The sequence below is a fragment of the Gopherus flavomarginatus genome, chromosome 3 (assembly GCF_025201925.1).
Source record: "Gopherus flavomarginatus isolate rGopFla2 chromosome 3, rGopFla2.mat.asm, whole genome shotgun sequence".
In the NCBI taxonomy this organism is placed as follows: domain Eukaryota; kingdom Metazoa; phylum Chordata; order Testudines; family Testudinidae; genus Gopherus; species Gopherus flavomarginatus.
Genome location: NC_066619.1, coordinates 73,968,647 through 74,082,423, shown reverse-complemented (window position 1 = coordinate 74,082,423; position 113,777 = coordinate 73,968,647). Strand labels below are relative to the sequence as shown.

The following is a 113,777-nucleotide window of genomic DNA, read 5'->3' as shown; positions in this document are numbered from 1 at the left end:
TTAACAAAATGGGGACTTTTCAGCTTGGAAAAGAGATGACTAAGGGGGATATGATAGAGGTCTAGAAAATCATGACTGATGTGAGGTAAATAAGGAAGTTTTATTTACTCCTCATAACACAAGAACTAGGGGTCATCAAATGAAATAAATAGGCAGCAGGTTTAAAACAAACAAAAGAAAGTATTTCTTCACACAATGCACAGTCAACCTGTGGAATGCCTTGCCAGAGGATTTGAAGGCCAAGATTATAACAGGGCTCAAAAAGGAACTAGATAAGTTCATGGAGGATAGGTCCATCAATTGCTATTAGCCAGAATGGACAGTGATGGTGACCCTAGCCTCTATTTGCCAGAAGCTGGGAATAGGTGACAGAGGCTGGATCACTTGATGATTACCGGTTCTCTTCATTCCCTCTGAAGCACCTGGCATTGGCCACGATTGGAAGACAGGATACTGGGCTAGACGGATCTTTGGTCTGACCTACTACGGCCGTTCTTATGTTAACAAAGATATCACACTACACTGTGCTCAGATCCAAGAGCAGGGCTATGAAAAGCAACATGCACATTAATGCTTACAGGCCAAACATTTTTGGTGTACAGTGAGAGAGTTCATTTTATCACAGCAAGCCACGTCAGCCAGTGCAAGCATTTATAAAAAGATAGCTGCATTTTCAAAGGAGTTGCTCCGAAGATCGCTAGCCTTGAACAACTGGAATACAGAACAGAGAGTTACCAAATAGTTAAGAGACTAGGTGAACACAAGCGATCTGTCCGAAAGGGGACGTGGGGCCCGATCCAAATTTTGCTGAAGTCAGTGAAAAGCCTCCCATTGACTCCAATAGGGTTTGGATTGTGCCTTTAAGGCGGGGTAACCAACAGCGCCTGTTGCAGTATAAATCTGAAGTGAGAGAGAAGTGGCCAATACAGATAATATACTCTGCCTCTTCCTCTTTATCTCTGAGGCTCAGGTTCTTTAGGGTGATCATCTTGACCATGCATATTGCTGCTTTGGCTACATTCTTTGCATTTTTTTCTACTTTACATAATGTGCAACCAGAACACTCTCATAAGATTAGGTGAGAAATTGCTGGCACAGAGAGTTGTGTACCCAGTCTTACCTCTGGCATTTCTTGGCTTTTGACTACTTTGCTTTGCAAACTTCAGTCCCAATCATGCAGTTAAATAAGTATACGTGAATTCCTGCACCCCTACATGGAGCCCCCCTCAACTTCAGCAGGACTTTAGTGGGGCTCTGCCTGGGTACAGATATCCATCTGAACACATGTAGTTGCAGGATAGGTGCACTAATGTTCTCAATATATTCTTTAGCATAAAATTGTATAATTAATGTAAGGTCATTACCTATATTCGCTGACAATATGACACTCTATGATATACTGTGGAAACTAACTGATTTGATGTTGTTGATTATAAATTTAAGAAGTTTGTGATTAGAGTATATGAAAGCGAGATCAATTTAAATCCACAGATTTATATTAACTGATTCACTGTTAGTGTAATACTTTTACTTGGTCCTAATACCCCATTGCTTTGTTGCTGTGGTTGGTTTTCATTGCGAATAACTGCCTATTTGGTTGATATTCTGGCATAGTCACATGCGATCCCATTATTAATAAAAATGTTAGTTTAACAACTAGATTTGTCAACAACAGCCAGTATCATGTCATTAATACTTCTTGAGTTCTGCATGAGGTGATCACTTGAAATTAAAATCTATTTACTTTTGGAAAATATTTACTTGCTATTGCATCATACAGAAAATTTAGTTTCTGCTGTTGTGGCTAACACAAGATACATGAATGTGATGGATGTTATACATTTTAAGCTGACGGCAAGAACACACAAATTAAATTAAGGTCAATTTTCCTGTGGTAAAGCCCACAGAGAAAATAGAGAACATTTTTGTTTGTTTGAAATTTTTTTTGGGGGTAACAAACTGTTTTTATGACATTGTAGTCATATTACAGAAAAACAAGCACTGTTATGTATCACATTTCATTGTTACATGCTCATAAAAGAAACAGCATGTTGGCATCCAAACATAACTAATCTCATCCTGATGTAACCCTTCTGCCCCTCTGAGTTGGCAGCAACAAGGGCCGGGTTCAGTATCCAGGGGTTCCGTTTCAGTAACACAATGCATAACCGGCTCGAGCCCCCACCCAGTGACCTGGGACACTCACATACCACACCCCCCTGGGTGCCTCTAGGAGACAATACTTCCCCTCTCGCAAGCACGGAGTCTGAGTGTAGCAAAATCTTTTTAATAAAGGAAGGAATCAATGCGGCATCCCATTGGAGAAACACCACAAACAGGGTTATAACACAAACCATAAACAAAAACCCACCTCCAAGTACGTTTGGCACTGTCCTTTTTCCCCTTAGGGTTTTAAGTCCAATCACCCCAAAGTCCAACAACCCAAAAGTCTCTGGTCAATGCCACCCCAGAGTTCAAGAGTTATCTGTAGAGGTCCCTCCCCCCAGCCTGGGTAGAAAGGGGCACCTTACGTGGTCCGGGGCCAACTGCCCTGCCTCTCCGTGGTTTCTGCTTCTGCCTTCTCCACGAACTGCTCCGCTTTACCAGCTGCTCCACTCTGCTCCTCCAGCCGTCCTCAGGAACTGCTCCGCTCCACCAGCTGCTCTGCTCCATGAGCCGCTCTGCAAAACCGCTCAGCTCCGCTCGCTCTGTGGGCCGCTCCACTCGTCCCACAGCTACTCCGCTCTGCCAGCCGCTCTGCTGCCACCAGCTGTCCCGTGATCCGCACCAGCCGTCCCTGCAACTGCTCCACTCCGCCAGCTGCTCTGTTCCACAGTATATCTTCAGGCTCCCCCACTAGTTAGCACAGTACTTAGTGCTCTCAGCTCAGTCATTTCAGCTCTTTCGTGATTTCAATTCTTAGTGATCTCAGGTCTTAGTGGGGGAGCCCCAGTGCTAGTGCACCATTAGCCCAAAGTGAACTCAGCTCAGTAACCTGTATTTAGATTCTTGAGGGAATAAAAAAAATCAACTCTGACATTCCACAGTGGAGAGAGGAGGGGGTGCAACTGGTGCTTCTGGCTCCACAAGGCACCTGCACCACCAGGCACAGATACCTGTCCCCAGCCTCTCTCAGTTCACTGGGTTTTGGAACCCATGTCCCTTGTCTAGCAAGTACCACCCAACTGAGGGTGAGTCATTTGTCACCAAGCAGTCCCACCACTCAGCAGTCTGGGATAGGGTAGTGTGAAAGTAGAATGAATTATATTGTGAAAATAGAAAGGATTAAAGAAATGCTGTCTGTACCTTTAAGAAAAACTGTTGGAATGCTGCAATCCAGGTGTCAGGAATACAGACATTCACATAGAACAATTGCACCATTTAAGGGCAATTGGTGAAGTATTAGCCTCAGATCCATAAAGAGTTAGTAAGGAAGTAGGATATGCATGCTGTGCCCCAGGTGAATTTTACAGTTTTGCTTTCTTTGTTCCTTTGTCTGATTCCCGCTCTTTTATCTGTATAAATAAGACTGTTTTGGCCTTGCATGGCCGCTCACATATTCTGAATGTTATTGGCAGAGCGCTGTGCTAATAAAACAGAGTGGTCTGACAAATTGTGAGTCCTGATTCTAACTTTGACAGTAGGCATGCCTATGCAAATACACTCTCTGACATTCTTTCCACCAGATGTCAGGGTAGAGCTTATCCTGACTCTGCTTACACTGACAACTGAAAATGATATTTTAAAATGTTGAAAATGTCAGTTTTATTTTTTTAACTCCCAAGGGAGGAGAAATATCTATCAGAAAACCTGATTATAATGCTGATGTGAAAATTAATATCACAAATTCTAACAGTAAATCAGTTAGTTATAAATGAACTAACATGGGACATTTCCAATTGGTATTTTAAAAATGTCCATAATTGAAACATGTATTTCAATACATTGCCATGCTAAGACACTGATGGTTTAGTTAATGAGAACTCACTACAGAAAATAAAGATTTCATATTAGTCTGAATAAAATTATCTGTTCTTTAAAAATAAATAAATCAAGGTTAATATTTCAGAAGTTTTTTGAATAAAAACAGTAGAGATGGTATTAAAAGACAACAACAGTTCATAAGGTCAATGACTCATTTCTTGACTAAATAGATTGTTCTGTTTTGAATCATGAATAGCTGCATTTAGTGAATTAAATATGCAATAAGGAATACAGAAGTTTTTAAGAAAGAAGTATGTTGTGTAGAAAACTAACTCACTCTTTAAGATCTTTCCCCATTCATGCCATCTGTTGACCAGAAGGCATATTTCTTGAGAATGTCTATGAGGAAAAGCTAATACCACATAGATTGTGAGGTTTTAGGCTACAAATAAACAATGTATTTCTGATTATAGCACTAAGCCACAATGGGTGCAAATCAGTAGGTTATTGATGTGTTCCTCAAGTCTGTCAGATTCTGTCTTTCAACTATTTGAAAACAGCCTAGAAAAATCACATGAACAACACTATTATCCACAAAGCTGCATTAGGTGCCTAGGCACCTACACAATGAATGGAGAAAGACGCATTAGAATGTGATCCAAAAGCCAGCATACTAGATGGGGAGCTGCCTAAGATAGCCAATGGGAGATGCCGAGGACAGGAGACATGGCCCCCGCTTCCCGTCTTGAAGCTCAGTGCTTAAATCTGGGCTGCAGAGAGGAATCTGTCTCTGCTAGTGGTCCATGAACCAGGGAAAATAGGCTTTTGGTGTCTAAGTTGTGTGCAGGGCCTAATCCAGCAGTCATGCTCAGAAACCACCTAATTTCACACACAAAAACCTGGAGCTGGGGAGGGCAGGACCACCTCCCTTGTGGGTAGGGTACTCACTTTCAATGGGGGAGAGCCCTGCCTTTAAGTCCCCTCTATACCTGATGAGGAGAGGGGCTTTCAACAGGGATCTGGCACCTCTCAGGTGAGTGACCTAACCACTAGGCTGTAGAGTCAATCTAACACTTCCTCTGGCTCAATTAATATTTACTTAAAGTGGAACAACTTCAATAGGAGAGACTGAGGAAGACCCACATCAGGATATCCCATAGCCCAGTGGTTAGAACCATTACCTAAAAGGTGGCAGATCACTGTTCAAATTCCTTCACCTCATTAAGCAGAGGGGGAACTGGAGCCAGGAGTCTTCCACATCCAGGGTGAGTACCCTAACCACAAAGGTAAAGATTATAATGGAGGACCACTCACTTTGCTTTGCATGGAGTTAAGCAGCTTCTGAGCATAGCATAGCATGCATCTTAAGTGGCTAAACACCTATCTTTCCGTTGGTTTGTGAATCGCTCTGGCTAGAGACAGACACTTGGTTGCCTAGTATGAGACAGCACTGCATATGCTGAGAGAGAGAGAGAAATGTAGATGGCTAGAGAACTTTTACTGCAAAAAAAACAAAACAAAACAAAACAAAACCCTTAGCCCTGGTCTACACTACAAGGTTAGATCAAATTTAGCCACGTTAGGTTGATTTTCTAAGCAATGTGGCTACACAACAAACCCCGTTCTGCCGACCTAAAGGGCTCTTAAAATTGACTTCTGTTCTCCCCAGCGAGAGGAGTAGCACTAAAAATCGACCTTGCTGGGTCGAATTTGGGGTAGTGCAGATGCAATTCGATGGTATTGGCCTCCAGGAGCTATCCCAGAGTGCTCCAGTGTGACCGCTCTGGACAGCGCTTGGAACTCTGATGCACTAACCAGGTACACAGGAAAAGCCCCAGGAACTTTTGAATTTCATTTCCTGTTTGGTCAGTGGGGTGAGCTCAGCAGCACGAGTGACCATGCAGTCCTCCTAGAATCACAAACAAAAGGGAGACACTGGATCTGATTGCTGTATGGGGAGAAGAATCTGTACAGGCAAAACTCCAATCAAAAAGAAAAAATGCTGATATATATGCCAAAATCGCACAGCACATGGTGGACACAGACTACAACAGGGACACATAGCAGTGCCGCGTGAAAGTTAAGGATCGCAGGCAAGCCTACCAAAAGAAAAAAAGAGGCAAATGGTCACTCTGGGTCAGAGCCCCATACATGCCACTTCTATGATCATTCTAGGGGGGGGGACCCTACCATTACCCCACCACTGTCTGTGGACACCTGCAAGGGGGGAGTCTCACGCAACAGGAAGGAGGATTTTGTGGATGTAGAAGAGGAGGAAGAGGAGAATGTGCAGCAGGCAAGCAGTGAATCTGTTCACCCCAGCAGCCAGGACCTTTTCATCACCCTGGAGCCAATACCCTCCCAAGGCGGGATCCCCAACCCTGAAGCTTGAGAAGGCACCTCCGGTGAGTGCACATTTGTAACTACAGTACCAGGGTTAAAAGCAATAGGGTTTGATGTTTGATTTGTTCTGAAAAATTGGGATGCATTTGCAGTGAGTTCAGTTATTGGAAAAGTCTGTTAACGTTTCTGGGGATGGAGCAGGAATCCTCGAGGGACATCTCCTGAATCTCTCCTGGAGGTACCCTGAAATCCTTTGCAGAAGGTTTCTGGGGAGGGCTGCCTTATTTCATCCTCCATGGTAGAACACTTTACCACACCAGACCAGTAGCAAATAGTCTGGAATCACTGCAGCACAAAGCATGGCAGCGAATGGTTCTAGGTTTTGGTTGCATTCAAGCAACATTCAGTCTATATCTGTCTGTGTTAGCCTCAGGAGAGTGAAATCGTTCATGGTCACCTTGTTGAAATAGGGGAATTTTTGTGAGGGAACAGTAAAAGGACCCCATTCATGCTGAGCTGTTTGCGCTTGGATAAAAGGGATCATCCCAGAGAATAGCCATGTGGAGGGGTTGGGGGAGGTGTGTGCAGCACATCCACCCAAAAACTGCAGCCCCTCCTTTTAAATGTAAAACCCAACTGGCATTGCTTGCTAGGGGACAGGAGGGTACTGAGGTTTGAAACCATTCCCACATGTTATGAAGGCGGAAGAAGCCAACCCTGCATACCCACTGGCCTACCATGGCTGCTTGGAAACTGAATTCTGATGCCCAGCCATGTGTGATGTGTCACCATACCAGCAGGCGCTCAATATAAAAGGCAAAATGCAGCCTTGTACCTAAACCACATGTGCTGTCTGCTGTGAATTGCTTGATTCACTGTGAAAGAGTCTCCCTTTTGTTCTCAGAAATGTATCTTCTTAAATTTTACTCTCTCTTTTTATCTCCCCCGCAGGTGCAAATGTTTCTATGCTCCCCCTATCATCTCTGTCCCTGATTTAGCAGATTAGAAGGTGAAAAAAAAAAAGCACTTGTGATGACTTTTCCAAGCTCATGCAGTCCTTGTGCACTGATAGGGCACAGCTGAATGCATGGAGGCATTCGGTGGCAGAGGCCAGGAAAGCATTAAGTGAGTGTGATGAGCAGAGGCAGGAGGCGATGCTGAGGCTAATGGGGGAGCAAACGGACATAATGAGAAATCTGGTGGAGCTGCAGGAAAGCCAACAAGAGCACAGACCCCAACTGCACCCACTGTACAACCGCCTGCCCTCCTCCCCAAGTTCCATATTCTCCTCACCCAGACGCCTAGGAACGTGGGGGGGAGGGAGGCTCCAGGCACCCAGCCATTGCACTCCAGAGGATGGCCCAAGCAACAGAAGGCTGTAATTAACAGTTCTGATCTGTAGTGTGGCTGCAATAATCAATGTGGCCTTGTCCTTCCCTCCTCCCCCACCCCACCTGGGCTACCTTGTCAGTTACCTCACTATTTTTTTTTAATAATTAAAGAAAGAATGCATGGTTTCAAAACAATAGTGACTTTATTTCCTTTACCAGCCATTATCGAAGGGGGGAGGGTGGTTAGCTTACAAGGAATTAAAATCAACAAAGGGGACGGGTTGCATCAAGGAGAAGCGCACACAACTGTCACATCACAGCCTGGCCAGTCATGAAACTGGTTTTCAAAGCCTCTCTGATGTGCAGCGCACCTAGCTGTGCTCTTCTAATCGCCCTGGTGTCTGGCTGCTCAAAAAATCAGCCACCAGGCGATTTGCCTCAACTTCCCACCCACTATAAAAATCTCCCCATTACTCTCGCAGATATTATGGAGCACACAGCAAGCATCAATAACAATGGGAATGTTGGTTCTGGTGAGGTCTAACCTAGTCAGCAAACAGCACCAGCGAGCTTTTAAATGTCCAAAGACACATTCTACCACCATTCTCCACTTGCTCAGCCTGCTCCTTACTACCGTCCAGACTGCCTGTGTATGGCTTCAAGAGGCATGGGAGCAAGGGGTAGGCTGAGTCTCCAAGGATAACTATTGGCATTTCAATATACCCAACTGTAATTTTCTGGTCTGGAAAGTAACTTTCTTCTTGCAGCTGCTTGAACAGTCCGGAGTTCCTAAAGATGTGAGCATCATGCACCTTTCCGGACATCCCATGTTGATGTCGATGAAACGTCCCTTGTAATTCACCAGTGCTTGCAGCACCATTGAGAAGTACCCCTTGTGGTTTAAGTACTGATTGGCAAGGTGGTCCAGTGCCAAGATAGGGATATGCGTTCCGTCTATCACCCCACCACAGTTAGGCAACCCCACTACAACAAAGTCATCCAGTATAACCTGCACATTTCCCAGTCACTACTCTTGATAACAGAACGTCAGTGATTGCACTGGCTACTTGGATCACAGCAGCCCCAATAGTATATTTGCCCACTCCAAATTGATTCCCGACTGACCAGTAGCAATCAGGCATTGCGAGGTTCCACAGGGCTATCACTGCTCGCTTCTCAACTGACAGGGCAGTTCTCATTTTGGTATTTCTGAGCTCAGGGTGGGGGAAAGCAACTGAAAGTTTAAGGAAAGTGGCCTTATGCATGTGAAAGTTTCACAGCCACTGTGAATCATCCCATACTCACAACACTATGTGGTCCCACCAGTCTGTGCTTGTTTGCCGGGGCCAGAATTGGCATTCCACTGTATCAACCAGCCCCACTGCCGCCACGATGTCCCAATTGCCACAGCCCGTGCTTTCAGGCATGTCTTCCTCACAATTGTCCTTGGGTTGGCATCTCTTAGCCAGGTTCTGCACATACTGCAGGATAATGTGCAAGAGGTTTATAATGCTTACAACAGCAGTGGCGAGCTGACCGGGCTCCATGCTTGCCATGTTATCGCGTCTGCATGGGTAAGCCAGGAAAAAAGGCACAAATGATTGTCTGCCATTGCTTTCATGGACGGAGAGAAGGGAGATTGACAACATGTACCCAAAACCACCTACGACAATGTTTTGCCCAATCAGGCATTGGGAATTTAACCCAGAATTCCAATGGGCAGCGGAGACTGCAGGAACTGTGCGGTAGCTACCCACAGAGCACCGCTCTGTGAGTCGATGCTAGCCACAGTTTGCACTCTGCCGACTTAATGCATTTAGTGGGGAGGTTCACAATCGACTGTATGAAAACAATTTCTAAAGATCAACTTCTATAAAATCAACCTAATTTCTTAGTGTAGACACTCTCTTAGGTGCTGACCAACTTTGGAAGCCTACAGGACTCAGCAGCAGCCAAGCGGATGTTTTGTGGATTGCAGTGGTGGCTAAAAATGGGACTTAGATGCCTAAGTACCTTTGTAATACCTACCCTGGGAGTCTTTCCATTGACTTTGATGAACATTCGATCCAGCCCCATTTCCTCAAAGTGATCTTTTTGGAATATATTGCACTTAGCTGTCTTATTTTAAATAAAGAGGGAGTGTGTGTGTCACAGAGATCTTCAGGTCATTTCACGAGTATCTTATTTTTTCCTTTCAGCTTATTAGTTTAAATTTTCAAGGGTTAGAAAATTGAAAATTATTATTTAAACAAAAGCTGAGATTCTTTTGTCTACAAAAGAGAGCTTATTGTGACAATCTTCAGAGTGTCAGACCCACTTACATTTCTGATACAAAATAATATTTTACTGTTTTTTACTCCTAATAGTAGTATTGGCTCTGAAGGACTATGTAGAGTGATCTGGGTTCTATCTGGCTCATGTAACATCAGCAGAATCTTTATTAATGGTATTGATTGATGGGCCAATGCAAATTCAAGCTTCAGCTTGACTCTCAAATCCCAAATTGAGTTTGTAGGGCGAGCAGTTAGAAAAAAGTTATGTTTTTATTTGTCAGCTAAACAAGACTGATCTGAAACTTGTTGAGAAACAAATATGGGAACCCTTATTGTTATTTTTACTGTTATTTTTCAGTTTAGAATGGCACTTTAAAAACAATTTCATAGTGTTATTTTGTTCTGCATCTATTTTATTTATTTAAAGACTGTGTTTGTTAGAAAAGCACAGGAAAAAAAATAAATCCGGAGAAAACCCTTGGGGTGGTATTTTTGTGTGTGTTTGTGTTTTGTTTTTAAATTATAGATATTTCAGAACATGTCAGAGCATGACTGCAGACGAGACATGTTAAATGCGGTACGATTATAATAGCTGAGGTTATTCCATCAATTGTCATCTGACTTAAGGCCATTTCCAAAGTGCAATCCTCATGGGTACAATACTGTACAAGTTGTGCTGGGCTTTACTTTTCATGCCCATCACTAGAGTTGAGAGAAGCAGCTGGAAAATTGAAAACCTGGCTAGATTTTCACTCAACCACTAAACCACGTCTGTTTATGGTTTGGCTAAAGATTATTCCCTTCACCCCTCCCCAACTCCCAGTTTGGCCACAGCTTTCATCCTCCTCAAGGCGCTCTAATCTCTCATTTTCTTAGCTAAAAGAATACATTATCCACAAGATTACATTCATTAAGCATGGTATAGCAGCACCACTCAGAGTAGATTATGGTCAGGTGGGTAAATAACAGGAATGAAAAGAAAATTAAAGTATTTTCCCCTACAGTCTCAGCCAGATAATTATAGTCAAACTGAGTTGCTTCAGAATTGTGTGTACTAAATGCAGGAGGCCCTCAGTGTTCTGATAGTGACTACAGATATCAGAAGGCTAGTAATAGACTGTAGTGTTGTGCAATAGGAGTTATTAAAGCTCTGTTGAGATTAATACATTTCAGAATTACTCAGCCCAGCTGCAGAAACTCCATTAGGAGTTTCAAACTACAAAACAAAAGCTGAAATTCAAAGGTTTCTGGTGTGCCTGATCCATCCCACCACACTTCAAACACAAAATTATAATAAATGGTCTCTTTCTCAGGGCACGTAAATCTTGCCTGACCTGAACTCCAGTATTATGGCTTACTCTGGGAACACCCTTTCTTTAGCTAGAAGTTCAGTTTTTGAGCTGTTTGAAAACTAACAAGATGGCTCTTTTACAATAATTTGGACTCACCTTGCTTTCACATTTACCTCTTGGTCTTCTCCATGAATCCCTCCCATGTACAGACACGCTTGAGTCTAGTTTTATTTGGAGGTGGACTTGGCCTTTAATTTTTGGTAAGGGACAGAGCTATTCTGCACAGTGGTCCCTTTAGTGGACCCAAACTTGCTGTTTCAAGCCATTTCCCTAAAGAGTCTAGCCACACATGTGCTCCAGAAGAAGGGCAGTCAGATACCATGATACTCAGCCTAGTATGAAAGCCTGGATGGACAAGCAAATCAGCCTTGTGTTGTTCTGTATAAAAGATGTTTATGCTTCAGTTATTGGACTGGGATGAGCTCTCACTCAAGTACATAATTTTACAGGACTTCCCCTAATGGTTTCCACAAACTCTCTCAGACTTTTCTGGAATTAAATAATATTTTAGTTCACAGCTTTTCTCCCCCACACAGAATATTCCTAGCAGGCTTTTTTTCCTAGGTCGCAAACTACTTCATGGGTTTGGCTTTGTGGATTGCAACACTGTGTTAGGGCCACTAAAAACTCACATAAGCACCACCAGCTGGGAGTGTCTGCCCCTGCACTCTCTCTGTGTTGCGGTGCCCCCGTCAGCAGCTAACCTTGTCAGGGGGGTCTTCAGGGGCTCAGCCCTCTGGCTAAGCCATGCATAGTCTATATCCCTGAACACACACACACACACCCTTTCCGAGGTGAAAAGTCCAACAGGGCCTGTGACAGGGCCTCAGTAATGTCTTTAGGCACTGTCTCTGGGCTCAGTCTTCAGTCCCTTCTGGGCTAGTTTTCCATCTGTCCCTGCCCTTTTATAGAGCAGTGCCCCCAGGGCCTGCTCCATGGAGAAGGAGTCCTGCCACACACCTGGGCCTCTAAACACTACTTGTCCCCTTCTCAGGGCTTAGGCCACTCTGCCATGCGGAAGACCCAGGCCCACCCATTACTCAAAGTACTCTATAAATAGCAACCACTAGTGCTTTGTGTAATAGTTGCTGCTGCTATTCCTCAGGCCACTTCCCATGCAGCCCCTCTGCTTCACCCTTACCTCAGGGTGGAAGATCTCATTTGAGCTCCAGCAGCCAACAAAGAACCTTTCTTGCCCCTCTGGTCCCAGACAGCAACTGCTCTGTCCATGTACTGCAGCTTCTGCACCTAGCTAGGAACAGCATCCTTGCTTCTCTGACTCCAATCAACAACTGAGCTGCTCTGTCCAGCAGCTCCTTTTATGAGATCCTGATGGGCTGTGATTGGCTGTTCCCACCCACCCGCCAGCAGCCTCTCTAGGGAGCCTGGAAGACCCATCTCTACTGCTCCCTTTCCTGGGGCAGGGTGTGAAAGGGGCCACAAGACCTCTAATAGGGCCTCTGGGACTGGTACACCCCATCACAAAAACGTTTTTCAATCTGGGTCACTACAACCGCATAGTTCATCCATCTTCTTTTCTCTATCTTTTCTTCTCTCATTTCTCAGTGGGTGCATTCTTTGCTCTTAAGGAATCTCAATCTGTGCCATAGATTTCTCTCCTTGGTTTTACATACTGCTCTCCTTCCTGAACCAACACTGAAAAAGGAAAATATAATCAATGTGAGGTTGCTAATACTTGGTCATTAAGTAAATGCACTAAAAATATGAAACCTGATTTTCAGTGTGTTGAGCACCTGCAATCCCATGGATTTCAAATGACATTCTGGGTGTTTGTCACCTTTGAAAATCCAGTTCTTTGTGTTTGAGGACTTACAGCATGCTCCTGCTCCTACTGACTTTAATGGAGCAAGATCCAGCCCTTGGTGCTTAGTATCATGTTGAACAGTGTCTTACATTGTGAGAATTCCTATTGAAATCATGAGCCAAATGCGTCTCTGATTTAACTTCACTGACTTCATTGGAATGTCACCAGGATGAATTTGGGCTATTATTCCAAATACAAGGAATACATACATCTCCAGATATCACCCATCAAAGTATTACAAAATGCTTGACAATGGGTCAGTCATAAGTTAAAAAGAAAAATGTCTTGAGATAATATTTGAAGAAGGAAGATGACTCTACAGCTTAGTATCTGGAAGGAGAGTGTTCCAGGTAACTCACAGGTCTAACACTGGTCCTTTCAGAAGAAAGAGGCCAGTACACCTGTGACTGGTCAGCTGACCTCCAATTAGGCCTAAAATGGCATCTGGGCCCTAGAAGGAAGGAGACTGGGGGAATCTAAGAGATTAAAAGTCAGTCAGAAAAAGGAGCAGGAGAGAACTACCAGGGAGTGAGAGAGCAACACTTGAGAACACCCAGAGACAGGAGACTGCAGGAAGTCCCTGAAGGGAGCCATAGGTCATTCCCAGGAGGAGGATTAAGGCAGGAGAGCAGCAAGAGGGATTTTTCTGGCTGACTTCCCCTAGCCAGAAAGCCAAAGAAGAGGGCTGCAGGCAGGGGAGCAGTGGAGGAGCTCACCCACTGTTGTCTCTTCGCTGGAGCCAGAGCGCTGAAGAAGGCTGACGGCCAGTGAGTGTGAAAAATGCCCCCCCTGATTAGGATGAGCTCCCACCAGAGAAACTGTGAGAGTTCCCACTCGGAAGAGCAGGGTCACCCTCCAAGTGGAAGAGCTGGGATGGCTCTAAAACTGGAGTGAACCTAAGATCATCCCCATACTGGGTGTGAGACATGGTCTAGATCTGTGACTTGTGTTGTGTACTGTTTGGACTATGTTTTTGTCAGAAACTGGCACCAAGGAGGGTATTATTGAGTGAAGAGAAAATGTCCAAGTGTCCTTGGTGTGATTGAGAGGGGAAACTGAGGCAGATGTGTCTATTCTACCAGAGCCTGCCACTGTAGGGCACTCCAGGCAGGGTGCTCTATATTACAATAACATTATGCAAGTCTATGGGGAGTTCTGAAAATAAGACAGTTTTGAATTTGATAGAAGTGAACAGGAAACCAGTAAAGGTGACAAAGAATGAGGGTATTATGCGCTTATTCCAAGAAGAAGGAACATGGACTACCTGTAGGAGTCTAGACCTCCTGATGTTTAGACAGGGAATTTAGGAAGACAATAAAAGGAGGAACTGCAGTAGGCAAGGCAGGAAATAATTAAAGTTCTGAAACAGAAAAGTCAAGGATATGGATGAATTCTGGCAATATTGAGGTAGGCAAACTTGTATATAGGAGATGGGAGAAGAAAGGGTCATTGCTAAATCTGGATTTCCTTTAAGCCCTCTTCAACTGAGACCCAACTTAAGGAAAGTAATAGAGTGTCACATGGCACACAAAGGATGTTTTATCCAGGAGGAGGATCTCAGTCTTTGAAGCACTGAGGAGGAGGAAATTAAAAATAACCAGGATATATCCTTCATGTGGATAGTGTATGTGTTTACATAAGGATCATGCATCGTAGTTCATCTATATAAATATGTGAATATTTTCTCTTGAATGCATTTCTTCTCTGTCTCCTCCACAGCTGCTTCATAAGATCCATGCTGTTTATTCACTCACATGGAAAAGTTTTCCCGGCCCAGAATAACAGATTACAAATCAGTTGTTGTGTGTTCTATCTAAACAATTCAACTAAGTCTATATAAAGCAGGACGTTTAAAAGAATTAAAAGTTGAATTTTTGATATGGGCACTCTTTCATTTCTTAATTTCATTCCACCACTCTGTGAAATTGGGACATTTCCAAAACCTATGATAAAATATTAGGCATGACCAAGACTGACCTGTGCAGGGGAAAAGTATTTTCTTGTAATATTAGCCATAACTGAAATAATGAGGAGGTGGGATGCAGAAGGGTTTTGTCACTGTGATGTCCTGTCCTTTTGTGTGTTCAGGGATCTTTGTGCTCTCCTCTCCCACCTCCCTATTGCAAAACCTCACTTTTATATTAGTTTCAGTTCTGCAGCCAGAACAACCTTTCTTCACATATCAGGTCTTCTAAATCTTTTATCGTTTTAGTTGCTCTCCTCTGGACACTCCAATTTGTCTTAAAGCATGGTGCCCCAAACTGGACACAATACTCCAGCTGAAGCCTCACCAGGACCGAGTACAGCAGAACAATTACTGCTTCTCTCTTACGTAACATTCTTGTTAATTCATCCCAGAATATTAGCCTCTTTTTTTGCCACTTCATCACATTGACTCACATTCGATCCACTACTGTCCCCAGATGCTTTTCAGCAGTAGTACTACTTAGCCAGTTATTTCCTAGTCTGTATTTGTGCATTTGATTTCTCCTTCCCTAGTACTTTGCATTTATCTTCATTAATTTCATTTTGATTTCAGACCAGTTCTCCAGTTTATCAAGAGCATTTTAAATTCTAATTCTGTCCTCCAAAATGCTTGCCACTTCTCCCAGCTTGTTGTCATCCACTCCATCATCCAGGTCATTAATGAAAATATTGAATGGTACTGGCTCCAGGACAGACTCCTGGAAGACACCACTACATACATCCTCCCAGTCTGAAAGTGAACCAATGATAACTACTCTCTGAGTTGCAAAACTTGTTACAGAAAGAAACCATCTAAATACTGGAAATAGATTTAGTCCATTGTTCTTTTGACTGTTATGAGCAAACTTCATTTTCCAGTTTGCTCTCTTATTTTCAAGATTTGTTTACTTTGGTAGCAAATGAACTGTAATAAATGTTCTAGCATGGATACAATATTTGAAGGCATCAGCCTAGCCTAAGCATATCATGTAATATTTGATACGAAAACAGGAGTCTCTCCAAATCTATTAACATGATAAAAGATCTCAAAGGCAGGTAATTGTCATTACCTCCATTATATGAACAGGTTAATGGACTTTCCCACAGTCACATGGTAAATCAATAAAATATGCAAGGACAGAACCCAGATCTCAGGACTCCCACTTCGGTGCACTACATCAAAGTCCGGTATCTGCTTAAACTCATTAGGAAATATCTCCATTACAATTACAGCTGGGTGGAAACCAGTTAGGATATAGAAATGCCCTACTTATAACACAGATTGGTTTTGCTTGTGTAATAAGAATGGTAAAGCAATGGTATTATTTACCTTATGGATTGTACACAGATGGTCCTGAATTATGCCAAATGTTTTAAATCAGTTGAAACTAGGACACGGCCAACAAACATTTTCATTTGTACCCTGCTCAGGCTCAGAAGTAAGATATCTGTAAGAGACATCATCCTGTCAGGTGACACATAAAAACTAGACAGCTATAGTCATGCTGCATCACACAGAGGATTTTTTAAGGGGAAAATGGAACTAACTGGTTGTAGCTGTATTCAGTGCTACGTGTTCTGGATAAATTATTACCATAATTTTGTCTTCCACTAAGAAAGCCACACAGCACAACATCCTTAAGATTCTGTCTGCAGACTTAAATCTATTTGCCATATCATATATATTGATGCAAACCACTTGTAAATTAAGAAGTCTGTCCAATTTAAATTACACTAACTGGCTGGGTTTTACTGGCCATTTAAAGCATTTTCTAAAATGTGCTCACTTTATCCAACATTTTGAAAGTGGTATCCTGGAAAAGGCAAATAAAGGGAGCCTTGTATCTCTGCTCACCAGGAACAAGTCCAATATCAAAACATAACTTTCTTCAAACCACCACTGCCACAGAGCCCCATGGCAGTGCTGGGTGTCTAGCCACGTAACTATGGAACCATTTTTGTGTAGTAGTTGACACATATGGGCCATCCATGCATTCTGAAACCCAGCGTTCCAAGACAGTCTGCTGGAGCAGTCACAGAACAAATTCCCTCCCTTTTTCCACTGCAAGAGTAGTAGATGAAGTTCTGTAAATACTTCTTTACTGGATTGGATAATTGGTTGATAGTCTTAAAAACAATATAAAGTTTCCATACATTTTCCTCCTGTGATCGGATAACCGGGAGCCCTTCCCAAACTGCCACCTCTAGTGAAAAACCCACCTCGTAAAACAGTGGGTATGGGTTATCTTCTTGCCCTGCTAAATGCCCCACTTCTGACAGGAATTATAAAACTGCTGGTTCGGGGCAGGAAGAAGGCCATTGCAATCAAAGGCTGTGATGTCTATAAGTTCTTTTTAGAAAGAGCTCAGAAAGACAAGCTGATGCCGCTCAGCAAGTAATAGTCTGCTCAAAGTTCACTCTGGTCAAAAGATCCTTCTCACCAGAAACTTGTGAAAAGCACTGTCCATGTTGAAAACGGAAGCCACAGAAGTGAGGTGGAGCCTGTTTGAGAAAGCAGATTTAATTCCTAGCATTTTCCTACTCCTAAGAAAGGCTGTGGCCTGAGGACTTTTCCAGAATTCTACAAATTTAACAGATTCTAAAGGGAAAAATCAAATTCCACATGGTTCTTCTGGGGAGCATAAATCACTGCTCTCAACCTTCAGGGCTAGGTTGGTAAAGGCACAGACTTTCATGCTAGGAAATTACCAGTACCTGTACAAAGTACTACCCTTCAGGTTGGCAACAGCTCACAGGCTATCCCCCCAAGTGTGAGCCAAATGGACACTGCTACCTAAAATCTTTGATTAGCTGTGCAGATACACCTGCAGTGGAGCATGCATAGGGACACTACTCAAAGGAAAAAACACTAACAGATGGTTGGGAATCATTAATGGGCAACAAGGGATGGATCACTTGATGATTGCCTGTTCTGTTCATTCTCTCCGGGGCACCTGACATTGGCCACTGTCGGAGGACAGGATAGTGGGCTAGATGAACTATTGATCTGACCCAGTCTGGCTTTTTTAGGGTCTTAGGAAAGCATAGTTTTCAGAGGTTAATTCATTTTGCTTTCAAATAATTCATGCACTGATAGAAACAAATGAAGTGCATGTTCTATAAATGATTAAGCATATTAAGGGTTTGGTTTTGTTTGCAGAAATCAGCTATAAACTGAACTGGGATGGAAGCCTGCTCTTGGGTTAGATTTCTTTGATAAAGTTATCTGCTACAGAATATAGGATGGCAGGAAAAGCAAACTTTTCTTCATTGGAAAGCTTAGGAAGCTTGATCACAGAAAAAATTGAAGTTAATCAGTCGCAGAATCCTCTTTTTACATCACTGCAGCGCATGAACATGACTTCTTTGGGAGGCCTAATCATTACTTTCTTAGTGGCTTTGGTACTAGTGACAATTTTTTTCCTCACATTTACAGATGTATATATTAGTAATCTGAAGATATTGGCATTTTATTTATAAATGGTCATCCAAGTTAAAAAAAAAAACTGCTCACATACTAGCACTGACAGGAGAAAGCTATCATGTACTAACAGATTTAGACTAGTTTAGACTTTTAATTTTGTATCCAAGATCAAGCTACTTCTTACACTTTTAAACAGGAGGAGAATATTTAACTTTTAATGTAACAATGTGACAAATGTCATTAGCTAAAGTGTGTAACAGAAAGGTACAAACCCTGAAAGGCAATTGAATACACAAAGATATCCAAATATGGAAAGATTCAAAGGAAAACAGAGTGAAATTATAGCAATTATAATATGATGCTAAAACTATATACTGATTGCAAAATAAAGAACTCCAAATTTGGAAAATGCCCAAATTAAGGTAGCCCATCCAATCTTAATGCAGCTCCCTTACAAGAACAAAGGGCCAAGTTTAGGCTTGAAATTAGAAGATTTCTAACCCTCAGAGGAGTGAAGTTCTGGAACAGCCTTCCCAGGGGAGCAGTGGTGGCAAAAAGCCTAACTGGTTTCAAGATGGAGTTTGATACATTGATGAAGGGAATGTTATAATGAGATTGCCTTCAATGGCATGTGGTTCCTCTGCGACTGCTAGTAGCTAATATCGCCAATGGCCGGAGACAGGACACTAGACTGAGAAGGCTCCGAGTTACTATAGTGAATTCTTTCCTAGCTGTCTGGCCAGTGGGTCTCACCAACATCCTCAGGGTCTAACTGGAAGGAATTTTCCACCAGGTCAGATTGGCAGAAACCCTGGGGATTTTTTGCCTTCTTCTGCAGCATGGGTCGGGTCACTTGCTGGTTTGAACTAGTGTAAATAGTGAATTCTCTGTAACTTGAAGTCTTTAAACTATGATTTGAGGATTTCAGTAACTCAGCCAGAGATTATGGGCCTATTCCAGGAATGGAGGAGTGAGATTCTGTGGCCTGCAATGTAGATCAGTGGTTCTCCACCAGGGATACATGTACCACTGGGGGTACGCAGAGGCCTTCCAGGAGGTATATCAACTCATCTAGATATTTGCCTAATTTTACAACAGGCTACATATAAAACATTACCGAAGTTAGTACAAACTAAAATTTCATACAGTAACTTGTTTATACTGCTCTATATACTATATTATATTGTAACATAACATGCATATATGAACTATTAGACATTTGTTTTGTCATTTACTGATGTGTGCAAGCACGTTAATGAGGTATAGTTGTCATAGTGTGTATGCGGTTGTGATGTAAAAATGGATAGATTTTTTTAAAACGAGGAGCTGGAAGCAGTGATAATGGTGACACTGAAAACGGTAAGTAGTTGAAATGACTGGGGAAAAAAACACTGTCAGTTCTGTGAGGAATATATTACTTTTTGAGTCACATCCACAAATAGCAATCCACCTCAAGATTTTTGTTTCCGTTGCAGAGAAACTATCAAATAATAGTATGAAGCCGTAGCGTTTGCAACGACATTTGAAGCCAAAACATCTTGTGCATGTGGGTAAGCTAGTAGAATTTTTTCAAATAAATCCTTCCGAGTTCCAGAATGCCAGCTTAAAATGGAAAAAAGCTTTACTATTTCTACAAAAGCACCTGAAGCTTCGTAAGCTGTCTCCTTTCTTATAGCAAAATCAAAGAAGCCGTACACAACTGTAGAAGATCTGATTCTGTCTGCTGCTGTGGTGCTTGCAGAAAACACACTTGATAAAAAAACAACTGATATTCTCCAGAAAGTACCCTTATCTAATGACATTGTGTTTTAGAACTGAAAAAAATGGCTGAGGATATTCTCTTTCAACTTGCAGAGAATCCAAATGGCAAAAACATGTGTCCTTCAGCTTGAGGAGTCCACAGAGATTAGTGGAGAAGCTCAGCTGATTTCACGGTATCAAATGTAAGAAACCACTGATGTCAACAAGCACATATTGTTTTGCAAAAGTATAAAGGCAAACTCAACCAGAGGGGCCATTTTTAAACTAATTGACTTTTTTTTTTCTGAACACCATTTGAGTTGGATTTTATGCAAATTCATCTGCCTTGACAGGGCTGCTGCAATGACTGGGAGAGTGAATGGACTTGTAGCTAGGATCAGGAAAGAAAATCCTTCCTTGCAGTGAGTGCACTGGATCATACCCTCTAGGCACTTGCTTCAAAAAACGAGTTCTGAGCACCATGAAGTTTTAGATTAGTCCATTAAAATTGTTGTCTTTATCAAGTCCAGGTGACTCAGTGCTTGTCTGTTTCACATTCTTTGTGAAGAGATGGGATCAGAACATCAACAACTGTTGCTTCACATAAAGGTTTGCTGGCTTTCAAAAGGGAAAGTACTTGACAGACTGTTTGAATTACACACAGAAGTTCATGTTTCTTCCTGCTCATTCATTTCCCTCTTGCCTCTGTGTTTAACAATACTGTGTGGTTAGCTTAACTGGCCTCTCTCGTGGATATATTTAGATGAATGATCTAAATTTGTCCATACAAGGCTGTGGCACTAACATTCTAAATCGCTATGACAAAGTGAATGTTTTTATCATGAAAACTGAATTCTGGGAGTCTACAAATGTGAAGACAAAGACTTTACCTGTTTTCCACTACTTTATGCCTGTCACTGCTGTCTGCACAGGAGAAACTGAGCAAAGCAAAATTAAAGAAATAATAGATGACCATTTAGCCCACTTGCCATCTTATTTCAAGTCATATTTCCCCAACATTCAACATAACTCAGCTCAGCTGGGTCAGAAACTCATTTATTTTGTCAGATGTTAGCAGCAGTAATCTCTGTCAGTCAGCAAGAAAATCTTCTTGAGCTGTCCTCAGACTGGTGTGCAAATGAAGAGGCAGCGAGACCCTCAAAAGTTTGGGGACCACTGGCTTACGCAGTGGTCAGCAGGTAAGCAGGAGACATGAGTAGGGCCCTACCAGTTCATGGTATGTTTTTTTTTAATTAATCAATTTCATTTTTTCAGCTCTTTACATCTGATATTTCAAGGTGTTGTAACTATGGAGATCCCAACACAAGAGTCAGTCAGGGGGCGGGGAGGAAGAAGGTCACAAGGCTATCGCAGGGGGACATATGGGGGTCGTGGGATTGCTACTCTTACTTCTGCCCTGCTGCTGGCAGGGGCTCTGCCTTCAGAGCTGGGCAGCCAGAGAGGAAGGCTGCTGACTGGGCACCCAGATCTAAAGACAGAGCTACCGCCAGCAGCAGCAGTTTTACCATCTATTCTTCCCTAACCTCATCCTTAGAAATGGCTAAATCATTTTTGTTGAAATGTTCCAAAAAAATTCACACTGAACTAGAGATTTGAGGGAGGACACAGCACTGGGCAAGAGAAACTCAACTCTGCAAGAGTAAAGGCAAGGAGCATCCTCAGTAGTTACTACCATTGCAGGGACTGTCAAATGAAGATATCAAACTGCTTTCTACAGTTTGAATCTGGCCATTCTCTCCCTTGTGCTGACTGGTCTGCCCCCCTGATCAGTCTGTTCACCTCGGCCTCATGCCATGTGCTCCGCCTCCATTCTTCCCTCCCTTTCAACACTGCCCTTATCTCCTTATGCTCTCCCTTCTGTTCCTTGCTGTCAGCTTTGCTAACCCACTCCCCTAACAAGACCCCACTGCAGAGGTCTTTTTTTTTTTTAAATTAAATTGTGCCAACAACACACTATTTGCAAATCATCGCTCTGTTCAATCCATTTTCCCAACCCCATGTCTGTCTTATCTATTAAGACTTTAAGCTCTTTCGGCAGGGACTGTGTTACTCTATTTGTACACTGCCTAGCGCAGGAGTTCTCAAACTGGGGGTCTGGACCTCTCAGGGGATTGCGAGGTTATTGAGGGGCGGGTGTCACAAGCTGTCAGCCTCCATCCCAAACCCTGCTTTGCCTCCAGCATTTATAATGCTGTTAAATATATTAAAAAGTGTTTTAAATTTACAAGGGGGAGGGTCACACTCAGAGCCTTGCTATGTGAAAGGGGTCACCAGTACAAAAGTTTGAGAACCACTGGCCTAGTACAACATGGCCCTGTTCTCAGCTGGTCCTTAGGCACTTCCATAATACAATAAATAAAAATAAAAACATGGAATGTTGTCACCTCAATTGCTTAAATTCTGGCAATGTTAGAAACAACTTAAAATAGAAACTTATAATGAAGAGCGTTAGGCAGCGTTAATTATGGGCATTGCTACTAACTTTGCCTATAATGGGGAGCAGAAACCTGTGTAGATGCAAGCACAGACAGTAATAATTTAGCAACGGAATATGATATGTACCATTACTGAAACACTCCCTGAATTATTTCTTATGTTCACAAAGGAGAATAGAAGACATAAGCCAGAAGTGCCTGTGGTTCAATAGGAAAGGGTCAGTGAATATATATGCAAAACAAATAATTCAGTGACTCAGATGTACTATTGCTAGGATCCTTGATCCAGCATCCACCCCAGGTGGCCAGGCCAGACTGTCTCCAGCTGAATTAGGCTCAGCAACCCCCACATGCACCGAGGACGTGAAGATACAAGTGTCTCCAAGATGGTGGAACCCTAGCCCTGAACTCATCCCTATCATAGGAAACCTAAAGCATTGGGTTGTACGCCACGTCCTCCACAAGCCCCCCAACGCCATTGCACACAAGAATGGCCCCCTTCCCGGTATCTGTCTGAATCCCTGGAAACAAAGGCTGGATTTTGGCCCTGAAACATAGCTCCTTTAAAAAAGCAGATTTGGTCAAGTTAACGTAAAGGAAATATAAAGATATTATTATGATGTTAGGGACAGAACAAACAATCAGTAAATATTCTCACTGGCCCTATGCTAAAAAATACACTGAACAAAACAAATGCAACACTTTAGTTATTGTCAGCAGAACCCTAAACCTTTGGCCCAATGCTTACCAGTAATAAGACAAAATATGTGGAATGCCTGTGACAGTGCACCTTCTCACAGTGGATATTTCCCCCATTCTTTGCAGTTTTCCCTTATATGCTTTATTCTAGATGCAGTCTTTCCAGTGCAACACAGAGCAGTACTTTTATTTCTGTGATCCATTAAGGAATGCATCAGTGGACCCAGCCCAAAATCAAAGAGGCAGATTATTAGCTGATGTAAATTGACATAGTTCTAATGGCAACTCCCTTCTTCCATTGGAATACAACAATTTACACCCTCTGATAATCTGCCCCATAATTTGTTTTGGCTTTTTTTTTTGTCTGGCTACCCTATCACTTTGCAAATTCAACAGCATACCAATTTCCTGCCCATTACCACCCACAGGCCTTTAAAACATTACTGCTTTCCAAGGATCTCAAGCCAATTGAATATCTGTTTCAGATTATTATATCCCAGTTATATAAACTTGCATTTTTGTAGCTGAATCTCATTGTGTTATCTCCTAGTCATGTTTCTAACTTACTTTGTTTTATATCTGTCTACATATCTAATTCAACCCTTCTCTCCCCACATTTAACCTGCAAATTTAATTAACATGCTATTTTTCTGCTTCCAAACTATTAAAGTTGTTATATTTACAGCTCTTTGGAATTTCTTGGCAGAAGCATGCACACTACACTAGAAACATTGCATCTGGTCTTGGCAGACAATGATTCAGAATTAAATATGAAATTTCAGAGATATGTACTTTTGATAGCAAATATGGACATCACACCATGCTCTTCAAGAGGTGAATGAATAAAAGCTATTTGCAGGTAGACCTGAATTCAACTCAGACTGTGAACATATCACTATAACAGTTTAAGTACTATAATTTGTTACAATTTCCACAACTACTCTGTTTTCAAACAAGGGAGCTGTTGAATTGCTGATACACTTTATATTTTAACTCATGGAAATCAAACTAATATTTGAAACCTAGGTCCTTTCAAAAATTTAACATGAGGCTAGCTCATCAGTTCTTGAATCTAATAAACCAGTCTTTGGGTTAGGTATTTTCCCTCCTCCCACTTTCCTTAAACATTTTATCCCAGCTGCCAGGTCTTTTTAACCAGCTTCCTTCTCACCACACCATACCCTTCCATGCCAGTATGATATTCCCTTTTGGCTGCCCAGTTTACCTCTAGTTCTCCATGTTTCTCCCTTAAAGAGCAACCCCGTCCTAGACCCTTTGTTTCCAGCTGCCCACTAATCCTATAACCTTCTTCTCTTCCCCCTCTCACACGACTAAGACCCTCCCAGAAGCACAACCCACTATGCCACCATCCTTTATTATTCAGCGCACGCAGGTCAACAGGAAAAGATTTTCAGAATTTAGAACACACACATACCACTTTTGAAAACATATCTACCCATTTTTAATAGAGGCAAATTTCTTCTTCAAAACAATCTTGAATAATCTGTGTGAAGTTAGTTCATAGTTCCAGAACACTCACACAATATTTTAGTATAATTCTTGCAACATCTGGACATCAAAATAATACATTAATGCTAACGCAGTTTTTATACACACACTTTGCTCAACAGATAGGAAGCAAGTGATTTGAGTAGATTCAGACAAAAACGTGTTTAGAAGTCCAGTTAATTATGACTTTATTTAAACAAAAACAAAAGACAGTTTAACGTTTTCATGCAACATACACACTTGGATCTTAATAATCATGACAAACAGCAGAAGTAGTTAAGGAATGCTGCACTAATCATAGGCCTTAGTGGATATACAAAAAGTCTCAACAATATAGGTTATATAAAGTAAAGAATATCTTAAATACTTTTCCAAAATACTGCAGCAGCCAAGACAGTGTTATGCCTTACAAGGCATAGGAATGTAATTTAGAAGTCACACAGGAACTACCCATTTCCTTTAAAATCATTGCGCAAGACAAAAGCAACATTCAACTTCACATACTGATTTTACACAGAATTACTATGCAGTACCTTTTTATCCAAATAGCAAAAGTTAGAAATATCTTTGTTTGATAAACTTCAATTACATTTTTCCTTGATTTTACCTGTAGTAGCCATTTTATTTAAAAGAGGGCAGGTTTGGCACTTTTATACTGATGTCACCAATATTAATATTTCTTGGGATCTCTGGAAGATTCATATTCTTTACAGCTGACACAGCCCGGGCTGGGGCTCCTGCTAAACCAGCCTGTATACAGAAGTAAAGAAAAAAATACAACAGAGGTGAAGCCTATAAGTGGTATAGACAGACAGCACTAACATTTAAATTGTTCCCATAGTTACAAGATTAGGAAGACCAGATGGTAGTTTGTGTTGGAATGAAATGGGTTATTTGGAAATACTAAACCAGAAAGAGAAAACAGTTCACATGAAGTCTAAAATATTACAGAAACATGCTGTGTCAATTTGATGAAAAGTATATGGGAGTAGGGAAGGACCAGAAGAAACCAAGCTAAGTAATATGTAGGTTGTAAAACCACCACACTGAGATATAGCTGAAGCTAACATACAGTCTTTAACTTGTACTGATCCTAAAGCCACTTACATGATACATAATCTCAAATCACTCATTCGAGACACCTGCAATTCCTAAGAATACTGGGACATTAACAGTCATAGCTTAATTTTATTGGCTTGCATCAAGTCAAACATTAAACAATTTTATTTTTTGTTAATTTCCTCTGCTCTAATCTTTAAACAGTTAAAACCACTCATTAATATATCTGTAAAATAAAAACAGGTTACAACTGATTTTATCCTAGTACTGCCATTTAGACAACGTTGCTGCCATGCCTATGTACCAGGGGCTAGATCCCTAGCTAGTGTAAACTGACATAGTTCTGCAAACTTCTATGCAGCTACGCCAATTTACAGTGAACTAATGATCTGATCCCAAGTCTGTATGAGGTGCAAAACAGCCATACAACTCTATTTTAAACGTGTTTGTACCATAGCTGTTTTTTTAATGATTTATTCTAGTATCTCTTTTTAAAAGTAATGACTTGAAAAATATATAATTTAGCATCAAAGGCACATATTTTTAGAACTGCATCACCACCAACAAAAATGTGTACATTCCTGTTCTACAACTGCACACAATCACAGTAATTACATGAATGCAATTCTGAAAAGCTGGGCTTAACATTTTCAATGGAATGCAAAACAAAGCATGAATCATTTGATTTTCTTCTGCCTACTTATTAAAGAAGCTGATTTTTTCCCCTTTAATATTTAAGGGGAGAGGGGAGGAAATGCTCATGAGTTAAGTCTGTCTATGCCAAGCATTATTACCATGTAGATATTTTGTATGGCCAAATGACAAATTGTATCCCCTGAAAACAAGGATTTGTAGTAGAAATACTGACTAAATAATTTCCAACTCAGAGCTCTATGGGATACAGAGAACCTCTCCCCATTATTAGTTTCTAAACACAGATGTTCCTAATTAAAAGCATAAATAATCACTTAAAAATAGAAACTAGAATCAAATCACCATTTTATTAATAGTGTACAGAAAAGCTAAAACTTATTTTAAACACTGAAACTTTTCCCCTTAATAAAACAACTCATTGCACATGTATGGTCAGATGTAGAATGTGAAAACAAGACTTACTGTCTTGCTGAAACATATGTAGAATTACTTGTGTCAGTATTTCAGGTTTACAACACAAGAAAGAGACCCAAAAGCAGATAGACAAACTGCTGTCTGCGCTCACTGATATTACTTTTTTTAAAAAGTCTGCAAAATGATTTTAAAAAGCAAAAGGTATTTGTAAAGATAGAAATTTAAATTTAATATTCTCTAAATTAAGAACATTAAAAATCTGTCTGCTGAAGCTTAACATACTGCTTAATACTTTAGCAATTTTTTAAAATTAAAGTTTACATAAGCAATTCTCAAAACTAATGATCTTAGACACCAATATTCCTGTATAATATTTATATTTGGGGGACTTAAGTAATGCAACTAATATAAACAAATGGCAAGAAAAAATGTAAATGCTATTCCAATAAACAAAAGATTAAGCCTTCAGAAATGGAAAGTATCTAAGGTTTTATTATAAACTGGGTAAGGACCCTGAATTCTGAGTAAGCAACATGGCAAAAAAGAATGGTGGTCTTCTGGAGACATCTGACTCATACTTGCTCATAATAGCATTTTCTGTAATTAATTACTGCTCAAAATACAGTATCTACATGTAATGTATAATGTTTTTAAAAGAAAGTTTGTAGTATTTACAGTAATTGGGCTAAGGTGCATGTGACTTCTGTAGCATCAGCTTGCAGTGAACAAAACCCCCACAGACATGCAACAATTCATTAGATATCGCTAAGCAATATCCAGATTTAAAGATGGACTACAAAGTGGAACAGTATTTTTTCTTTCTACTGCTCTTTTACAAGGACTAAAGCTGATCTTATATTTTCCCCAGCCCTATACAATTTTGTTTTTATACAAAAGAGCCAGAAAAACATAAGATTAAATCCTCACTACTTCTCTGGACTTTTTATGCCCCGCGGAAGAGTTAGTGCAGTGCAAATGGGCTCTTGAAGTTTCAGATCCAGCCACAGGAGAAACAGGGCTGAGGCAGACAGCTGTGAGTCTTTCTTCTCAGAACCCCTCACAAACACTGGCATAAAAGGCATTCCAGGGTTGAGAAGGGCATATCAGGGGTGGCACTGCAACACTAGAGATTCTAGGCAGTGCTGCAGCACACAAGCAGCCAGGCCATGCTGCTGTAACTTAAACAGTGCCCCACCCCCACCATGGCTGTCTGGAGAGCATGAAGTACCCCAGAACTGGGAAAGCTTGAAGCCTCTTCATGGGCTGAGATACAGTACAGAACTTCACCCAAAAAGAATATCAGAAGTACTGGATCCTGACTTCCCTCTTGTAGCTGGAAAAACTGTCACCATCATCTCAACTCCATGAGAAAGGAAGTCAGTACCTGGTATTACTAATATAAAAACTCACAAGTAGAATTTAAAAAAAAACTTGAGGCTCACTTTATACATCATAAAAGAGCACTGCCAAGCACAGCACTACTTTTTTTGTGGTTCACCTTTAAAAAAACATAATGCAATAATATAATGCAACAAGAAATTGATTTTAAAACCTCCTTTTGGATTTGAGTCTTGAAACATCTGTATTAATACACAAATAACTGTTCATAAAGTTTTACAAGATCCAAATAAATAAATAAATAAATGTAAATTTCCTCCTCTAACTTGATTTCTCTCTCTTTAAATACAATGTTTAATCACAGGATAAAAATCCTTTGAGCAATTCCAAGAATAGGACAATGTAAACTGTTTTCCATACAGAAGATGTAAACGCTGTTAAAGCAGCAACAAAAGCAATGAATTATACAATTTAAAACTTAAACAATGAGAGACCAGCAAAGTACTATAAATAATGCACGTGGTCCACACAGACAGACATGGGTGGCAATTTAAAACACAGATGTCTTTCTAGGGGACTAGGATGGAGATCCCGTACCCTAATTTAATGCAGATTAGGGTTCGGGCAAAAATTTACCCTAATTTAATGAAAGATAATTTTTCTTTGTTGAATGGACAAATAAAAACTTGAACATAACTGGTCATTATTTTTACCTACCTGTAGCTATCCTCTTTATACAGACTTACAGTCCCTGACTCCCACCCCAAGAAAAAGGAGACACAATTGAGAATTATTTAAAATACCATGACTGACACCCAAAAAATAAAATAATAAAAATAAAAACAAATAAAAACACAGTTTTAACTAAACTTCATCTCTGATAATTTTTGTTGAAAATCAAAGAATATCCTTGATAGAAGGACTATGGCATTTCAGATTCACTTGCAGGCAGAAAAGGGGCAAACAGTTTCCAGAGTGAAAGATAAGGATTCATCTTCATATACTGAAGCGTAGACATTCTCAAGCCACCATATCCTTTTCTCCTAAAGTCCTCCCCTTTATTAAATGGTTTTGTGATTTGACATATGTAGCATTTACATACTGCAATGCCCTTTTAGCACAACCATTCTCACAATTTTATAAGCACAAGACAAACTCATACAGTACTTCTACGATGCACTGAACAGATTTTTAGATAAAGAGGTCTAAAAAATATCTGACTAAAGGTATTACAGTAACAAAAAAAGTAATACACAGTAAAAGTAGTTTGTTTGTATTAAGTTATATACTGAATGCATCAGCAGACTTATCAATGTTTAGTACGTCGAATAGTAAACTGGTGATCAATTCTGCTATTTTTCTGTAATTCCTGCTGCCAAGAGTAAATTTAATTTATAAAAGAAAAGAGGAAACACAAGAAATACTTCAAATTCAATTTGTACATAAAAGGTTTGCTGCACGTACCTGATGAGAAAGTAGTTACTGTAATATTGCACAATATAGCTTTCAACTACTTTTATTATTCAATACTTTAGCAGAAAAGTTAGGGTGGCGAAGGAAAAATTATAACACTTAAAAAAACTAAGTGGCAAGCCTTGATCATGCAGTGAATTATGAAAGTTCACAGCAAGCAAAATGATCTAAGCAAGTGAAAATGAAATTTCTCAAGCATGTTCATGAAGTTTTAGAAGTACGGTATGAACTTGCATATAGAGCTGTTATTACAATGAACCAAACACCATATTTTCCCCCTAGCTGCTTCGTATTCTCCATTTCACTGTTAAAAAATGTTATACACTAATCCTGAAATACCTGATATGTTAATGCTTTATTCACAGCCACTGCAAAATGTTTGTAAACCTGATCACATACTTAAAGGCTTGTGGCTTCAACATGAATTATCAATGCCACATAAGAAACTTTAAATAATATGACTGTTTTGCTTAAGATCAAAGCTAGCACATTCCGTTCAGTAGCACAAATAGAAAATGTTCTTCTGTTTATCAAATGAGAAATTTCAATTCACTTAAATACTAAATATGTTAGGTATAATTTGAGGTCATTATTTTGTTAATATGGTAATTATGTCACAATATTCTTTCCTGATAATCCTGGGATAATGTGTTACATGAAGATAACCCTAGAAATGTTGATTTTATTCACATTTTTAAAAAAAGATCTCAAGTATATTGGAACAGATTACTGGTGCTTTTGCAAGTTTAGGTAATATTCATGTATGCTTCTTACAAGACAAATGGATAAATATTTAGGCTGCCCTCTCAACAGCTCCACAAGAAGCTAGCTGTTAGTAAAAAGGAGGTATACAACTATGCAGCTTACTTGAAAATGAATTACTGAAAGCTGAAACCCTGCTAGAGAAACTGGTCTTTTCCACATGTATTGGAATGTACTTGGATATCTCTGCTGCTGGTGTTTTATACCAACTCCTCCTCCCAGAAGAAGTATGATTTCAAAGCAGCAGGGTTATGAATAGGATGAAAGGATGCAGTACAGAATATAAAGGAATGATCATGTTCTCTGCTCATGAGGTTAGATAAATGAACAGAATTAGAGAAAAAACAAAATGAAGTCTGAAGGTATATCAAAATGAGGCCAAACAGATAGAAGACTTAGACATACTCTTAGAAATTTCAAGCACTTGAATCACAAAGATAGTAATGGATGGGAATGATTTTTGGTTTGATTGTTTTTTTCTTTAAATTGCCAGACCCAAAAATAAAAAACAGAATGTTTGAATGCAACAGAAAAAAAAAAAGTAGCAATATGCCAAAAACTATTGAAAAATTATCTCCTCTTTCTTACGTAGTGAAATACGTCTTATTTTCAGTGACTTGAGGAGGCAGAAGTGAGGGTGGTTATTTGTTTGGATTACTTCCTTCATATAATACAAGAAGTTTCAAATCAAGTAAAACATGTTCTTACCATATAAAATATTTTTACACTAAACCTTTAAAATGAAGAATAGTAAAACCTGACTTCAGATAAGCTATACTTGTTAAATCTGCTTTTTAAAATGGGAAGATATACTACTTGTATAGTCTATCCTTTATCCAATAAAAAGAGTCTCTTAAAAGAGAATAGCAAAATTATTTACAAACCAGTGGATTTCAAATTTCAGTTACAAAAGAAAAAAAAATAAGTGGAGCTGATTTTTTTTGAAGAATATTTCATTTCAAAGGTAGTCTACAACTAATGCACACTGACATTCAAATTACCGTGTTGTACTTAATGTTTCAAATAACCAGGATCAAAGGGGCAGTCAGCACATTCTGAACTGAAAATGTACACTTCCTTGTACATTTCAAAGTTCTTTTGTTCATATCTGTCTTGGATCACTGGCTGTTGCTCCAATAAGACTCACCGTGAAAATTCCAGGGTGTCTCCTGAAGAAGGAGCAAATGATCCACAACTACAATGGACATCAGCACTTGCAAAAGGAAAAAATATATACATTTGAAGTTCATTATGTGCCGACTGTCCTTTGACCCTGTTTGCTAGTGACATTCAGCACAATAACGTTGACCTTAAAAAGCCAATAACATCGGTAGGTCATCTTTACATTTCACCTCTACAATTTTAAAATCTATGGATTATTCAGTATTTATTTGGGATCAAACTGTTAAAACAAATATGCTTTGTTGTTTATCTACAACTTGTTCTAAAATTTCACTCCAATACAAGACCATAAGGGTTCTGATTTTTAGTTTGGAAGCTGTACCATTAGAGCTAACACTAACCATGTTAAGGCTCTCATGGGCAGGATGTTCCTGACCACACACTTAGAGTTTATGTTTTTCAACCATGTGACACTGCACTAGTAATGTCAGCTATTTGTGTGCTCAACTGTTATTCAGATTAATATTTTTTAATTTCAAAAATATCCATAATTTTTCTTATTTAAATGCTGACATAAAAAAACTGCAAAGTTAAATTCTACAATGTAGGAAGAAAAACCATTAAAATAAAGAACATATGAAGTAAATGACAAGCTAGTAAAATACACTATGGCCAATAAAAGATGAGGGAACTACAAGAAGAAACTAGCACAAAAAATAGGCTACAAGGACTGGCATGGGTATATTAACACAGAATTTTTGAGTCTGGCCTAAATAATTTATTGCCTTTGACATCATTTTGCTTTCCCTTTTTGTTAAAAATACATTTTTTCTCGAAGTCAGCAATACCTGTGTCTACCTGTCCTGTCTGGGAGACTGAAAGATAAAGGTCTGTAAGAGAGAAGAATGGAAAGAGCTAGAAAAGATCAGGAGGTTTGGAAAAATGAGGTCTGACTTAAAAGTAAGACTAAATCCACCCCAAGCGGAACACACCAAATAGAACACAAGTAGCCCAGTTTTAACTGTGGACCTCATAGCATCCCAATGATCTTCTCCCAAGCTTCCCTCCCTTAATCCCAAATCACAGTAATGTTTTTGATTCAGACAGATTGACCAAGAATCCATTCAGGGACCAACAATGCTGCTCCTTAGTCACATGTGTCAGTGATGAGGCACATGGGACACACTTCCCCTCCCTCCAGAAAGGGGCATATTGCCTCAGTATCATACTCATATTCTCATAGTCCAGGTGACAAAAGAGTAGAGCCAGAAATCAAACCTGGAACTCCATCACAACAATGCCATGAGCTACTATTCTGCCAAGGGCCCTGGCTAAGTAGCCTTTGGTTTGACAAAGGAATTTGTTATTCACATTTGTGAATGCAATAAACACACGTTTAATTCTTCATGATAAATTTCAACTGAAGTCCAATTAAAAAAATTGGAGCAGCTTAACTGTTCAAATGTTTATGACATACAACAGTAAGGCAAATAAAGTCTACATATAATCATCTTGCATTTTGGTCTATTGAAACTGAATCCAAAATATATCACACCTATCCACTCCACTTTATATTAAAATTTTAAGTGAAATGTAGGTAATATCCAAAGATGTAGGCTAAATATATTTAGTGAAATTTGTCATTTTAGCTGCAAAAGGAAAAGCAGCTTATTCTTCACACAATTACTTTCTGTATCCAAGCATTTCTAATAGATGGGAACCATACTAAAGTCAAGAGCTGTAAAGTGTTTGGAAGCCTTGGTAATCTTATGCGTATGAAGTACAGATCCTATTGAAAACAGCCTCTGGAGAGCTCTTGTTCATTTATTTCTAATATTGTTTCAATCATAGTTTTCAAAATGACAAGATCCACTGATTTCTAAAAATCTGCTACAAAAGAACTTCAATATATCATGTGGATACATATTTCAATTCAAGGTTTGTATCTTGTCAGTTCACCTTTGGGAAAAATGAGCTGAGACACAATAACTTTAGTCAAAAAGGACAAAGGAGAAGAAATAGTGATCTGGGAATTAATGAAGATTAGGTATACATGTAACAAATGACTAATGAATTAACTGAGTAAACATTCACCATGGACTCTAGAGTATCATAATATTACATTAACCGTCAGAGCTGAAAAAGGAACAGTAACTATACTCAAAATCTGCATTAACGAGGAGCAGATTGTGAAGCTATCCACTCCATCCCAGTCACCAAGTATTTCAATTTAGTACTATTATAAATTTACTTTCTATAATTCAGTGCTCTATACAACAGGCAAAATTGCTATGTGGCAGATATATGGACCCAAACTTCCTATAAGCCAAATTAATTACTTGTTTGTATTTTTCTATCAATTAGTTTTGTATTTCAGGCATCAGATTAAGAAAAAGGTAGTTAACTTGCAGATGAGGTAGTGGGAAACAATAATAAATAGGGCTCACTATACTCAATTGACAGATTTGAGGTGAGTAATCAAAAGACTGTTCTCTAGCTGATTTAGCAACAGAATTGACAAATTAGTAAATCTATACCTTAACTAGTGTTTTTAGGCAGAGCTTAAAGAAGTTCTTCATACACTATTGCATAGTAATCTTAAGAAATTATGCCTCTTAAACCTTAGGTTACTGTCTTGCTGTACCCACCATAGAAAAATATGTAAACAAGTTACTCAGATAGATCTTACCTTATTTTATAAGGGGAAAAAAAAAACAAACGTACCTCCAAGATCAATACTTTGTCAGAAAGTTAAACAGGCATTTTGGGCATCTTATTAAATATTATAAATGTGTTCAGTCTGGGCATATACTGGCATAAACAGTACCACAGCGTCAAGTTATGTGTTTATCAGTCAGTGCTGTGCTGCTTCCTGAAGTGACTAAGAAGTGGTGCAAAATGGAAAATCACAGTCAGACGGCTGCTATGCCAGATTATGAATTAAGAGTAACAGTATAAATGGCTGGACATAACAGTTTCAGAGCTCATGTCTCACTTAATTTGGTAGATGTAATAAAAATATTTGTTTAAATGGAAACTATTAAATTTGCAGTGTTTTCCCAATTTGAACAGCAGCAATGAGCTTCCAGAAAATGATAATTGGTCAGATGCAGGATTATCGCCTCACAAACACGGATCAGCCAAGGAGGTTTAGCTAACAAATTGCTGGTTTACTGGTTTACACTGCAAGTGACACAATATAAAAAGATCATAACATTTGATGTCACAGTTATATTACTTCTAGCATTCTCCGCACTGCAAATTAAATTCAGCAGTACTAAACTAAGCCAATTAGATCTCAGGTTCTGCAGAATCCAACACTTGGCACTGAATTTATTTAAACTAGTTATATCCTGTCAGTGAACTGGTGATATCCATAAAGTATAAATTTGAGCACATCTGTCTACTCAAATTTATCTGGCCATTAGACTACATTCTGTATGTACTTCTATTTGAAGGTACACTGAAGACCAAATCTTAAGGTTTTTCTGCATGAACAGTTACGACTGTGGCAAACTGAACAGTAGAATCTACCTTGCACTTGCCTACTGCAGTTTCACTGTCCAAGTGCAGCCTGCTGACATGCCTGAACAGTTCATTACTGCCCTTTAATCTATATCAGGGGTTGGCAACCTTTCAGCAGTGGTGTGCCGAGTCTTCGTGTATACACTCTAATTTAAGGCTTCGCATATCGGTAATACATTTTAACATTTTTTAGAAGGTCTCTCTCTAAGTCTATAATGTATAACCAAATTACTGTTACATGTAAAGTAAACAAGCTTTTCAAAATGTTTCAGAAGCTTTATTTAAAATTAAATTAAAATGCAGATCTTCTCAGTTTAGTGTGATCCTTGCCCTTGCTTTTCCTTGCTGAGTTTTCCAGTGTCTGGCACATATTTGGATACTTTAAGCTGCACACAGGCTTCTGAGTGATCAGTTATTAACCGGCTGGAATCCCAGATCAGCAGCTGAGGTGAGTGGAGCTGGCGGCTGGTAGGGCTGAGCAGGGCTGGAGGCTTGGACCATGTCTGGCAGGGGGCCTGCGCTGGAACTCCAACCAGAAGCAAGGTGAGTGGGGCTGCGGCAGGGACCCCAGCTGGCAAGAGGCCAGCAGCCAGAACCCCAAAGCGACGGTGGGCTGAGCGGCTCAGCCCATCCTAGCTCTGGGGTTTCAGCCACCAGCTCCTGCCAGTCGGGGTGTCACCCTGCTGCCAACCTGGGGTTCCTTCACCCAGGCCAGCAGCAGTCGCTGCGTGGGACCGGCGGTGGGACCCCAGCTGGCAGAAGCCAGCGGCAGAAACCCCAGAGTGGTGGCGGGCTGAGCGGTTCAGCACGCAGCACGTGCCATCAAAAAAAAATCTGTTCACGTGCCACCTTTGGCACGCATGCCATAGGTTGCCAAACCCGATCTATATTCCTCTTTGAAATGGGACTAGCTCAAAGTGCTCTAACAAACTCTGCGCATCAGCAGGATGCACACAAATAGTGAAACTATGGCGGGGTTGTGTGGAGTAGCTTCAGATCCCAGGTTCTGCAGTCTAATTGTTCATGTAGACAAGCTCTTGTCACTGCAATTAATGGCAGAACTCCCATCTGTTAAATGGGACCAGGATTGGGCTTTAAATGCATAATTACCCTCCCACTCAACCCCAGTTTATCATTTTGTGTTGCAGTATTACTATGATACCAAATACTACCATTTATTTAACACTTTACAGACTTGTTAGGAGACAAGTATATATTTTTTTTCCCTTAAATTCTACAGCCAGTATTGGCTTCCATCATGAAGGAAAAAAAAAGCCCAAGAGGCCAAGGGCTTGAGAGAAAGAAATTTAAAGGACTATCAATGCACACTGATACCAATTGCAGATGTGGCTTTGTTTGATAAAAGTAACAAAAGAATAACTAGCTACTAGTCTATGCAATTATCACAAAAGATGAAATGTATCACATACTAAATGTGCATTGTAAATTCTTAGCACTATAAGCAAGCAGCTGTATATAGGATGGTATTGAAGGACAAACATCAAAGGTTGCATATCATGCTGATATTATGATCATGCTTTAAGTTAAAGTTCATTATAGAGTCTCTCAGCCTTACCTCAGATTTCTCCAGTTTATTTTGTGCATCAATTTGAGTGACAATTTCATTCATGTTGGTCTCCAAAACCATTCCACCCATGACCATTTCAGACAGAATATTATGGACCTAAGAAAGATCACAAAAGATGATGTATTTTAAATCAGCAAAACACTGTCTGAGTGTCAAGGTTCAAACTACACTACTTACAGAAAATGTATATTTCTGGGTAATTTCTAACCAGCCTTTTAAGAATTTTAGGGTCCAGAAAAAGTTGACATGAGTCCAAAGTCCACACAGCAAGCTTGTCAGCACTGCCTGTTTGATGATTACCACTGGAATAAGTGGGAACACTAGTCTCCATTCCCTTTTCAGTCTTTTCTGCAGAGACTGCCAACAAGGGTGCCAATTAACACCAGGTACACTAATATTTTTTAAGATGAGAGCATTTATGGGATTAAAAACATTGCTCAGAAACATACATAAGAGCAATTAGCACCTTGGACAGAAAGTTCTTTGGTATGAAATAAAAAATAAATCAGTTTAAGCCAAAAAAACCAGATAAATTTCATTCCATAACAAACCAGGCAGGATTAAGGGAAGTAGACTTGAGCTAGACAAGGAGGTTAATATCTGTTATTGGATCAACTTCTGTTTGTGAGAAAGACAAGATATAGAGCCACACAGAGCTCTTCTTCAAGTCTGGGAAACAAAAGAGAAAAATGCAAGGGTGGAACAGATTGTTTATCATAAGTAGTTAGCACATACTGTAAAGGACCATTCAAGATGAAGTGGCCCTTTAACATCTCTGCAGTCATAAAACAAAAAGAGGGGGGGGTTAGTGGGTTACAGATTATTGCAGTAAATCATAATGCCAGTGTCTCTGTTCAATACATGATTTTTAGAGTCTAGCAAAATAATGAATTTAAACTCCCAGGCTTGTCTTTTGATAGTGTTGTGCACACTTCCTTTGAAGATGAGGACTGATAGGTCAGACAGAGTGAGCGCTTTGTGAAAAGTGTCTGCACACAGGTGATAAGTCCTTTTTTATCTGTTATTTTCCTGTGTGAGTTTGCTCAAGCACGCAGTGATTGTCTGGTTTCACCCACATAATTGTTATTGGGGCATTCAATGGACTGGATGAGGCATATCATATGCTGTCATAAACACATGTAGGATCCGTAGAAGGTGTGTTGTGTGTCTGTGGGTGGGGGGTGCCGATCATCGTAGCAGTGGAGATATGTCTGCAGGTTTTGTATCTGTTGTTCTGACAGGACCTGAAGCCACTTTGAATTGATGTGTCCCAGTCTGTGGGGAGCTTGCTTTTGATGACTGTGGAGAGGCCAGGGGGCTGTCTCAAGGTCAAAAGTGGGAGTTCAGGAAAGGCCTCCCACAGGATGGGGTACCCATTGAGTAAGGGTTATAACTGTTAGATGATACCCAGCATGGGCTTCAGCGTGGGGTGGTAGGCGACAAGCAGGGGCATGTGGTCAGAGGGGGTCTTATCTCTGTATTGAAGCAGGTTCCCTCAGGGCATTTGGGTGGTCCGTTCCATGACATGATCCATGTTTTTGGTGGAGTGTCCCCATCAGGCAAAGGAAGCCCTAAATATGCCAAAATATACATCCTGGGGCACATCTCCTCGGAGCACACTCTGTGGCATCACAGATTTCTTGGTGTGGCCACTGCATCCATGAATGTAGGCATTGTGTTCTGTGGGATTTTTTGTATATGGTTGTCTACAGGGCTCTACTGCTGAAGTCAACTGTGGTGTCCAGGAAGTTGATGCTAGTGTGGGAGAGTTCCAGAGAGAGTTTAATGGATGAATGGTGGTTGTTGAAATTGTGGTAGAAATCTATGAGGGAGTTTACATATCAATGACGTATTTCACGTATATCACTGGTTTCATGGTGCATCGGTGCAGAATCTCTTCTTCAAGGAGGTCCATGAAGAGGTTGGCATATTGGGGAACCATCCTAGTACCTATGGCTGTTCCCATGGTTTGAAAAAAAAGTTGTTATATGTTGTATATAAAATTGTAATGAGTGAGGATGAAATGGATGAGTTTGGCAATATATTTGGGGGTAGGTATGAGGATTGTCTTGTAAATATTTGAGGCAGAAAGCTATGCCATCATTGTGTATAGGTAAATGACATCCATGGTGGCAAGGATGGTGTTCTTACCAAGGTTAATATTGCTGAGTTTGTGGAGGAAGTCAGTTGTATCCTGGAGAAATCTGGCCCTTTGTGGGGTAAGTGGTTTGAGGTCACTTTCTATGAGCCCTGATATTCCATTAGTAACAGTGCCTTAGCCAGATATGATGGATTTATCCCGGTTCCCTTGTTTGGGTGTCTTGGGAAGCATGTAGATCTCTTGAATGGGTTTGTGGGGAATGAGTTTGTACACTCTCTTCTGGTATTGTCTGGGGAAGGTTATGATGATATCCTTAATCTCCTGGGTAAACTGTGGTGTGGGTTTCTTTGAGTTCTTTATCATAGGTTGTGCTGAGGAGAAGTCAGCTGGTCTTGTTAATACAGTCATCACAGTTGAGGTCTACAATGGCATCCCCTTTGTCTGATAGTCTGATCATTATCTGGTGGTTAGATTTCAGGGACTGTATGGCTGTCCTCTTGGCAGCGGAGAGATTATGGTGGACCTGATGTTTGTTAAGGATTTTACAGTCAATTTTCTTCCTGAAGCATCCTTTTCTCTCTAATATCCTGGGACCGAAACAGCTACAACTACACCTGCAGACTTTAGATGTTCAGACTAATCCTAGAACATATCTGACTAAGATTGTTCTTGCCCTCTTAACCCCCCAAAATAGATTACTGGATTTAAGGTAACTTTTCTTCTCGAGAGATTGCCAAACCATTACTTTGCCACAAGAGTTGGTCTGCGTGATAATTAAATGGAAAACTGTTCAAAGTTCTTTAGAAATGAAAACTTATGGAAATAAATCTATCAAAATGAAGTTCAGTGCCATTGCTGTATTCTGTTCACCTTTAAATCCATCTTATGGCATTTGTTTCCTGAAGTAATTCATTTATGTGAAACACGTACTTAGGAGAACACTGTCTACTGCAGATGCTTTAACAACTTCTAGATCAAAAGTTACATTTCCCAACGTGACATCCTCCAAAAGGACTCATACAGAAAATTAATCTTTTGTGGTCTGCAATTGCTACAATGCTACATTTAACAATAATTTAAATTTTTAAAAAAATTATACGTATTTACCGTTAACATTGCTAATTCCCAAGAGTCTGAATTTTCAGATTGTCCCAGGTATTATAAATCAAATAATTTTGTGCCTCTCCAGTAAGCATTTTCAATTAAACAAATTGCTTTTTAAGGTACTGTTTGAAACACAGTTTAACTGGGTAACACACACCATCTAAGTAGTGTGGCCTACTCTCTTCATCAACTTATGGCAAAGATATTCTAACTACCTCTAAGTTCTTGTAAAAATTTGATTACATTCTCAGAAGTGGATAAGTAATATAACAGATGTAGGTTCAGTGAACTTGAACCATAAAAACTGTAACTACATGGGATGTTTAAAAAACAAGGGAAGACTCTGTGGGGGGAAAAAACCTGACCTATTCATTGCTTTTCTTTGCTGCAATTTAGACAATTCACATGGTGAACACATTCCAGAATATGTATTTAAAACATTTACCATACATGTAGCTGCAAAGATGTAGGAGGCAGTTTCAAAAAGAGTAAAATTGCCAACAAAATCATCTTGATAGTTCAAAAATAAAAGCAATTTTGAAGATGAAACTGTTGACAAAAAACATTTAAATCTCTAAGCCCTAAATTGTGGAATCTGCCCACTATTACTACATCAACAATTCTTTGAGTTATCCACATTGCTTCAGATGTATTCTGTGCTTATGTCTTTGTTTCAGGAAAAATACTTTCCATATGCGAACTAATCTTGGCCATATATTTAGTAATGTGCAGTATTTCAACCCCATAATAATTGTAGGACAATCAACATTGGATAACATTTGCAGAGAGTTAAAGAGTGTGATCTGAAAGCAATCTGGCACATCAAAGTATGCTTCTTTCATCATTTTGGCTATTTGTAACATTTCCCAGTTATGGTGACAGATCAAAGAAAGAAACAAATAGAGACGAAGTATCATGAGATAGCAAAGTGTGAGGAGCTTATGTACTGATCTAAGAAGAACCACCACAATTCCAGTTTTTTTGCTACAACTTCGAAGGGATATTCTAAAGAACAGTATTGAAAAAGTTGCTACTCTGACAGTTTGTTAGTCTATTTCAATTGAAACATGGTAAATACATTCAGAGAAGAATGAACAGCTCTCTTCCCTCACATGTGCTTCTGTTGCAGGGTTTTAAGAGTCAGACTTTCAAATATTAAGGGGAATGATTAAAAAAATCTTCATTCCCCTGGAAAGGATGTGTGCATTGTACATATGCCTTATAACACAGGCAGCAGAATCAGCCTGGAAAGAGTAAACTAAGGATGGAGCAAAAGAGTTGTTACTCCTCCAATATTGGCTTGTACCTAGGTTAATTCAACACCTTCCAAATTTAGAATTAAAAAGGGGGGGGTGTATTATTTTGGCTTTAATATATTATTTAGATCATTCAAACTAATTAAAGCAGAAGGAAGAAATAGAACAGCTCCCCCTAAAGTAGTTTTATTCATTTAGACAAGGAAATAGCGTATTGCACTATATAAAGGCACAATTTCAGTAAGAGAAGCACATGACTAAAAAGGCTTATACCAGAAAATTAGATGTTTAACATTCTGCTGAAAATTTGCAAAATCTGATTTCTCTCTCTCTCTCACACACACGAAAATGGGACTCCTTTTTCCCCTTCCTTCTCCCCCAACATAATATGTCACTTTACTAAATAGGATCAATTGGGAATGAAAATTAATCTTTTTCAAGAACTCAATTTCATTCAGATGGAAAGGGTTTTTTGAATCAAGACACTGTTGGCCATTGCTCAAAAAGTGAAAATTTCTCAGTCACAAAAGTAGCTCTGAACAATGTTTTTGCACCAAAAAATAAGTGGTAGTCATTTTCATAAAGGCAAATAACATTATGGGGAAATCGTAGCATATTCATGACTAACGAAGGCCTCACTCAAAAAAATGCTACAGTTCCTAGAGCTATGGCTAAGACGACTGAGGAGGTACAGTGTGAGAATCAAGAAGAGCAATGTTGGATTTGGTTAGCCTTGGAGAAGGAGACAGCACATGATGAATGTGTTTTTATCTCAACAGTAGGCAGACCCCCTGCAGTATGTAAACTTCAATCATGCCTCATTAAACCAAGAAGCGATCATAAAATATCTTGCAGACAAGCTTACATTCCTTTCTCACCCTATCTCAAATCAGATATGCCAATTGTGGGAGGAAAGAGCTGTCCAAACAGGGATGTAGAAGGTCCTTAATTTTAAAAATATGTACAATAATTGGACGATAAAAGTTTAAAAACTGTAAGGTCTTCAAATTATAGCCTGAATAAACTAAAACATAGTTTATGCAAAAAAGCTATATTTTTACATTGTTTAACCAACATTTAACAAGCAAAAATAGTTTATATGTCAGATTTTTATGAAAGTCCATGAGACTTGATCACTACTTTTCTGGTTTCCATATGTATATACACACAATGTGGTGGGTGTAAATGGTAATCTGGTTCCTTTCTCTCAAAGTGTAAGGAGTAAAACTATCAGACCAATCTTATACAATGAAGAAATAAATGATGGAGTATTTCTTTCATTCTTCATCCAGGAGTTTATGTTACCACTTTCCATTGCCACTTGTAGATTTGCATTATTGTATTTTCTCTTTACAAATATTACTGTCCCCATCTTGCCTGCCATATATCAGAGTTTGTTATTTTAAAAATCAAACTAAAAAAAAAAGAACTCAGTCAGCACTAGTGTAAATGCCACATACAAATCCAGCTTTGGGAAAATATTTCCACTTTGCTCTGGCAGAATTATTCTTTCAACCTAGCTACTATCTCTCGGAAAGGTGGATTAATTACATCATCAATGGAAAAACCCCTTCGTTGATGTAGGAAGGATCTATACTACAGTGGTAAAGCTGCAGCACTTGTAGTGTAGACATAGCCTAAGATTCATAAATTATGAATGGCTGAATAGACTTTATGTACATCTAGACAGCTCTGGATCCCATGTTACAGTTTAAAATGAGTCTCAAACTCATACACTGTAAGGTCAGAAAGGAGCACCTAATCATCTAGTCTAACCACCTGCACATTGTAGGCCTCAGAACCTCATCCACCCAACTCCTATAATAGACCCTCACTTCTGGCTAAGTTACTGAAGTCTTCAAATCATGGGTTAAAGGCTTCAAGTTACAGAGAATTCACCATCTACACTAGTTTAAACCTGCAAGTGACCCATGCCTCATGCTGCAGAAGGTGGCGAAAAGACCCCAGGGTCTCTGCCAAAAATTCTTTCCCGAGCCCAAATATGGCAATCAGTTAGATCCTGAGAACATGGGTAAGATCCACTAGCCAGACCTGGGAAAGAATTCTCTGTAGTGACTCAGAGCCCTCCCCATCTAGTGTTCCATCTCCAGCCATTGGGGATTTTGCTACTGGCAGTCTCCGATGGGCCACATGCCATTGTAGGCAGTCCCATCGTACCATCCCCTCCCTATGTTCATCAAGCTCAGTCTTGAAGTCAGCTAGGTTTTTTGCTCCCACTGCTCCTCTTAGAAGGCTGTTCCAGAACTTCACTCCTCTGATGGTTAGAAACCTTCACCTAAATTTATTGATGGCCATTTATATCCATTTGTTCGTGTCTCCATATTGGTGCTTACCTTAAATAACTCCTCTCCCTCCCTGGTATTTATTACTCTGATCTATTTATAGAAAACAATCGTATCTCCCCATAGCCTTCTTTTTGTTAGGCTAAACAAGCCAAGCTCCTCGAGCCTGCTCTTATAAGGGAGGTTTTCCATTCCTCGAATAATTCTAGTAGCCCTTCTCTGTACCCTGTATCAGTCTGAATTCATCTTTCTTAAATACGGGAGACTAGAATTGCACCCACTATTCCAGATGAGATCACAGCATTGTATTGTATAATAGTAGTAATACTTCCATGTCTCCACTGGAAATACCTCGCCTGATGCATCCTAGGACTGCATTAGCCTTTTTCACAGACACATCACACTGGTGGCTCATAGTCATCCTGTGATCAACCAGTACACACAGGACTTCCTTCTCCTCTGTCGCTTCCAACTGATAAGTCTCCAGCTGATAGCAAAAATTCTTGTTGCTAGTCCCTGAATGCATGACCTTGCACTTTGCACTGTGTGACAGACCCAGGCCAGTGCGGTACAGGAGTCTGCTAGAGGGCAAATATACTGGTCACTGGGTGAGTAGTTTTCTGTTCCCTGAGTGACCAGAGCAGGATCTGCACTAGAGTAGTCAGGAACTTGCTAGAACCAATTAAGGCAGACAGGCTGATTAGAACACCTGCAGCCAATCAAGGCAGGCTAATCAGGGCACCTGGGTTTTAAAAGGAGCTCTCTCCAGTCAGATGGAGAGGAGCCAGATGAGAGGAAGTGTGTGTGAGGAGCTGGGAGCAAGACACACAAGGAGCTGAGACTGAGAGGGTGTGCTGCTGGAGGACTAAGGAGTACAAGCGTTATCAGACACCAGGAGGAAGGTCCTGTAGTGAGGATAAAGAAGGTGTTTGGAGGAGGCCTTGGGGAAGTAGCCCAGGGAGGTGTAGCTGTCACACAGCTGTTACAAGAGGCACTATAGACAGCTGCAAATCCATAGGGCCCTGGGCTGGAACCTGAAGTAGAGGACGGGCCCGGGTTCCCCCCAAACCTCCCAACTCCTGATCAGACACAGGAGGAGTTGATCCAGACTGTGGGGGAGATCACTGAGGTGAGCAAATCTGCCAATAAGCGCAGGATCCACCAAGGTAGAGGAGGAACTTTGTCACAACTGTTAAATTTCATCCCATCTCTATTCCTCCAGTTTACAAGGTCATCCAGATCTTATTCTATGATATTCTGGTCCTCCTCCGTATTGGCAATACTGCCTAACTCTGTATCATCTTCAAAAGTTATTAGCACACTCCCACTTTTTGTGCCAATGTCAGTAATAAAAATGTTAAATAAGATTGGTTCCAAGACCGATCCCTTAGGAACTCCACTATTAACCCCCCTCCAGCCTGACAGTTCACCTTTCAGTATTACCACTGTAGTCTGCCCTTTAACACATTCTTCATTCACCTTTCAATTCTTATATTAATCCCTATCTTCTCCAATTTAACTAATAATTTCCCATGTGGAACTGTATGAAATGCCATGCAGAAATCAAGGTAGGTTATATCTACTGCATTTCCTTCGTCTAAAAAAATCAGTTATCGTCTCAAAAGGAAGATATCAGGTTGGTCTAGTATGATCTGCCTTTCTGTAAAAGCATGTTGTCATTTTATTCCAATTACCATTAACCTCTATGTCTTTAAATACTTTCTCTTTCAAAATTTGTTCCAAGGCCTTGCATACAAACTAACAGGCCTGTAGTTTCCTGGATCACTTTTTTTCCCCCCTTTCTTAAAAATAGGAACTATACTAGCAATTCTCTAGTGATAGTCAATCTGTTTACAGATTTGTTAAAAATACTTGCTATTGGACTTGTAATTTCATGTGCCAGTTCCTTTAATACGTCTTTATGGATCAGCTACAAACACACTAAAAAAAACAAAAACTAAGAGTAGCTCAAATGAGACTATCATATTCCTGGTAACCTTGTTCATTGCAAATGATCACAATACAATCAAAGAAATTCAAAGATTAATGCCAGTATTTTCAAACCTGCAGACCTTAAATTAGGCTACTTAGTAGAAGTGATCTGATTTTTCACCTTTGGGGAGGGCAAGCGAAATCAGTCAACTTTTGCTTAACTATGGAATTAAGGGCCTAATTTTAGGCTGCACTTTTGAAAATACTGGCCTAAGCCACTAGTGGATTCTGTCTAGATTGAGTTACTTTATTTGATGAAAAAACTGTTTTGTTATAAAGAGAAACCCACAAGGTTATAATAAAATATTTGTCTATCACTTTTTGCAATTTCAATATTATCAGCATAAGCAAAAAATTTAATTTTAGGAGCCAAACCAACTTCTCTTTTGGGGATGGGGAAAGCACCATTAATTTATTACTGTGAAACTGTAATGAACTTTTCAGGAGTATGGTATCAGTTCAAACACCAATACAGATCTACTGAAATTTTCAGTGATCAGTGTCAACGGGTAAGCATTCTTCCTTTAAGAAGGATGCAGTCAGCTTGCAATCGTCTATTAAGCTTCAAAACATGAGTACACTTGCCCTTCTTCCACTTTCCGGTTTTTGATGCATCACTATCACCTTTCCCTTTAATGTTTTTCTTGCTCTGTTGAGATGTGAAAAACTCTCACAAAGAGGGGGAAATGACTGCACACAAAGAGCAGATACATGCACAAAGTAAATACAATGAAAAAACTGAAAGGAATAACTATTTTCCTCCAATCTCTCTCAACTACAGTCATTTTAGATGTTACTTGTAGTCAGAAGCAGTGTCCTTGTAAATGAGAAATTGCATTAGTAACCACATGTCCCTATACCAGACCAATAAATCAATTATACCATCTAGGTGGGAGTTCTCACAAAACCTCCTATTTATACACGAAAAAAAGATGTTAATGTCTATTTGGGGTTCAGTAAAGAATCCATCCCACCCCCAGGTATGCTAACTCCATTTCTGAGTGATCTGTTCATAATAAAATACGTGAAAGGCAATTGCTGGATTTGGAATGCTAAAATCCAAAGCTAATGTCAATTCTGAGTAACATAACCTGGACAAAAATATTTCTTGGAACCATCAGCTTCCCTCATCAGAAGAGCAGTATTCTGGTGTCTCTGATTTTGCATTTATATATACAGTTACATTGCAGGCACCTCCTAAGTAAATGTACTAATGAATTTCATTTTTCATTCTTAAAGACATGTTCCAGCACACTTTTTGCACTTTAAAAATAACTTGGTAGAAACTGACAAGATTTCACCACCACCAAGGATAGGATTGTTATCCACTGTGTCAGATTCAGGACCAAATGTTTCTTGTCAAGAAGAATGTTTGGTTCAACTGGTATTATAGTAGCTCACCACAGTACCTTGTCTACATGGAAAATTAAATCCAGTTCACAGACATTTTCAAAACATTTGTCTAGTGTTTCCACGAATACCTGTGGAAGAAAAAACAAAGCAAAAGGTCAAGGTTTATGAACTTCAAATGTGGCATATATAAGAAAATAGAGATCATGTAGATTTTACAAGGCCTAGTGTATCTGAAAAACATGTGTGGTCAACACTACTATTGGGATCCTGTAATGCTGGTAGGCCCCAGGAAAAAGAGTATGTGAAGTAAAACAGCTTTTAATACAGCTCTGCAATGTGGCCAAGGAATTACACACATACAAAAGTTAAAGAATATTCACACATTGAAAGAACACTCCAAGAACATCTATTCTGCAATTTTATGCAGTTGTGATCTGAACCATTTCTTCTAATTTTACTGGGATGCCAACTATCTAGTAAAAATGAATTTTAGCTGTTTATTTTTACCAATTATTTGTACTCCAGTAGCCCCTGAGGGCCACAGCCTGCTTCCACTTCTCTCCTCACAGAATCGTGCCATTTTCTTCCAAGAGAAAATTGCTAAAATGTGACATGACCCTCCCACTTCTCTTGCCTTCTCTTCCCCTCCTACAACTCTCTCCTCCTTCTTCCGTCACAGAGGCAGAAGTTTCTCATTTAATTTCCTGCTCCATCCCCTCCATTTGCCCCAGGAAGCCCATCTCATCATTTCAACTCCTCCCTTATTCTGCTCCTTAACCTCTTATGCTCCTCTGGTTCTTCCTCCCACCTCCATAATACAAGCATGACTTAGACTCTCCCCTCCTAAATAAAACCCACCCTTGACCCCCACCTGCTTCTTCAACTACTGCTCATTTCCCTTCTCCCTTTCACCTCTAAGGGTACGTCCACACTACCCGCCGGATCGGCGAGCAGCGATCGATCTATCAGGCATCGATTTATTGCATCTCATCTAGACGTGATAAATCAATTCCTGAAGGCACTCCCTGTCGACTCTGGAACTCCACTAGAGTGAGAGGCGGAAGCAGAGTCGACGGGGGAGCCGCAGCCATCGATCCCGCGCCGTGAGGACGGGAGGTAAGTCGATCTAAGATATATTGACTTCAGCTATGCTATTCTCGTAGCTGAAGTTGCGCATCTTAGATCGATTCCCTCCCCCAGTGTAGACCAGGCCTAAGAGCACGAAACAAGCTGTCTACAACTATTGTCTGAAGTGCCTCTTCTCCAAGTCCATCACAGACTGGTTTCAGCCTCAGCACTCCACTGTAATCACTCTTGCCAAATTCTCTAATGACTATGTCCTAATCTAAGCTAAGAACTTGTTCTCCATCCTCATTTGTGAGGGTTCCACAAGGCTCTGTCCTAGCTCCCCTTCTCTTCTCTCTTTGCGTCTCTGGGTAATTTCTTCTGCAAACACAAATTCAATTACCACATCTCTGCTGAGGACTCGTAGACCCACCTCTCTGCTCAAGACCTGTCTCCTTCTGTCCAAACTAAAAGCTCAGCTGGTCTGTCTGACATCTCTTTGTGGATGTCTAGCTGCCAGATCAAGCTCAACACAGCTAAAGTGAATCTTAATCTTCCACCATACCTTTCCAGTTACCTTCTTCCTTAATCACTAAACACCACCATCATCCTGACAGTCACTTAGGCCCATAACCTGGGTGTCATCTTCAAAGTGAACCTCTCTTTATGTCTAAGTCTTGCAGATTCTTTCTGCATAACATCTTAAGATACAGACTTTCCTCTCCATCCACACAAATAAAATTCTCATCCAGGCTCTCATCATAACATGTTGCAATTACTGCAAGATCCTTTTGTCTGGCCTTGACAAATGTAATCTTGCCCCACTCATATCCATTCAATATGCTGCTGAATGGATCATTTTCCTAGCTTATTGATTTGACCAAGTTGCACCTCTCTTTACATCCATTCACTGGCTCCCTCTTCTTTATCGCATCAAACATATGTTGCTTGTATTAACTTTCAAAGCCCTTCACAGTCTATCGTCTCTCATTCACTACTGAGCTGATGACACTTGTATCCAACTGGCCCATGCAAGCCTCAACTGAAATTTCTGAGGCTATGTCTTCAATACCCGCCGTATTGGCAGGTAGCAATTGATTGCTTGGGGATGGTTATATCGCGTCTCATCTAGACGCGATATATCGATCCCCGAACACGCTTATATCGATTCTGGAACTCCACCAATCCCAATGGAGTTGCAGAGTTGACATGGGGAGCCGCGGACATCGATCCCGTGCTGTGAGGATGGTGAGTAATTCGATCTTAGATACTTCGACTTCAGCTACGTTATTCACGTAGATGAAGTTGCATATCTGAGATCGATTTTCCCCCGTAGTGTAGACCAGCCGTGAAGTTTTCAAACAAACATTGTGCTTTCTCCTATGCTGTTCCTCATGCTTGGGAAGTGCTTCCCATAAACATCTACAAGTCTGCCTGATTACCCATCTTTGCTTTGATGCCTATAAAAACAGTTAAGCCGCAAAACTGCTGAGACCACTCTCTATCATGCTGACCAACACTGTCTCATTGTTTCCATCTGTATATCCTGTTGCCTCTGTCTTAAACAGATATATACCCTGTATACCTGTTGCCTCCGTATACCATCTGCTGCCTCTGTCTTAAACTTAGAACGCATGCTCCATGGGCCAGGGATGCCTTTTTGTTGTGTATGTGTTTTGCACCTAGCAAAGTGAGGTTGTGGCTCATGACTAGGACTACAATAAATAAAACAATCTGCACATGCAAAAAAAAATTAAAATTCAGGCATGTGACTTTAATGCTATCTATCTATCTATATATATAAAGCCAAATTAGTTATTAACTGTTTGCTTTACATACAATACACAAGGTTTCATTTTTTATCATTGCAAGTCCTCCTCATTATTTGCAAAGGCCTGTTAATTACTGTGCAAGGTTATTAACCATTTGCTTTACATACAATGCACAAGGTTTCATTTTTTATCACTGCAAGTCCTCCTTGTTATTTGCTAAGGCCTGTTAATTACTGTGCAAGCCAGACATGCCTTTCTGATTTGGGATAGGAGATCACACCACATAAAATTTCAATTTTGAGCTTATTTGAGCCCAGCCCAATAAGGCAGTCTTCCGTGTCCATAACCAATTTTCCTACTCAACCAGAAAGCGGGTGGGGATGTGTGTGTGTGTGGGGGGGGGATTTTCTTAAGTTCCAACCCTACCCCAATTGAAATTGATGGGAAATTTACCACTTCAACACAAATACTAAAGGCATGCATGAGATTTTCAAAAAGGTCTTTTACTCATAATATGTTACTATTAATTTCCATTTTAAAATCAAAACCAATTCTCTCTCTAGTGGACTTACAGAAGTATCATTATTTAATACCAGCACTGAATTTAAGCAAAAAATACTGGAACTAACTCCACAAAGAGGAGTTGAAGACCACGCTCTCCATGCACTGAGTGGGGAGTTAGGCACCTAAGAAAGGGATTCATAAAAGCCAAAAACTGAGCAGGGAGCTGCCTAAGCTAGCCAGTAGAAAATGGGGAACCAGGGCAGGGCTTAGGCCCCTCTCCTCAAAGGCAGTTAGGCTCCTAACTCCAGCTCAGAGAACCTCTCAACCATGAAACCTCCTGGTACAGTCAGGGGGTGAGGGATTGACTGACTCTGTAGCCAAGTGGTTAGGGCACGCCCCTAGGGCATGCAGAGTCAGGTTCAAGTACCTGCTCAGATAAATTATTATTTATGTAAGTGGAACAGCTTCAACAGGAGAGACAGAGATATACCATACTATATCCAATAGCCTGGTGAATAGGGCACTCACTTGGGATGTAAAAGTCCAGGGTTCAAGTCCCTTGCTCTAAATCAGGCAGAGTAGAGATTCAAACCACATCCCAAGTGAGTAGGGTGACCAACAGCAAATGTGAAAAATCAGGACGGGGGAGGGGGTAACAGGAGCCTATATAAGAAAAAGACCCAACAATCGAGACATCTGGTCACCTAAAAGTGAACGGTTTCAGAGTAGCAGGCATGTTAGTCTGTATCCACAAAAAGCACAGGAGTACTTGTGGCACTTTAGAGACTAACAGATTTATTTGAGCATAAGCTTTCGTGGGCTACACCCCACTTCTTCGGATGCAATGGAAATGAATGCTCTAACCACTATGATACTGGGTATAATGGATGCACACGCAACTTCCAATTACCTAGTTCCCAGCTGTCTTTTATGCAGGGCCTGATCCAGTAAGCATGCTCAGAATAGGTCCCCCGGTAAGACAGGTAGGGGAAGACCTTGTCTGAGAATTCTATTAGGGCTTAGGCATGAGCTAGGATGCTAAGTAGCTCACGGCATTAGGACTGTGTATGCCCACCAGGGATACACAGAGATGCCTAATGATTTTAGGCAACTACAGGGTTAGATGGTAGTGAGCAGGGGTTGAAGATCTCAGTGGTGCCTAAATGTTGGATTTAGGTGCCTATGCCTCTTGGTGGATCTAGACCTGTGTTCTTTCTTAAATGGATTCAATACAAGAGTTACTATGACAATTAACCCTTACAAAAAAAATCTTACATTTAATTGAATAGTAACCCCAACAAGGTGCCTCTTTTCTTCATGCTTAGAAAGTACTAATTTTCTTCATATAGTTAACTGTTAAGACACAAAATGTCTTCTAGAACAGGGCAAGTTTACAAATGATTAGCTCATATGTTCAACTATTTAACAATGTTTATAAATGTGGCTCAGAGAAGCCAACTGACTGCCCAGGGGAAATTCTCTTAACTTCTGTGTGCCTCAAGGGGGTTGTATATATAAAGGGAAGTGTTGTCTAGCATTTAGCCACAAGGAGAAAATAAAAAAGAAGTGTATCCTCTATCTAGAAGAACAGTTAGCCTGGTGTTATTTATGTTTAAAAGTTGGGAGTGAGGAAAAGCAGTTTTCCATAGCACAGACAACAAGATATTTCTAAAATTCTGACATTAAGACACTCATGTAGTGCCTTGAAAAATGTTCCTTTATACAAAATGACATTTGAAAATAAGGCACAAGAAGACAAGTGTCTTCAGTAGCAATTTTTATATTCACAGATAGAGGAATAGGAAAGGAGCAACAGAACAATATTTCACTCTTAAATCATCCCAACAACTAGGATCTCTCCTCACAACAGCCTTAGATCCATAACTTCAGTGGCTACTCTTAAAAAAAAAGATTTAATTAATGCAAATATCAAGGTAGCTTAATTAGTTATGTAAGACAATACAGAAAAGTTTTGGAAGATAACCACTGAAGCACAAAAACCTCTGTCTACACAGCATGATCATTAAGCATTAAATACACTGGTAAATTAAGAGAAAACTATAACTTTTGCAGAGCCCCACAGCTGGAATTGTCACAAGATAAAGATTTCTATTAATAAATATTTGAAATGTTTCAGTCTTCTACTGGTGACAGCTGGGATTATGTGTGACACTGGTAGGGCAGAAACCCAGAATCAGACTGTAAACAGGTTTATAATCTTTTATGTCATACTGATTTTAAAAAGTATTACTCTAGTATACAAGTTATAATAAGAGAGGTTAATTAAAATTAAATTTCATTTTAAAGTCTCAGAATAACTGCATCAGTGGATAAAGTAAGAGCCAACATGCTTACAGCACAAAATTTATTTTAAGAGTCCAACATGTGCACCAAGAGAGAGAAGCGCACAGATCTCAAACAAGGCAGTAATTGCTTCAGATGTAGTAGCACTTATGGGTCATAAGAACCTGGGGCTTCTTTCTCCTTAAGAGAAAAACTAGTTCAAATGCACTATAGGGATACCACTGCAGCTGAAACTAACTACAGGATATTAAATTAATCATGAAACTGACAGGAATTGCTGGCTATCAGGGCCGGCTTTAGGCCGATTCCCCCAATTCGGGCCCCGCGCCCTAAAGAAGAGTGCCTACCTTAGGCGCCTTTTTAATTTTTACTCAGCTGGCAGCGCTCCGGGTCTTTGGCGGCACTTCAGCGGCGGGACCTTTGCTCACCCCAGGTCTTCGGCGGCAGGTCCTTCAGTGCCGCGGAAGCCCCGGAGCACCACCAGGTGAGTCATCCCTGCCAGGGCCCTGGCGAAACTATCTGAATCAGGCCCTGCACTTTCTAAAGCCAGCCCTGTTGGCTGCCCACTGACTTTCACAAAGCAACTTCATAAAAAAAAGGTTGAGCAACAATGCAGAAACAATGTGAGTCACAGAACTGAGAATTAAAAATGAACTCTGGAGTCAAATAAATCTCAGGCCAAGACCTGGTGACTAGAAATGTAGAAATAGTGTGTTTTCCATAACTACTTATGATTCAAAGTGAATATCTAGCGCCCCCTTGTGCTTTACTTTTAGAATTACATGAACTATTACAAAGCAACAAAGAGTCCTGTGGCACCTTATAGACTAACGGAAATATTGGAGTATAAGCTTATGTGGGTGAATACCCACTTCGTCAGATGCGTGTGGTGGAAATTTCCAGAGACAGGTATAAATAGGCAGGCAAGGATCAGTCTAGAGTTAACAAGGTTAGTTCAATGAGGGAGGATGAGGCCCTCTTCTAGCAGTTGAGGTATGAACACCAAGGAAGGAGAAACTGCTTTTGTAGTTGGCTAGCCATTCACAGTCTTTGTTTAATCCTGAGCTGATGGTGTCAAATTTGCAAATGAACAGAAGTTCAGCAGTTCCCTGGACACACAATAGCAGATTTAAAGGTAGCCATCCTGCAGCAAAAATATTTCAGGACCAGACTCCAAAGAGAAACTATAAGGTGCCATAGGACTCTGCCACTTTTTACAGATACAGACTAACACGGCTACCCCTCTGATACATGAACTATTACAATAAAGCTGTATTTTATTTTTTGTTTTAAATTTTACTCAAATATTAATAAACCTAAATACATACAATACTAAATATAGCATAAGCAATCAAAACATCAGCTTGTTCTTAGTGTTCTGGTAAGACAAATTAAGAGTCCATTGTCGCATCACGGCCCACTGTGCTCAGCAATATACCAACACAGTCCTTGCCCTGAAGAGCTTCCATTCTACACAGACAAAAAGTCGGAGAAAAAGGACACAATACACAAGCAGAAGACTGGGAACTGAGGGACAGAACGACTAAATGACTTGCCCAAGATCACAGGAAGTCCATGGCAGAGAAGGGAATTGAACCCAGATCTCTGAAGTCCAGTGTTTTAGCCACAAGACCATCCTTTCTCCTCTTGCATTAAATACTCACATTCTATTACAGTATTAACAGCTGAAAAAAACAGATAACTAATCAAATGAACCTAAAACACAGATACTATAAAACGATAAATTTATAAAAGAAATATTATGGAATGTCTACTTCAGAGCTAGAAAATCCTGTTTGTATTTGGTGTCAATAGACCTACTTTAGGTTTTCTTAACTCAGGTTTTGGTGTGTCACCAGATCTAGAGAGCACTAGCAAACCTCAAGAGAGATGAAGCCAGTCTGCCTGTGAAAGTGTTTTCATTGCAGTCCAAGCTGTAATGTCATCATTCAAACAGTTGGCTCAAGGTGATCTCTGATAGATGCATGGGACAATCATCCACACATTTAATACCTAGATGGTTTGACATTAGTAGTTTCAGCAATAAATACATGCAGCACCACCACACATGGGGCTGACTTTGAATGAAACTTGGAAGCTCTAATAGTGCTTAGTATAACAATCTATCTTCCGAGTGGAGCTGGTCAGCATGAGCACATTACACTTAGGGTAACCAGATGTCCCGATTTTATAGGGACAGTCCCGAATTGGGGGGGCCTTTTTTATATAGGCACCTACTACCCCCCCACCCCCTGTCCCGATTATTCACACTTGCCCTCTGGTCACCCTAATTACACTTGTTCTACATAAACTACATTGACTTCCCCTCTGCTTCTGGGTGCAATCTGAAGTATCTGTTTTACTCTGTAAAACATTATATGGTTTAGGAGCTTGATGCTTTAGGGACCATATCATTCCCTGTGCACTATTAAAAACTACTCAAGTCAGTGAGATGCTTTTGCTGACAGTCTTTTTGATCACAAGCTGCTTGGAACAGGGTCCATCTCTTCTTATGTTTGTGCCAGATGCTGCACAACAGGACTTGGGTACTGACATCTGTGCACCACTGCACTTGAAGTGCTACAAAAGTTAATAAATTCTTTTGAGAATTTCCAGTCACCAATACATAAGGGGGGAGGGGGAGGGGGAGGTGTCAGATTGTGGAAATCACTCCCTCTGGTGGCCAGCCAAAGCACAAATTTGTTAGTTTTCAGGCAAATCTGTCAAATGGACCTTAAGTACAGTTTTTTTTACGTTTTCAATTTCATCAACCAGAAGAAAGTTTTTTTGATTTCTGCCCAACTCTAACCTAAACTAAAAGGGCTGACCTCGTACTAGAGCCAGTCAGGAATTTTTCAACTAAGGCATTTTCTAATGAAAATGTTATTTGCTGAAATCAGATCTGCTGCAGGATAGAGCTGGTTCTGATGAACATCCTGTGACAAAAAAAAGGTTTGAAAATTCTGAAATTGCTGACATTTCCCCTGAATTTCAGTTCAAAATTTAAGTTAATTTACAGTAAAGGAAAAAAAATGTAAAGGAAAAAGGTAAGTGAAATGTTTTGAAGTTATCAAATGTTTCAACTGACCCAATCTGAATTTTTCCCCGGATTTCTGGTTTGTGAAAATTTGAGACAGAATTTTTGTCCTAAATTGGGACAGGAAAATTTTCTGAAATTTCAAAAGTTCTTCCAGAACAGGAAAATCATTTCCCACCCAGCTCTACCTTGTATTTCACATGCCGGTTTGAATTAACATTAGGCTTTTTGGACCCCAGACTTGTTAAAGATTACAGTAATCTGTTGTCCCAAGACCTCTAAGTTTAGTGCCTCTAAAGATTGCAATACTTGCATGTTATTTACCTCGCTTTGCGTGGGTGCATCTATGGTCATAACAATTTGAGGTTAAGAAATTAAGAAATCCATCTTTCAGACCAAACTGCATTATGCCTCCCATAAAACTGCTGATTGCACAAATGCATCTTGCAAAGCTCTGTACAGCTTTTAACCACTGAGATCTCAACATTCTTTTTGGGTACTTCATGGGGAAGTGAGTCTTAGAAGTCATGAGTATACATAAGGGGTAAAATTTTCAGAAGTGCTAAGCTCACTGAAAGTCAAAAGGACTTGGCACCCAAGTTAGTTAGATTCTTTTGAAAGCCTGATGTGACTCTCCCTCACACTACCATGGCTTGCTGTTTGCCATGGTAAGTTTATATTACTTACTGTGGCTATAATATCGTAAACTCTACTGAGAGAAAAAAACTGAATCAAGGCCTTCATTTCCTCTTGTAACACTTGAAGGGAGATTTAAGAATAACTCACATTTAACCCTGTAGACTTTACATGCCCAGTTATAATGATGCTAACAAACAGAACTCTCCCTTTTCTAGTTAATCACAAACACTGAAACAAAGCCTTTAAATCATTTGTATAGAGCCTTAAAAATGACTGTATACAAGAAGTGTAAAACTCATAACATTAAAATGTCTACAGTATTAAGGTGAAAGGTTTCACTAGTATGTCCTGACATGAGAATCCTTTGAGGCAGAGACTAGAACCTGGAGAAACATGTACAGTATATCCTCTGAGTGAAAGTCAAAGATTAATATCCATGAAACACTCTGATCTGCTAAAGGTGACCTACAAAGCATTTATAAATATATTGTTTCCTTCACACAGTCCTAATTTATTTATGTTTCTAAGCAATAGAGCTTCCACAGGGAAGATGTCAGATTGTATTAGGAGATGAAATGGTGTTCACAAAAAACCCTCCATCACAAGAAGTAATTAAACCTATGAAGAAGTTTGAGAACAAAGATTTAATATTGATGTTTTTATGATGGTTGCAGACCTACCTAAAGGTTTTAATATGCATAAAGCCATTGTCCTAAAGATACAAAAAGGAAACACAGGCTAGACAATGCCATTGGATAGTGGAATTATTGGGAGGTTGCTGAACATCATCGCTGTACATATTAGAGCTCAGCAAGAAAGAAATCAGTTGGAATTGCATAAGTGGCCCTGCAAAATGTAAGGGATCAGACCACATAACTCAAGTGGTCTTTTCTGATCCTACTGTTTCTAATTAAGAATGAAGATGTATGTTTTGTAGATAAAGTGAATATGCAGAAATACATGAGAAGTTACATTAAATATTAATGTGCTGTTCTTCTCACTTTGTAAATATTTTAACACATTTGAGTAAGAAGATATGCTACAAAACAAAGCAATTCTACTTTGTAGAGCAAACAGCTATGAAAAGATGATTCATTGTATGTGGTATCCAATAGCTTGCACAGTTCAGACACTACAAAATGCCTAAGTGAGCAAAGAGGAAACAAAAATCCAGGAAAACAGCCATTTGAACTGAATGAATCTGTTACCAAAACTAGACCTCAATTCTCTGCAAAACTGCAACAAAATATGGCAGTTTATAATTTAGGCTCATTACCTGTCAAATGAACTGTTTTCTTACCTAAACATTAATTTGGGAAAAAAAGAAAAGAACTTTCTCTAGTAATGGTAGGAAACTGTACAACGTTTAACACAAGTATGCTGTACTTTATTTTCAAGCAATTCAGAAAAAGGTAAGCCTGAAAGTAGAAACACCAAGTATCTTTAAAAATATGGAATTTCCTTTATAAACAACACTTACTTGTATTAGGTCTAAAATGCCAAGTTCACTTTCTGAAGAATCCACACAGAAGACAAAGTACAATGTGGCATAGTGTCGGTAGATTAGTTTGTTATCAGATCCACCTATTAGTCTAAATGAAGAGATAAGCCAGGTCAGTGTCAAGACAAGATGAGCAAAAACTCATTAACAGCAAATTATAAACTTTTCAGGATACCGTTTAAATTTAAATTATATCATGAAATAAGTATATGCTGAAAATACTTCAGCCACTAGCAGTATAATAGAGAACCTCATAATTTAATGTAAAAGTGCTTTTGAAAAAAAACAAGCCAAACCAATATGACGCCTTAAGTCTGAATTGTAATTACTGTTAGTAAATTTCCTCACAGACAGTAGTAAGCACATCCATATATGCACATACGCATCAGAACTATGGCAAACAGTGGAAGTGTGTCCTTATTGATCTAAGATGTGTGCAAGTTTCATTCCATGACATTCTAGCAAGCACTGTGCAGAGAGTAAGGAATATTACTTAGAAGGGGTCACATGCTTCAAGCATCTTTCCCAGTCCCACTCAGGGGAGCAATTGAGAGGAGTTGAAAAAATTGAAGTATGCATGCATTGAAGTTAGTGATTAGTACACATGGATTGCATTGCTATTCACTTAAATCAAATGTATGGTCTTAGTGATAAACTGAATTAATACAACAGTTGTGCTACAGAATATTTGACATTACAGAAAATATGAGTGCACTGCACCCAAATGGTTGTATTACAATATTATAAGAGATGCAGAAATTTAAATTCCTTATACTTCTCCTTAATCATCAAGTTAGTGAACTACAAAAGGAAGAGTTATCTTAAGTGAATCAACAGTGATATGCTTCAGCCCATCCTCTGTAGCCTCTCCCTGAGAGAAACTTTTAACTGCAGATATCACAAGGTATGTATCTCTCTTCTTTAGGTGGCTAAAAATTCTATCTTAAGCAACAACATGGCTCAAGTATAAAATGAAAACATTTTGTGGTACACAGATATACAGGTATTAAGCTGATGATTCTACACATTGGGGAAAAAGCCATTAAAAACCACTCCTAAACTAGATTTACAGAAGAAATCACCAGAGTCTAATGGATCACAAATCTGCACAAAGCAATGATCCCTCTAATTTTCTATTCTTTATTTGTAAATTAAAACTATTATAGAACCTTTAGAACACCTGCACTTTCCACACAGCTTCACATTAATGCTTGAAAATACAAGTCCCCTGCTCTCAAATATCTAAACAAAAAATGTACAGAGTTTTCGTGATTTGCAAGCAAACTAAAACAAAAACAAATGCAAAGTAAAGGCTGATACTGTGTCCTTAAATTTATGACAATTAACTAGATATTGCAGTGAATGTGAAGTTGTTTCACTCTTATTGCTAGAACCCCCAAAATGTGCAAATTGCTCTATAGAGATACAGGAAGACAATCCCTGCTGTGAAGAGCTATATCAAAAGGGGACTTGAAGAAGGGAAACAAAAGTTGAGCTTGTGCCACCCACCTCCAGGCTTTTGCCTTTTTTGGGGGGGGGGGGGGGGGGAAGAGGGTGCTTCTTTATGATATATAAAAAAACTGCCTGAAAGGGTGGGCTTTTACTCTGTGGGGGGTTTTTAAACATTAGAAATTCAGGTCCTGTCCAGCCTGGAAGACTATGCTAACTGAAGAACTACTGCAATGATACTTCCAAGAGTGAAGAGAGCAAAAGTGGAATAATTAAGAGGAGAAAGGATTGTTAGTCAAAATGTTACGCCTTATCTTGACGAGGAAAACAGGTCATGGTTGGTATCACGGTAGCTACCACAACTTTGACCATGATCGTGCTCCAAGTATAAACACAGCTTTTAAAACGTTAACTGGCTTTAGTCAACCCTAGGCTCTCCCCATAGAGGAATTCAGCTAGTTAACTCGTGTTAAGTGTCAAAAGTGGTTTACAAAGAGATCAAAATCATGACAGCTAAAACAATGTCAATCATGACCTCTTTTCCCAAAAATTGTGTTTTTGTTAATACCTATGTAATTTCAATTACTAAAATTTTGAATGAACAGGTCTTTTATTTCAGCACATCTGTTAACGTGTGAAAACTCACAACAAACATGCTTTAAGATCACAAGGGGTAAAAAAACCTGACATTTTTACCTTGAAAAAATTTTACCTTAAAAATCCAAACACCATTTCAGCGCTGACACCACTTGTCATCAAAAATATCTGCCTCCCTATCAGCCACCTCAATACACCAGAGGAAAACACTCCACAGTTTTAACCAAAGGTCAAAAATATGCTTTATTTAAACACCAGGCTCAGAGGGCACAATTAAACTAGGAAAAACAGCCATATTTTGAAACACATTAGCTAAACACACACTGTAAACAAGAATTTGTACCTAGTGTAGACAGGGCAAGTCATGTTTAAAAACCTGCTAGATGGGGGAAGCCTAGGGTTGACTATGGCCAGCAAATGCAACTTGCTGTCTACACTGTGCAAAAGACTCACTTTTAAAAATGTGTTTGCTAACAGAGTTTTTAAAACAATCATTTTTCTTAGCCCAGACTTGCTCTACAGCACTGTTTTTCAAATCGTGGGTCATGACCCAATACTGGGTCACAGCATGTCAGGTACTGGATCAACTTGCTCTGGTCAGCACGGCAGACCGGGACATTAAAAGCCCCGTTGGCGGTGCTGCCCAGCTAAGGTAGGCTAGTGCCTACCTTTTCCGACACCACGCTGTGTCCCAGAAGTGACTAGCAGCAGGTCCGGCTTCTAGGCAGGTGGGCCACGAGGCTCCGCACGCTGCCCCTACCCTGAGCACTGTTCCCAATGGGAACTGGGGGGAAAGCGGTTCCTGTGGGCAAGAGCTGCACAAAACCACTTGAGCGCATCCGCCTAGGAGCCGGACCTACTGCTGGCCCCTTCCGGGGTGCAGCGCGGTCCACGGTGCCAGGACTGGCAGGAAGCCTGCCTTAGCACCCCAGCTGCACCGCTGATCGGGAGCAGCCAGAGGCAAGTCTGTGCCCCAATTCCCTGCCCCAGCCCCGAGCCCCCCCAGACCTGAAGCCCTTCCTGCACCCCAAACCCCTCATCCCCAGCCTCAACTCAGAGCCTGCAACCCCAGCCCAGAGCCCTGACCCACTCCTGCATCCCAACCCTCTGCCCCAGCCCTCAGGGGTCCCCAACCTAGAACCCCTTCTTGCACTCCAAACCCCTCATCCCCAACCCCCCCCAGAGCCTGCACCCCTAGCCCAGAGCCCTGACCCCCTCTCACACCCCAAACCCCTCATCCCCGGCCGCAGCCAAACCCCATACCCCAGCCCAGAGCCCCCTCCCACACCCTGAACCCTTCATTCCTGGATTCAACCCACAGCCCTCAACCCCGCACCCCAACCCTCTGCTCCAGCCCTGAGCCCCTCCTACACCCCTCATCCCCAGCTCCATTGTGTCACGGGCATCAACAGTTTTCATCAGTTGGGTCCCCAGGAAAAAAAGTTTGAAAACCACTGCTCTAGAGAACAGCAAACTTGGACTCTGGCAGAAAGCCACTGGAATCTTTAGGCCAGGAACCCTCTACCAAGGGCACACAGCATTCAAATATTAGGCGCTCAGGCCTAAGCACCCAGCAGAAGAGCTGCCACTGATTTCAAGTTTCGCAATGGTGTAGTGCAAGGGTGGCAAATCTGTGGCTCCGGAGCCACATGCGGCTCCTTGTACAGGCATCGACTCCGGGGCTGGAGCTACAGGCACTAACTTTCCAATGTGCTTACTGCTCAATCCCTGGCTCTGCCACTGGTCCTGCCCCCACTCCACCCCTTCCTGCTCCCTTCCCTGAGCCTGCCGTGCCCTCACTCCCTCCTCCCATCCCCCCGGCAGAGCCTCCTGCATGCCACAAAACAGCTGATCAGGAGGTGTGGGGAGAGAGGGAGAGGCGCTGATTGGCGGGGCTGCCGGTGCATGGGAGGCACTGGGGGTGGAGGGGGCTGCTGACATATTACTGTGGCTCTTTGGCAATGCACATTGGTAAATTCTGACTCCTTCTCAGGCTCAGGTTAGCCACCTCGGTGTAGTGAAACAGTCTCTTAGGTTGACCTCAAGGCTTTAGCCGGGCTTTGGGAATATAGTTAGTGCCATCTAGGCTTCTATATATTTTTTTCTGTATTGTCTCTGGATCAGGGACAGGTGTGTTGCAACCATATCCCCTAATTCAGTTACAGCTGTACAATAGACAGGGCCCTAGAAGAAATATTTTGTTAAAGCTGGAGAACATTTTAAACAGAAGATAGTTATAGCTACTTAACTGTAACAGAGTATTTAGTAACAATATACAATGGAGACGGGTGTATGGCTTTTCTTATGGCTGCATTAGAAATATTTAGACAGAAATTTAACTAAATTACTGCTTTAAAACATGGTACTCTTGAAGCTTTTTGTGGCATCCTTTGCCGTTCACTAATACTAGAAATTTCTGTTAAATTTTAATACTTACAAGCCCCCTTCTAGGAAATTACAAACATTTTCATCACGTTTGGATACCAAATGGAAAGTTTCTCTGATAATTTGTTGCTGCGTATCTTCACTCTGTGAAAAAATATATATATATTTTACTATCAGACTAAAGTAGATTACTTAACAGTAATTTATATTTATAGCTTTTATAGTTTGCCTCTGTTTACTAACAGCACTACCAAGACAATCAGCTTTGTTGCCTTCTAATCAGGCACCACAAGTCCATACCATTCAGGATATGATCCAACACTCTCACAGATCTTGGGAGACAGGCCCGTCCTTGCTTACAAGACAGCCCCCAAATCTGAAGCAAATACTCACCAGCAACCACACACCACACAACAAAAACACTAACTCAGGAACCTATCCTTGCAACAAAGCCCATTGCCAACTCCGTCCACGTATCTATTCAGGACCTAATCACATCAGCCACGCTATCAGAGGCTCGGTCACCTGCACATCTACGAATGTGATATATGCCATCATGTGCCAGCAATGTCCCTCTGCCATGTATATTGGCCAAACCAGACAATCTCTATGTAAAAGACTAAATGGACACAAATCAAACATCAAGAATTATAACATTCAAACACCAGTCAGAGAACACTTCAGTCTCCCTGGTCACTTGATTACAAATCTAAAGCTGCAATATTACAACAAAAAAATTTCAAAAACAGACTCCAACGAGAGACTGCTGCATTGGAATTAATTTGCAAAATGGACACCATTAAATTAGGCTTGAATAAAGACTGGGAGTGGATGGGTCATTACACAAAGTAAAAGTATTTCCCCATGATAAAGAACCCGTTGTTCGACTGAACTGTGGGGTTTTGGCCTAATTCCAGTGACAGATGTTGCTGTACTGATGCAAAACACTAGTGTAGACAAGGAAAGCTGGTTTTGCACAGTGCAGCTCACCTCAATTTCAAGCACAGGGTGAACTGCATTGGTGCACAGTGTGGCTACATTCTGAGCCAAAATTAAATAATATATTGTGAACATACTGCTAGGTAAACTAAAATAAACAAAAAAAGACTTATCACAGTGCCTAGGCTAGGGCATACTAAACAAGTTGTAGATGTGTAGAAGGAAACTGTAAACAAAGCAGTGATCATACACACACATTTATTCAAAGTAACAGTAACTACAGTACAACCTGAGTTATGAACACCAGAGATATGAACTGACCAGTCAACCACACACCTCATTTGGAACTGGAAATACACAATCAGGCAGCAGCAGAGACCAAAAAAAAGCAAATACAGTACATTAGTGTTAAATGTAAACTACATAAAAAATAGTGAAAGTAGCATTTTTCTTCTGCATACTAAAGTTTCAAAACTGTATTAAGTTGATGTTCAGTTGTAAACTTTTGAAAGAACAATCACAACATTTTGTTCAGAGTTATGAACAACCTCCATTCCCAACATGTTCGTAACTCTGAGATTCTACCGTACATTCTACTGTCACTAAACTATGGATCAAACTAATCAGTGTTTTATAGTTGCTGCAAGATTAATGGAATTGTGAAGCTTTTAAATGCTCCCACAATTTTACTGCTCCTCAGGCAAAATAATCCTACGTAACAGGACGGGACAGCAACAAGTCCATGTCAGGTGAAGGCAACCCCACTGTCCTTCAGTTCTTTGGACAAATGCAGCTCACAAAAAGGCGGGCAACCACAAAGCCATCCCACTTTTCCCAGCGCTGCTGCAGTTGCAGCAGGTCTGGAAAATAGCAAGGAGACATATACACACACACACACACACAAATCAGCGATGAAATAAATCTTAGGATAGGGAAGAGAAAATAGAAGTGAACTGCTTCATTTTAGGAAGCATTTCCTATATTCAAGTCACTTTCTGCTACCAAACCAAGTAACAATCACCATAAGATTGACAGATAAAAGAAAATAACAAAATCTCTTCCCTAAAATTTCTGAAATCCCCCATTTGAAATTGGGAAGAGGAAAAGGAAGATTCACACGCACACAAAATGAAGTTAAAGTCTTACAGACATAGCCAGCCTGAAACTCTTCACAAACATGTTAATTTTGAAATGGTAAATCCAGATAATCAGTTTGCTGAATGATAGATGCTAAGAAGAGGGAGTGGGTTTCTTGACCCATGTTACAGTTTCTCCAGCTTCTCTTTCCCTGGGTAGGGGATGAATTTCTCTCACTCAGAGAGAGTGGTTTTCTGCCAGCAATGTACTCATTTATTAAACACCGGCAGTGCAACCCAATGAGCGATAGTCATCATTTCTGCAAAGATATGTCCTTGATAAAAACATAGTTTTAACTTATGAAGTTATATAATTCTGAACAATGCAACCTTTGTGTATTTGACTGACTAGCTACAGATGTCAAAAGTGAATTTTTTTCAATTGGTACTACTTTTAATATCTGTATTTATGTAATTTTGCTAAAGACAAGAATGTTCTTGTGTATTTCTCTACATCCAGTGGTAACTCCACAGTTGGGAAGTACAGCACACAGCTTAAAAGATTATCCTTTAGTTTTATCCTGGGATAACTTTTTTGTTTTGTTAATTCCCCGATCAAGCCTGTGGTAGTAATTCCTAACTCCAAGCACATATTTACACAGAATTTTGCACAAATGTCACTTTCAGCTAGTAAGAAATTCACTTTCTCACAGATTAAAAAAATATATGTGCATCTGCTGCTGTTCATTTATTTTTTTCCCTTTGTATGAGAAACATCACTTTTCTAATACTATAGGAGTTTACAGAAAAAAAATTTGCTGACTGACCTCTACCAAAGGCCTTAAGCCTTTTCTCACCTTCTCAATACTAGCATCTCTGTCACTAAGGAGACACATAATGCTGCACAAGAGATAAAGAAAAGAGCGTAAAAGAACTCTCCAAAGCATATTGTCTATGATTTTAATTCTTTTTTCAATATTTTAGACAATTACCATGAATCTGCAGTAAAGTCTCCACAGTTAAAGCTGTAAATCACTTTTATTGGAAGTCAGAATTCTACATTTCTTCAGCTTTAAAATAAGTTTAAAATCAATTTTGTTTTGAAATTGAACTGTTTATGACAGAAGTAGTGCATGAATGATTTTTGGTCAAACAAAATTGTCGGGGTGGGGAAGAGAGGAGAGCTTGAAAGCTTCTGTTTTTTCTTGTAAAGTCATCTCTCCAAAAAACCCACTTAGTTTAGAATAATTATTTAACAGTACTGGACATAAGCTGGTCAGTATTATTTCATATACAGGCTGGTGCAATATTTTGGAATGGTGTGCAAAAAAGGAACAGCAGATGGCTGAGCTCTGTGTCTTTATAAATTTGGCCAGCTGTGAATCAACTAGGTTATAAGAGGTTAAAAAAGTACTTTGGGAAACGTAATTGATTTGAATATATTTTCTTGTATTTCAAAGAACATAACGTCTCCACATCGTATCTCTAATTTTAAGACAGTATGGCATATCAGAAGAAAACAGTATAAACCACATTAACACCCATCATGATATTTAAATTAATTTTAATTTTTAAAAAGAATTATGATTCAAACACCTTAAACAGACATAACTATTTTAAATGAGTATTTAAGACCATTGCTTTAATTTCTGAAATACTAGAAACCCATAGTTTCAATAAAAACCTTAACATGAAGCCTATTATCAGTGTCCATCCTCTGTCTGTCCAAGATCCTCTTACCTAAGTTCCTGCTAAGTCCTCTTTCTCCGCCGCAGCCCCAGGGCAGTCTGCACCCCAAACCCCTCATCCCTAGGCCTCACCCCAGAGCCCACACCCCCAGCCAGAGCCCTCACCACTCCCCACCCCTGAGCTCCCTCCTACACTCCAAACCCCTCAGTCCTACCCCCACCACACATCATCTCCATATTAGTGCACACTACAAAATGCATTCAGCACATGGATGGAGGGTGACCAGATGTCCCGATTTTATAGGGACAGTCCCGATTTTTGGGTCTTTTTCTTATATAGGTTCCTATTACCCCCACCACATCCCGATTTTTCACATTTGCTGTCTGGTCACCCTACATGGATGTAAAAAATTAGAAGGAACATTGCCTTTTACCCCAAATTATAAGAGATCCTAAATTACCAAATTTGGATATGAATTAGACCCCACCCCCTGAAAAAAATTAAAAGGTGGTCGGAACTGAGTATTCAGCTCAGGTCCAGGTCTGCATCTAATCAATGTCCTGGAAAATCATCCCAGTTTATCACATATTCAGTATCAATCAGTGTTACTGGGAGCCTCAGTATTGGTCACACATGACTTTGGCTAATTTACACTGCCATAATCAACTACTGTATTGTAGATACAGTTCTAAGCTCTGGACTACACTATGGGTATATTAGATAGGGCTGTGATTTGTATCATTATACTGATACTATTTTAAGCCCACTATGGATGCAGGTATAACAGCACAAAGGTGCCTAAAACTGGTATAATTTATTTCTCTTCCTAATATAGAATAAATCATACCTGTATCAGCACTTTTATACCGATTTAACTGCATCTACACTGGGGGTTACTGCTTTAATTATACCCGTACAGTCTAAGCAATAAGACTTCCTAGTGCAGACAAGCCCAGATCAGGGATGGGCTACCAACCCCAAAGAGACTCAGAGCACATCAATGCCTGCTGACACGAAGACTCTCCAACATCCAACCACCTACCAGTGAGAAGTCGCCACCCAGCCTGCACCAGCCACCCTGCACAAGAGCCGCCTGGACCCATAGCTCAGGCCGACAGGTGCTGGGAAGGGGGCAGAGTGACAAGGGATCATCTCTGAGCTGCGCTCCCACAGGCCTGCGGGCTAATAACTGCACTGTCCCCCAGAGCAGGGGCTACACCCTGACGGGGAAGGCAGCCCAAGGCACCGACCCACTGCCCTTCCCCACTCCTTGCTACTGCCCCCATCCCCACCCCGCCTCTCAACAGCCTCCTGAGGCCCAAGCCTGGCCGCACTCCTAGGGCGGGACCAGCTCAGAGACCCGCTTGTCCCTAGCCCCTGGGCCCCGCCCGCGCGCCCCGTACATAGCGCTGGTAGAACTTGGAGAGCCGGGGTTTGCCGTGGTTGTTGAAGATGAGGATCGCTTTGATCATGGTGAAGCGGCGGGAGGAGGCCGCTCCAGCCGGCCGGGTCACTGCGAGCTCTGCCCCTCCCCCTTCACACTAGCAGCAGCTCCCCCACTATTCGTCCCCAGAGCGGAAACAGAACGGCTCCCACTATCCACGTGACACCGAGTCACCTGACAAGGTGGTGCGGCTCATCGCGTTTGTCAACATCCGCCAGGACGAGTGCCCTGCGGTCACGTGCTCTCAGTGGCCGCTGCCAGGAGTTAATATGGTTCACGTCACGTCCGCCCTTACTTGCCTGTAAGCAGTATGGCGGAAGTGGAGGAGCAGCTACCTCTCTCTCCTCAGGATGGTGGCCGAGGCGAGTGTGGAGAAGAGCCCTCGGATGGAGGAGCTGCGGTGGGAGTTGCCGAGGCGGTTCCCCCTTCAGCCGGCTCCCCGGTGACCGAGGAACCTGCCGAGGACACCAAGAAGAAAAGTAATAGAAAAAGGAATTATTGCCCTGGGGGCGGGGCGAGAACGGTCTATCGCTCTGATTGCCAGGCGCATTGGCCAATCGGAGGAAACAGTGAGCTGCCTTCCTCTGCTAGCTTAACCAATTAGGAAAAGGCAGAGGATATAGGGTTGGGGGGAATGCTCCACGCCTGTTGTACGGGCGCGTTGGTATCTCCCGGCCGCGGGTGGGACGGCAGGACAGCGGCCAATAGCTTGTCCCGACACGAAGGAGTGGGCGGGGCTGGGTCTGTAGCTGCTGAGCTGTGTGTGAGGCGGGCGGCTTATGCCTGGGGGCGGGGCTCCTGCCTCTGCCGCAGGTGCGCGCGCCTGTTTTCCTTCACTCCCCTGCACCGCGCCCTGCCTCTGCTCTCGCCCTAGTTGACGTCCTGCTGAAGGCTGTGGGGGACACGCCGATCATGAAGACCAAGAAGTGGAGCGTGGAGCGGACCCGCACCATCCAGGGGCTCGTTGACTTCATCAAAAAGTTCCTCAAGCTGGTGGCCTCGGAGCAGCTGGTACGTGACCTGACTTGTTTATTCCCAAGCCGGGGAAGGATGCGGTGGGTCCTGGGGCTGCTTGGTGTCACGTAGACGTGCCAGGGTGAAAAAGGGGATAGCAGTGAGGTGATGAAGTGCGGGACGTGTGGAGCTGGCAAGGCTGCAATCAGCGATGGCATCATGTTGCCTGCTTCTTAATTGTGTAAGTTGCTTTGTATGATGATGAGGTAACTTCACAGGGAACAAAAAGAGCTTGTTGTACTTGCTGACTATGGAGCCTGTACTGGCATAGCTATGATAGCATCACCCCAAAGGATAGACAGCCTGCACTAGAGAAGGGTTTTTTCCATCAGTGTAGGAACGCCAGCTCCAAAAACAAAGTTAGCTACCTTACCAGAAGCATTTTTCCATTGACATAGCTGTGTCTACATTGGGGTGAGGTTAGCCTATCTATGCTAAGCACAAACTCTGCTGTCTAACAGGAAGTGAAATACACATATAATAAAACATAAGGAAAACACACTTCATTGTAGTGCATAAAGGAAAAATATCTAAAAAGCCTTATATTAAATAAAAGCTATTGCATTTCCTTATGCATTTATATAGTGCCTAGCACACTGAGGTCCCAGGGCTCCTAGGCACTATTGCAGGGGTCGGCAACCTTTCAGAAGTGGTATGCTGAGTCTTCATTTATTCACTCTAATATAAGGTTTTGCGTTCCAGTAATACATTTTAATGTTTTTAGAAGGTCTCTTTCTCTAAGTCTATAATATATAACTAAATTATTGCTATATGTGAAATAAATAAGATTTTTAAAATGTTTAAGGAGCTTCATTTAAAATGAAATTAAAACGCAGAGCCCTCCGGACCAGTGGCCAGGACCCAGGCAGTGTAAGTGCCTCGTGAAAATCAGTTCGCATGTGTGCCATAGGTTACCACCTTCTACACTATGGTAATATAAATGATAAATAATAATATAGATAGATACATCTATGGTCTTACCATCAGGCTCAGACACTCTTGTTCCCCTGGAGGCCAGTTCCTGGTTTTCTTTTAATATACTTAGGTCTGGTCTACACAGGGGGAATTGACATAAGATACGCAACTTCAGCTATGAGAATAGGGTGACTTACTGCAGTGTCATAAAAATCATAGAATATCAGAGTTGGAAGGGACCTCAGGAAGTCATCAAGTCCAACCCCCTGCTCAAAGGACCAATCCCCAGACACATTTTTACCCCAGTTCCCTAAATGGCCCCCTCAAGGATTGAGCTCACAACCCTGGGTTTAGCAGGCCAATGCTCAAACCACTGAGCTATCCCTCCCCTGCTTCACCGCTATGGCGCACAGTACTCGTCTCAGAGAGGTGGAGTACTGAAGTCGACTGGAGAACACTTTGCTGTCGATTTAACAGGCTTTCAGTAGAGAAGGAAGCAGGGGTCAAAGAGGCAGCTGCCCCAGGGCCTGGCAATTTAAAAGGGCCCAGGGCTCCTGGCCGCTTTCAGCCTGGCAGTGGCCAAAAGCCCTGGATCCTTTAGATCACTGCAAGAGCCCCGACGTGCGCAGGCTGGGCAGCACAGAAGGGCTGGCTGGAGGAGGCTTACCCCTCTCCACCTCCTGCTACCCGAGGCCCTGAAAGTACCAGTAAGACTTGTATGTTACTTTCACCTCTAGATAAAAGTTTCCATGGGTATGTTTGATGCAAGAAATTTTGCAGTAGACAGGAGGTCTTGGTGTTGAATATTCAAAGTAAAAGAGCGAGGACCAGACCATTGGCCTGATGGCAGTGTGCGAGACAAGTGCTTGATTGCAGGTCCTAATTCGAATGGTGTAACATGCTCAGACCTGGGGAAGTGAGGATGACTCACATTGTTCCAGCAAAGACCCCATTGGCCAGTTAAAGAACAGAATTGCTAGGTTCCATGCAGTACCTCTCTCCCTAAATGATGGTGGCTCTGTGCATAACTCTGAAGGTGTAAAGAGAGGTAAATACTGTGAACAGAAGGTAACCTTCACTCCATCCCTGACAGGGGCATAGAGTTGAAGAAGTGCTCCTTGTAGATAGGAAGATAACACACCAGGCAGATTTTTTCATCTTCTGTTTTCTTCCCTCACAGTTTATATATGTGAATCAGTCCTTCGCTCCTTCTCCAGACCAGGAAGTCGGGACACTCTATGAGGTGACTTTAGTTTTGAGTGTTGTTCTTTCTTAATATTTATTTAGTAGAAACTGTCTGTACCCTTGGCTGACTTTTTAAATCTGCTGTATGTCTGCCATACCCAAAGTGGTGACATCATGAATTTGGATAACATTGCATGAATATATTAATAACGGGTGATAGTTTCATTATGCGTTTGTCCAATAGTAATAGTTTAATTCATAAATGGACTGCTTCATTAGGTAATCTTGTTGCTTTTCTCCTTCTCCACTCCCTTTTCTTTCCCCTGTAGTGTTTTGGAAGTGATGGCAAACTTGTACTGCATTATTGCAAATCTCAAGCTTGGGGATGAATGGTAAGCAGCCACTGATGCCTAGGACTGGCCTTCAGAAAGGAAGAGGCCTCTGAAATCTTCAGAAACAATGCCCATGGACATGCTGAAGAGAACTGTACATTACTGCCTATGAATTTATTTTATTCTGTGCATTTATCTACAAAATGATGCAGATGACTTGCATAAAAGAGCTACATAGGCTACTCAGCCACGTAATTCTTTCTTCCTTGTGTCAGTTGTAGTATGGGGAAAAAAATTGCATGTGCCATCTGTAGAATAGAGCCATCTTTCCTGCTGCAGAACTCCCTGGTTGCCACATATGAAAGGACATTATTTCATGGCTTGTGAACTGCATAACTCTCCATTGCTCTGAATACTGTATTGAGGATATAGCTTCCCATTATTAGGAGGGATATTTATTGCACATGTGAAGGTGGATTCAATTTACTTCTGACATAATGTTCATCTCTATTATGTGCAGTTTAATCTCTTACCTGTTATGAAGTCTTTACTTTGAATGTGTAGTGTCTCGCTTACACCTCACTTCAGGCAAGTATTTTATAGCATTTGTCTCATAAATAACATATATAAACATACTGTATACTCTCACACCTTAAGCTATGTGAGTATCTGATACAACTGCATTTCTTGAACTTTTTTTTAATAATTTTTTTTTAATTTTTTCCTTTAGCAGTAGCAGGACACATGCTTCTTACCTTTTTCCTAATTGTTTAATATTTTCACCAAAGCTGTAATATACTTGGGGAAAATGTCTCTGGCAACTCTCACCTACCAGCAACAGCAGAAAGAGAGTGATCCAGCTATTGACTCTTTCAGTTCCATGGAAATAAATGTTGGATGTTATGCTCCAGGTCCCCTGCTTCACCTGCTGTATCGTCACTGTTCCATCAAAAGAAATGGAACACCATTTTGGGACATTTTGACAACTATCACAAAGTAATCACAGGAAATCTTCTCCTGAAGAGGACTTGCTATCACAGTAACGGGAAGAAGGATAATGAGTCTCCGTCCCACCCATGCACTGACATCTACCCTGTGTGGGAAAGGAGACTTGCCAAACAGCTCTGTTTAGGGGATGGGCAAAGGCTTAATCGGGTTCCTCTACCAAATCACTTCCCCTGTTAGTAACATGAAGGAATACTAAAGAATTATCTGCAGCCTGCTTATCTATTAATATGTAATTGTAAATTTGGCTGCTTGTTACCCAAAAGTGTGGCTACATCCTCTGCATGCATAATTTTTGTTCTATTTAAGATGTTTTAATAAACTCGATATTTCTTTTTGCATGTTGAAAGCTAAATCAAAATTTTTTGATTTCAGCTAACCAAGTTGCAACCAACTCTAATTTATGCAAATGTGTTGAGTATTTAAGTGCCTGTCTGTATTTAGACAATCAAAATTCTGAAGGATTATGAATAGGTGTGTTCTAAATCTGTTTCCAAATGAATTATTTTAGTAATAATTACTATATTTTCAGAAAACTGATACATACAAGTTTATAATTCCTTGTTTATGAAATGGTGTCTTCCAATAAATCTAAAAACATTCTAAAATAGTTAAACGAGTGTCCCTTTGATTAAAATTCAAAACCAGAAAAATAGATACCTGTTATCTTTTCAGAGCCAATATTGGGTTGCTCTGAAGCAATTGTAACCTTGAACAGCCACTAGAGGGTGCTTGACGATAAAAAGATTTTCACATTTTTCCATAGCTTTTGGAAGTGATTTTGTATTCCCGTTTTGCCTGCTAAACACATGTGATTAGGTTGCACTCAAGCTTGTGGCTTCTACGTGGCAATGTGTTTGTCTAAGAGAGAAACCACAACCCTGGGTCTGTCTAATTAGTTTTAGACTGAGACTGTTCATCTCAGTTGTCTTAATTAATTAAACTACTGGTGTGGTGCATATGGACATTTGGAATGATGCGAGAAGCAGAAAAGGAAAGAATAGAAATGAGAAGTGGAAGAGACTTAAGTCATCTTATCCATCCACCTACTACTGTGGGATTGTTCATCTTGCTGCATTATCAGTTTTATCCTTTTGAGTTTGAAATGAAGCCAGGGATGGGGCTTCTTTTGCTTCCTCGGGGGCTATTTTACAGTGGTAATAGACCTCATCGTTAGGTGTCTGTTTCCTTGCATTCAATGTATGTATTAATTTGCTTAGTTTTGTTCTATTTCAAACTTAGAATCATAGGATTAAAAGTACCCCCTGCCAAGATTCAATAGGGGGTAGACCTCTTATTTATTTAGATAAAATGTGCTTTTCCTCAGGATTTGACAGGTCCATTTGACCACACTAAATCATTCCTGTTTGTCTTTGCATTTGCACTATTTATAGATTTAAAGACAGTTGTTCTTTTCCTCCCCTACTTGTTAGCTGAAAAGTATGTTTAGTTCTTTCAGTCTCTAAACTGGCAGGGTCTAGGGTACAGGCCAGGAGGCTTCTTGTGATCCTGTTTTCAGCTGCTTCTAGCAGTGATCAAGTGGCCAGCTCTCCATTGACCACAATACAGCACTCTGAAGACCACCAGTGATCCATATGCCACCATTTAGGATAGCAACTCCTCCTTAAAAGGATGCCACCATTCAGGATAGCAACTCCTCCCTAAAAGGGGAAATTCTTTATCTGAGTCTGTCTGAAATTATGGATTATTGTATAAACTTTCTAAAGGTGAGTCACATAGCTTATTAAGGTGAGTGAATAAATGGCTAGCAGGTAGAAGAATTCGAGACAAAAGTGTGTGGTCTGTGGAATCTGGCAAGGAATGAAGCCCTACAGTAAATATAGCTTTGACTAAATCAATGTAAATATAATGTGTAATATCTCAATTTGCAGATGAGCCTAAAATGAAGGGTGTGGTTAAGAAACACAGGAGGTAACTGTTTGGCAGGATAATTTTGATAGATCAGGCATCTAGTCGAGGAGAAATAAGAAGTGTAAAATAATATCTCAGCTATGTATAGTTTAAATGACAGTTAATTAATGCAGTACACCTGAAGAAATACATAGCTAAATTGGAGGGAGTACAGTTTAGTGCAACAGATGGTAAAGGAAATAAGAATAGTTATAAAGTTTCTTTATCATAAAACATGATGAGTGAGAGGTGACAAACTGGAATATTTTTAAACTAGATAGGGTTTATTATAAAATTAAATCATGAAGGTTGATGACTGGGACCATTAACACTAGGATGGGGTGGCAGACTTAATCTGTGGGGGAATTAAGGGAAGTCTTACACATCATGGCCCATTCCTAAAGTTCTTAATCACATGGAGCTTGATTATGCACTTTTTCGTGCTATGGGTAATTTCCACCACTCAGAGTGTTCACCAGTGTCGGTAAATAAAACTTTAAATCCATTTGGATTGTAGGATGAGTGGGGGGAAAAAAAGAAACTGTAATAGAAGTAGGGGAAAATATGCATATTTTCATTTTTTATTTAAATACATTTCATAAACTATATTAGCTAGAACTGTATCTGTGGTGACAGCCTCTCAAAATCCAAGTTCATTTAATGCATGGAAGGAAAATACAATAGTCATGTGACTGCCCGAGCAATTTATGGGCGTCATGGCATTACTGTGCAGTTTTGTATATCTGGACCAAGAAGTATTAGGTTGTATGCTGAAATTACTTCTAGTCTCAAATTTTGGCTAAAAATATCAGAAAAACTGGCAAAATAATTTGGAAACTGATATGAATATTTAATGTGTTAACCTACATGTTTTTAAATCTACAGAACTAGATAAACTTCATTCAAGAGTTAAAAAAAAAATTGGCTGAAGAACTGTCTGAGTAATTAATGTTAATTCTTGAGGAAATCTTGTAACATTGGGGAAGTTCTAGAGACTGGAAAAAAGCTAATGTGCCAATGTCGTGCCAAAGTTTAAAAAGAAAAGGCTACATAGTAACTATGGGCCAATTATCTTGATATCAATCCAATGTAAAAACATGGAAAGTCTGATACGGGATGCAATCAGTAAATAAATAAATAAAGAATGGTAGCATAATTGATGCAATCAAGATGGTTTTATGTCAAGTACGTCTTTAGATTAGAAGCTTAATTGATAGAGGTTACTATTGATATAGTAACTATACTGACATGTTACACACAGATTTGTGTAAATCAAATGACTATCTCATATATTCTGATATTAATAAATACCACTATACTAAATCTATATATCTATTAATGGATTAAAAACTTAAATATTAAAAGGTATCAGATATTAATTGTAAATAAGGAGGCATCTAAGGGGGTGTTTCTAGCGGGATGCATCCAGGAATGCTTTCTTGGTCTAATGCTATTTAATATTTCTATTAGTAATCAGCAAGAACATATAAAATCATTGCTGGTAAAAATTTCAAGTGACACAAATTGGTAAAGTGGTAAATAATGACAGCTCAATTCTACAGAACAATCTGGATTGTTTGGTAAACTGGGTTCACTTGAACAACATGGTGTTTTTGTTTGCTGTTTTTTACACGGCTAAAGGGGAGCCAGAGGTATGTAAGGTCATACGTACCATTATGAACAAAGAATGTGGATCTCATTTTTAGGATGGGGAATTGTATTTTGGAAAGCAATAATTCCAAAAAAAAAAAACTTGGGGCCACTGTAAATAATCAACTGAACATAATTTGTCAATGTGATGTGGTGGCTAATAGTGCGATTCTTGGATGTGTAAGTAGAGGCATATAGAGTAGAAGTAAGGAAGAGGAGATATTACCACTGTGTATAGCATTAGTGAAACAGTTACTGGAATAATGTTTTCAGTTCTGGTGTAAACACTTTTTAAAAATACAAATTGGACAGAGTTCAGGAAAGAGCTCTATGTGAATGGTCTGGAAAACCTGCCTCACAATGAGAAGAAAGCCTTCTCTTGAATAAAATAGACTAAGTGGTGACTTCATTGTGGTCTATGAGGGAAAGGTTCTGACAGAAGGCTCTTCAATCCAGGCTACTATCAGGCAAAAGTATAACCAGATCCAATGGCTGCAAGTTGAAAGTAGACAAACTCAGACTAAAAATAAGGTGTAAAGTTTTAGCCATGAGCGTAATTAGTCATTGGAACAACTTATCTAGGAATGTGGTGGATTCTCCGTCACTTGAAGTTTTTGAGTCAAAATTGGATGTCTTTCTAAATGACACTCCAGCTCAATTAGGAGTTGTAGGCTTGATCTAGAATTATAGAGTGAATTACAGAATGAAATGTATGATGCAGGAAGTCAGACAAGATGATCATATTAGTTCCTTCTGATCTTAGAATCTATGAAAAGTTGGAAAAATCAAATTTGACTTCCACTGTTTCCTAGTCAACTTGTTTGTTGCTTTAAACTGTAGTTCTGACTATGGAAGTTTACTTGGTTTACAGCAGCAGAATAATATAATAATGATCTTGCCTTGCTGTGACAGTCTCTGTACCATTTTTCCCCCTTGTCACTGTCAAAGTATGAACCCTCACTCTGAACCTTAACGTCCAAAAGATGGGGTACCTGCATGAACCCCCCTAAGCTTAATTACTAGCTTAGAAATGATAGAGCTGCAACCACCTAAAAATATAGTGTTTTGGGCACTTTCTGGCCCCCAAACCCTTCCCTGGGGACCCCAAGACCTAAGCCCCTTGGATCTCAAAACAAAGGGAAATAAACCATTCCCCTCCTTTCTTCCTCCCAGATTCTCCCCTCCCTGGGTAACATTGGGAGATCCCTGTGATTCAACTCCTTGAATCTTAAAACAGAGAGGAAATTCACCTTACCCCCCCCATTCTTTCCCCCTCCCAGACTCTCCCTGAGAGAGAGACAGTAATCCTAACACAGAGAGAAATTAGGCTTTTCCTCCCCCCTTCTCTCCTTTCTCCCACCAATTCCCTGGTGAGTGCAGACTCCCGCCCCTTGGGTCTCACACAAGAATAAAAAAAAACAATCAGGTTCTTAAAAAGAAAAACTTTTAATAAAAGAAAGAAAAAAGTAAAAATTGTCTCTGTAAAATCAAGATGGAAAATGTTACAGGGTCTTTCAGCTTATAGACTCTAGAGAGAATCCTTCCCCCAGCACGAGTACATGTTGCAGCAAACAGAGATACAATTCTTCCAGCAAAAATACACATTTGCAAATAAAGAAAACAATCAAAAGACTAAACTGCCTTTCTAATTGGTACTTACTAAATTGAACAGGAGAGGCTGTTTCAGAAAATTGGAGAAATCTGCTTACATGTCTGGCCTCTCTCAGAACCCAGAGAGAATGAAGAAAAACCCAAGCACAAATAAAGGCTTCCCTCCACCGAGATTTGAAAGTATCTTGTCTCCTGACTGGTCCTCTGGTCAGGTGGTCCAGGTTTACTGCTAGTTAACCGTTTACAGGTAAAAGAGACATTAACCCTTAACCATCTGTTTATGACAGTCACTTCTTACAGAAATAGTATTTGATATAACTGAAATACTGCACTATCTGCACAGATGGTAATGTTGATGTAAATGTCTAAACTACTTCATTTGGTTTAGTATATTCTGAATGTTTTATTAAAGGTGTAAAGTATTTTTATATTTCCTCTCATTATTTCCAAATTAACAGAAATGCTACATTTCACTCTGTGCCTAGCAACTGCTTCCTCCCTATGCAAACTCCAGGGACCTAACCTGTTCCTTACAGTTTCTAAATAATTTCAGTTTCCCGCTAATGAAGTCTAGATCCTCTTTGTCAGCTTCTTGATGCTACTGGAACTCCAATCGTCTGATTGCCCCTTACATCTTAAAAAGAAGCAGTGACAAAAGCAGTACCTACCCACGCTCTCAGACTAGGTGAAGGAGTAATTTCCTGTCAACCCTTTAAAGCTCTGTGAACAGCCCTATACATCCTCTACCAGCTCCTGTATCCTAAGAAAATCAGTATGGCCACCTGCCTTTTATCAAAGTATATGAATGAATATTCCATAAGTATTTTCTTATATAAGAAAAAACTAAACAGTACAAGTTTAAATTTAAATTAAATAAACTAATAATTTAAATGAATAGCAAATGAGGTAATCAGAGGTACTGAATGAAACTGGAGTTGCCTCAGTTACAACGTTCTTAATAGGGAGGTGTAGAATCAACTGGTGTATAAGTATTAATGTCAGCTCAGTGCCAACTTGAGCAAAGATCTTCTCAACCCTGTTTAAAGTGTGGTTCTAGAAAAACGACCCCAGAAAATGGGGAATGCTCCTTGTCCATGGATCATTGATGAGGATGGCTAGCAAAGTTATCAGCCTTGCATAACACAGCATGAGCTGCAAGTTAGTGATAATCTTTGTATGTTTTTCCATATGCAAAGAACAAAGATATACTTTAAGCATAAGTGACTTTTATATTAATCAAAGACCACGAAGCAGGAACAGAAGTAAAGTACCCATGAGAGAGCACAATATGCTTATATGTCTCCTCTGCCAGAACAGGAGATGGCTGCCTGTCCATAAATAGTCTTTAGGTAGTTAAAGGTACAGAACATATAATATAAAGTAATATTATTTCCATAGCTAAATTTACCATGATCCTGGGGCAATCTCCATATAAATCAATGAAGCAGATGAGTTTGACCTACTCGATTCAGATAGAAGTGAGTTAACATTAGCTTACCTGTTTGATATGCTCTTATGGAATACCCATTCACAACTGTCAACTTAATCTAATTAAACTTTATAATGTTATTGCTAAATATCTGTATCAAAAGATGGTGTTCTGCAGCATAAAAATATCAAAACAATAGACCAAAGTTGCAACTCCTACATCAAAATGAAAAATCAATATGGGAAGTTAAAATGGGGAGAAAAGTCTGACACTCTCTCTAGGCTTGGTATCAGAGCTAATAATCCCTGCCTTCTCTGGGAAGTGGAATGCACAAGAGGAAGCTGATTTCTAAAACAGCAAAATTGCAAAGCAGAGAAAAGGGGCTCCAAGTAGAAGACCACACAATAACTATTCTAGAGAAGGCTTAAGGAGATTTGATTTTCTCATTGTTTAACTGTTGAAAATTGATAGAGCGGAACATCTTATTTAAAAATGTGTTTTCTCACAATGTTCATTAAACAAAAAAATAAGTGAAAACCTCAGGTTTACCACACACTTCCAGCAGATTAATATATCCCCAGACTGAGCACAAACGGATGGCTATGGATAGTCCTGAGGAGGGGTTGGAGCTGAAAATCACAACTCTCCAATTAATAGTACTTGCTTCACTCAGCAGTGCATATATCAATGTGAATGTATGTTTCAGTGAGCAATACATGACTTAGTGAAGCGTGTACATCACGCACTATGTGATGTATATGTTTCATAGTGTGATTGTTTCCTTATTTGACTGATGTATGCTTGTGATGTTTGTTATATATTTCTGAATAGTAGAGTTTTAATTATGCTTGCAACAGTTCCTGACGTGCTTCATTAGCTTCTGGTTCTCACCGAATAGATCAGGCGTAGGCAACCTATGGCACATGTGCCGAAGGCTGCACACGAGCTGATTTTCAGTGGCACTCACACTGCCCAGGTCCTGGCCACCAGTCTGGGGGACTCTGCATTTTAATTTAATTTTAAATGAAGCTTCTTAAACATTTTAAAAACCTTATTTTACATACAACAATAGTTTAGTTATATATTATAGACTTATAGAAAGAGACCTTCTAAAAACATTAAAGTGTATTACTGGCACACGAAATCTTAAATTAGAGTGAATAAATGAAGACTTGGCACACCACTTCTGAAAGGTTGCAAACCCCTGGAATAGATCATACATTATGTAAATAGTGACATCCACAGGCATTTAGAGCAGACCTTTATGTGAGATAAAAGGCACAGACTTTTGTGTGGTATAAATCAAAACACTTTCAATTTTATTAGTACAGCCCTTATTTGGACCCATTAAAGGTCCAAAACATTACAGCAACATTGTAAGATGTAGTGCTTTGGAGCGTGACTGGAGAATGCCATCTACTTATAAGGGAATATTCTTTGTACCATATAATTTACATACGTTCATTTTTATTATCTGCTTGATAAAATGTTTTATGCTATATATACCTGTTTGCTTATTTACAGTGAACTCTGTGGTATTCTCAAAATCTTTGAGGCACATTACTTTAAACGGATAAGAATGCACATATTGCGCTTGACTGGGCAGAAGGATCTATGCCTCTTTTGTAAATATATAGAATCCTGAGTGAATTTATAGAGACTTGATATTATTGGTAAATAATGATCAGTAGAGGTGTTGCCTTAAAGGGGTGGGGGAAGTAAATCTTAGAATAAATCAGGTGTGGTAAAGGGAAGAGTGTGGTGTATAATGAAGAGGAGACAGGTAAGTAAGGTGAAAGCAAACAGATGTGTTTTAGGGATAAGAATACAATTAATAGGGAAAGAGGAAAACCACAAACACAAATCAGTATTACGACCAATTAAAATAGTGACACTGACTTCCAATGGAGCATAAAGCCCAAACTTAGATAAATTCCTCCCTTGGCCAAGTACCCTATAACAAAAATTGTTTTCTTCCTGCTTAATCTAGGTGCTGAATTGTGTGCAGTAGTTTAGGTCCTGAGCACCACCATCGGGCTAGTGGAAAGCTGTTGAGGAACTCTGAGGAGTCCAACGGATGGATGGTGATCTCCATGGAAGAGAAGCCCTCCAGAGATGGAACAGCAGGATAAGGTAAGTGTTGAAGGTCTTCTCCGGAGACTTCCTCTTCTTCGGGAGAGGTGTCACTCTCATCAGTATGGTCAGAACCACAATGAGACCTGTACCGCAGTGCGCACAGGCTGCCATTTAGATGCACAGCCCTGCATCCACACGGGTCAGTCTTTTATAGATGTTAAAGTGGGAAAATTTGGACTTTTCCAAATAGAAATGCCAAGCAAGTCTGAGGAGATAGAACCTTCAGGGATTTGGGTGGAAAAACAGCTGGGATGACCGGAGCCCAAAGGCAGGAAAATCCAATCCTGACCAGTTGGGGCTAGTTTAGAGTCAGTGCCCCGAGGGTATGTCTACAATACGAAATTAGGTCGATTTTATGGAATCAATTTTAATACGGTCGATTGTGTGGAGTGCATCCTCACTACCATGGCTAGCATCGACTCACAGAGCGGTGCACTGTGGAAAGCTATCCCACAGTTCCCGCAGTCTCTGCTGCCCATTGGAATTAAGGGTTAAGAACCCAATGCCTGATGGGGCAAAAACATTGTCACGGGTGGTTTGGGGTACATGTCATCACTCACTCTCCCTCCCTCCTTCCGTGAAAGCAACTACAGACAATCATTTCACATCATTTTTCCTGGGTTACCCATGCAGACGCCATAGCATGGCAAGCATGAAGCCCACTCAACTCACCGCTGCATTGTAAACACTTGGCGCATTTTCCTGCAGTATGTACTGCAGAACCCGGCTAAGAGACAGCAGTGCAAGGATGATTGTGATGAGGACATGGACATAGACATTCTTGAAAGCACGGGCTGTGGCAATTGGGACATCATGACAGAATTGGGGCTGGTTAATACAGTAGAACACTGATTCTTGGCCCAGCAAACAAGCACAGATTGGTGGGACCACAGAGTGTTGCAGGTATGGGATGATTCACGGGGGCTGTGAAACTTTCTCATGCATAAGGCCACTTTCCTGGAACTCTGAGTTGCTTTCCCTGTCCCTGAAGCGCAGGAATACCAAGATGAGAGCTGCCCTGACAGTTGAGAAGCGAGTGGCGATAGCACTGTGGAAACTCGGAACGCCTCAGTGCTACCGGTCAGTCGGGAATCAATTTGGAGTGGGCAAATCTACTGTTGGGACTGCTGTGATTCAAGTAGCCAAAGCAATCATGGACGTTCTGCTATCAAGGGTAGTGACTCTGAGCAATGTGCAGGTCATACTGGATGGATTTGCTGCAGTGGGGTTCCCTAACTGTGGTGGGGCGATAGATGGAACGCATATCCCTATCTTGGCACCAGAACACTTTGCCAACCAGTACATAAACCGCAAGGGAGACTTCTCAATAGTGCTGCAAGCACTGTTGAATCACAAGGGACATTTCACCGACATCAACATGGGATGGCCAGGAAAGGTGCATGACGTTCGCATCTTTAGGAACTCTGGGCTCCTTGAGCAGCTGCAAGAAGGGATTTATTTCCCAGATGAGAAAATTACCATTGGCGATACTGAAATGCCAATAGTTATCCTTAGAGACCCAGCCTACACCTTGCTCGCATAGCTCATGAAGCCATACCAGGCAGTCTGGACAGTAGTAAGGAGCCATTAAACTATAGGCTGAGCAAGTGCAGAATGGTGGTAGAATGTGCCCTTGGACATTTAAAAGCTCTCTGGCACTGTTTGCTGACTAGGTTAGACCTCAGCGCAACCAATATTCCCATTGTTATTTCTGCTTGCTGTGTGCTCCATAATATCTGTGAGAGTAAGGAGGAGACATTTATGGCGGAGTGGGAGGTTGAAGCAAATCACCTGGCTGCCAATTTTGAACAGCCAGACACCAGGGCGATTAGAAGAGCACAGCTAGGCACGCTCCGCATCAGAGAGGCTTTGAAAACCAGTTTCATGACTGGCTAGGCTATGGTGTGACACTTGTGTGTGTTTCTCCTTGATGCAAACCTGTCCCCTTTATTGATTTTAACTCTCTGTAAGCCAACCACCATCCCCCTTTCGATCACAGCTGGCAAAGGAAATAAAGTCACTATCATTTTGAAACCATGCATTCTTTCTTTATTAATTTAAAAAAGAGGGAGATAATTGATAAGGTATCCCAGGTGGGGTGCAGGAGGAGAGGAAGAAGGAAGGACATGGCCACATTGCTTATTGCAGCCACACTACAAATCAGAACTGTTTGAATGACAGCCTTCTGTTGCTTGGGCCATCCTCTGGAGTGCAGTGGCTGGGTGACCGGAGCCTCCCCTTCCTCCCCGCAGTGTTCTTGGGTGTCTGAGTGAGGAAGATATGGAACTTGGGGAGGAGGACAGGTGGTTGTACAGTGGATGCAGCGTGCGTCTGTGCTCTTGTTGGCTTTCCTGCAGCTCCACCAGATGACTCATCATGTCCATTTGCTCCCTCTTTAGCCTGAGCATTGCATCCTGCCTCTTCTCATCATGCTCACTTAATGCTTTCCTGGCCTCTGCCACTGAATGCCTCCATGCATTCAGCTGTGCCCTATTGGTGCGGGAGGACTGCATGAGCTCAGAAAACATGTTATCGCAAATGCGTTTCAGCATCCCCAATGGTTATTTTCTGGTCTGGGAAGTAAATCTCTTGCTGCAGCTATTTAAACAGATTGGTGTTCCTGAAGACGTGAGCGTCATGAACTCTTCCCGGCCAACCCATGTTGATGTTGGTGAAATGTCCCTTGTGATTCACCAGTGCTTGCAGCACCATTGAAAAGTACCCCTTGTGGTTTATGTACTGGCTGTCCTGGTGCTCCGGTGCCAAGATAGGGATATGGGTTCAATCTATTGCCCCACCACAGTTAGGGAAGCCTATTGCAGCAAAGCCATCCAATATGACCTGCACATGTCATTACCTTTGGTAGCAGCAGCTCAGTGATTGCTTTGGCTACTTGAATCACATCAGCCTCTACAGTAGATTTGCCCACTCTAAATTGATTCCCGATTGACCGGTAGCTGTCTGGCATTTCAAGCTTCCACAGGGCTATCACCACTCGCTTCTCAACTGTGAAGGCTGCTCTCATTTTGGTGTCTTTGTGCTTCAGGGCAGAGGACAGCAAGTCACAAAGTTCTATGAAAGTGGCCGTATGCATATGAAAGTTTCGCAACCACTGGGAATTGTCCCACACCTGCAACACTCTGTGGTCCCACCAGTTTCCTGGGCCCAGAATCAGCGTTCCACGACATGAACCTGCACCATTAACACCATGATCTACAAAGCACCAGGGCCTGCGGTTTGAAAGAATTCTGTGTCCATGTCCTCATCACTCTTGTCGTCGCACTGCTGCCTCCTCCTCACCTTGTTTTGCAGGTTCTGGTTCAACATCAACTGCACTATAATGCGCGAGGTGTTTACAATGTTCATGGCTGCTGCGTTGAGCTGAGCGGGCTCCATGCTTGCCGTGGTATGGTGTCTGCACAGATAACCCAGGAAAAAAGGCGTGAAACTGTTGTCTGCCGTTGCTTTCACAGAGGGAGGGAGAGGGGGCCTGACGACATGTACGCAGAACCACCCACAATGTTTTTTGCCTCATCAGACATTGGGATCACCTAGAATTCCAGTGGGTGGGGGAGACTGCGGGAACTATGGGATAGCTATGGGATAGCTACCCACAGTGCAACGCTCCAGAAGTCGACACTAGCCTTAGTACTATGGACGCACACCGCCGAATTAATGTGCTTAATGTGGCCGCATGCACTCGACTTTATACAATCTGTTCCAAAATCTATTTCTGTAAAATTGAAGTAATCCCATAGTGTAGACATACCCCTAGTAATATCTCCAGATAAACCACTTTCCTATTGACTTCAGTGAGGTTTTTTCACAGGAAAACTGGGAATACAGCTGGAGCCATCTTTTAAGCTTTGCTCTTGTGGTTCTTATGATGCCAACAAAAGAGACAAGATGCATGAGTTAATAGCTTTTGGTGGGCCAACTTCTGTCAGAGATAGAAGCTTTTAGACTACACCGAACTCTTCAGGTATGAAACCTTCTCTCTCCCTCTCACCAACAGCAGTTCTCCCAATAAAAGGTATTACCTCACCCATCTTGTCTCTTTAATAGTCTGTGACCAACAGGGCTACGACAACACTGCACAAGACCTTTTATAACTCTATCTGTGTTCAGTGGCCATCACCATTACTAAAATCATCACCGTTCTGCCTGTGAAATAGCATGGGACTATCATACTAATGTTAATTCTTTGCAAAGGCAAATCTGTAAAAAATTTGTGTCCACTCTTTATAAAGCTTCCTGTGCAAATACATAAATGAAGCATTATTTATATTTATAGAGCTTTCAATGTTTCTATTTGAAATGGGAAGGGTGGGTGTATTTCTATTTCTGCTAGATTAATTTTAGGTATTTCTCCAGAATAAATTGAGGGGAGGAGGGATGAGGGGGAGATTGAGGGAATTGTGTGTGGCTGGAGCTAAACTCTCTCTCTCCCTCTGGTGAAATTACTAGCCATACATACACAATGGAACAGTTTCAACAGAGGAGACAGAGACATCCACTCTGGAATACCAAACAGCCCAGTGGTTAGGGCACTCACGTGGGAGACCTGGGTTCAAGTCCTTGCTCCCTATCAGGCAGAGTGGGGATTCCAACCTCCATATCCCACATTGGGCATAAGGGGGCCATCCCACCTCCTCCAGCAAATGTAGGCTTATTCAGAGCATGTCTACTGGATTGAGTCGCAAGGCAAGAGAGGCAGGGGAACCTAGTTTGTGAATCTCACCAAGGTTTAGCCATGAGCTCGGTAGTGAGCTGCTGGATATCATCAGGACTTAGGTGACTATGTATGTGCCCAGCCACTGAAATTTAAGTACTTCTGGGATATTAAAGTGAAAACATAGTAGGCACCTAACCCTCTAGGCTCCTAAAGTCCCTTAGGATCCGAGGGTTGGTTGTGTAAATGCCAATGTTGGACTTAATAGGCACCTAGGTGCAGGGGTGCTGGAACAATTTTTATAGTGGAAGTGCTGTTAGCCATTGAACCGAACTGTAAACCCTGCATATGATGGAAATCACTTCACGCCAGGGGTTACAGCAGCAGCCCCAGCACCGCTAGTTCCAGCACCTATGCTTAGGTGCCTAAGTCCCCCTTCTGAATCTAGACTCCAAAGCACAGTTTTCACAAACTAAAATAAAGAGTGGCATACCTGGGTCCTGGTTATAGAATGCCAGTCACCTTGGCTAGGTGCTAGTGAGAGCAGTCCCATTTAACTAACTGGTACTGCTCAGAAGCAAAATGTTGTGCAGGAGCATGGCCTTAATGTGCTCTGGTACTGTAAACTCTTTAAATTAAATATCCTTATCATGTCTTTTTATCTATGTTTTATAAAAAAAATATACATTTTAGGGCTTTTTTTAAAAAATTGATTTCATGTCAGCCTTTAAATTTCTTCATTACAGCTTTCCTGCTTGGAGACTTTTTGAAGTGTCTACCTCCTTGCTGTGGCCATAGCATAAACAGAAAGGTGAAAGGTGCATTGCATCTCAATCTTGTTCATAAATGATGACCCTGTCCCCAGGGTGACTGCATGTACTGCTCTTTGTCAAAAGAGAAGAGAAGCCACACGGAGAAGCCTCGCACAAGTGGAAGAGAGGCACTCGAGATGATGTTACTCTTAGTTTCTCCCCTTTTTTCAGCAGCAGCCACCTGTTCTCTCCTACCTCAGCCCTCTCTTGCACACCTGTCAATATTTAAAATATAGGAATAGGTTTGTTTGGGGGAGATGGGGAAGAAATATTTTTGCTCCACTAAACTACATGCAAGTAGGCAAGATTATTTCTGGAGGGACAGAATGAGGAAAATTATAAATTATAGGGTCTGCCCTTCCTAAATGGGTGCAATTGGTTCAAATTAGGGCTGTCAATTAATTGCAGTTAACTCGCATGCTTAACTAAAAAAAAATAATCACGTTTAAAAAAATTGTTGATGCTTTTTCACCTCCAGCTGGCTAGGAAACTTTATCCCTTCCTCTTGAACAAGGATGGGGGCACAGTGTGATCCCTCCTCTGCAGAGGTGATGCAGCCAGGGCAAGGCTAAGTAACTGCTATCATCTTGGGAAGAGAAGGCCCCTTTTAAGAGACAGATGGAGAGGCTGAACTGGGTTGAAGATATGCTGTGGGGAGAAAGAGGTCATTCTGAAACTGTGTTGTGTGAGGAGGGGGGATACTTCAGTACTGCATGAGGTGAAGCAGTGCAAACCTCTGAAATAGATAGTATGGTGAGGGATACTTTACTCCTACACTAAGCAGACAGATTAGATGGATTAGAGTGGCCGCAATTCATGACTTATTTTTTAATGTCCCTGCTTTTTCTCTTGAGCATGCAAAGCTGGAACTTTCTAGCTGCTGCAGAGTCTGGCACTTAAAGAAGAGTTTCAAATGCACTTTAAAATGTCTGGGAGTGGGGCAAAACGTTAGAGTGAAGAAATGCCACCTTCCCACACTAAAGGAGGGGGGACTCTAAGAAGCCCTACCTGAACTCTTTGTCAGGCGTGGGGGAGGAGGTTCTTTCTGGCAGCACAACCCAGGATCCCATAGCCCACTAACCAGTTTTGTGAACTTCCTTCCAACCCTCCTTGGGTAGTTGGTACATTCCCACTGTAACTTCAAGAGCATAAATAGAGGCAGCAGCAAGCTGCGGGAAAATTTGTTTGTTAGGCAGGGGAAGGTGAATCTGTTTGTTTGTCCAAGCACAAGCAGTTTTGCTGCTTGCAGCCGGTCGTGGGAAAGGTGTATCATGGAGCAGCTGGTGCAAACAGAAGTGTGGAAAGCGCAGACTTTACAGGAACTGATCCAGATCCTGCATCGCTTATTTTCTGGTGATAAAGTCAGTGTAGAAGAAGTGCAAGCCTTAATGGAATCCTATGAGAGCAACGCTGTGGAGTGGATGAAATATGCCCAATTTGACCAATACAGGTAAAGTCAGCGCTTCTTATCTCAGTGCAAAGGGTGGTAACTCAAAAAGGAGCCTGTCTAAATAGTAAATGAACAGCGCAACAAGCAAGGCATATAAACAACCTGGTGGGAAATGGGGGGACGTGGGTTGTGCTATTTTTTTTTGGGGGGGGTTAATAAGGTGAAATCAAAGGAGATCAGAGGAATGGAACGTAAAGTCTAAATATGACCAGTATGCACGAATTAAACAGCAGTAGTTCACGTGTGCATGCATTACATGGCGCTATGAAAGCATTTTCTCCAAATATCTTTTAGAATCGGTTTGAGGAGTTAGAGGAGTCGTCTTTGCTATCATCTGGTGTTCTAATAGTTGGAATCTAGATAACGAGCCATCTGGGTGAAGGAGGAACTGGCATCTCGGTATAAACTTAACTGTAATAGATTGTAAAATAAAGAACATGGTTGGGATACACAACAATGATGAAGAGCCGCTGTAAGGGCTGGATAACATGACTGTAGCCTCAACAGTGCATATACTGTTGCGATCATTTTAGTTAGGTACAGCTGTGGGTAAGAATCGATGTGACTTTTATTATTTATTGTATTGTCTGCTAAAGCTAGTACACTCCGTGTTTTTCCTACACCACTCCCTTCAGTTCTAAGTGTTCTCCAGATGCGTGGTTTTCATGTGAATAGCAAAGATGTTTTAGGAGGTGACGGATGGGAGGAGGCGCCTCCCCAAGCGTGGAACTGTTTGCAAATTCAGAATGAAGCCAGTCTCCTGGAAACAGCTCAGAAACTAAGAACCCAGAGAAAATATCTTGGCATGTTTCCCAGGCTGATCAGCAGTAGAAGACTAATTCAGCTTAGCTTGGTACTTTCGCTCCACATCATCACGCTACACAAAGCTGGTATTCATGCCTGGTGCGCGCCGCGCTGTGGGCCGGGGGCAGCGGCTACTATCTCGTGTTCGGTAACGGTGTACGCAGCGCCAGTCATTTATGGTTGACTGCTGCGGTGAATCAGTAGGAAACGGTCCCCAAAGTTACAGGAGCGGTTTGGCGGAGCTGGGAAGAGGTCAGGAAGCCTTGGTTGTGCATCGAGTTGTTTGAAATAAAGTCTAGTAAGCACCACTCCTCGGCTTCGGTTTTTATTGTGCAAAAACTCGTCTTCTCCCTCCGCCCCAGCACAAAACCAACGGCTTGCTACAGTAAAAATCCCATCGCAACACTATTCTGCTCCCTCCAGCTGCATTTCCCATGCACTCCTCCTCTCCCGCCCTGCAGGGGTTTGGGATGGCGTTTTCCAAACCATTCTCCTCTTTCTCTGATCCCGCCTCGTGTTCCCTCTCTCCACTTCCTTTGCATGCCTGCTTTAGACCCCGCACACGGTGCGCTGGGTGGGAACTCCCCTGCAATCCTCCCTGGTCTCTTCCCTGCACGCGGTGCCCTCTCGGGGTGCTGCGATGCGCATGCCACCCTCCGCCTTTCCCTCTACTCCTTGTGCTCTGCGGGCTGCTAATCCCTACGCAACCCTCCTCTGCAAACCGGGCTGTGGGGGCGGGGGGCGCAGGCCGGGCGCTATTCCCTTCTCCGCCGCAGCACTAGCGGCTTTGCAGGTTCCGGAGCTGCCCCGCACAGGCTTGTTCAGAGGTAGGGCAAGGGACGGGGCTCCAGCGGCCAATCAGAGCTGCCCCACAGCTACGCCCCGAGACGCTGGCCGAATCACAGCCGGCCTAAGTCACTAAGCTACGTGGCTGCCTGGGTTTGTGTCTAGCCTTGGACAAGGGGCGCTGAGGGGGACGGGGGCAGGGGCAGTGTCTGGCCCATGGGCTCCTGGGCATCACTTGCAGGGACCTGGCGCAGATTGTTTGCCCTGTGCAGCGGCTCTCCAATCACTGGCCGTAAGAAGTGAGGGGAGGGTTGAGAGTGGAGCTTGTTAAGCATTAGCCTGGGCTCTCCTTGTGTAGAAGAGTAGGAAGTCAGGGAGCAGACCTGAGTGCAGGGGCAGTATCCTAATGCAGGAGCTTGGATTGATTCCCCCCACCCCCAATTTTCTCCCATCCTGATTAATTACCAAGATAATAGACAAACATTAGAGCTGTGCTTATGTATGAACATCTGTTTAGGGTGCCCAGACATCCTGTCTTGGGCAGGGACATTCCATTTTTTAAGCCTTGTCCTGGCAGTCCTGACTTTTCTGGCAAAAGCAACTTACGGATTTGTCCCAACTGGTGATCAGTTGGCAAGAGCAGGCGGAACAAATGCCAGTCTTGTCAAAGAGTGGGGTACAGGGGGTGAGTGGCAACGCCAGCCTCGTGGGGGTGGGAGAGAGAGGCAGAGCTCTGCTGTGGCTAGGGCTTGAGCGACCCCAGCCCCAGGTGAGGGGCAGGCAGGTTTCGAGTGAACAATGACTCCAACTGAGAGGTGGGGGAGGCAGGGCTCAGGCAATCAGCTAGGGCCAGCCCCACGTGGGGGAGTGCAAGCGCGGGGCCTTGGGCTACCCCCATGCGGTGTCCCATTTTACCTTTGGGAAATATGGTCCCCCTAGTTTACAGGATTTTCTGCAGTGTTCATCAGTGCTCCTCCCCCTCCAGACATTCATGAAGTTGTTCTCATGCCACCCCCTGCAAGGTAGGGCAAGTATTATCCACAGTTTGCAGGTCAGGAACTGAATTACAGACTCAGCTACACTAGCACTCAGCCCGGCATCCTTGCAGCTCCACTAGTGGAAGGGCAAATGTAGACAGAGTACAGGGGTTTCTACCACTGTGTCAGCTGGCACCCATACATCATTTATACTAATCACTATTACCATTGGAAGGACATGTACTAGGGCTAGACAGTGGGAAAAGAGTAATGAAAATTCCCAAGATAAACCTATCTTGAGTGTGTAGCCAGCCACCCCTGCTGTGCAGAAATGACAGATTGTGACATGTTTGATCAACAAAGCTTGTATTGTGACATCATATAGAAGAGAACTTTTATATTAAAATTAAAAATAGTCAAGAAGCTTAAGATGAAATGAAATGAAATGAAATGCAGAAACGTAACTTTATGATTCAGGGAAGGCAAAATATGTGTGATGAACTGAAAATAATTTCTTACCACCATGCTATTTTGACAGAATACAACCGAGGGATATTTTATAGGGAAAATTGCAAATTAGGCAAAACAACCAGCCAGTTAACACAAATAGAAAAACTACTTCTGCATGCCAGGTGAGAATCTTCCACCAGTTACTAGTGGCTGCGGCAGAGGAACTCTTTTTGTTAGGGACTCTCATACTGCTTAAGGCCCAGAGCCTGCAAAGGTACAAGCATATGCCTCCCTTTTCACACTGTCAGTAACCCCATTGAAATCAATGAGGCTACTCATGTGAGCTTGCAGGATTGGGCCTTCAGTTAGGAATTCGATCATGAAATCACCTGTATTGTTTAGGGATAGGAGGCCCTCGAGCCCTGAGAATGGAACATACCCTTGATTTACCACCATGAATAATAAATATGTAAAAAGCAAGACTTTTCTGCTTTTCTTTTTGTTTGATTTAGAATAGGAAACTTTTTTAGTATCTTCTGCTCTTCAGAGCTTTGTTTTGGGTGTAGCTCTTTGACAGAAATTACTGTGTTGGTATAGGGTTTCAGATGTACAAAAAAATTAAAAGTACGAAAAAACAGAATAGTCCAGAAAAGCAACAGTTTTACCATATGTGGTAACTCCTATATTTTAAAAATCTTTGCCTAATGCAAAAGAATGCAGTCACCAAAAGGAAAGCCAAGAATATTTGAAAATGAGCTGTAGAAAAAGTATACATTTATTTTCTTTTGTTGCAGTACTCTATTTCTAATTAGAAAGCCTGCTGTTGAAGTGATCTCATTCAGCAACTATTTTGATTAGATTCTCTCTTCTGCTTCAGTTTCAGATACGTATGTCCAAACCTCAGAACTGGATTTAATTTAAAAGCTTTCCTGATGCTATCAAGTGTGTGTAGGATGTCTGGTTTTTTTTCCAACCTGAAAAAGTGGCAAAAACCACTTAAAAATTCCATTTAACTTTCTCTGCATATAATTTGCTTTCCAAAGCAAAGGGACCTTGAAATATAGGCTGCCACTCACCATGTTTATATCCCCTGCTGTTGTTTCTTTATGTGCACACACATATATTTTTAAAAAACACAGATGTTCTCAATTTCAGGTACACAAGAAATCTTGTGGATAAAGGAAATGGAAAGTTCAACTTGATGATCTTATGCTGGGGTGAAGGACATGGCAGGTTTGTATCCAAAAGATTTGATACTTGCAGATAGAAATAAAGCTACAGTATTTTTTATTTGGTCTGTGTAATACTGTTCGTCATTGTCCTGTAATAAGAGACAAACCATTTTCCTCACAAGCACTAAAGGGTAGAGGATGGTTAACTGATTACTACTTATTTTGTTTGTACTTATAATCAGGATGACTATGCCAAAGGGGTAATTCTGAAAATTGTGTATCTCATAATTTTAGGGCATTTCTGCAGTTTTCAGTCTTCCACCAAATCTAAGCTTCTGTTTTGTCCATTGAACTTTTTTAACCTTACAGTTACAGAGCTGGATCTTCCAGTCTTTAGTAAAACTCCAGTTGCTTTATTGGAGTTCTGCCTAATCAGGATGGCAGGATCAGACTCATGTATTACTGCAGGGGTCGGCAACCTTTCAGAAGTGGTGTGCCGAGTCTTTATTCATTCACTCTAATTTAAGGTTTCACGTGCCAGTAATACATTTTAACGTTTTTAGAAGGTCTCTTTCTATAAGTCTATAATATATAACTAAACTATTGTTGTATGTAAAGTAAATAAGGTTTTTAAAGTGTTCAGGAAGCTTCATTTAAAATGCAGAGCCTCCCAGACTGGTGGCCAGGACCCGGGCAGTGTGAGTGACACTGAAAATCAGCTCATGTGCCACTAGTTGCCTACCCCTGTATTAGAGGCTATAAAAGCTTTTGCTTCTATTACAGCAATATAGTTTAAATTCTGGTCTGTGTGGCCAGCCTGAGAAAATGAGATTGGATTAGGCAGCTTGGAGTGTGGGAAGGAATGGACTCTCCCCACCCCACCCTACTGTATAACAAGGCCACTTTGTGGTTGCTATCACAACGATAAAGGGACAACAACTGCTGTGACTAGTCTACGTGGGATGTACGGGGGCATCGACTAGTGGATCTGCATAGTCAGAGTGCCACTGAAGCCCCCTGCAGAACTTTCTTCTGTGGTATGCAGGAATTTCAGACTTCCTATATATATTCTGTAGCCTGCCTCTTCTGCAGAGCTGAACCATGCCAGTACTGTTGCTTATTGGGTGGTGTATATGTACCAGCGGACATGGGGACAGGATCTGTCTCTCTCTCACAACTTTTCTGGCTAATCAAAAAAAGTTATAGGCTGTAATTTTTTGTCACATAATCACTGCCCCTGCACATAAGCAGAAAAACTATAATTGTTTGCTTTAGATGTGAAAATGAATTAACATTGTCAGGTCTAGTTTGGGATGGTGCCATGCTTCCCCAAACAGATGTAAGAGGGCAGTCTAGATCTGCAGCCCACCAGCCATTTAGTATAGGGTCTTTTCTGAGCAGAGACTAAAATTATTGTCAAATAGTATACTGGTTTATGATTTGGACAAGCATCTGCTGGTGATTAAAATGATACTACAACTTGTTTTTACTCCCTGTGTAAGCAGGATAAAATAGTTAACTATTAATTGGAAGAGAAACTGTTGGAGTGATTACGTGGCATTCATGAACTTGCCCACTTAAAAACCCCCCTGCTTTTTGCAAGTCAACAGCAATACAACTTCTGTTTGGATTGGAACATCATTTGTTGTGTATAAACACTTAAGTCCGTAATATTCTAGATTGAAGCTTGATTAGCCTTGTACCTTAGGGTCAAAAAATCCGCTTTCCAGAAGTTTTCCCTTGGCTTCTAAAGCCATCAACCTCTGCAGCAGTGAAGCTTAGTTTCTTTTTAACTACATTTCTAGCCCTTATGGCTGCAAATATAGCAATTCAAATGTATTCCTGAGTAGGTAGCCAGCCTGCACCAGTGCTCCTGTTGCTGCTCACAGCTTTGCCAAGCAACAGCAAAGTGAAATGAACAGCTGTGTCTGATCAGTTTAGTTGTTGCTATTAAATCCAGTGGGAAGCAGTGAAACTACCTTTTTCCTGTGTACCTTACATCCATCACAGCAGCAAAGAAGCTCTAAAAATGGAGAAGTAGAAGAAAGCTCCCTCTTCCAGATGGTGGGGTGGAGTTTCAAGTTTATTTCTAGCCTATAACTGATAGGAAAGATAGAACCCCCAAGCAAAGTTCCATGGAAGTGCCCTCTTGTTTCTTAACAGCCAGGGTGTGTTACCTGGACTTCTCTTTTGTGTTTACTTCTGGCTAGTATGATTAATCCTTCAACTAGTAATTATCTGCTAAATTTTCCAACAACTGTATTCGTTGTTAAGTTATTGTAATTGCTTTCTAATACATCAGCCTTTATTGAGTATCTTTCAGTCACAGTGAATGTTTCTTTGAGATTTGTTGGTGTTCTGATAATGTGACAAATGTGCAATAACATTCATGTCCTGTACATACTGTTATACCTCTACAATACACTACAGAGTCTGTTACTTGTGAGGGAATTCTTTGCCACTGCGTAAACGGAGAATTCATGTCCCCTGCAGATTTTTTTTCTCCGCAGAAAATACATTCTGCTGGAGAGGCGCTGCAATCACGCCTTTTGCCCATCCAGGCTGCTGTGGTGCCAGAACAGAGGGCAGCCGGCTCGCAGCCAGCTGCGGATAGGAAGGATGAGGGACAGCTTTCCTCACAGCGCCCTGCCCACAGGGCCAGGTGAGGAGGTCCAGGATATGGGGGGCGGGGATAGAGCAGGGCACAGGGGGCTTCTGGGGAGGTCACATAGAATAGGGTTCAGAAGGGCTAGTGGGGGGACAGACTGGGGCAGGGGCTGAATTGGAGTAGAGGTGCTGGGCTCTATGAGGATGGGGAGCAGAGGGGATGACTGAGTGAGGGTGCTGGGCTCTATGAGGATGGGGATTATAGGTGGCTGAGTGGGAGTGAAGGGGCACATGGGGATAGGAGGCAGGTGTAGGGACACATGGGGACAGAAGATGATGTGCCTGACTGAATGGGAGAAGCTAAGGGTCATCCAGGGTCTGCCTGGGGGGGCTCCCCACCTCCCTAACCATTCCCCACCTCTGCCAAAAAAGTCAACCTTGTTCCATACTTCTCCCACCCAGACCCAGCAACCCTCCAGGTTCACTCTTAGGCACCTTCCCAGCAATTACTTCTCTGTCCCTCAGCTCTGTGACCCCCGATTCCCCCCAAGCCTTTGCACTGCTTCTGAGGAGGGTGGGGAATATGTTTCTGTATTGTAATTTACATGAATTATGACTCAACGTTCTGTATTAATATGCCTAAGAAGGAATCTATTTGTCAAAAAACATTTCTGGAATCTTTTTTTTTTGTCTGTATTTTTACAGAATAGTTGCTTACAGGTATTTTGAAATAAATTACCAAAATACTTAAAACTGGCATGACTATATTGTGTTATTTTGACAAATAAAATATGCATATTTTTAAAATATTGTGCATATATTTTTTAATTTTTTGGCGCATAATTCCCCCTGGAGTAGTCTGTTATATTTGTAGTAGGTAGTACTAAATGTATGCATCACACTGAGTTCAGCTATTCTGTGTTTCTGTAGCAGTATTCATGATCACACTGACTCACATTGCTTTATGAAGATCCTTCAGGGGAATCTAAAAGAGACCCTGTTTGAGTGGCCTGGGAAAAAAGGGACTGGCGCGATGACTAAGAAATCAGAACGAGTTTTGGAGGAAAATCAGTGTGCCTATATCAACGGTAAGCTTTTTTTTAATGTCTTGTATATGACCATTCCATTGCTACCCGCCAAAGATTATAACGCGTAACTGAAAAGTTCACTCTTTAATAAACTGATCTAGCTAGGTTCTTGTATTGCATCTAACCCTGTCGTATATGTGAAGTTAAAATATAAAGCAATAGGCAAATTGCATGTATGAAAAATCCAAAACTCATACATGTCTTTGGTTGGATTTATGAAGAAAATATCTCTTGGGTGTGTAAGGTCCTTTTGAGCTACAATGGAAAGCCTAAGAACAATACTATAGAGATTTCCACACAATCAGTAAGTCTAACAGCCAGCAATATAATGGATATTGATTGAAATGTACGTTGCTCTGGTCTTTTAGAATCCTATATTTACACTTTTTAGGGTGCACAGTAGCTCGTACCTATCTTGACTTCGGGTAGGGAGTGGAGGGATCTTTTTTGTTGTTCCCTATGTACAAAAATATACTAAAGCCCAGTCCTGCAGTGCTCAGCACAACTCCTCATGTGAAGTAGTGCACAATACTGTATGAAAGTGGTAGACTTCTTGACTACTTCTGACTCTCATTATAATGTGTGTAACTGCTTCTATACAACTCTCTGTATGCACCATATGCTGTTTTCTATATTTGCTTCTGTTGTGATAAGCTTGCAAATAAAACAAAAGGCTTGAACAGTTTACTTGACCCCTGTACAGCTAGTCTTTTGGCTAACCAGCCAGAGGCCAGTGCCTTTGAAAACTTCCTGAAAGCTTTTTCTTCTGATTATTTTCCATACTTGCTCTCAACCCAGAGGTGGATTTTCATTAACCCAAACTTTCTGAAGTGGAAGGAGAGAGAAATCTGTTCAAGTGCTCAAGGTTTTTGTTGGGGGCCAAGGGGTGTTTGTTTTATAATACAAACAATGCATTGGGAAGTAAAAGTTTTTTTTACTGATTCAGAAAACATTTGCACTTTGTGTGTGTATGCTCCAAACACAAATTGTTTGGGCTGTTGTTTGTTTGTTTTCAAAGCAATCTTTTAAAAAGCCTCAAACTAGACCTCTGAGAGACCTATATGCCTAGCTCCTCTGCTGTGTTTCCTGGCTGGATATTTCAACTTAAAAGTAACAGAAAACAAAATGCTGTGCATTCAGAATTTGTTGCCTTAACTCTTTAAACAAAACCCTAAGGTATTTTTGTTTCTATCTGGATATCTGTGCATTCAAATAAATGGTGCTGATGCAGAAAAAATATCCCCTATAGCATGGCAGTTCTTTTTTGTGCTAGCTGCGTATTACTTGGTGTTTGCACTTTGCTTATAAGACAACCTACAGGATTGATTTTAATCTCTCAGTACATTAATATAAATTTAGGGATTTTTCCCCTCATTAAATGAAATAGTGTAAATGGAATGTACAGGTGTATATTTTAAATGTGCCAAAGTTGGAATGCACAGTGCTTCCCACAGTAACAGTATCTGGGCTACATTGTACAATTAAGGGCTGGGTATTATGTAAGATATTACATAAGCATAAAGGGCTGAGTTGCATTTGCTCTGGGAATCATAAACTTGAATTCTTGAACTCTTGAGCAGTTTTTAAAATTCTTCCTTAATGTTCAATCAACATGAGTTTTGGTAGATTTAATGTTCACACTTTGGGTATTTTATAGAACTCTGTTTCTGCCCTCTGGTTCTCTAAAAGTGCTGTTAACTTATTAATAGTCACACTGTGGGCAGTGGCTTATTTTATTACCTGTTCAATTATCTTTGCTGTTTCAATGAAGGTTGGATGTTTGCCACACTCTGGTAATTTGTCACTTTACCCTTTCCCATTTGTCTGGGCTTTTATTTAATTGGAAGATGGACAACTGTAAAAGAAAGCAACCGTTTCCTTGCCCATGAATTTACACTTGAAATTCAAGTAGTTCAGTCTTAACATGGTGGTTGTCCTCGTTATCAGGCTGAAAACTAGCAATGCAAAACCCTGTTTTCCTCTGAAATCTCTTGTTTATTCTTTAGAAAAACAAATCTTCCATTCAACATCTTCAGAACACCAGGAAAGAAAGTATCATTTGGGGATGGCAGCTGGTAATAAATTAACAACAATGTGCTCTTCCTAAAGCTTCTGTAGATTTCTGTTAAGCTTTATACCATAGTAGGTAACAAAAAATTCTGTATATGGAAAGCTAGAGAGCAAGGCATTCTGAACTCCCAGTGGGTTTGGGGATCTGTCCTAGAGAGTAAAACCTAAATTCAAATTAAAAATTCATCCTGAAAGCATGGGTATGTCTAGCTGTCTTGTTGGTTTAGAGATGGTTCTTCTCCAGGCACGTATCAGATTTCATTAGACCTGTCTGTTAATGTAGCCTTTCCTCTCATGTCCTGGCTTGTCTAGACTCCATTGGCCTGCACCGTGTGGAGAACACAAGCCACACAGAGACTGCTGTTAGTCTGCACTTGTACAGCCCGCCCTTTGACAGCTGTAACACCTTTGATCAAAGAACTGGACACAAGCATAAAGTCAAAATGACATTCTATAGTCAGTTTGGAGAAAGGACTCCAGGTGTAAGTACAAGCTAATGAATACCCTTTATGTTCAACTATCCTGTGTCCTCATGTGAACAGAGCAGAGAGCTAACTTGCTGTGTTGCTGCCCATCGTTGCAAACCAGCCCTTGGCTCTGTTGGTGGGTTGCCCAGCACAAGCACAGTTCTTGTTATGGACTGTCTGGTCATTTTTAGGATAGGGATGAAACACGTTTCAAAGGGAAGCTCAGTTTTGGTGTCAACCTTAAGTTTCCCTTTACGCACAGTTTTTTAAATGCTGCTGTGCACTTACACTGCAGTGCTTTCTCTGCCTCTTCAAAGCATGGTACAAATATTATTCTCACAGCATCTGTAGGAGGCAGGCAAGCAGAGCTTTGGAGCAGAGTGCGGAGCAGCTCCGGAGCAGTGGAGCTGCAGGTTTTTGCCTGGAGCTGGAGCAGAGCCAGAGTACAGCTCCAAAGCCCTGCAGGCAAGGACTATCTTCATTTCACAGATGAGGCTGTGTCATTTGTCCAAACTGCAATTGGATTTAGGTATTCCTGGCTCTGCTCATCCATCTGCCCCCTGCTCTGCAGTAAGAAAAGGTCCAATCTTATGAAATACAGAGGAGGCATCAGCTCCCCTTGATAACAAAAGGAGCTGAGAGTACTGTTGGGCTAAGCAGTTTCACATTTCAAGTCCAAATTGTTTTCTCCCTGTAACTTGTTGGCAACAAAGACTAATACAGTGTCATGACATTTTAAAAAACAAATTTTGAAATGCAGACTCCCTGAGTTGGTCTGCTTAATGGCACAGCACCAACACTGTGTTCATCTCTGTCTGGAGCTCTCAGTACCAGCACTGGGAGTGGTGGTTGTTGGGCTTCCCTTTGGAACTTTTCAGTGTGTCTAAACCTGGCCACAATTTAGGATCTTTACAGGAGGAAAGCTGTTTAATGGTGAAGAAATGGGGCAGATCTTCAGGACCTTGTTTGGGATAGCCCATGACAGGATTGGGTGAGATTCAACTAAGGCTTTATGTATAATGGGCAAAATCCCTCCAGTCCACCACGCACAATGCAAATAGCTGTGTTTCTTTGCAGCTTTTCACATTAAAGCACCCAAACTTTAAACTTTACATATTTGAAAGTCCTCCAGACAACTAAACTCCTTCTAGTCCTTATCATCCAGAAGAAATAAAATAAACATTGAATAGCACACTCACATGAGAATAAGAATTCAAGATTTTTGCTGCTTGTGTTTTCTCTTTCTTAAATTTTTTTTACCAGGAAGTCTTGGTTGGTTTGTGTGTGTAAGATAACAAGTGAAATATTTGGAAACTAGCTATTTGAACTTCAAATATTTTACTGCTTTGTTCTGTAACAACTGGCAACTTTTGTACCTCTGAGAAGTTTTATCTGATTTTTTGAGTGGGAAAATCTTAGTCATTGAGTGTCTCCACTTAGTTCCAGTAACTGCAACTGGTGAACTGGGTTTGGCCATACAGCTGTCTCAGATGACTGCATGCTCCAAAAAACTTTTGGCTTCAATGAGGGTTTCTGGAAAGCTCATTGAAAAATGGACAGTCTTTTGCTCTTTACCAGGTCTCAAAGGAACATGGGGAGTCAGGAAAGTGTGAGATGGGAGGAGAGGTTAAAAATACAAAGGAGAATGACTAGTGAAAAGTGTTTGTATGTTTTCTTAGGAACAAGAAAATCTAACTGAAAATCTAAATATTATAAGCATGCAACACTTTCTGTTAGCTTTCCTTTTCATTCAAACTAAGCAAAACTTTAAAGTAAACTCCTGATGTACTTTTCAATAAATTGTCACTAAATGTTTAGCTAGGGTTTAATTGAGGAGTCTGGCTGTGCTGGAGGATTATTAAAGCTAATTGGTCAATTATTCAGTAATTCTGTGTGCACCTGCACCCAGTTGTACATGCCAAACACTGTAAGCCTGTTTTTTCAGTGTTAATCAGTTAACTTACCAGGGACATTCCCCCAGAAAGTAGCCTGCTATGTGCTTAGTTAAAGAAAACTATATGGATCTAGAGTGCACTTCGTGAGTGCTACTGCGTATTTATACTACAGTATTAATATAGAGAAGTTGCATGCCAAGAAAAATCCCGTAAGTTTGATCCTGCCCTCTGATAGGTGGAGTACATCATCATGATTTTTGCTAGTAGGCATTCATGTGCAAGTGGAATTAGATGATTCTCACCCCCATTCCCACCAAACTGGGGGGTCTAATTTTGCTGACAGGATCAAGTTTGATTCAATTGGTCTCGTGTGGTTAGGGCATGAGTCAGGGGTTCATGAGACCAGAGTTAAATTCCCTGATCTGCCATGCACATGCCCAAGGTCACACTAAATCATATGGACTTTCTCTGCCTCACTTCCCTAGCTGTAAAATGGGGATAAGAGCACTTCCCTCGCTCACAAAGGTGTTGTGAGAATAAATAATTAAAGATTGAGGCACCCAGCTATTATGGTAATGGGGGCCATATATGTACCCTAAGCAGATGGGGCATCATAATCTAGTCTTAAGTATTTTCTTTTAAAAGAATCTCTCGTCTTTCTTTTAGGCAACAGCGGTGTCACAAGAGAACAACTGAGAAGCACCCAAATGAATGTGTTAAGGCCTGCTGAATGTTTGACCAGGGATAGAAGAATTGTATAGCTGATGCTAGCTATAGCTGAATAACCAATACATAGAAATACAGTAGGGAGGCTTCCTGGCAATATATAGTTATGTTGAATGAATACTGATTATGGGACTCTAAGGTGACTAGTGCTATAAGCTGCTGCAGGGGTTAGATACCTTTACATAGGCTGTTGTAAAGTCAGAATCAAGTACCGTGTTTTTCTGATTCTAGCCTCTTTTAAATTCCACTTTTGAATCTGGAATATCAATAGTAGGCTTTTAAAACACTCTTTGACACTATTTATAGGTTTTTTTATATGGTATATGTGCTCAGTGTATTTAGTAATGTAAACTTTGTAGCCTCAAGTCACCATTTGTAATGTATTGGATACTAGTAACAGCAGTTGTTGTTGTTGTTTTTTAATTAAGGCTTTTATGTTTTAATGCTCTGGAACATTTTGGTAATTGTGCATTTTTTATTTTATTTTATAAAAATCTTATTTGTCAGATCTGTTTTTAAACAGGAGCAATAATGCACTTCATGTACAATGATGTTTGAAAAGTTAACTGAGTTGGGGAAAGGTCTAGGTTTTTAACCAGACTAATTATGTTTAATATGGCTAATATCCAGTTTCCAGAGTTCTGTTGTGTAGCTACTGAATGCCTTTAGGGTAACCTAAATAAAACTGGATTTGAGCACAAATTTCAAAAGTTTACAGCCTCTTTCCCGGTAAATAAAATATGTAATGCTCATTACTGTGATTTAATTCCATCCTCAGTAGATCTCATTAATATCTCTTAAATCTTACCTAGAAAGAGTTAAAAAGACAAAAACATTTAAAACTTACTGTGAAATCTTGACCCCATTAAAGTCAATGGGATTTTTTTGATAGATTTCAGTGGCTCCAAGATTTCATCCTTAACCCTGAGTTACAATACACAGAAGTTTTTGTAAAACATAATTATAATAAAAACAGAAATGCACCAAAAATCAGTGAGGTCTGTTTTTTTTTCCTTCCTCCATAAAAGACTGTCTTTATTTATCTGACCTAACATGTGCATGAGAAGATGAGATACACTAAGTGAAAATAAACATTTCCTTAGTTTCCTTGTAAAAACAAAAATAGAAAATGAGGCTGTATAAAGATTCCACTGCATTCTTCACTCTCTTCTTAAGTGACTATGTTCCACTGGACAGTAATATAAAATGTTAACAGTAACTTTTTCTAATGAGTTTTACATCTTACTCCTTATTGGAAGTAAACACTACAGAGATTTTTAGAATCTCAGTAACAGCCATTTACTATGTGCTCTGTGATAGGCCTAAAAACTGCTTTCTGTCTTGGGCTCTTTTTCAAGTTTCCAGGAGTGGAAAAAAAAAATAAAAAGGTCTGATGGGAGAGACTTTGGGAAGGATTTTAAAGAGCAGTTAAGAGTTAGGCAACAATTCCCTTCATAAATCAATGGGAATTTAGTGCCTAATTTCCACAGGTGCTTATGAAAGTCCTAACCAAATATTACACCAGGTGAATTCAACACCTGGGTAAATCTTTTCTTAGGGGTGTAAGGGAGTGAATCTTAGGTTTCCAATAGAATAAACAAACCAGAGGTAATTGCAAGATGTTAGCAAAGGGGGATCAGGGAGTCCAGTGAGAATGTCTACATAGGGAATCCTCTTTTAGAAACCCATCAGGAAGTTAAAGGAACACATTGAGTCTAAAATTGGATGGGAAAGGAGCAGCAGATTCTACAGGGAAAATGCACTTCAAATGCTGAGTTTTACTGATACTTTTCTGGGCTCCAATAGATTCCAAAGTGTATCCTGTCCTGATATATTACTGCTGAAATCCCCAAAAGTCTCTGCAACCTGAATGGTGGTCCTGAGCTAGGACTGAAGTCACATGGTGGCAGCACTTTCTGCCTCTTCATAAAGGAAATGAGCTGCGTCACCTCCTCTTCTCTCCAACAGGAGTGTTCACACTCGTCTACAAAAACAGAGAAAAGTCTTTGGAGTGGGCGCTAACAGTGGTTCTTCACCTATGTGGCTCCACTGTCCATACTTCCTCTCCCAGAGAGAGAGGGGGTATTGCAGTCATGGAAATAAATGCAGCTCAGGAGCTGCAGATACAGGGAGGATTTGTTTGTGTGCAGAGTAAATGGAGGTCAAAGATTCTTTTCACCCTGGCCCAGTGGAGTAACCTCTGTGCAGAGCCAGCTCATTTGTGCTTTTTTAAAAAGACTGACTTCTTCATGTCTCCTGGATGTCTTCATGTCTACCTGCTTGCCCTTTTGCTGTCATCTCTTCTCTCCATCTTTCCTAGGCCATGTTTAGTATACAGGAGAAGTTGCCCCGGTTTAACTACATTTTTTAAATCAATCTAGTTAAGCCAAGGCAAACCTACTATGTAAATACATTTGAATCAGTTAAACCCTTGCCTAAATTGGTTTAGCTTAATTTTGACAATTTACTAATGCAAGTAAGACTTACCTGAGCAAGGTTTAAATTGGTTTCATTGCATTTAGTAAGGGGTTTAAAAATCAATTTAGTTAAACTGCTGCAAATTCTCCACTACACATAAGGCTCTAGTGGTACATAGGGCACTAGCCTGAGAGTCCAAAGAACAGAATTCTGCCACTAACTCATTGTAGAACCTTGAGCAAGTGACTTAATCGCTCAGTACCTCAGTTTCAGCAGCTGTAAAATGGGGTTAATAATACCTTGTGAAGCACTGTGAAACCTATGGGTGAAAAGCACTGTGAAACCTATGGGTGAAAAGCACTACACGGTGCAAAGTATTATGATGTCCCTTTGTCCCCAATAACTTGGCATCTTGCTGTTTGTTTTCTTCTCAGTGGCTTTGCGCCTTCATTTTTATATTTGCTGAAGATCAGTAAAACGGTGAATCACAAAATAAAAGGAAAAATAGTGTGATTTTTTTTTTGTGGACAAAAGTCCAACAATTTTGGCCTCCACAAGAAGAAGAAATGCCAACACTGTAACTTTCCACCAGCTGTTGTAATCTCTGCGCTGTTTAACTTGTTCATTTGCTTTTTCTATTTTCAATTTCTAAATCACAACATGTGCCAGATGAAACTGTGCCCTCCACCAACAAGGCTTGGGTTTTTTTCACTGCTTTTGCCGTAGGCCAGAGAAACAACAGAACAGCAATGCCAAGATCTGTATTATCTGCAATTTGTTTTTTGTTATTAAAAAAGCCTGTTCCTTAGCTACAAGGATACAAAAGGTACATGTTGTTCATGAGCTTATTCTTAAATTGTTTTTAAACACCCCTCCCAAGCCTGGAAGAAAGTTGTTTGTAACCTTCCCAAGCTTAAAGCAGGCAGATATGCCTGCAGTTGCTCTGATACTTCTGTTGTTTTAAAGCATTCATTTTGTCTTGTTCTGCTCTTAGGGTGTGCTATAATATTCTTCTGCTTTCTTTCTCACTTGTGAAAGCCTTTGCAATCCTTGCCTGGCACATAGTCTATACTGCCCCCTATTAAATGGCTCTGTACATGAGAAAGGTCCAGCCTTACCACTGTGGAGACTGATAACCTCTTTAGCCACGGAACAAGGACAACTGGAGCAGCAGATTCCCCTGCTGCTTGCCAATGTTTCATCAGTGCTGACCACCTCTAGGGTCGGTCTCTATGCCTGTTCAATACTTGGGCTTTCTGCTGAGATTGCAAATAAAGTTGACAACAGTCCTGACATTGTGGATACTATCCACTAAGAACTTGGCTGAGACCAGCAACTTGTTGTACAGCCATTAGACAGCAGAGATTTTTTGCCACTACCAATTCAAAACGAGATGTGAACCAGTGCCCCGATGGCAAAAAGCTGTTTCCCATCATTACTGATTTTCTGAGCCATCTGTGGTACTCAGTCTGTCTCTGCTTCTCCTTATTTACTGTACTACCTCTTCCTAGAAGTAGACCCTGGGAAAATGAGGTGTATTAGGAAACATGTTTTACTCACACATCTTATTTAACATGTTGTTAAGAACTTACTGTAGAGAAAGACGTGTTTAAAAAGCTAGCTGGTTTACCCTAGGGTTAAGGTTACACTTTAATAACGTTTTACTTAAAATGTAAGCTAACGCAGCATTTGCTAACAGGAATAATTTTTCCCATTGTAGAAAAGACACTTTTTCTACACACACCTATCCCAACTTGTTCCCTGCAGGATTACCAAATTGTAATTGCTCTAGCCCTGAGAAACAACATCAGAATGGAAATTCTTATGGCATTTTATTTTCCTCCAGTGATTCTCCCTGTGTTTCAGTAAGATGCATGGGAGAGTACATGACATTCTCATGAGCATAACATGTTCTTTGAGTAGGAAGAAGGTTTCTCTCTGCTATGAAAACAAGCTGCATCTTGTTGAGCTGCCCCTGCTCAACTTCCAGGTTCAGCCCCTGAGTAGTGCAATTTTTTAATCTCACTTTGAGTGCCACGTGTTGGCCTATTAACTCATGTTTTTCAGGAAGCCCTCAGAGCAGAAGTCAGAAAATTAAACCTTCCCTTCACTCCCCAAACACGTTCCCCAACAAAAACCGCATATTTGCGGTCAGCAATCCAGCCAATTAAATATGCCAAGGAAGTGCTTTTCTGATACTGTGTCTTTCTGCAGCCAAGGACATGGCTTTATACTTAACTGAAGGCTTGTCAATACTGGAATGTTAGCTTAGTTTGGATTTAGTTTGCCTTAAAGGTGTCTTGTGTCCACCACACACACCTTTTTTAAAAAGTGAATTATTTGGTGTCGTAGGTCAGTGGAGTATGCAGAAGTCTTCCAGGGGCTGCTCAACTCGTCTATCTCAGTGTTTCTCAACCTGGGGGTTGCAGCCCCCAGGAGCGTCACAGGATGGGTTTAGGATTGCAAGTGCAAGGCTGGTATTGGGGGTGGCAAGCAGAACAATTGCCTGGGGCCCCACACCACTGGGGACCCTGTGAAGCTAAGTTACATGCTTCAGCCTTGCTGTCTGGGGCTCGAGCTTCAGAGAAGGCTCACAAGTGAAAAACAGATTCAAATATCACACTGAAATGTAAGTACAATATTTATATTCCAATTGATTTATTTTATAATTATATAGTAAAAATGAGAAAGTAAGCAGTTTTTCAGTAATAGGGCGCTGTGGCACTTTAGTATTTTTATATCTGATTTTGTAAGCAACTAGTTTTTAAGTGAGGTGAAATTTGGGGTACGCAAGATAAATCAGACTCCTGAAAGGGGTACAATAGTCTGGAAAAGTAGAGAGCCACTGTCTTAGATCACAGTAGTCCTCTTTGGGACAGGAGTAACTTCACTTCACAGTGAGTTTGTTCCTTTAAGGTTCATGTAGCCCAATTCCTTACTACTTTGCTGCTGACAGGCCTCCAACTACTATCCCACACTGCATTGCTTCACACCTTCATCTAGTCGAGATGTGCACTGCTTCATAGTTGGCTTAAACTGTTTTAGAATCTGTGTGCTGCTCAACAGCTCCAGGGTCATCATAATTAGCTGTCACGTCTCCATTTATAATGCTGGCAGGCAGCCAGGCATGCCTCATTTTTGATACCAGGTAAGAGTGAGTTCACATACCCATGATAGCAGCCATGCCCCTTATGTGTCCTCATAGACCCCTTCAGAGATCCTGGATCTGATTATCTTCTTTGGAAAGCTGCATTTTCAGTCCCAGCAGATATCTGCAAGACACTGTTAGAGTAAATGAAGGTGAAGGGCCATTCCCGGAGCTGATCCCAGGTTTACAAATAAAAAGATGAAGCTCAGTTTGAAGACATGGGACTAAACCATGTTTTAACCATCTGCACTGCAAGGCTACTTAGTATTGAGGAAACAGTGGGGTTGTATTTGGGTTTTTTGGCACTGGTTATTTTTGTAGTGTAGGCAGATACGAGTGCTGAGGAGTCTGGGTTTGCTGGCATTAAGAGTCAGACCATTCTTGATGGGAAAATGCCATTTGAAAGTGACCTCTTTTTGAGGGTGGTGCACAAAGCCAGTTTGGAGTACATTTAAAAACGAGGCAGCAGGAAGACTCTGGAGGGTGGTGAAGCACTGGAATGGGTTACTTAGGCAGGTAGTGGAATCTCCATCCTTAGAGGTTTTTAAGGCCCAGCTTGACAAAGCCCTGGCTGGGATGATTTAGTTGGTGTTGGTCCTGCTTTGAGCAGGGAGTTGGATTAGATGACCTCCTGAGGTCTCTTCCAATCCTGATATTCTATGATTCTGTGAGCTCCTAGGTTCCAGTTCCTCAGCTGATGTAAACTGGTGTCATTCCAATGCTGTCAATTGAGCTAGTGCCATTTTACACCAGCTGAAGATTTGGCCCTTAGTTTAAACCTCAGATTATGGTAAATCTAGTCTTCACTTAACTTGTCACAACTAGCCGCTTACACTGTTGTGGCAAGGGAAGTCTATTTACTGTTTAAGAGAAACTTCGAAGTCTTGCATTCTCTACATTCCATCAATAAGAAGCATTAGAATCACTGAGGATGGCGTGAGTGTGAGAGAAACCGTGACCACGCCGTTATGAAAATGAAAACAAATTTTGCACTCCTCCAGCCTTTACCACCCCACATCCTCTTCGTTTCCAGCTTTTCCATATCATTGCTTCAGCCCTTGATGAATTCAAGTATGCCATTGTCGTCACATTAGAGATCTGATTAAGGATGCACTTTCAATTGAATCTATTTTCAGATTTTTATAATCTACTGGAAAAATTAAACCTTGGGTTTAACTCTGATTCTGGACCCCATGCTGGAAAATCAGTTTAACTGATTACCTGGAGGTTCTCACTAGGGAAGGGGAATTCCCAGGTGTCCTAGAGCTGATATAGCAACCAACATTCTCTCCTAAACTCTAGTATATAGGGTGTTCCTGAGACAAAGGAGGCATGTGTGGGCATGTCTGTGTTATGGCAATGCCCAGATGCTGCAAGGCCTTCTGGGACTATGGGTAGCCAGTCTTTGGGTTGCTGTAACTCATGGCAAGAGCCAAATCGTTCCTGGCCTGTCCCAAGAGCTAATGACCACAAAGGTGGTATAAAGTTACCTTTCTCTTACCTCTGGGTCCTGTGCCAAGTATAGCGTGGTCAAATAGAGATCTGGTCCTATAGGGTTTTTTTGTTTTTGCTTTGTTTGTTTGTTGGCCAGATTAGATCACGTGGTGAGTAAACAGAAAAACTTCCACTTGGGTAGCCTTTTAACCTGAGGAATTGTATTTTTTTCATGCATTAAGATAATTTTTAGATCCACCCATGTGAGTGTGGGTAATGAAACACACTCATTCTAAAATTTCAGGATTTTCTTAGCTCAGGGAAAACTTATTAGGAAGAAATAGTTGAGAAAATAATTTGTGGATTTTTTTAAACTCTTTATTGTAACTATGACAAGAATATACATGTATATAATGCTTTCCTTTTGTTTCCAATTACATATCTAGATCTACACAAGGGTGGCACAAGAACTGTATAATAATATCCAAGGGGCACAAAGCCATACAGCAGGGATTAGTCTGTTATTTATTTTGAAACAATTGATTGTGGTTTCCCTATTTCCCTTCACTCTAGCCTGTGGTATTCTTGCCAAAACATGGGTACTTTTAAGGTTTACTCTGATCACATTAAACCATGCCACTCCTAGAAAAGAAGTTTTAAATAGTTAGGACTCAGCAAATGGGTTCATAACAGTATTTTCTTGAATGATTGGAAGAGAAGAGTGAGGTAGCAGTGGTAGCAGTCTTCAAGTATGTAAAAGGTTGTATAAAGAGGAGGGTGATAAATGGTTCTCCTTATTCACAGAGGACAGGACCAGAGGTAAAGGTCTTAAACTGCAGCAAGGGAGATTTAGTTTAGACATTAGGAAACAACTTCCTAACTGTCAGGGTGGTTAAGCAATGGAGCAAATTACCAAGGGAGGTTGTGGAATCTCCATCATTGGAGGTTTTTAAGAACAGGTTAGACAAACACCTGGCAGGGATAGTCTAGAACAGGGGTAGGCAACCTATGGCATGCGTGCCGAAGGCAGCACACGAGCTGATTTTCAGTGGCACTCAAACTGCCCAGGTCCTGGCCATCAGTCCAGGGGGCTCTGCATTTTAATTTAATTTTAAATGAAGCTTTAAACATTTAAAAAACCTTATTTACTTTACATACAACAATAGTTTAGTTATATATTATAGACTTATAGAAAGAGACCTTCTAAAAACGTTAAAATGCATTACTGGCACTCGAAGCCTTAAATTAGAGCAAATAAATGAAGACTCGGCACACCACGTCTGAAAGGTTGCCGACCCACGGTCTAGAAAGATAATACTTAGTCCTGCCTCAGTGCAGGGGACTGGACTAGAAAACCTATCAAGATCCCTTCCACTCCTACATTTCTATTATTCTATTTTGTGATTGATCTTATGGTAGTCATCAGACCTCATCTAGATAAAGCCCCATTGTGCCATGCACTATATCAATTATATAATAAATTATAATCCCTGCTCCAAAGAGTTTACAGTCTAAAATACTGGGATTATATTTAATGGGTTGGATACAGTATTTGGTCTGTATTGGATGAGATTAAAATCAGTAAAATCTCCACTGTATTAAAAAGTAAAGAATGGTGGTTACACCCCAAATTCTTCATTTGCAATTTTTACATTTTTAAGTGGTTTGTAACCAGGCAATAAAATCAAAGATCTCCCACATTCACTGCGAGCTCATCTTCATGAACAAGGTATGTTGGAGGATGCTAGTTAATCATATTCCCTGACATTTTTTTAACAGATAAACCATAATGAGCCACCAGTTAAACTCCTAATATCAGGGGGAAATACCACATCTTTTCTATCTGGGTGGTCCAAGAGCATTTAAGAGTAACAATACTTTGCATTTACACAGCACCTTTGTCGTAGAATCTCAGCTCTTCTCACAAACATTAATGAATTCAGCCTCACGCATCCCTGTGAAGTAAGTAAATCTGCATTTTTGATGAGGAATACCACATCTTTTCTATCTGGGTGGTCCAAGAGCATTTAAGAGTAACAATACTTTGCATTTACACAGCACCTTTGTTGTAGAATCTCAGCTCTTCTCACAAACATTAATGAATTCAGCCTCACACATCCCTGTGAAGTAAGTAAATCTGCATTTTTGATGAGGAAACTGAGGCATAAAAAGGTTAAGTGGCTTGCTCCAGGTCCCAGAGAAAGTCTTTGGTGGACCTTAGAATAGGACACAGCCCTCCTGACTCGAAACCCTCTTCCTTAATCACAAGTTATCAAAAGTCAGAGGCTTGTGATATTTACTGCTTGGAGACCCTAACCCTGAGCTGGAGCCAGTGTTCTCTCTGTGCAGTCTGATACCCAAGATGGGTAGATCATATTTCAGAAGTAACATGATGACTAAATTGAGAATCATCTAGTATATAAGAAGGTTCATAATGAAGATGAGGTTCTTCCTGAGGAGTACTGTGATAACAGCAAAAAGGAAGCAAGCAGTGGAGTGTGAGCAGGACAGGAGCCTCATAGATAAGATAATGGGGACATCCAGAAAAGATCCCGAGACAAATACTTGTGCATCAACCAACAGAAATTTGATCATGAAGGGGTCCAACTTTTGGATTTAACAGAACTGACTCTTTAGTAATTGTGGCTCACAGCTAGATAGAATTATGAGTTACTAGCCAGTGTTTTTATAGTACTGTTCTCTACTACCGAAAGTTCGGAGATCGGCCTTCTAGTCTTATCTCTACGATTTGCTCTATGACTTGTTTGAACAAGTTTCTTAACCTCTCTCTGGTATCAGAGGGGTAGCCATGTTAGTCTGGATCTGTAAAAAGCGACAAAGAGTCCTGTGGCACCTTATAGACTAACAGACGTATTGGAGCATAAGCTTTTGTGGGTGAATACCCACTTTGTCAGACCTCTCTCTGTTTTTCCTATATATAAAATGCGGACAATAAAGGTTACTGCTTCGGCAGCAACTTTGTTGACTGGCAGTGTTAATCCATTGTACAACCCTTTGTTCACTTATGGCACTAGATAAACAATAATCCAGTTTGTGAGGATTCCAAAAGGGAGTGAGGGTGTTTTGTAAGATTATCTGACATCTCTCAAGGATGCATCGGTCACTGCAATCAAATCTGATCGTGCTCCTACTGAAATCACTGTGAGTTTTGCCATTAACGTCAGTGGGAGTAGCACTGGATTCAGCGGAAGATGACCCTTTTCTCTCCATTGACAATTGAGCAGCTTGTACAATATCCCTTGCACCTGTATAACACCCATTGGGCTGGCAGGGATACAGTAACTCTTCTTCATTTAGTGTTCGTTCATCGTTATCCATTAACTTAAGGCACAGCACAGAGACAAAATGTTCTTCCAGAAGGTGAGTAGGTCAATACCCTCTGTCCTAGCCACGATCCCAGGCACATGGATGATTTTGTTATGCTCCTGATTTTAAATTCTCAGTGTCCATCTCCATAGGATGGCCGTTGCTTCACGGCTACTTTGTCTTCATGGGGCAACATTTTTGGTCATCATGCAGGAATCTGTTTCCTGCTTCCCACAAACTCAAGCCTGTATCTGAAGTATCTGAAAGTTGGAGTGTATTTCAATGGAGTTTAATGTGCACCTATTTATAGCTTTCAAATGCCTGCAGGTAGAAAAGAGCTAGCACATTGCCATGTGCTATGCAAGATGCTTGGGTGAAAAATTAACCAGCATCTCAAAATCATTTTGTGACAGAGGCTGAGAACAACGCAGAGGGAAACTGTCTGTTCCTGAGGTGGGAGTAGGAGGTGAGTGCCTGCACCATAAGGAACCCTAACACCAGTTTACAGTTCTGTTTATGTGTTGGGGGAAACTGACTTCCTGTCTTCAGCCAGTCTTGATGCTGTGATTTGGCTATGGCTTGTGTATATACAGAGGAGGACTGAGATTAAAAAGGGCAAGAAATTGCACTGTAGAATGATGGGTTTATGAAATCGACAATCCCTCTCTTGGACTCATTTTGAAGGCTAGGTCCCTTCCTTACTACAGTAAGGATCCTCAAGAAAGACACCATAGCTGAGTAGAGCAAGTGGAGAGAGAGCCTACAGGGATTATTATATATTATTATTCCACGTGCAAGATGTGCAATCCCAGAAATGATAGAAATAAGCAGTTATTTTAAAGCTAGAGGCCAGATCCTGATGTCCTCAGTAAGATAAAAAAATCCCCATTGCCCTCCAGGGGAGTTGTTCCTAAAAAACCCAGGTCAACCCCTAGCACTGTAAATTGAAGCTTATCTGCTTCCCAACATGCCAAGTAAAGTGCCCCAGTGCTGTGCCAAGTATCTGACACATCACATATACCAAGGTGATCTTGAGGGAACACAAAGGGAATGGAACCTCTCCATATAAACACCAACATCATTAACAGCTAAAGTCCATACAAACTCCACCTGGCTTCTGAGAAAGGCCAGCTGCAGTGTGTGGTACAACAGCTGGATGAAGTTTCTAATGCCTCTAGCTCATACTTTGAGTCTTCCTGGTGCCAGGTCTGAGAGCTCTTCCTTTAGCAGGCAAATATTTTAATTCATAATATCATAAAAAGTAGTGCACACATTAAATACAAATATTATATCTTCACCTTGGAGGATAGACACATTTTAAAAATTCATCTGTAAATTTCAATATAACTGGTGCAATAAATAAGTAAAATATATATTTAGAATGTTAAACTCATTTTCTTTGTCTTCATTTTCCACTTTTCCAACAGATTAGTTTGAGAGTGGAAATATTTTCTGAAGAGTGTATTTAAGTCACTATTTTCAGAAAGTGAATTGTGATTTCCTAATCACTGTTATTTGCACAAGAATCAGATTTTAAGAGTTGTATTCAGCCAATTGGGAAGCAGTTTGGATTTTCAACGCTCTCAAACAAGTTCACAATTCAAGAACTGTTCTCAAAAATTTTGCATACCATTTTGAACAACAAATACAGTGGCAGTGGTGAAAGTTACGATCTGTTTGTGGACAATTTATCAGCAGCAATTAAAGATGAATTGGTTGAATATATTAAGCAATATGAATTATTTTCTCATCTAAAGGTGCTATGTTTAAATAATAATTCTAGCTTCACTGGCTCTGTAAAGTCAGACGGGAGTGTAACTACAGCTATATCAAGTTTTGCATGCAGGACAAGGTATTATGTAATGACTTGGCTAGTGTGTATACCATTGCCCTCTAATGGGACAGAATTAGAATTAATCAACTGTGTGTCATAGACTGTACTGCTAAAAGAAAATAATTTTTAGCTCACATGGTAGCAGTGTGTGCTTTTGGAGTAGAAAGATCGGAGTTCTCCTAATGTCATTATAAAGTTCCAAAAGGCCAGAATATGCAATATAATGAAAACTTAGGTCCTAGATGTGACATCCTACAATATTATCTACCAAAGAGGGAAACAGGGTTGCTGTTATGTACAAATAAGCAACACTTTATTTAACACTCAAATAGCATATACCTGGTATAAATGAAGAGAATTAGCAGCTGAGTTGATGCTAGGTTCCTGCTCAGGCCAGCCATCTGACCCTGAACTAAAACAAAGCTAACTTTCGGCTTTGCAAGCTGGAGGGCAGTAAACCTACCAGAACATTTGCATGAAAGGATTAGGAAAAGGTCTCATCCTCTGTTGACACAGAAATATTTGCTTGTATACCAAAGTTTGAGGAGAGTACTGATCCCTCTTTTCATTACACAAGCACAGATGGTATATCCAGTCTTGCTGTTTATTCCCTGTGATAAGGCACCTGGTGAAAAAATTAGCTTGTGGTTGTTGGTTTTTGTTTGTCCCTCTACTCCATAGATGTGATTAAGCAATCAGTGACCTGAACTAATCTATTCCTCGTTTTATTCCTTACCGTTTAAACTCACGCAGGTGATGAGAAAAAGTAACAGCCCAAACAAATGCTAATTTGAAAAACAACCAAACTTTTGTATTACTACTATTATTAGCATTACAATAGTGCTTAGAAGTTCCAGCTGAGATGGAGTTCCCATTATGCTAGGCATTGTGTAGACATGTAGTGAGAGACCATTCCTGCCCCAAAGAACTTACAGCCTATGCAGACAAGACAGGCAAAGGGTAGGAGAAAGGATGTATTATGATCCTGTTTTGCAGATGAGGAAGTGAGGCACAGAGAGATTAAGTGACTTGCTTAAAGCTACACAGTGAGACTGAGGCAGATCAAGGAATTAAACACAGATCTTCTGTGTTCCAGTCCAGGGCTGCAACTGCAAGACCATCCTGTCTCTCCATTTTGATGCTATGGAGCAAAATTTTCACATAAT

General features: G+C 40.9%; 3 protein-coding genes across 6 annotated transcripts; 2 read left to right on the top strand and 1 right to left on the bottom strand.

Moving 5' to 3' along the window:
* Positions 1-25,012: 25,012 nt before the first annotated feature.
* AP3S1 (adaptor related protein complex 3 subunit sigma 1) lies at positions 25,013-67,448 on the bottom strand. 3 transcript variants are annotated; one of them, XM_050946006.1, is made up of 7 exons: positions 67,246-67,447; positions 62,191-62,282; positions 57,687-57,798; positions 46,942-47,013; positions 36,765-36,872; positions 32,512-32,553; positions 25,506-25,591 (listed from the first exon to the last, which is right to left on the bottom strand). In XM_050946006.1, the coding sequence occupies exons 1-6, from the start codon at positions 67,312-67,314 to the stop codon at positions 32,518-32,520; spliced, it is 489 nt and encodes a 162-aa protein (XP_050801963.1). In that variant the 5' UTR covers positions 67,315-67,447; the 3' UTR covers positions 25,506-25,591; positions 32,512-32,517. The 3 variants fall into 3 exon arrangements, with proteins under 3 accessions (XP_050801962.1, XP_050801964.1, XP_050801963.1); XM_050946005.1 differs by lacking the exon at positions 32,512-32,553 and having other exon boundaries at positions 25,013-25,591; positions 67,246-67,445; XM_050946007.1 differs by lacking the exons at positions 32,512-32,553; positions 36,765-36,872 and having other exon boundaries at positions 25,013-25,591; positions 67,246-67,448.
* Positions 67,449-67,560: 112 nt separating this feature from the next.
* ATG12 (autophagy related 12) lies at positions 67,561-73,016 on the top strand. Of its 2 annotated transcripts, XM_050946036.1 has the most exons (5): positions 67,561-67,765; positions 68,161-68,297; positions 70,396-70,458; positions 70,730-70,792; positions 71,463-73,016. In XM_050946036.1, exons 1-4 carry the CDS (start codon positions 67,597-67,599, stop codon positions 70,787-70,789), a joined length of 429 nt encoding a protein of 142 aa, XP_050801993.1. In that variant the 5' UTR covers positions 67,561-67,596; the 3' UTR covers positions 70,790-70,792; positions 71,463-73,016. The 2 variants fall into 2 exon arrangements, with proteins under 2 accessions (XP_050801993.1, XP_050801992.1); XM_050946035.1 differs by having other exon boundaries at positions 67,562-67,765; positions 70,730-73,016.
* A 13,976-nt stretch (positions 73,017-86,992) lies between these two features.
* CDO1 (cysteine dioxygenase type 1) lies at positions 86,993-101,257 on the top strand. Its single transcript, XM_050945997.1, has 5 exons — positions 86,993-87,408; positions 91,581-91,658; positions 95,135-95,292; positions 97,675-97,844; positions 100,391-101,257. The coding sequence occupies exons 1-5, from the start codon at positions 87,230-87,232 to the stop codon at positions 100,418-100,420; spliced, it is 615 nt and encodes a 204-aa protein (XP_050801954.1). The 5' UTR covers positions 86,993-87,229; the 3' UTR covers positions 100,421-101,257.
* Positions 101,258-113,777: the final 12,520 nt, after the last annotated feature.

What these genes read in the sequence shown, in the direction of transcription:
- ATG12 (XM_050946036.1), top strand. Translation starts at nt 67,597, where the DNA reads ATGGCGGAAGTGGAGGAGCAGCTACCTCTCTCTCCTCAGGATGGTGGC. An exon ending in TGGTGGCCTCGGAGCAGCTG is followed by an intron (nt 68,298 to 70,395) that starts GTACGTGACCTG and finishes CTTCCCTCACAG; the next exon opens with TTTATATATGTGAATCAGTC. An exon ending in AAGTCGGGACACTCTATGAG is followed by an intron (nt 70,459 to 70,729) that starts GTGACTTTAGTT and finishes TTTCCCCTGTAG; the next exon opens with TGTTTTGGAAGTGATGGCAA.
- CDO1 (XM_050945997.1), top strand. Translation starts at nt 87,230, where the DNA reads ATGGAGCAGCTGGTGCAAACAGAAGTGTGGAAAGCGCAGACTTTACAG. An exon ending in TGGGGTGAAGGACATGGCAG is followed by an intron (nt 91,659 to 95,134) that starts GTTTGTATCCAA and finishes GTGTTTCTGTAG; the next exon opens with CAGTATTCATGATCACACTG. An exon ending in TCAGTGTGCCTATATCAACG is followed by an intron (nt 95,293 to 97,674) that starts GTAAGCTTTTTT and finishes TGGCTTGTCTAG; the next exon opens with ACTCCATTGGCCTGCACCGT.
- AP3S1 (XM_050946005.1), bottom strand. Translation starts at nt 67,314, where the DNA reads ATGATCAAAGCGATCCTCATCTTCAACAACCACGGCAAACCCCGGCTC. An exon ending in CCAAGTTCTACCAGCGCTAT is followed by an intron (nt 62,283 to 67,245) that starts GTACGGGGCGCG and finishes ATTTTTTCACAG; the next exon opens with AGTGAAGATACGCAGCAACA. An exon ending in GCATTTTAGACCTAATACAA is followed by an intron (nt 47,014 to 57,686) that starts GTAAGTGTTGTT and finishes TTTCTTCCACAG; the next exon opens with GTATTCGTGGAAACACTAGA.